This window comes from Leopardus geoffroyi, chromosome X (genome assembly GCF_018350155.1).
Source record: "Leopardus geoffroyi isolate Oge1 chromosome X, O.geoffroyi_Oge1_pat1.0, whole genome shotgun sequence".
Taxonomy (NCBI): domain Eukaryota; kingdom Metazoa; phylum Chordata; class Mammalia; order Carnivora; family Felidae; genus Leopardus; species Leopardus geoffroyi.
In genome coordinates, this window is record NC_059343.1 from 108469917 (window position 1) to 108614095 (window position 144179).

Genomic DNA, 144179 nt, shown 5'->3' on the forward strand with positions numbered 1-144179 from the left:
AAATAAAGTGAAGAATTCAGTTGTTCAATAATACTAGTGACTAAATAGCTTTGTGGAGCTAGTGGCTACTGTACTGGAATGAAAAAAAAAAATATATATATATAATTGGACAGCACTGAATTAGATCATTCAGACATGGTGGCATTGTATGTAGCTCTGTGACCAGAGATGAAAGCCTTCCTGGTACTTTCCAGGCCTACCTGGTCCTACCTGTCCTTTGAGGATTGCCTCAATTCCAGTTCCTCCAGGAAACTTATCCTGACCACTGCAGCTCACAACCATGACTCCCTTCTTTGAACTCCTGGAGCACACAAAATACATGATGACTGACTCTTGTTGGTGTCACACTTTCACTTTTAAGTTAGTCTTATTTTGCCAGCAAAGGCTTCAGGGCCCTCAAGAGCAGAGATTGAATCCCACGCTGCCTGGCAGATACATCCCTATGGGAGGGACAGTCCCTCTTTTCATGCCCAAATCAGAAGCATTTGTTAACCCCTTCTTTTTTCCAGCTGCCTTTTTGTACATTCTTTGCTTTTATTTGTTTATAAGAATTTAAAAGTATTTATAAGAATCAGCGTGTGGTACACAATGTCATGTTTCAAAAATCATTTATTTTTTGAGGAAGGCCAGCACCGTTATTGATGTTAGGTGTAGCAGCAGCCTCAGCTTCTGTCCTGGTGAGGGGGTGAGGTTGAGGAAGATCTGGAAACATTGGCCTTGGATCTTGAAGACACTTTGGACAGAACTGATGATGCCTTCTTCAACATTTCAGACCGCTGTTTGGAAGTACTGGGCTTATCAGCATCTGTAAACAAACCAAAAGAGAAATCTGGTCATTTATTGGGCTTTCTAACTGAGCCTGTCAGGCTAGGGGACTGATAATTTAGGATTCAGAAAGAATCATTTATATAACAACTTCTGAGGTTTTTAAAAAATTTTTTTAATGTTTATTTTTTGAGAGAGAGAGAGAGAGTGCGAGTTTGGGAGGGGCAGAGACAGAGGGAGACACAGAATCTGAAGCAGGCTCCAGGCTCCGAGCTGTCAGCACAGAGCCCAACTGGGGACTTGTACTCACAAATCGCAAGATCATGACCTGAGCTGAAGTCGGACGCTTAACTGACTGAGCCACCCAGGGCGCCTCAAACTTTTGAGTTTTAAAGTGCTTTCACAAAGAGTCTTATTTTAAAGTTTAAAATTTTCATTCCAGTATGGGTAACAGACAGTGGTATATTAGTTTAGGTGTACAATATAGTGATTCAAAAATTCTATACATTTCTCAGTGGTCATTATGATAACACAAGGAATCTTTAGTTGCTCCTTCTGACACTCTTGGGAAGGAAACCAGAGACATTCAGTAAGGTCGGATGCCTCATCTGAGATGACCTTAATGACCTTGGGTGAGGTAGGAAGGTGGCCAAGTTGGCATTAGAGCCCAGGCTTTGACATGCAGGTCAGCTCTGTACTGCCTGCACCCTGATGCTTCTTGAGCCAGCTCAGCAGTACGTGTCTCCCTCATGCCATCAGGTAACTATCCAAAACAGCCTGAGGAGCTAATTCCACATGAAAATGTTACTTCCGTCCATTTCAGAATGTCCAGGTAAAAGCAGCAGTGCATTAAAAAAGGTTATCGTTTCTCACTCGCTTTGGGTAAATTTTCAGTTGACTGACCCCAAGTGATCTGTTTGTTGTGTGAGCTATAAAGGACTTGTGTGGCCAATAAGTCTCCATTTGGACCCGTTTTTTCTGCACCAGTTGTTTTGTGTAAAGGGCTCTTAAAGTCTATCATAATTTATGTTAACAGAATGATTATTGTATCTGTAAGGACAGAAATGAGCATTTATCTGTGCTGCTGATGCATCATGACAGGATGTCATGAAAAGACAACAGGACAATAAACCACATACTTTCTTGTTTCCAGTAAACGACGATGTTCTTCTATAACTTTTGCAGTTACCTAGCTTTTGATCTTCGCCAGCAATATAACCTTGGGAATCTCAAGAATCTATGCTTAAAAGTAAAGTAGCAGATAGAAAATTTACTCCCAAATAAGGGGGAGAAGTTTAGCTTTTCCAATTAATAATGCAGTCTTGGAATGTGCTAGTAGTTGATAAAATAAGAACAACCTAGAAATAAGGAAAAAGTCAAAATTTGCAGAGGCAAAGACAAAGGCTTGAATGGAGAGACCTACAGTCTGAAAAAGCAAGACAAAAGACTTTCAGTTACGGAATGGAGGCATATGCTGCAAGGCCATATTCTGAAAATCTCACTGGAGGGGAAAAATGAAACTTTATTTTTGCAATTTGAGGATCTTGTTAAGAAAGCAGATGCCTGGACCCCATTTCCCAGAGACACTAACTGGGCCGCTCTGGGGAGCGGCCAGGATTCTGAATTGTTAATAAGCATCCTGGGTGATCCTGATGCAAGCTGTCACTGGACAACACTTTGGGCCACTGCTCTAGTGGATGCTGCATATTATTTAAAGACTGGCACTGGCTAGAATAAGAGCATACACAAAGCTCATCCCTAGGGGCACAGTGAAACCTCTGGCTAACAATTCCTACTCCTCTCAAAGCAAAACTTCTGGAAAGAGAAATCAATCACTGGGTGTGACATTCACAGCATGCTGGAAGTAGGAGTTAGGTATTATGTCAAAATGAAGCCAGCATGGTGAGACCAACTCTCTTTCAAGACACCCTGATGCTGCTTTGATCAGCTTGTGAGCAGTGTAGTGGGGTTCACTTGGTTGACACTGGTCGCTATGAGAAAAGAGATGTGTTTATGGCCAAATTGAATTTGCCACAATGCACGCCAAGTACTATAGTATGTCACTTCACACTATGAACTGATTTAGACTCCCGATAAAACCATATTTTGTAAAAAAAACAAAAACAAAAACAAAAAAAAATTATAAGCCATAATGGGCATGTGTTCGCCCAGAGAAGTCCCCTTTTTCTTATGGGTTTTCATAAACAGACATCACTGTAATTTCTAATAAATTCTCCTTGGTGGGCCTTTTTACGATTTTGAGCACAACATTGGCCATTTATGCATTTCTCCCTTCAAAGGAGAGAAAAAATGTGTTATTTGAATTCAGAGGTGCTGCCAGTGAGTTCCTCTAATGTGCAGAATGCAGGGATTGGGGGGAGGTGTCCTGGTCAAACTAAAGGTCCAAAAGAACACGATTTTCCTATTTGATTGGACATGCAGTCAAAAACCTAGGTGGGATCTTTCCTTTCCTACTTGCCACTCAGTGCTGCAGGCTTTCCTTGGTCACTACCCATTCTGAGATGCAGTGGCAACTGGATGTAGCCCCTGGCTGGTAGGAAGAAAGAATGTGGGATAAAAGTCACAGGAACTGTGAGGTTAGAGCCCTGGCTCTACCACTTTCTGGCTTTGCAACGTCAGGCAGGTCATTTGCTTCCATTTTCTCTTCTGTATAACAGGACTTTAAGACTTGCAGAGGCAACATGGCATGGTAAGTTATTTCACTTCAGTGACTGTGTTTCCACATCAATACAATGGATATGATGCTTCCCAGGGTGGATGTGAGAAAAACACTTAGCAGAATGCCTGGTGCATAGCCGATACCTAATAAATGTTACTTCCAGTAAATGTCACCCCTTTGCTGTGAGGTTCAACTCAGAGAACTGCATTATAACTTGCAAATAACAATCTAGATACACTGTTAGTAATATTATTTCAGCCCCATATTGGTGGTGGGTAAGGCTGCTGCAAGACAGGAGCCACTCACTGCAAGGGGGGAATGAATAATCAAAACTTCTATATTTAGAATGACATAATTGAGAGCTTCATTATAAAATGATAAATATGTTGTACCTGAAATGCCATCATTTGAAGAATAAAGGCTTCCCAGACCACTTTCACGTTGATAGAGGGTGATAAACTGCCAAGACATAGGTGAAATACTAGCTTAAGCCCCCTGTCCTTTGTTGGACAGTGAATGCCAGAAGTATGTAGAAACCCTCAAGGGACAAAGCACAACTGTGTGGCATTATACACTGTAATCTTGGTGCTCTGCAGTCTCAATTATTCTCCAGGATTTGGGCCATTCCTAGGCATGACTTCTCGTAATTCTTGCCCATTGTGACACCCAGGATTGGCCTCAGGCTTGGACATGGGCTGCCCCTATAGGATAATTTCAAGGGCTCAAGTGTTGCAAAAAAATGTCAGCCATGCATGCCCCTCCCTCCTGGAGCTTGGAATAAATAACATTTTTAGATCCTTCTCTGAGAGAAGATAATCATGGGGGGGGGGTCTCAAGGGGAAATGGGGGAAAAGGGATGTCCATTTTACTACTCCAATCTCCCTTTAAATAATTCGTAACAGTTGTGAGGTCTGGAGCGAGTAAGTGGCAGTGTGGGGTTGCGGGAGCATGGAGGTGGTAGGGCAGGGATAGTGGCTCAGATGCTGGCTTTGTTCTGTGGACTTTTATCCCCTCCTGGAATGCAGAAGCAGCATGATCCTATAAGGGCACAAAATAGGCTGGGGGAGATGGCCAGGCTGCAGGGTAGCCATTCTGTGATGGTGGCAGTTAAAAAGGAAGTGGCAAATCAATAAACTAAGGCATAAACACATGCAAGATGAGAGAAGTGTGTTTGGTGTTGACGGTGAGGAGGGCAGAGTATTATCATAGAAGCTTGATTCTAATTCTTCTAAGAGGATTTGAGGCAGCTTATGGACATAAGACATTGCAAAAGAGGATATTTAAAGGGATAATCTGGGACAGGGACAATCTAAAGAAATGGTTCTCAGCAGTAGCAGCACAGTAGAACCATCTGGAGAAATATTAAAAATAGGCACGCTTGAGCCCCACCCCAAATTGAACAGGAACCCCTTAGGGTGGGGCAAGCATTTCTTTGTTTTCTAAGTTGCCCAGTTGACTCTACGTGCAGCCAGGCTGAGCACTTCTGATCTAAAGGAAGGTGGGGTCGGGTGGGGCAGATGCCCCCAAATGGCCTGACGTGAGTAGGTGAAGTCAATGGTTTGTAGTGCTGGCTACACATTAAAGTAGCCAGCCTTTAGAACTCACAAGGCCCCAGCTGCAACCCAGACTAATCAGAATCTCTGGAGGTGAGGCCTGGGAATCAGTTTTTAAAGTTTGGCAGATGATTCCAGGTGTAGCCACGGTTGAGAACTTCTGCTCTGTGTAGTAGTTTCCAATTATGGCTTTACATCAGACTAACGGGGAGAAAGCTGGGGAACTCCTAACACAGAGATTAAATTTGGCTCTGATGGCTGAGGCTGTTCTTTCAACAAATGTTAATTGGGCATCTACTATATTCCAGCCCTGTGTTAGGTGCTGGGCATACAGTTATGAACAAAACAAAGCCCTTGCCATCATGAAGCTTATATTCAAGTGAATAGAGAGTCTACCTGAGGATTAAGGCGGGAATGTTTGTCTGCTTTGTTTATTGTTGAATCTCCAGTGCGTGGCACAGAGTAGGCGCTTGATAAAAAATTGTTAAATAAATGAATGATTGAATAATGACTTAAGTGTTATGACAAAACATAAAGCAGAATAGGGGAGGATACTGTGTGTGTGTGTTTCCACTTTACATGGTGGTAGTCAGGGAAGGCCTCACAGAGAAGGTGACTTTTGAGCAAAGACTGAAAGGAGATGGGGGAGCAAGACACAGCTATCTGGGGATATAGTGTTCCTGGCAAAGAAAGAGCAAGTGCAAAGGCCCTGAGGTAAGAGCATGCTTGGCATTTTAGGGGAGCAGTAAGGAGGCCAGTGTATCCAGAGGAGTGACAATGAGTGGACAGAAGGGTAACAGAGTGTCACACAGAGGTAATGGGGGTTGGGCAGAGAGATGGTGGGCAGCTCATACAGGGCTGTTTATAGTAAGGACTTTGGCATTAAGGGAAATATAATGGCTTCTTTTTTGTGTCTGACACTGGAGAGTGTATGCATTCATGTATATAGTGACTGGTGTTTTTCTGGAGCTGAATGCAAGCAGGAATTTCTTTGCTACTCAATAAAGAATGCTGAATATCTTAATGGATCATGTCTTTAATTTCACAATGGCAAAAAACTCAGCAAGTGAGATGGACAGTCAGCAAAAAGAGTCAGGATGAGTCAGGGAATCAGCTTGGCAATGGAAAAGTCTATCAGTAGGCCTCCACACTGGAGATTCTACCTCTCCTCTTAATGTTTTCTTGGAAACCATGGCTTCTAAGTGATGCTTGATGTTGTCAAATAGATGTTAGTATTGCTAAATGAGAAGTGCCTGGAAAACTGATGTGGGTTGTGTGTGTGTGTGTGTGTGTGTGTGCATGCACACTCATGCGTGTGCATGTGTGTACATGCTGGGGAGAGGTTAAAGCAATCATGGAGAGAAGCAAAAGTGATACAAAACAGAGAAGAGGGTCCAGGAGGATCTGTGGCATCAGCCATTATTGGAAACTTCCCAAGAGGGCCTTAGGAAGGGAAATTTCTTGGGATCACACTGAGGAGTTGCTCAGACATTTGGAAAGCTGTCTATGAAGGGTCAGTGCTCAGGGATAATGGGAAGTAGCTGGAATGAGCACTCATTTCCCTCAAGCAGTGCCCCTTCCTCTTTGAAGCACCCGTTCCCTCTCTGCCCCCACCAGGTCCCTTGTCTTGTCTACCTGGGAATGCACTGGGACTCACTCCTGTTCAGCTTTTCTCTAGAGGCTACAGGAACCAAACTGTGCAGGATGATTTTAAGGCACTATGGGGGGTGTGGACAAGGGAGTGCTTCCTGATGGACCTCAGAACACACAATACAGTCCCTCCCTTGAAGGCAGTCCCTTATTTCTATCAGGGCTTCACTAGCTCACAATGAGGGGCCAGTGAAAAATATTTACCTTAATTGTGCTTGCCCTTTCCAGATCTGGACGTTCAAGACTTTCTGCGATCAAAATACAATATTGGAAAAACAATTATTTCAGAGACATGTACAAATTTTGGCACAAAAATAATCTCAATAATTTAACAAAGGATCACAGAAATTAGGCAAACAGAAAAAGCTGAAAAGAGGTAAGACCCCTAGAATTATGGGCACAAGTCTTGGTCCTTCACTCCCCAACTGGGGAAGACAGTGGGTAATGTGGTAGGAGCACCAGGCAGCACATCAGGAAAGGCAGGCTTTGCAACTAGCTGTGCATCTTACACAGCCACTCAAACTCTGTGGGCTTCTTCGTTCATCTGTAAAATGGGAAATTAGGCTGTGGATGATTTCTAAGGACCCCTGTAGCTCTGGTTGCAGGGAGTTGAAAAGAACTGGATGGGGCTGCCAGCTAGAGGAAGGCTGGAAAGGACGGTGCTGCTCTTAGGAAATGGTTGCTTCCCATGAAGATCAGGGGAGCACTGGGGCATTATCTTGAATTACAGGAGACATCAGTGATTGACAGACACCACTGACATTTGGCCTTAGGAGGTAGAGATGATACCAAGAGGGAAGTTTCAAAAGGACCCACAGCCAGGGAGGGAGAGAACAGTAGAACAATGGACGTGTTTGGAGTCAGAAAAACTGTGTTTGAATCTTAGCTTCACTATGGAGCTCAGTGAACAGTGGTGAGTTCTGTAACTTCTCTGACTCTGTTTCCTCATATGTACAATGGGGATGTGACTACTTTCTCACAAGAGGACCAGATGAAATAATGTGTATGTATTTGAATATATATTTTATACACGTGTAATCATAAAGGACCAAGATGAAAAGATTCTCTCTAGATTACCCTTTGGTCCAAGGGCTCTAGAAAAAATATACTAAAACTTCACATACTTTGAATATGAGGAGATCCCATAGTTGAATTATCTAATGAAACTGGTTAACCAGAATATCCAATAAATTTTATTATCAATTGCTAGTTATTCTAAGGTATCTGAATGTACTTTCCTGCCTTAGGAAGTCTTGTGTACTATACATATTTGAACTGATTTTTTTTTTTTTTTTAATGATTGGGGCCATTTGGGTTTGTCCGGGCCATCATTCCAATATAATTTTTTAAACGTCTAGTCTAAGTGCATAGCAACTCTTCTGGATATATCTAAGAAGTTGTTTTGATAAAAAGGGGATGGAAAAATTCCAGGTACTTGAGAGTGCCAGGTAGGGTCAAGTTTAGATTTTATTGTCTGTGAAACTAAGAATCTGTATTGCAGCCCTCACCTCTGCACTGAATTCTAAACTATCCAACTGCTCATGTGATCTCTCCACTTGAGTATCTAATGGTCCCATTCTCACACACTTCAAACAGAATTCTTGTTCCCTCTCCCCTCTCCACTCTTGCTACCCACTGCCCAACCATCTCACTATCTGGTACCACAAGGCACTTAGTTGTTCAAGCCAAAATTGTAGGACCCATCCTTGATTTTTTCTATTTTCCTCACTTCCAACATCCACTCCATTAGCAGGTCCTGCTGATTCTACTTTCAAAATACACTCTGAATCTGTTCACTTTTTACCATCTCCACTGCTATACCCCTAGTCCCAAGTCACCGTCATTTCTTGGCTGGATTATTGTTAAAGCTGCCTAACCAGTCTTCCTGCTTTAACCCTATCCTTACTCAGCTCACTCTCCAAATAGTAGCCATAGGGATTTTTTTAATTCATAAATTAGATTATATCACTTCCCTGCAACCAAAAAGTAATCTGCAGGATTCCTGCTGCAACCCAAAAAGTAATCCACACTCCTTTCCATTGTCTATAACAAGTCCTAATGTGATCTGACCCCTGGCTATCTCTTTAACCCCATCTCATACCACTTTTCTTCTCATTGGGCTCCTGTTACTGGCCTTTATTCTTTTCCTCTAACATGCCAAGCTCATACCATCCTAAGGTCTTTGCACTTACTGTACCCTGTACCTGGGATCCTCTGCTTCCAGATCTTCCTGTAGCTGCTTCCTTTTGTCATTGAGGTCTGATGTTTCTGGACTTCTTGGACCAAACTAATCTAGCCAGCCACTCTCTATCATGTTGGCTCTTCTTTCTTTTTGTCATATTCATTCATGAATTCCACAAATATTTACTTAGTGCCTGCTATGTGCCTTCTTTCTAGGCATGTGGGGATATAGCAAAGAGACAAAAATCCCTGTCCTCATGGAGCTAAATTCTAGGGGAGGGAGATAGCCAACAAACAAGTAAAAACATACAATCTATCAGGTGGTATAAATGCTAGGAAAAAAGTTAAAGCAGGGAAGGAGGATAGCGAGTGTGGGATGGTAGTGAGTGCTGGGGTTGCAATTTAAAAATCTTTTTTAATGTTTATTTATTTTGACAGAGAGAGAGACAGAGCATGAGTGGGGGAGGGGCAGAGAGAGGGAGACACAGAATCTGAAGCAGGCTCCAGACTCCAAGCTGTCAGCACAGAGCCCGATGCGGGGCTCGAACCCATGGACCGCCAAGATCATGACCTGAGCCAAAGTCAGACGCTCAAGCTCAACCGACTGAGCTACCCAGGCACCCCTGGGGTTGCAATTTCAAAGAAGGTGCTCAGAGGAGGCTTTACTTAGAAGATGATATCTAAGCAAAGATCTAAAGAAAGTGAGGCGTGAGTTACGCAGATCTCTGAGAGAAGAATGTTTCAGGCAGCTCAGCAAGTGCAAAGGTTCTGAGAAAGGAGAATGCCTGGCATGTATAAGGGCGTGTGTGGCTGGAGTAGAGTGCTTAAGAGGGATCCTAAGAAGAGGTGGTCAGACAGGTCATGGGGAGCAGGGAGAGCTATCCAGACCATGTGGGGCCTTGTAAGCCGCTGTAAAGACTCTGGCTTTTACCCTACGTGAGATGGGGGGTACTTATTCTTATCTAGATTGATTGTGTTTATGTTGCCCCCTGAATCCCAAGTTAGAATGAGGGTAAGGACTTTGTTTCTCTTACTCAGGGCTTTATCTCTAGAACTTAGAACAGTGTCTAGCACAGAGAAAGTGCTCAGAGAATCTCTGTTGAATGTGATTGAATGAATAAACTCGAGAGGTGCAGTATTACCGAAGGATGTAGGAACTAAGCATAATGCAGTGCAATGAAATTGAGGAAAACAATACAATGGGATTCAGGTTTAGGAGACTTGGGATCTATACTCTGACTCAGTGTATGACTTTGGACAAGTCACTTCCCCACCATGAACCTCAGGCTCTTCATCTTTATTTTTTTTAATAATTTTTTAAAGTTTATTTATTTATTTATTTTGAGAGAGACAGAGAATGAGTAGGGGAGGTGCAGAGAGGGAGGGAGAGAGAGAATCCCAAGCAGGCTCCATGCTCAGTGCAGAGCCCAACACGGAGCTCGAACTCACGAGTGTGAAATCATGACCTAAGCTGAAATCAAGTCAGTCACTTGACCAACTGAACCACCTGGGTGCCCCAGATTCTTCATCTTTAAAGTAAAGTTACATTAGATGGCTTATTTCTGGCTCTAATATCCTATGATGATTCCATACTGCAGGGTACACACCAGTGGTACATTACATCATCTTCTGACTATGACCTGCTCATGGAATTCTGGTGAACTTAACAATACTCTATGGTTCATCATTTAATAAGTTTTATTTCCACTTAAAAGTGGAGAGGATAGCTTTCTTGAGTAACTTTTTGAGTGGGCTGCAGGCTTGAAATAATTAAAGTCAACTCCAGCCCTGTAGTTTAACTTTCAAGGCCACCTTTATAGTAAACATTACACTCCCCCCTCTAGGCCAGTGCTGTCACTGTGAGAACCACATTGATCCTTTACAGTTTGAAAGAACAGGGGACCAGGGATGCCTGGTCATTTGGTTAAGCATCCAACTCTTGATTTCCGCTCATATCATGATCTCATGGTTTGTGGGATCGAAACCCACAGAGCGCATGCTCGGGATTCTCTCTCTCCCTTTCTCTCTGCCCCTCCCTGACTCCCACACATGCTGTCTCTCTCAAAATAAATGTTGAAAAAAAAAAGAATAGGTGACCAAAAACTCGAATTGTAAATATTTTAGTGAGTCAGTTCTAACAGAGAAAAGATAAAATGGAATCTACTCTAGCAAGATTTTAACATGAACAAATAAATTTAGGTTTAATTTGTAGCTTTAAAAGCTTTTTTATATATTTTACTGGGGCTAAGCTAGTTATGCAATGCAAGCATACATTCTTAAAGAGATGATTAAATCCTAGTAGCATGAGCTCTAGTCCATGTACAGATGTGATAAACTCATATTTCCTACAGGAGCATGGCAATTTTAAACTCTTAATATCACACCATGTACTTTATACCAGAATTATTAACGAAATCATAATGATTCAGTAAAAGCAAACTAGGGGTGCCTGGGTGGCTAAGTGGGTTGAGCGTGTGACTCTTGGTTTTGGCTCAGGTCATGATTCCAGGGTCGTGGGATCGAGCCCTGCATTAGGCTCTGTGCTGAGTGTGGAGCCTACTTAAGATTCTGTCTCTCCCTCTGTCCCTCTCCCCTGCTCTTACTCTCTAAAGAGAAGAGAAGAGAAGAGAAGAGAAGAGAAGAGAAGAGAAGAAAAGAAAAGCAAACTAGTCAGCTTATGTTAACTACACCCCCAAAGTAGGTCAACCTACTAGAAATTCCAGCATTAACTTCATGTTTCACAATAGGAAATTTATCAATGCTGAACAAAGTCTTTTTAAGTAGTATCTAAATTGAGAAAAAAAATCAATCCAACCTTCTGATACTATGGCACTTGGATCTGAGGGACGATCACCACCACTAAAAAAAAAGATAAAGAAATTTCATTTTCTATGTATTTGATATATGAAGGAATACTGGCTAAATTAAAGAAAAATCTGTCAAAATCATTATTCATATAGCAGTAAATCTGGAATGGTATGTCTCTGAGTTTTCAAATCAAGTGAAAATGATTGCTACATTGACTTTTGTTTGGTTTTGTATGTGCCCTCTTTTCTTCTTCAGTGACACAAATAATTGAGAGTTGCTGGCAATACTGCATGTAACATACTGTATTACCTGTATGTTACAACCATCATAAAGGGAGAGAGGATCAATGGTGGGCCAGGGGTAGTTGTCCTAAAATGGCATCAGGTCAAAAAGAAACTTAATTTCATAGTGCGAGGTGGAAAAGAATATAGTTGCCATCAGGTAGATTTTTCTCCTTATACCCTATTTCTCCCATGATGAAAAGTGCTCCTCTTCCCAGCTTGTGAATATTTTTATAAACATAAAAACAATTTTAGGCATGTTTGGACTACTCTAGAAAAAGTGTTAACCAGACTTCAAGTCTACAGTGTCTCCTATAAATATTGCATAGTCCAGCCTTTCTCTCACAGTCTCCCCCAACTTGGATGGACTTATCTAAATCTCATCCATCCTTTAAGGCCTGACTCAAACTCTACTGGTTTTGAGAATTCTTCCCTGAATACTCCAACCTACATAACCCCTCCATTTTGGGGATCCCTGTGATAGTGCCTCACTGTTGAGTGTTTAGGTACATAAGGAAACTAAGTAGGAAGCCCTTTCAGTGGGCCATTAGTGCAGGAACTATTGTTGATCCAGGGCCTGTCTCTTAGGTTCCAGTCTGACACATTTAAGACTTAATCTAACTATACTAAGTAGACCACTGTAATAGAAAGAAGCAAGTAGAGACCAGATAAATAGGAATGAGAGAGAAGATGGAAAGGGGAGGCCTAGGAAGTAACCACAGAGGGGAACGAGGGGAAGGAGTTGAGGGGAGTTTGAGGGGCAAGACACTGGCTTCCTCACAGGTTTACTTGAGGGGCCCATGCTACCCACCAACATAATTTCATTTCATTTCTATTTTCTTAGCCAACTCGTATTGCTTTAATTAACTGTACCTAGAAAATGAAGGCAGATCCTCTTCATTGTACGAGGATGAACTCATAATTCTATGTAAGAAGTAATGTACCGGTTCAGTACTAGATTTCATTTCTTCTCTCTGGAAAAGTACAAGTCAGGTAATTACAAAAAGGAGATTTTGTAATAAATCAAGTAAAATATACTATAATGTTTCCTTAGTTATCTATGTAGCCAGCATTTCTAACCAGGCACACTATGTTTGCTCCTGAAATCTCACATGGCTTCCATTTAATAAATAGATCCTAATAAATAGATCTGAGTTTATGTTGAGGCTATTGTCATGGTGCGCTCTCTGAATTGGCCAGAGTTGTACTTCTGTGTTTTCTTTTCTCTGGTTCACTGCAGTTTTTGGGTTAATCTGGAAATTATTACAAATGGATAATCCAGGATATTGTCTCACCAGGAAATCCTAAATCATGTGTATTCTCCAAACACATTTATGGTACAATTTTTTGGTACAGCTAACCCAAGAGGACAATGAGGCCCAGACCATCACTAGGATACAGAACCAGGGACAGGAGATGTGCATCAAAGTGATAGTGGGACTTGTGGGCTGAGGAATATTCAACATACTTTGACTAACTTGCTATGTTGCAACAAGTTGGATAAGTAATTTTTGAGAAAAAAAATTAAGTAACTTGCCCCAAGGCCACATGGCTACTAAGTGGCATAGCCAGAATTCAAACCCAGATAGGCTGAATTTGCATGAATCTCTTTACTCCCCTCCAGCCCATCTTCTGGTCTTGCCCATTGGCATGGAGTTTCTGCAAACAGAACTTCCAGCGAGTATTTATAGGTTTGAGTACAAAAAAGAATTAAATCAATGATTTTAAATAGTTAGAATGCATTTCTCCTAACTGGTTTCCATTTTCTTTTTTTCTTGTCCTTCTAACTAACTTAGGACTCTTTCTATGATCTATTTTTCTTCAATTGACGCTTCTGGCTTCATCTGTTAATCACTTCCCTTTCGTTGTAAATATCATCAAAGTTGGATCCTGGATCCAGTTTATGACCTTTTCTTCCTATCCAATGTAAATTACTTGGACTAAGTTTGTGAAACTCTGTGCCTTTTCTATAGAAACCTGGTCATTGATAGTCACATTTGTCACTTACACTTAGTTGTGTCTTTCTTTCCGAAAAGGAAGAATCTGTGCCAGTTGAGGATTTGGACTTGGTCACATCAGGCTTAGAAACAGTTCCTTGTTGTGTCTCCTCAGATTCTGTCCGTTGAGTTGGTGATGCTTCAGTATTTGTTGTAGTTGCAGTGGATTTGGGATGACAATATTTTCCTAGTGACAAAAATTTTTTCAGATTTCTCTTGCTCATCAGTGGCTTGGCAAAAGCCACTGTGCTTGTAATGGGCTTCATGTCTTCTTTTACTTGATCTTCAAATGGGACTTCTGGAAGTTCTTTCATAACCTCTTGTAAAACAACTTCATCTTCATCAGAAGTTAAGCTCTCTTCTATTTTATTTTCTGAAACTCTTGGATGAGTATCATGAGTTACCAAATGAATGATAAGATCTTTTTTGCTGTGGACATCTTTTAAAAGCTCCACTTTGGTGATGTCAGGCTTTATTAAATTTTGAAATGAATTCCTACTCACAGTCTGGAATTGAAGAGACAATTAATATTAAAAACAACAGCCTCATTTTTTCTTGTGGTTATATAGTAATAAAGCAATTTTAATATGGTCGTCAGTTTCAATTTAGTAAAATTATCCTCAAATGCCATTTACTGGTATAGTAGTGGCATATTTAAAGAAGAAATAAATAAAAAATCATAAGCAATATTTGTTCATTCAACAATCTTTTTGTTTTGCATTCAAGAATAGTGCCATTTGGTCCAAAGAAGGGAACCTACATAAGTTTTTTCTTTTGATTCACATTTTACTTTTTTCTTGCCAAGAAATGCAAAATGCACAAATACTTTAATTACATTCTGTTTTCATTATTTACCTGGAAAGTTCTGTTAACAGATTTAGACATGACAACATGTTTTTCTAAACTTAGTGAGGGAACTAATCATAGAGCAATCTAAATATAGACATTTTCATGAAAAAAAAAAGAGGCAAGATATTGGCTAACCTGGATTCTAAAAAATGATTGTGAAGGGCTTTGAATGTTCACTTGTCACCCCTCTACATTCTAATCCTTGAAGATGTTTTCCTAAAGGAGCTTCAAAGAGTAAATCTTCATCTCTCCTCACCTCCCTAGTCAATTGTCATTTTCCATTGTGCAGTGGTAAAGACAGATCAAGGAAAAGACAGTTATAATTAAATAAATGACTTTTCCTATTTCTGTAGCCTTTGATGATGCCACAGAACATTTAAATCAATTTGAATTATCAATCTCAGATCTCTATAACACTGCAAACCAGATTTCCAGAGAAATGGTCCCTTACAGTAATACCTTTTGTGCAAAACAAAATGAAAGAAGAACTCCTGTTAAGAAACCGAAACACCATCAATTTTGATGATCTGTGCTGGTGGAAGGAAATAATGGTTCAAAAACTCAAGTCATCTACATGGCTCTGGAATATATCACTGTGTGAGTCTTTGATAGACATGTGGCTGGTGTGTTGGAAAGTTTTGGTACCTCAAAATAGCACATGAAGCACACTGCTTGAGGATTCCTGACTGAAGACTAGCCTGGGAGTTGTCTGGGTTCCTCAAACTGATGTACTGTTCTTTCTGAAACCTCCATCTCCACGTTGGGGATGGACAGCACTGCTATCCAGATAGCTGCAAAGTATCTGTCTTAACTGAGCTATCTATATCTGTTTGCTTTTCTTGAGACAGCTTTTGCTTCCCTTAAGAGTAGCAGCAGTAGTTGAGGGCCGCCTGGCTGGCTTAGTCAGTTAAGCGTCTGACTTCGGCTCAGGTCATGATCTCGCGGTTCGTGAATTCGAGCCCCCATCAGGCTCTGTGCTGACAGCTCAGAGCCTGGAGCCTACTTCAGATTCTGTGTCTCCCTCTCTCTGCCCCTCCCCTGCTCATGCTCTGTCTCTCTCTGTCTCAAAAAGAAATAAACATTAAAAATTAAAAAAAAAAAAAGAGTAGCAGCAGTAGTTGATTTGATTAGCTAATCTCTTCCAACTTTCTGTGGGATTAAAGAGACAGTTAAAGTACTGATAAAAGATGTAAAAGAAGAAAGCAGGTAACCAAGACTGACAGATATTTCTGCAGATGATTAAGAGGTAATGACCTGGGAGTAATGTTCTTTGTTTAGACACATAGATCTTGTACCCAAGGAATTATATATAAAGGCTACTAAGTAAATGCTAATGTAATTTTGAGAACCCAGAGAGAAAAGGACATTTTAGAACTGGAAAGGACCTTCATCTGGTCCAAGAAACTAAGGACCAAGGAGACTCCATCGGTGTCTATGACAATCTGAGTACTTGAAACAAACAAAAAAAACGTACCCATAATGTATTCACCAGCTCTGAGACTTAGTTCAGTGGGTTGTAAAATAATGCTAAGGAAAATCTGTTCCTAGGCTTATGCTCCAGGCAGGCTGGTTCTATAGAACTTTGCGCAGTTTGTAAATCACAGGCCACATCCTGAGTGTGAGTGCACACCATCATCCTTGCAAGAGGCTCATTTATACAGAGGGGCTTTGGTATTCATTACATGGGAACATGGGAGCTGGATCAGTGTAACTCCATCTGGAAAGACTCCTATGCCCTAGTGCCCTAAGATCAGTAAACAGAACTACTTTTTCAATAGTTATATTGTTTTTTTAAATATAATTTATTGTCAGATTGGCTTCCATACAACACCCAGTGCTCATCCCAACGAGTGCCCTCCTCAATGCCCATCACCCACTTTCCCCTCTCCCCCACTCCCGTAAACCCTCAGTTTGTTCTCTGTATTTAAGAGTCTCTTATGGTTTGCCTCCCTCCCTCTCTGTTTTTCAATAGTCATATTGTACCAAGGACAGTGTTTTTGCATTTCAAGCCCTTTTAAGTATATTCAGAGCCCAAATATAAGACTTCAGAAAAACTAGTTCATAAAACCAGAAGCATGAAGACAACTGTGTCTAGAACAAGGGTACAATAGGAAAGAAACTGGGCACCTCCTAAGTGTGTATGAATATAGGAAACTGGGAAAATGTTATGTAATGAACACAAAATGAGAAGAAACAAATAAAGTTTAAAGAGCTTACAGCCTGATGTTTGTTGATGAAAGTTTCTAAGTAAAATCAATACTACTGTGAAGCCTTAAGTTTGAAGATTTCAATCTTTAACAGGTTTACCTGTTATTCTAACTGGCCCTTTTGGACCCATACAGTACTATGATAATGCACATCCATAAAAAAAGAATTGTGGGGATTATAAAAATCACGTTTCTTCCGAGTTGCCAAATGAGGACTACAATTCCAGTCAGTCCTGTTTACTGTTAAGGGTATTTCCCTGTATTCCCATCATTCAAGAAATGGCAGTTTAGTCTGACTGGCTAATGGAAAATAGCCTGCCACCTTTACACTGAGCCACACTGCTGATGGGGTGAGTCCCAGGAAAGCAGGGAATTGGATGAATCAATGTCCAATTCTAGTAGGCTGGACAAGAGAAAATTGACCGTATTTTACAAATGCATTCCCATTGACCTACCCGAGGAAGGAAATCACAAGACAACCATGTCTCAGTAACTACTCATTTCTTTTCACCATTGTGTTTAGCACTTACCTCTAATGGCTTTAATCTGACACTTTTTTTTTAATGTTTATTTATTTTTGAGACAGAGAGAGACAGAGCATGAATGGGGGAGGGTCAGAGAGAGAGGGAGACACAGAATCTGAAACAGGCTCCAGGCTCTGAGCCATCAGCACAGAGCCTGACGTGGGGCTTGAACTCGTGAACCGTGAGATCATGACCTGGGCCGAAGTCGGACACTTAACCGACTGAGCCACCCAGGTGCCCCCCTCTAATGGCTTTATATTCAGTCGTCCCCCCTCATCCAATGAGACGCGTCTTTCTTTCTTTCCCTTTCCTGCATCAGGTGTGTCCACTGAGTGACTCCTCCCACTTATTGCCATTCTTCTCAGTGCTTCAATGCTATGTCCAGTTCTAGTTAAACACTCCATCTGCAGTCTCTCAAGAGGTTATGTTTTTAAGTGGATTTTTTTTATTATATGAAATTTATTGTCAAATTGGTTTCCATACAACACCCAGTGCTCATCCCAAAAGGTGCCCTCCTCAATACCCATCACCCACCCTCTCCTCCCTCCCACCCCCCATCAACCCTCAGTTTGTTCTCAGTTTTTAACAGTCTCTTATGCTTTGGCTCTCTCCCACTCTAACCTCTTTTTTTTTTTTTTTCTTTTTTCCTCCCCCTCCCCCATGGGTTCCTGTTAAGTTTCTCAAAAATATGGAACGCTTCACGAATTTGCGTGTCATCCTTGCGCAGGGGCCATGCTAATCTTCTCTGTATCGTTCCAATTTTAGTATATGTGCTGCCGAAGCGAGCACGAGGTTGTGTTTTTATAGAAATGACTCCTAAGTGTTCTGCAACAATGTCTGGATCAATATTGATTGGTTGTTTCCCATGGTGAGGAATTATTTTAATTGGAAGTTCCTCTTTGCTTAAATCTTGACCTAATTCTTTTTGCTCTAGCTCAGGCCCTCTTTTAACACCATGGTCATGCACCTTTTCAACAATTCGACCAACATCCAAATCGCCAAGGAGATCAGCCTGTGAATCTTGTGGGCTAATTGTTTCTAATGGACAACTGGAAACTTTACTGATGATTAAAGAAGCTACCTGTTTAGAGAAGACATTGTTTGTACCTTTCATGTCATAATAAAGTTCTTCATGTGTTCCAGATTGTTGTAGTACATGATTATAAATAGAATCGACCATCTGAGAAATAATTTCTATACTTTCTGGATTTAAAAAGTTTTCTTCAGGATTAGTAGCTACAACACTAATATTATTTCTGGAAATTTCAGCTGTCACAGATTTTGTCAATTGAGATGCAATTTTATTTACCTCAGACTTTGATAATTCTTTGGCATTTTTGCTTGAGGCACTTGGCAACTTTATTAGTTTAGCCAAGAACAAGGCCAGGGTTTCCTCTAAAAACCTGGCATCTGACACAGTCTCTTTTTTGATTGAAGGCTTTTTCCTTGACTTGAGGCCATCAATAATCTTAACCACTTTTTCCATAATTTTGACAGCTTCCAGAACCGACTCTGAACTTGATGTTTCTCCTTCTACTTGAGGATGAAATTCTGAATTGGAAATTTCCTTCACCATTAAAAATCCTATTATATCAGAGAGAACATTGCTCTTACCTATTAAATCTTTATACACTGAAATATGAGAGCCAGAGCGCCTTAAAACACTGTTATAGACAGAAGTAACCACTTTTTCAATAGTTGTACTATCTGCTAAAGATACAGTGGGTGATTCTTTGGCCTGTGGCACTATAATAATTTGACTTTTAGAGAGATATTCTTGGAATGAGCTTAAGATTTTTGAGATTATTGTTTGCATTTCAGCATTTAGAGAATTGTTTTGTTTTTTATCCACTTTTGGAAACATAGATAAAAGCTTTGACAAAAAAATTACAGCAACCTCTTCTATTATGTTAAAAGGCAGTTTGTAAGCCCATGATGGCTGAGGCTGGGGAACTTCAGTGGTTTGGATAACATCTTTAAGGATATTTTCAACAACATTGTCAACTTCTATACATTGATGTGGTGTTAGCTCTCCAGAAAAATAGTTCTGCAACTGGTTGCCAGCCACTTCCTGTATAACTAAATTAACTATGGTTTCTGAAAGGATTTTGCAACCACTGCTGACACAATTTTGTATGCTCTCTTGAGATCCAAACTGTGGCAATAGATTATTATAAATCGTCTGAACAACCAATTGAATAATTTCATCATCATTAGGATGTAAGGATTCTACATACTGTACAATCATATCTTCATCTTTGGAGATCTCTGCCATAATTGTACCTACTAACTTCATTTGAAGGAAATCCAGTTCTGCGTACAAATTATCTTCAGATATTCCTGTTTTAGCATTGGATACTGTTGAGAAAATTTTTGATAGGAGAGAAGAAATTATACTTTCTAAAAATTCGCAAGGTAGCATTATGGTATATGGTGAAGATGTTTGACATTCTTTGCAGGCTGTTTGGACTACGTTATGGACCTTTATCATAACCTGCTTAGATTCTAGAGGCAAACATGCTGCAGCTAGAACCTCATCATAAAGTAGCAAGTTGAGCTGATGCTGCAAAATTTCTTCTATTACTGCATTAGCTAGCTTTCTTACTAAATTTTCACCATTACTATTTATGTCCTTATAAATGGAGTCTTGAGATCTATATTCCTGCAAAATATTGCATATAGAGGAGTGAACAATCTTATTGACCAACATTTTATCACTTGATGGTATGTTAGCCATTGAAGGTGCCTCATCAGAAAAAGGTGTTTTAGTTGCAGGTGCCATTTTTTTCTGGGGAGGTGCTTTATCCACAGATGGCTCTTTTTGCCTGAGAGGTACATTGTGAACGGATGAAACTTTATCTGCAGATGGGAGGAACTGACCAACCTGACCTGGGCTTAATACTTTAATTTGAGCATCTGAAAACTCTTTTAACAGAGAATCAATGAGTTTCATAGCTGTGTCATAGACCTCAGCTTGATTTACATTATTGGTTACGTTTTGACATGCAGCATCTGTACCCAGTGAGGAATTAAAAATCAATCTGTTAACTATTTCAGAGATAACATTTTCTAAAAAGTTATCAGGAAAAAACCTGGGGTTATTTTCTGATGGACTGTCTGGTTTACTTTTAATCTCTTTATCTTTAGTTTTCTCATTCTCTTCCTCTTTTGCAGGAACATTCTCTTTAGCTGAATTTGTTAAGGCAGGCTGGGCAAAATTTTTGCCATCCTCTTGAGTTACATATGCTGCTTTATCATGTAGGGGGTTTGGGGATTTTCTTAGAACCCCTTTCTTTTTATTTGCCACACCTCCAACTAACCCTGATGCTAGGGTAGTAATTCACCCTTCATAATGCTAGGTATAGTGGTACAGGTCAGCTCATGGATGCTGCCTATTTTCATAGATGTGTCCTCCTTTTTGAAATTTCCCTTTCCATGAAGTGCTCCTCTACCTATTTCCAAAGTGTCCATTACACCTTTCAGGCCTGAAGTCAGAGAAGTAAGTGTAGATAACTGTTCTAGTGAAGAAACTGGGTGGTTCTTCAAGCTTCTGTTTATTTTTTTAAAGTTATCATATGGTAGGTGTTGAACTCTTTGGATGATGTTATCCACATTTAGAAATGAAAAGAAGGTGGAAGACCAGTCTCCTGAAAAAAGGGGTTGAATCTTGAAAGCAGAGATTGCCTTTTTGGCTAAAGCAGCTATCATCTCTATAACAATGTTACTTCCATCATCTTTCTGAACATTGTTAGATCCATACATTTCCATGACCTCATCGTATACAGAATCAGATACTTTATTGACTGTCTCTTTATCTATTGGTGGAAAAGAAAACATTTCCCCAGCATTTGCTAGGACTTTAATCTTACTTTTCCGAAATTCCCCAATCAGGGCATTTGCAAATTTTATAGCCATGCCCATGAGGTCTTCTTCTGATATCTCTTTGTCCTTAGGGTTTTCAGCAATACTTGGGAGAGTATAAAATTTGTGAACAAGGTCAATTATGACATCTTCCAAAAATGTAGCAGAATACACAGAAGCCTGTGGGAAGGACTGTTTGTTTTCTTTATCAAGTTCTAAGAGTTCAATGATGTGGTCATTTTTGGGTAAGTCATAGGGAGGTGATTCTTCATCATGTAAAAATGGCTGCAGATGGTGGTCCACAATTTCTTTCATAATAAAACCAGCTATTCTCTTGAGGAATGAGTCTCCCTTTTTGCATGTATCGCTCTGTGTTTCATCTTCTAATTTAATTTTTTTCATAATATTATTACATATGGAGTCAATAAAGTTCTCAGTTGCCCCTAACTGCATACTTTCCACATGCTCCTCTGCTGTGGCAAGTCTAATTTCATGTTCAGAAATTTCTGTTATAATTTCATCAGTCAGTTTTGAAGCTGTATTCACAAACTCATAATCTGGTGGCACCTCTTTCTCATTTAGTTCAGTTTCAGTCTCAAATGAAGGGAATATATGTGCTAGAAGCTTGTAAATAATACTTTCTAAAAAGGAACATGGAAATACAGTCATACATGATGGCACAACATGGCTATCATTGTTGATGGTGTCAAGCACATTTCTGATGATGTTCTCATCTTGGAGGGAGGAACAGGAATAAGCTGCTAATTCTCCCAAAACTAATGACTCCACTTGATAATCATAAATTTCTTCTAATAGCAAATAACATATTTTTCCCCAAAACTAACAGCATCACTTTGTATAGCTCTATAAATATGAATCAGAGATTTATAATCATCCAATATTTTTTTTGTAAATTAGGCTGACAGTTTTTTTAACCATTTATTTATATCCTTCTGAAAAATACAGTTTTTCATCCAAGTGATCTGCAACTAAAATTTCTGACATGGTGAATTCCAGCACAATTGATTTTACTAATGTTGTAACAATGTTAGTTATGTTGGCTTTTGCTTTACATGGGTTCTCAGCAGCCAAGACATTATGTGAGAATACATAGAGGATTCTGCATAAAAGCTCAGAAATTACATCCTCTAAAAAGACAGCTGAATTCACAATAAACAATAATTCTCTTTGTTCAGGATCTGTTGCTCTCTGTTGATAAGTTTGACCCACTGTACCTGAAGGAAAAGTTTTATCTCCAGATAAAAATGACTCAAAATGATGGTTAAATATTTCTTTTATTATATAACTTGCTATTTTTGTAATAGGTATATTATTCATGCCTTTTTTATCTTTTGTAAGAGATTGGTATAGACTTGAATGAGAAATATCAGTGTAAATGGCCTCAACCATAGCCTGGATGTCTTTCTTTGAAGTCACATTTTGTTTTTCATTTCCATGTTTAATAATGCATATTGCATGTTTAGAAATTATTGACATAGTTTCACCAATCAGCCTCACAAATGCATTGCTGAAGTCTGACTGCAAAAAATCCGGGTCTTCTGCACTGCAGTTCAATGGACTTATCTGAGATAAAACCTGAGTGACTATTTTTTCCAAATGTGTATGTGATAATACAGTGGTATATGTTGTATAGGTCTGTCTTCGGGGTCTTGATTTACTAATAGCATAATGAACTCTCTTTATCAACACATCAGCATTGAGTCTTGAATATGATTTAAAAGGCAGCTTTGCTATAAAATCTGGATGAATTTGGAAATCAAAAACTTCAGCCAGTATAATTTTAGTTACCCTTTCAGCCAATGTTTTTGTATCCTCAAGAAAGCCTTTATCAGGTCCCAGTTCATATTCTTGTAAAACTTTGCTATACGCTGTGTCAATAACTTTGATCAGTATGTCTCTGTGTACTGGTGGCAAACACAATTGTTCCTTTGCATTTTCTAGGATGCTAACTTGAGCTTTTGAGAATTCTTCCGTTATCAAATATATGAGTTTTTCAGCTGTTGCCAACAGTTAGTTCTTTTCCTGAATCTCTTATTGAGTTTGTTTGCACAATACCTAACACCCTGTGGAATATTTTGCTTAAAACCCCAGTGATTACATCTTCCAAAAAGGCTGAGGAGTAAACACCAACAAAAACATGCTGCTTTCTCATATCATCAAAATGTGTATATGATGGAGGAAGTAATGACTTTTCATACACAAATGGGTGGAGATGCTGCTGACATATTTTTAATGATAAAACCTGCTAATCTGTCAATAAGAACATTGTTACTGTTTGTGATATCATGCTCAACTGCTTCTTTAGACCCATAATTTTGCAAGATATTTCTTAATACAGAATCAGCAAGATGCTGAGCATCATCCTCTGAATAAGTAGATTCGGTTTCTTCATCTTTTGAAAATCGAATTTCATGTTGGGAAATTTTCATCCTAATATCACTGATTAGCTTTGAAGAGATTGCACTGCAATTAATTCCTAATCTACCTTTTGGAGTTTCACTGCATGGAACCATGTTAGATGTAGAAGGAAAGATTATAGATAAGAGTACTCTAATTATGGCTTCTAAAAATGTGTATGGCAGCAAGGTGTTAGATGGAGATAGATGCTGGCTTGACTTGGTAGTTTCACTGCTGTCACTAAAGATGTTCTGAATAATGTTCTCTGCTGTTAAAGTAGCATAGGAGGAAGCTGACAAATCCCCAGAAAACAGTGGGTGAAAAAGATAATCAGAAATAGCATCCACAATTATATTGGTAACATTTTCTGCAAAAATATCACTGCTTTTGAGTTCTTCATTGTCAACCTCAGGGGCTAGCCCATGCTGTTTCAGAACATCCTCATAAACTGAATTGATGAGTTTATCTGCAGTGTCTATATCTACAGTGGGGAAAGACTGTTTTTGGTCATCACGAAGAATGCAGATTTTAGCTTGGTTAAAATGGTTATTTATTGAGTTTACTACTTTTTGGGTCATTTTATCCAGTTCATATTCAGTGTTATATTTTGGATTAAAGACCTTTGATAATAGTCCGGCAACAATATCTTCTACAAATGCATTAGGATAAAAGTCCATACCTAGTGATGATGGTTTCAGAGGTCTATGTGACTCTGTGACCTCACTGAGAATCCCTTTAACCATATTTGATATTTCATCCAATGGAGTCATTGAACAAGGTAAGCTCTCTCCACACAAAAATGGTTGAAAATGATTGTCAATAATCTCTTGAATAATGAGACTGGCCATTCGGTCAAGCATAACTGGGCTTTGGCTTACTATACTTTTCTGTATTGACACAAGAGAGTCAGATATTTGTAAAACATTATTATAGAAACAAGGCAGGGAAGATGGCAGCGTAGGAGGACACTGGGCTCACTGCGCGTCCTGCTGATCACTTAGATTCCACCTACACCTGCCTTACTAACCCAGAAAACCGCCAGAGGATTAGCAGAACGGAGTCTCCGGAGCCAAGCGCAGACGAGAGGCCCACGGAAGAGGGTAGGAAGGGCTGCGAGGCGGTGCGCGCTCCACGGACTGGCGGGAGGGAGCCGGGGCGGAGGGGCGGCTAGCTGGCCAAGCAGAGCCCCCCAGTCTGGCTGGCAAAAGCGGAGGGGCCTGACGGACTGTGTTCCGACAGCAAGCGCGACTTAGCGTCTGGGAGGTCATAAGTTAATAGCTCTGCTCGGAAAGCGGGAAGGCTGGAGGACAAAGGGAGGGAGAGCTGCTGAGCCCCCAGACGGCAGAGCTCAGTTTGGTGGGGAACAAAGGCGCTCACCAGCGCCATCTCCCCCGCCCATCCCCCAGCCAAAATCCCAAAGGGAACCAGTTCCTGCCAGGGAACTTGCTCGCTCTGGGCAAACACCCAACTCTGCTTCTGTGGAGCCAAACCTCCGGCAGCGGATCTGACTCCCTCCCACTGCCACAGGGCCCCTGCTGAAGTGGATCACTGAAGGAGAAGCGAGCCAAGCCTGCCCCTCCTGCCCCCGTGCACCTTGCCTACCCACCCCAGCTAATACGCCAGATCCCCAGCACCACAAGCCTAGCAGTGTGCAAGTACCCAGATGGCCACGCCACCCCACAGTGAATCCCGCCCCTAGGAGAGGGGAAGAGAAGGCACACACCAGTCTGACTGTGGCCCCAGCGGTGGGCTGGGGGCAGACATCAGGACTGACTGCGGCCCCGCCCACCAACTCCAGTTATACACCACAGCACAGGGGAAGTGCCCTGCAGGTCCTCACCACGCCAGGGACTATCCAAAATGACCAAACGGAAGAATTCCCCTCAGAAGAATCTCCAGGAAATAACAACAGCTAATGAACTGATCAAAAAGGTTTTAAATAATATAACAGAAAGTGAATTTAGAATAATAGTCATAAAATTAATCGCTGGGCTTGAAAACAGTATACAGGACAGCAGAGAATCCCTTGCTACAGAGATCAAGGGACTAAGGAACAGTCACGAGGAGCTGAAAAGCGCTTTAAAACGAAATGCAAAACAAAATGGAAACCACGATGGCTTGGATTGAAGAGGCAGAGGAGAGAATAGGTGAACTAGAAGATAAAGTTATGGAAAAACAAGAAGCTGAGAGAAAGAGAGATAAAAAAATCCAGGAGTATGAGGGGAAAGTTAGAGAACTAAGTGATACACTAAAAAGAAATAATATATGCATAATTGGTATTCCAGAGGAGGAAGAGAGAGGGAAAGGTGCTGAAGGGGTACTTGAAGAAATAACAGCTGAGAACTTCCCTGAACTGGGGAAGGAAAAAGGCATTGAAATCCAAGAGGCACAGAGAACTCCCTTCAGACGTAACTTGAATCAATGTTCTGCACGACATATCATAGTGAAACTGGCAAAATACAAGGATAAAGAGAAAATTCTGAAAGCAGCAAGGGATAAACGTGCCCTCACATATAAAGGGAGACCTATAAGACTTATGACTGATCTCTCTTTTGAAACTTGGCAGGCCAGAAAGAATTGACATGATATCTTCAGTGTGCTAAACAGAAAAAATATGCAGCCGAGAATCCTTTATCCAGCAAGTCTGTCATTTAGAATAGAAGGAGAGATAAAGGTCTTCCCAAACAAACAAAAACTGAAGGAATTTGTCACCACTAAACCAGCCCTACAAGAGATCCTAAGGGGGATCCTGTGAGACAAAGTACCAGAGACATCCAGACATCACAATGACTTTAAACCCGTATCTTTCTATAATAACACTGGATGTAAATGGATTAAATGCGCCAACCAAAAGACATAGGGTATCAGAATGGATAAAAAAACAAGACCCATCTATTTGCTGTCTACAAGAGACTCATTTTAGACCTGAGGACACCTTTAGATTGAGAGTGAGGGGATGGAGAACTATTTATCATGCTACTGGAAGCCAAAAGAAAGCTGGAGTAGCCATACTTAGACAAACTAGACTTTAAATTAAAGGCTGGAACAAGAGATGAAGAAGGGCATTACATAATAATTACAGGGTCTATCCATCAGGAAGAGCTAACAATTTTAAATGTCTATGCGCCGAATACCGGAGCCCCCAAATATATAAAACAGTTACTCATAAACATAAGCAACCTTATTGATAAGAATGTGGTAATTGCAGGGGACTTTAACACTCCACTAACAGAAATGGATAGATCATCTAGACACACGGTCAATAAAGAAACAAGGGCCCTGAATGATACATTGGATCAGATGGACTTGACAGATATATTTAGAACTCTGCATCCCAAAGCAACAGAATATACTTTCTTCTCGAGTGCACATGGAACATTCTCCAAGATAGATATACTGGTTCACAAAACAGCCCTTCATAAGTTCACAAGAATTGAAATTATACCATGCATACTTTCAGACCACCATGCTATGAAGCTTGAAATCAACCACAGGAAAAAGTCTGGAAAACCTCCAAAAGCATGGAGGTTAAAGAACACCTTACTAAAGAATAAGTGGGTCAACCAGGCAATTAGAGAAGAAATTAAAAAATATATGGAAACAAACGAAAATGAAAATACAACAATCCAAACACTTTGGGACGCAGCGAAGGCAGTCCTGAGAGGAAAATACATTGCAACCCAGGCCTATCTCAAGAAACAAGAAAAATCCCAAATACAAAATCTAACAGCACACCTAAAGGAAATAGAAGCAGAACAGCAAAGGCAGCCTAAACCCAGCAGAAGAAGAGAAATAATAAAGATCAGAGCAGAAATAAACAATATAGAGTCTAAAAAAACTGTAGAGCAGATCAACGAAACCAAGAGTTGGTTTTTTGAAAAAATAAACAAAATTGACAAACCTCTAGCCAGGCTTCTCAAAAAGAAAAGGGAGATGACCCAAACAGATAAAATCATGAATGAAAATGGGATTATTACCACCAATTCCTCAGAGATACAAACAATTATCAGGGAATACTATGAAAAATTATATGCCAACAAATTGGACAACCTGGAAGAAATGGACAAATTCCTAAACACCCACACTCTTCCAAAACTCAATCAGGAGGAAATAGAAAGCTTGAACAGATCCATAACCAGCGAAGAAATTGAATCGGTTATCAAAAATCTCCCAACAAATAAGAGTCCAGGACCAGATGGCTTCCCAGGGGAGTTCTACCAGACGTTTAAAGCAGAGATAATACCTATCCTTCTCAAGCTATTCCAAGAAATAGAAAGGGAAGGAAAACTTCCAGACTCATTCTATGAAGCCAGTATTACTTTGATTCCTAAACCAGACAGAGACCCAGTAAAAAAAGAGAACTACAGGCCAATATCCCTGATGAATATGGATGCAAAAATTCTCAATAAGATACTAGCAAATCGAATTCAACGGCATATAAAAAGAATTATTCACCATGATCAAGTGGGATTCATTCCTGGGATGCAGGGCTGCTTCAACATTTGCAAATCAATCAACGTGATACATCACATTAATAAAAAAAAAAGAGAAGAACCATATGATCCTGTCAATCGACGCAGAAAAGGCCTTTGACAAAATCCAGCACCCTTTCTTAATAAAAACCCTTGAGAAAGTCGGGATAGAAGGAACATACTTAAAGATCATAAAAGCCATTTATGAAAAGCCCACAGCCAACATCATCCTCAATGGGGAAAAACTGAGAGCTTTTTCCCTGAGATCAGGAACACAACAGGGATGCCCACTCTCACCGCTGTTGTTTAATATAGTGTTGGAAGTTCTACCATCAACAATCAGACAAGAAAAGGAAATCAAAGTCATCAAAATTGGCGAAGATGAAGTCAAGCTTTCGCTTTTTGCAGATGACATGATATTATACATGGAAAATCCGATAGACTCCACCAAAAGTCTGCTAGAACTGATACATGAATTCAGCAAAGTTGCAGGATACAAAATCAATGTACAGAAATCAGTTGCATTTTTATACACTAACAATGAAGCAACAGAAAGACAAATAAAGAAACTGATCCCATTCACAATTGCACCCAGAAGCATAAAATACCTAGGAATAAATCTAACCAAAGATGTAAAAGATCTGTATGCTGAAAACTATAGAAAGCTTATGCAGGTAATTGAAGAAGATATAAAGAAATGGAAAGACATTCCCTGCTCATGGATTGGAAGAATAAATATTGTCAAAATGTCAATACTACCCAAAGCTATCTACACATTCAATGCAATCCCAATCAAAATTGCACCAGCATTCTTCTCGAAACTAGGACAAGCCATCCTAAAATTCATATGGAACCACAAAAGGCCCCGAATAGCCAAAGTAATTCTGAAGAAGACCAAAGCAGGAGGCATCACAATCCCAGACTTTAGCCTCTACTACAAAGCTGTAATCATCAAGACAGCATGGTATTGGCACAAAAACAGACACATAGACCAATGGAATAGAATAGAAACCCCAGAACTAGACCCACAAACGTATGGCGAACTCATCTTTGACAAAGCAGGAAAGAACATCCAATGGAAAAAAGACAGTCTCTTTAACAAATGGTGCTGGGAGAACTGGACAGCAACATGCAGAAGGTTGAAACTAGACCACTTTCTCACACCATTCACAAAAATAAACTCAAAATGGATAAAGGACCTGAATGTGAGACAGGAAACCATCAAAACCCTAGAGGAGAAAGCAGGAAAAGACCTCTCTGACCTCAGCCGTAGCAATCTCTTACTCGACACATCTCCAAAGGCAAGGGAATTAAAAGCAAAAATGAACTACTGGGACCTCATGAAGATAAAAAGCTTCTGCACAGCAAAGGAAACAACCAACAAAACTAAAAGGCAACCAACGGAATGGGAAAAGATATTTGCAAATGACATATCAGACAAAGGGCTAATATCCAAAATCTATAAAGAGCTCACCAAACTCCACACCCGAAAAACAAATAACCCAGTGAAGAAATGGGCAGAAAACATGAATAGACACTTCTCTAAAGAAGACATCCGGATGGCCAACAGGCACATGAAAAGATGTTCAACGTCGCTCCTTATCAGGGAAATACAAATCAAAACCACACTCAGATATCACCTCACGCCAGTCAGAGTGGCCAAAATGAACAAATCAGGAGACTATAGATGCTGGAGAGGATGTGGAGAAACAGGAACCCTCTTGCACTGTTGGTGGGAATGCAAATTGGTGCAGCCGCTCTGGAAAGCAGTGTGGAGGTTCCTCAGAAAATTAAAAATAGACCTACCCTATGACCCAGCAATAGCACTGCTAGGAATTTACCCAAGGGATACAGGAGGGCTGATGCATAGGGGCACTTGTACCCCAATGTTTATAGCAGCACTCTCAACAATAGCCAAATTATGGAAAGAGCCTAAATGTCCATCAACTGATGAATGGATAAAGAAATTGTGGTTTATATACACAATGGAATACTACGTGGCAATGAGAAAGAATGAAATATTACCTTTTGTAGCAACGTGGATGGAACTGGAGAGTGTGATGCTAAGTGAAATAAGCCATATAGAGAAAGACAGATACCATATGGTTTCACTCTTATGTGGATCCTGAGAAACTTAACAGAAACCCATGGGGTAGGGGAAGGGAAAAAAAAAAAGAGGTTAGAGTGGGAGAGAGCCAAAGCATAGGAGACTGTTAAAAACTGAGAACAAACTGAGGGTTGATGGGGGGTGGGAGGGAGGGGAGGGTGCGTGATGGGTATTGAGGAGGGCACCTTTTGGGATGAGCACTGGGTGTTGTATGGAAACCAATTTGACAATAAATTTCATATATTGAAAAAAACATTATTATAAACAGATTCCACCATATTTTGAAGATTTTTTTCTGTATAGATGTTGACAGTCATATTTACTGAGCCAAATCTTGTGCTTTGAAATGGCTAACAAAACCTTATTTATTATACAGGTGGGCATCTCATTAAAATCTGAAGTCATTAAATACTTCTTTCCAAAGCAAGAAGCCTTGCAGGGTGGAGAAATGAGCTGAAATAATAGCTTTCTGATGACATCTTCTAAAAATGAGTGTGATAATATGGTAGTATAGCCCGCTGAATGTTGACCTTGGTAATTAAGTTCTCTCAGGTTGTTTTGAAGTTTCTGCAATATATTTTCAGCTTTAAGAGGGTAACATGAATTAAGCATGATCTTTCCTACAAAGCACAATGGGAGCTGGTAGTCTACACTTTTTTTCAATATGCCATTAGTTATCTGTTCTGCTATTGAGGTGGTAGCATGTGTCAGATGATGGCCACTGGTAACTTGTAATGCATATTCCCATGAAACATCATTATTAAACTGAGTCAACAATCTTTCTAACAGTTTCTTTATTGATTGATGGAAAACACATCCTTTCTTCAACATCCCGTAAAACAGTGATTTGAGCATTGTTAAATTCATTCACTACAGAATTGACATCTAATATATTTATCTCATTGAGCTGAGCTTCAGTGATGTTTACATTTTTGCCCTGCAATGAGGTAGAGAGATTAAGGAAAATGTCTGCAATTATTTCCTCCAGAAATGTGGCAGAGTAAACTCCTGTGTACATGCATTCTGGATGTGTCATGTTAAGAATGGCTGTTGCATTCAATTCTTTTTTACCTGGTCTTTGAAGAGGAGGCAGAGGAGGGAATTTTCCTGAAAATTGCTTACAAAATTGGACTTGTGTTTTGGAATGTATCACTCTGGGATTATTCAGTGGTTCTGTCAAAGGCTTGCTGTCATAACTCATGAATCTTACAGAGTGTTTACCCAGTCTTGATTCTTTTAATTCTGGCCTTTTTCCTTTGGGGAAGCTAGGGAGTCTTTCTCTAGTACTATACGTTAAATTCTTGCTTGTAAAAAGTGGAGTTCTGGGAGGTTGATGTATACCACATGACAGTTTTTCTATTAAGGATTTTACCAAGGTATGGGAAGTAATACTAAGCATAGATTCTTGATTTATTTCTGCCAGATCTTCCAAAAGGTCTGACATGTCATATTCTTCAAATGGTGAACCAGAGTCCATAGTTTCCCTGCAATAATCCTCTACATTTTGTAGCATGTTGAACAGTTGACCTTCTACTGAAATTTCATCAGAAGGAGGGCTATCTGTAAGGAAGTTGTTGGCTGTACATTCTTCCAAAAGTATTCTATTAAGTTTCTCACATACAACATTCAGAAGAAAAGCTGATTTGGGGGAGAGTCCTGGGTTATTTCTAGGTATTCTAAGGCTTTGCTGGTTATTTGAAGATAGGAACATTTTTCTTGGTATTTTATTGGAATTCATGTCCCAATTTGGGCATTCATCTGGCAAAAACAAATTGAAAACAATATTGAAAATTTTATTGACTACTTCCTTGGATTCATGAGTTTTTAGGCTACCAGCCAGAGTGCCTAACTTACATGCCAGCGAGTTTAGTTTATTTTTCTGTACTAGCTGATTAATTTGTTGGGTAGGAGCTGACTCCCAACCTCTGGGGCGTGTCTGTCTTTTCATAGTTTTGGTTTTGTTGCAAATGGGCAAACTATGGCTTTTAAGCATGGAGAGTGGCTTGTTTCTTCCTCTGCTGCCATGCTGATGCTTTATTCCTGTTTCTTTGGACAGAACATGGATCACTCCTATTAAGAGATCCTGAAAGAGATCACCAAAGTCAGCCGCAGCTACTCTTGGGCAGTAAATATATTTTGTTTTCACAGAAATCACTTGTTGTGTAATGTCTTCCTTGAAAATGTCACTATTAATAAGGATTTGAATAATGATTTCAGAAATGTTTAAAGCAAGTCCTCTGACAGAAATTGACCAACTTGCAAATACTTGTGAATGAACTAGAATAACCTTGCTAAATGCTGCATCTTAGTTTTCCAGTGATTTCTGCTTTGTTTCACCATCTTCAGTACAGTCATAAATGCTTGAAATTATATAGGAAATAACCAGTTCAGTGAGATGTTCACAAAATTGATAAAGTGAAGAATCATAGTTAATGTCTTTTAGAGGCTGCTTTGATTCATATTTTTTCCTTAACGGTGTGGAAACAATAGATACTTTTTCATCAAGAGGACCTTAAAATAGAAAACATTACTATTTTTAACATGCATTAAGGGAAAATGTTGAGCATTCAAAATACTAACAATATTTTATACACGAATTTTACCTTGGGGGTACCTCACTCAAGAAATAGAAAAACCTAGTCAAGGAAGGAACTGAGTTTTATTCAAATCTCTATTTCCCACATGTGGGACTTACTTCCACCAGGAAGTTAAGAAAATGGCCAAACAGAATTCAGATCTGTAAGTGTTTGTTTCTTTCTTGTATAAACATATTTGTAGCTTTTGGAAATCTTGGGGCAGAGAAATGATTTTCAACTTTAGGTGCAATGCCCTAGAGTGATTCCAGTGATAACTAGAGACCTCATATTATTCTTGAAAACATTTTCAGCTGTTTAGCTAATTATCCAGTTTGGGACTCTATAGTATACAGTAAATTGAACTGAATGAAACTGCTGATATTTGACAGTTTTTGACACACAAAAATGGCTATTTTATACGGTTCAACCCAAAAATATGCATGTAAGCATTCATAAAAAGGGAGTGCATATATCCTATTTGTAAGCATGGGTTTAGAGTATTGTACTTAAAAAAGAGCTTAAGTCAAAACAGTGGCACATGAACAGAACAAGTTTGATGCCACTGTTCTTGTAAACTCTATCATCAATAATTGCAAAGACTAACTGTATATATCAAAAATAAGTTGGATCATTACAGTCTATGTATGGAAAGTCTGACTATAATTTAAGAAATCATTCTTAAAAAAAAACACATAAAAAGAAAAACCCTCTTTGAACTTATGTTTGGGAATTTGCCTTTAGAGCAACTGTATATCCTAAGAAAGACAACTGGTTTCATCGTGTCTTAGTGATACCTCATGCCCAACAAAATATATCACTTTAAATTATGCCCATTTAGTTTCATCTGTTGATAGTGAAAACTGCACAACACTCCTCCAAATAAAAATTATGTAAATGTATCAACATTTTTTTTCCTTTTAGCATACTGACCAGTTGAAAAACACACAATCAGCCACCCCAAATCCAAGATTACTTTCAGAGAAGCAATGGATGCAGCTTCTTAGATGTGAGAAGTGAAACAAAACTCATGGATTTTTTTTTTTCTAAAATGATGCCAATTCTTTATAAGTCATTCCTCACTCACCTCTGGCTTCAAAGTTCTTGAAATGTGTGACCACAGCTGTAGTAACATATCTTGCTACTAAATGCATTTCCTGTGGTCCCAGTTCTTGATCTGCAAAAGCAATGACTTCAGCCTCTTCAAGAGGTGCTATTTTTTCTAATATTTGGTACTTATCTTTCCATTTTTCCAGTAAAGTGAAATTGTCTACACTTGCTATAAGGCTTGTTTTCTTCTTTGGTTTTAGAGCTGATTCTTTTTTCCCATATTTTAAGCAAGCTTTTATTATCCTTTTGTTCTTCAGACATTAGAGACAAAGGCTTTTCCTTTGATACAAAAAATGGTTTCATTGTTTCTATACTTTCATTAGTTTGTGGGGTTTGACTTGTGAGGCCATAACTCAACAGCATCGTATTGACAATATTTTCTTCAGCTACACATATTTTGGGTGGAGAAGTGGTTGTCTGTTTTTGGTTTAGCTTAACAACTGGTTTTGGGAACTCACAGTGATTAACTCTTTGATTTTCACCTTCTTCCATTTCTATGAAGGATGTGGAGTGCTCTGGTGCTGCTTGCACAGAGTCACCAGATTTCTGAGATGGTTTTTGTAAGATGCTGCCTTCTGGGAGAGAGCTGTTTCCTTTCGTGGCTTGATCAAAATGGCTGAGGCCTTGGCCTTCACTTCTAGAATATAATGGTTTAAGTTCTGATTCAAGCCCTTCCAATGGCTTCCTGGATTTAGGCGTATCACCTGCAGAGTATCTGACATATGAAGATAGATTTGAGGAAATCTTATCCTTTACTTTTCTATCTTCCTCTGAATAAAAATACAAGCCAGGGATTTGTGGAAGATCATCCCCACAGCTAACTCCCTTTGACTTTGAAGTGAACATTCCCATCCCAGTTACAAACCTGTGCCAATTGGCAGTGTTGGCATTTTCAGCTAATTGGAGCAGATTTTCCTTTGGATGGCTTTTTATCATAGATTCATAGAAATGAGTACACTGGTCCATCAGTGTGCTGATGATCTGACTTGAAGATGGTTCCATTTGGCATTTTTCTTTGTCTAGCTTGTTCTTAATTATACCAAGCATGTTATTGACAGTATTAGCAGTATAAGTAAGCAGTTCTGAATGGAATGAGTGAAGCTGTCGAAGGGTCGTCTTCATGTTCTCCTGGGAGATCATACTACTTGATTTAGATTCATCAGGAAACATATTCAGTTGTTGTAACTTGGGCAATATCGTTTTCATTAATGGCTTCTGTTGGACAGCAAAAAAGTTTTCAATAGGTATTTTCACAATTTCAGAAAAAGCATATGTAGGGATATGTTTAAACTGTAGGTCTGCAAATGATTCTAAGGTGTTCAGAACCCCTTCCATGATCTCTTGAGCAATTTGGTGGCTAGAACCCCCAAATATTTTGTCTTTCAACTTTGTTTTATATGTTGGTACACTGTTGAGGATGTTTGTTGTTAAGGAGCCACCTTGATTTCTAGTAGTAGTTTCTTTCTTGCTTTCTAGCATTTCTTCACCATCTGTTATGAACATCTGAGTCATGAAGTACACCTCTAATTTTTCAAATAGCTTTTTAACAATTTCCTGACCAAATATGTTAATTTGTACTTGGGAACCCACAGTTCTAAAGGCAGCTCTTTTAAAGTTGTACCTGCTTTCACAAGCATCAAGAAGTGACAAATTTATTTTATTTTATTTTTTCAACGTTTATTTATTTTTGGGACAGAGAGAGACAGAGCATGAACGGGGGAGGGGCAGAGAGAGAGGGAGACACAGAATCGGAAACAGGCTCCAGGCTCTGAGCCATCAGCCCAGAGCCTGATGCGGGGCTCGAACTCACGGACCGCGAGATCGTGACCTGGCTGAAGTCGGACGCTTAACCGACTGCGCCACCCAGGCGCCCCAAGAAGTGACAAATTTAAAAGTGAAACAGATTGTTCTAATTCTTTTGTTTTCATTGAAATTTCATTCAAAAACAGTCTCAGCTATCATCAATAGCTTATATTTTTCATTTTCTATGTCATTTGATTCTGTTTGCCATTTATCAAGCATTTGTTTAAAAATATCTTCTTTAGGAAAGACTTTCTCTAGCTGTGAAGAAACATTCTCCAAAGACAAATGGGCTTCTGGACTTGCAAGAGAGATTGCCCTAAAATTCGTCTGTGAAAGTTTGAGATCATGCGAGTATGAGCCTTTTGTTTGGTTGGACAAATTGGTGTTCTTTGTAGCATATAATCCTTGCAAAACTGCATTAACTATTTTGCTTGCTGTCAAGATTTGATCAGAAGTTAAAGTGTTTATATTTACCATTAGCCTATTTTGCCTCATCTTTTGAAATTCACTTACAATTGTTTCCAGAATATTGCTTACTATATCCTTGGCATACATTTTTAGTTCTGCAGTGGGGAGTTTTTTTCTCACTAAAGAGTTTTTAGCATCCCCTGTTGATAGCAGGTATGGCAGACCAATGCCAGTATTGGACTGACTGCCTCTTAAAGTCTTCTCTCTAGGACTTAACTTCGTCTTGTTTTTGGCTTTAGCACCACTAGGTTCTAGGTGTGGTTTTGTTCCAAATTTAGGCAAAGAGAGAACTTTTGATTTTGCTTTAAAGTGTGTTTTAAAACTCGCATTAGGCTGCCTTTGGAACTAGCTTTAGAACTGCATGGCCTCAGAGATTGCATTTCATCAGATTGATCTTTAGGGGACAAATTCTCTTCTAGGTTTTGTAAAACAAAATTTGTGATCTTTCTGAGAACCTTTTGGGCCAATTCTTCACCCACTTGCAATGGAGAAGTTTGCAGTAAGGTGTTTTCCAAAGAAGTCATGCTTCTAATGCCTGTAGAAGGGCAAACTTGCAGTATCACATGTTCGGGGGGAACACTTCTTTCTGCTTGTTTCAAGTCTTGAAAGTATGATGGATTCACCAGTAATTCATCACTGCCAGATGCTTCCAGTTCTCCTCTGACCTTATTGTTTTCATATAAGGATGTCATAACTATTGAGAACATTTTTCCAAAAACACTTTCTACTATGTCATTTGCAACACTGCTTATATATGACTGCATGGGTTTTTTGTGTGCTGCTATTGATGTTTTAATTTTAGAATCAGATGTAAAGTGGGGGAGTTCATTACATGGAGGGCAATGGCTTATGTCTTCCATTACCCTCTGATATACCTTCTTTAAAATTTCATTAATTGCATTTAACAAAGCAGTTTTTTCCTGTCTAGATTCTCCATTTTTAAATATCTCTTCCAAAACCCTTCTCAGGTTTCCTGCTTCTGATTAGAGTTTGGTTCTGATGTGGGTATTTTGAAAAAAGAGATAGTTCAGTGTTGTCTTCCATCTTTCTTTGACCAGGCAATATTTCATTTTGTACAGCTAGTTGTGTAAATAGATTAGAGTTCTGCTGTGAGTAAAGCCTATTTGCCTTTAAAGATATTTTATCATGTAAACTATTGAAGATGTTGTTGACAGCTTCACTCACAATTATGTTTTCTTGGAATGAGGTATTGTTTGGATATGAATACATCTTTTGGATTTCTAAATCTATGTCATTTTTTATAAGCATCAAAATGGTACTTGCAATTATGTCAGCATATTCCCTAAGACTACCTTGTGATATATGAATTGAAGGCCTATGTTTTTCCCTATATTTAGCAAATGTGTAATCTGTGACATCTTGACCAAGAATGGTTCTGGCTGTTGAGATTTTTGGGATACTCACATCTGATGGCATTTGGTTTGCTTCAAGAAATAGACTGTCGTTTTGTTTATAATTTGTAAGTTCTGGGAAAACATATGGTTTTTCTCTAGTCTGACTATCAAGAGTAAGTAGAAAATCTATTCTTTCTGTGGCAAAAGATTTTAATCTATTCAAAATGGTTTTAGTAATGAAGTGAGCATTTTCTTCACATGTGTCAGAAGCATATTTCTTGGCATCTTGTTTTTTAAGTACAGTTCTCTGATTGTCATCAGAGTAGACTTATTTCAGCTGTACATCTCTTCCCTTTCTTGCAAATGGATGTATCTCCCTTTTCCCTTCATTCACTGGGTCCATAACAGGAGATTGTTGATGCTCTGATTTGGGACATACACCAGAAAACATCAGGGGCAATTTTGGAGAAATAGAATCCTTTGCATTTACACCAAGCATGATAGCAGAACTGAGACTTTGAAGAACAATATTCACCATATCCCTGGAAATCATAACGACACAAGACTTAGGAACTAAAACCATTGGAACAGCCTTATTTGCACACTTGGCGTTTGTTTCAGAGTTTGCTTCTAAATGTTTCCCACTTGTATTACATTTATTAAGAGTGGATTCAGCAAGTAGGACATTATTCTCATCTAGTGTTTTCTCGCAAATGTCACTTAAGATACCCTCAATGGTATCTAGTATTTGAAGTTGAAATTTTTTTCGATAATCGCTTTTATTGAACAGCCTTTCAACAATATCTTCTGGCCAACTTAGATCAATCGCTCTGTCAAATGTGTTTTCTTCATATTTACCTTTAGTAGACATAATACTTAATACTGTGTTGACAGTCTGACTTGGGTTCCTGTCAGAAACCACAATATTATGAGCTAAGAATGGATTTTCCATTTCTTTATCTAACTTCTGTTTGATTCCTTGTAAAATTAGTCTAGCCACTTCTGTTGCATATCTATTTAATTTACAGGCAGTCGGGTGACATATTGAGGTGGTCTCTCCAGACTTGTTATGATCCACTGAGCAACAGGAACATTGATCATCAGAATATGAATCTCTGGTTGATAGCCATGGTTGGCTTAAAGCAGTCTCATTGTGCTGTAGAGGCAAAGCTATTGGAACTGTGAGATTGATATGAGGACAAAAGAGAGCTTTTACTTTGGAAGTAGCAAACATTTCTAGATTTGTTAATACTGACTGTATAATATCTTCAACTACATTCATTTTGGTTATTTTACCACTACTGAGTGTGGACTGAAATGTACCTGGATTTCTGTCCAGTGTGGTAGAATGAACAGAGGCCTTTTCCCCACTGTAATGTTCAGGAAAAGAGATATTTGCCAAGCAGGTGATAGTGTTATATCTATTTTCATTTGCATTTCTATCTGTCATGGCTGCAGAATAAAGTTTTTTAAGTATGGTTCTAACAATATTACCTACAACAACAGTTACATCTGCTTCAGACACTAAAAGATCCATTCTTTTATCCACAGACTGAATTGATTTTTGAGCAAATGGCTTACTGCCAGCAGGAGGAATGTCCCATAAATGAGACTGGGAGAGAGTAAGCACATTTAATTGATCAATTAAGTGGTTCTGAAAAATTTCATTCAAAATATTTCTTATAATGGGCACAACTGGGGACTTTCCTGGCTCTTTGAGTTCTACTTCAATTTTTTTAAATGTTCTTTCTAGGTACCATTGCTTAAGAGATTCTGATTTAGTTTCTTCTGATGGTCTTTCCTCTCCAGCACTTTCTTTCTCTATATCTGGAAGATCTTCTAGATAAGATTCTGGGTCAGCTCCTCCAGGAAGAAAATTTCCATACGTTGGCCTGTATCTGTAATTTTCAATGTCTTGCTCTTCTGGTTCAGTTTCATTAAACTTATGTGGATGCCCTACATCTAAAATTAAATTGACTAGATTCTTAAGCATTTCTTTCTCCTGTAGTGGCTTGGTCATACCTGTTTCAAAATTTGGCAAGCTCACATTTAATTCTGTTTGCATAGCCTTCAAAATAGTACTTGATACTTTCTTTGCATGCACATATAAAGCAGACTGCAATTGTCTTTCATGTGTGTTTGTACAAATGTTGATACTTTCACTTTCCCAGTACCTCTTGTTGCTCTTTTTATTTCCACTGATTGTAGTGCCCAGAATTTCTAAATTTCTATTGGCAAACCCTTTCAATTTAGCAAAAACCATTTCAAAGATCTCTGAAGCCATGACTTCCAGTTTATCTTGATGCTTTACTTTTGTGGTCTGTGTTTTGTGGGCAGTTGTATTTTCCTTGTTGTTAGTCACCTCTTTGCTACCTGGCTGGATCATACTGGACACCATGCTGGAGATTATGTCAGAGCATCTGCTCATTTCCTCAATAAGCAAAGAAAATGATAGGCTGTCAGTATCAATATACTCTGTGATAGCTTTAAATTCTGAATTTGTGAAACTGTGATCCATTTCAACACTACATAATTTTCTAATGATATCTTCTAGAATTGTATGAGAAATGAGCTGAATATTAGACTGCAGTGCAGTGGTTGTCCTCAAATTCTCATTGATCCACTCTCTATTTTGTTCATCAGATGGGGGAGAACATGGATGGTCTCCTATGAGCTCATGTAACATGTCATATAAGGTATCCCCGATTCTATCTAACACTTGCAATCTGGTACATTTGTCAACTTCCTCTTGCATACAAGGACAATGACATTGTTGATCAATGTCAGCAGTTTCATGTGAGATTTTAGACCTTAGCTTATCTGAAGGAAGCATAATATTGCTTTTACCTGTATTTCCACTTAACAACTCACAAATACAAGTTGCTAATGAATTTATCATAATGTCAGTATTTAGCCTTGTGACAACAGAGTCTAATTTCTTTTCATAGTCAGCAAAAACTCCTGTATCTATAAAGTCCTTGGGAGAGCCACTCTTCCCAAGATTTAGATTTTTCTTATTATATTTCAGTTCTTTCTGTATTACATCCAAAACAATTTTTACCACTTTAGTTGTGTAAGTACCAAGGTGAGATTGAAATGGTTTCCTGTCAGGTGCAGGCTTTGAATGATCAGCATGGCTTTCTAGTTTAAAGCAGTTTTGCAATTTTGGACACATAAATGATTTTAGCTTCTTAAAAATTGTATAGATGATCTTATCACTAATGTGAACTATAGGTTCAGGTGTTGATTCACTTTCTTCAGGTTCTAACCAGGGATCTCTTGTAGGGTCTATGCCAAGTAAAGATAAAAGTTTCATCTTCCTTTTACTCTCAAACCATATTTCTAATGGCTCTTTATTTGGTATGTCAGCATTATCTAGAGAATTTTCATGCACTGATGAGTAATGACTGATAATGTGACTACAAGCTATGTAAAGTATTTTTAATACAGCATCTACAATTTCTTGAGATACTCTTTGGATTTCTGACACAGAGAACATCTGGTTCATCCAGTCTTGAAAGGACTGATCTTGTGGGCTTCCTGAGGTAAGAAGTGAAGCTTCCTTATCATTTTTATAATCTAGGTGACCAGAGGGCCCAGAAGATATGTCTTTGAGCACCTCTGCTAAAATACTTGTAATTATATTTTCTGAGGCTTTTTGTGTTTGATGCTTTACATGTTGGCCGAGAAGCAAAAGGTCATTATTCAAACATGGATTATCATTAAAAATGTCCCTATTATCAAAAACTGGAAGGTCAGTCTTTAATCCCCAGTCGGGAAATGCTACTTTGCCTTGAGAAGCAGACTTTGTAGGTAAGTTCATATTTCTTTTGTACTTTAAATCAGGATTTTCACTTGTTAACCAGTGATCAGGAAGCTGTTCTTGTAATTTTGCTTTTTCACCTTTGATAGATGAAATCAGCACATTTTCCACAATCTTATCTATTTCTTTATCTTCATCTTCAGAATAAAGAACCATGCCAAGAACATTAATAGGTGGAAACAGGCATCCATATCTAGGATCATTAGTTACTCTAGTGCTGGTGAGTCTGTGCTTTTCTTCAGTACCAGAAGGACTACTTAGGTTGGGGTGTCTTCTCTTTTGGAAAACTGTTTTTGGTGGTTTCTGATGTAGCTGAGCCAAGATATCATCAAGTAGCTGAAGGATGATCATTGTTTCTTTAGTTGCAATGAGCCTTTCATTATTAAGTCCAATTCGTATATAATTTAATATAGTACTGATTGCTTGCTGTATATAACCAACCAGAGAGGAGTGGGAAAAAATATTTGACACTATATTTTGTATTTCTTCTTGGCCAATCAAATTGGCTGCATCAGGTTCAGCACTGGATTTCCTTTTACTGGCTCTTTGAAGGGACACATATATTGGATCTTCCCTGTGTTGTTGATAAGCCAATTCAGTTGTGATTTCAAGATGAGCAAGTTCATTTTGCTTAGAAGATGCAAGAGCCCTCAGCTTTTCTAAAATCACATGAATCATATCCTCTGCAATATCACTCATGTTCTCCACAGTATAAGGCAGTGAAGCTTTTGAAGTTTTTTCTTCTGGAGAAATGAAATGTTCTCCACTGGTTGGTAAGTCTGATTTAAAGTGAACTGACAAATTTTCTTGTGCAAATACTTCAATACATTTTTTCTCAACTGCAGACTGTAACTTCTCAAGCACGCTTTCCATAATTTCAGCAGCTGCTGAGGAGATATTGGCATTGGAGAGTAAGTCTCCTTTGTCAGTGTCAGTTTGGTCAACCAGAGCTTTGGCTGTAACAGAAGAAAGAATGGGGATGGTTTGGGTTAATTCAGACACCATTTCATGAAATTTATTTTCTAAAATCAGCTCAGTTTCCTCTTTTAGGTGATATTTAAAGTTATCAAAAACATTCTTGGGGCGCCTGGTTGGCGCAGTCGGTTAAGCGTCCGACTTCAGCCAGGTCACGATCTCGCGGTCCTTGAGTTCGAGCCCCGCGTCGGGCTCTGGGCTGATGGCTCAGAGCCTGGAGCCTGTTTCCGATTCTGTGTCTCCCTCTCTCTCTGCCCCTCCCCCGTTCATGCTCTGTCTCTCTCTGTCCCAAAAATAAATAAACGTTGAAAAAAAAATTAAGAAAAAAAACATTCTTTAACTCCTGCATCTCCTTTACAACTTTTGCTTTTTCATCAGTAGACAGTGGGTGTTCTGAGCCATCTTTAGATTCCTTTGTGCCTGTTTCAATCAGTGCAGAAAGGTGACTATCATATTTGCAGGTCTTAATCTTGGGGGATTCAGTGGTCTCATTATTTTTAGGTCCAGAGGTTTTACGTTGTCTTCTCCTGTGATGAGTTTTTCCCATAACTGTTCTTTCTTTGTGGGCAGAAGATGGTCTTACAGGTGCTGCTGGTTGCTGTAGTGACCTGTCAGCTGTGTCTGTACAGACCTCTGCCTGAAATTCCTTACTTAGTTCATATAGAAGCATTTCACTGCATGTGCTACAGCAACTCGCACTATTTGAAGAGAAGGTAGAGTCATCAGACGATGGGTATGTAGTATTTTGCAACCTTTCTTCATATTTTGTGATGGCTGGGTATAATATACTGGTCACTGCAGCCACAACCCAGGTCATTATATTATGAATTATATTGTTCAGTTCTTCTGAAGTTACCTGGAAAGGAGGTAAGCAGGACACAAGGGAAATCATATATGAATTTCTTTTAGGGACAGGTGCTACCTTTAATTCCTTATATCAAAGAATGCATAGCTAGAATCCAGCAATGGTGTATAGGATGAACACAGCAAAACATCTATTTAGAATATCTAATTTCAAGTTGGTTTATTCTCTGTGGCTGCGATCTATTCTTTGAATAAGATTCCCTTTGATTCAAATCACTTGGAACTTTGATTTTCAGCATTTATTGCTGAGCATAAATGGCTTCCTGGCTAAAAAAATAGCCAAGTGGCTGGGACAGATGGCCTTAACAGATATATTCAGAACATTTCATCCTAAAGCAACAGAATACACATTCTTCTCAAGTGCACATGGGACATTCTCCAGAATAGATCACATACTGGGTCACAAATCAGCCCTCAACAGATACAAAAAGAGGAAGTTCATACCATGCATATTTTGAGATCATAATGCTATGAAACTTCAAATCAACCACAAGAAAAAAATTGGAAAGCCCTCAAAATACATAGAGGCTAAAAAACATCCTACTAAAGAATGAATGGGTGGGGCATCTGGGTGGCTCAGTCAGGTGGGCGTCTGACTTCAGCTCAGGTTATAATCTTGCAGTTTGTGAGTTCTAGCCCTGCATTGGGCTCTGTGCTGACAGTCAGAACCTGAATCCTGCTTCAGATTCTGTGTCCCCCTCTCTCTGCACCTAACCCACTCACACTCTGTTTTTATCTCTCTCAAAAATAAATAAACATAAAAAAAATTAAGAATGAATGGGTTAACCAGGAAATTAAAGAAGAAATAAAAAATACATGTAATGAAATGAAAATGAAAACACAACAGTCTGAACCCTTTGGGATAGAGCAAAGGCAGTCATCCTAAGAGGAAAGTACATTGCAATTCAGGCCTATCTCAAGAAGCAAAAAAGGTCCCAAATACACAACCTAACCTTATATCTAAAGGAGCTACACATGGAGCAGAAAATAAAGCCTAAAGCCAGCAGAAGAAGGGAGATAATAAAGATTAGAGTTGAAATAAATGACATAGGCGGGGTGCATGCATGGCTCAGTCAGTTGAGTGTCTGACTTTGGCTCAGGTCATGATCTTGGTTCATGAGCCCAAGCCCTGCATTGGGCTTTGTGCTGACAGCTCAGAGCCTGGAGCCTACTTTATATTCTGTGTCTCCCTCTCTCTCTGCCCCTCCCCGACTCATGCTCTGTCTCTCACTCTCTCTCTCAAAAATAAAAAAAACATTGAAAAAATTTTTGAAAAAAAAATGACATAGGAAAAAACCCCCAGTAGAAAAGATCAATGAAACTAAAAGCTGGTTTTTTGAAAGAATAAACAAAATTGATAAACCCCTAGCCAGACTTATCAAAAAGGAAAGAGAGAGAACCCAAATAGATAAATCATGAATTAAAGAGGAGAGATCACAAGCAAATACACGGAAATAAAAACAGTAATAAGAGAATACTATGACAAATTATATGCCAACATATTGGGCTATCTTGAAGAAATGGACAAATTCCTAGAAACTCACACACTACCAAAACTGAAACAGGAAGAAATAGAAAATTTGAACAGGCCCATAACTGGCATAGAAATCGAATCAGTTATCAAAAATCTCCCAACAAATAAGAGGCCTTGTATTTCCTCCCAACAAACAAGGGGAATTCTACCAGACAATTAAAGAAGAGTTAATACCTATTCTTCTCAAAACTGTTCCAAAAAACAGAAATGTAAGGAAAGCTTCCAAACTCATCTTATGAGGCCACATTACCTCGATTCTAAAACCAGACAAAGACCCCACCTAAAAGGAGAATTACAGGCCAATATCCCTAATGAACCTGGATGCAAAAATTCTTAACAAGATACTAGCAAATTCAATAGTACATTAAAAGGATTATTCACCATGATCAAGTGGGATTTATTCCTGGGCTGAAGGGCTGGTCCAATATTTGCAAATCAATCAATGTGATAAACCACATTAATAGAAGAAAGGATAAGAACCATATGATCCTTTTCATAAATGCAGAAAAAGCATTTGAAAAAAATACAGCATCCTTTCTTGATAAATACCCTCAAGAAAGTAGGGATAGAAGTAACATACCTTAACATTATAAAAGCCATATATGAAAGACCCATAGCTAATATCATCCTCAATGGGGAAAAACTGAGAGCTTTTCCCCTAAGGTCAGGAACACGACATGAATGTTCACTATCACCACTGTTGTTCCACATAGTACTGGACGTCCTAGCCTCAGCAATCAGACAATAAAAAGAAATAAACGGCATACAAATTGGCAAAGAAGTCAAACTTTCAAACTTTCAAACTTTCACTTTTCACAGATGACATGATGCTCTACATGGAAAACCTGAAAGACTCCACCAAAATACTTCTAGAAGTGATATGTGAATTCACTCGCAGGATATAAAATCAATGTACAGAAATTGGTTGCATTTCTATACACCAATAATGAAGCAGCTGAAAGAGAAATCAAGGAATCTATTCCATTTACAATTGCATGAAAACCCATAAGATACCTAGGAATAAACCTAAGCAAAGATGTAAAAGATTTGTATGTTGAAAACTACAGAAAGCTTATGAAAGAAATTGAAGAAGACACAAAGAAATGGAAAAATATTCCATGCTCATGGATTAGAACAAATATTGTTAAAATGTCTATACTACCCAAAGCAATCTACACATTTAATGCAATCCCTATCAAAATAACACCAGCATTCTTCACAAAGCTAGAACAAACAATCCTAAAATTTGTATGGAACCAGAAAAGACCCAGAATAGCCAAAGTAATGTTGACAAAGAAAACCAAAGCTAGAGGCATCACAATTCCAGACTTCAAGCTGTATTATAAAGCTGTAGTCATCAAGACAGTATGGTACTAGCACAAAAACAGACACACAGATCAATGGAACAGAATAAAGAACCCAGAAATAGACCCACAATTGTATGGCCAACTAATCTTCAACAAAACAGAAAAGAGTATCCAATGGAAAAAAGTTCTTCAGAAAATGGTGCTGGGAAAGCTGGACAGCGACACACAGAAAAATGAACCTGGACCACTTTCTTACACCATACACAAAAATAAACTCAAAATGGATAAAAGGCCTAAATGTAAGACAGGAAGCCATCAAAATCCTAGAGGAGAAAACAGACAGCAACCTCTTTGATCTTGGCCACAGCAACATCTTACTAGACATGTCTCTGGAGGCAAGGGAAATAAAAGAAAAAATGAACTATTGGAACCTCATCAAGATTACAAGCTTCTGCACAGTGAAGGAAACAATCAACAAAACTAAAAGGCAACTTATAGAATGGGAAAATACATTTGCAAATGACATATCAGAGAAAGGGTTAGTATCCAAAATCTATAAAGAACTTATCAAACTCAACACCCAAAAACACAAATAATCCAGTGAAGAAATGGGCAGAAGCTATGAATAGACACTCTTCCAAAGAAGACATCCAGATGGCTAACAGATACATGAAAATATGCTCAACATAACTCATCATCAGAGAAATACAAATCAAAATGACAATGAGATACCACCTCACACCTGTCAGAATGGCTAACATTAACAACTCAGGCAACAACAGCTGTTGGCAAGGATGTGGAGAAAGGGGAACCCTTTTGCACTGCTGGTGGGAATGCAAACTGGTGCAGCCACTCTGGAAAACAGTAGGGATATTCCTCAAAGAATTAAAAATACAGGTCCAACACAGCAGCTGCACTACTAGGTATTTATCTAAAGTATACAAAAATGCTGATTTGAAGGGGCACACGCACCCCAATGTTTATAGCAGTGCTATTAACAATAACCAAATTATGGAAAGAACCCAAATGTCTATCAACTGATGAATGGATAAAGGAGATGTGGTATATATATACAATGGAATTCTACTTGGTGATCAAAAAGAATGAAATCTTGCGATTTGCAACAACATGGATGGAACTAGAGTGTATTATCATTTTATTTTATTTTTACTACTATTTTTTTAATTTTATTTTTTATTTTTAAAAATTTACATCCAAATTAGTTAGCATATAGTGCAACAATGATTTCAGGAGTAGATTCCTTAGTGCCCCTTACCCATTTAGCCCAACCCCCCTCCCACAATCCCTCCCGTAACCCTCAGTTTTTTCTCCATATTTATGAGTTGGAACTAGAGTGTATTATGCTAAGTGAAATAAGTCAGTCAGAAAAAGACAAATATCATATGATTTCACTCATGTGGAATTTAAGAATCAAAACAGCTAAACATAAGGGAAGGGAAGGAAAAATAAAATAGAGAGGGAGGCAAACCATAAGAGAGTCTTAAATTCAGAGAAAAAAAAGGGTGGCTAGAGGGGAGGCGGGTGGGGGCATGGGCTAAGTGGGTGATGGGCATTAAGGAGGGCACTTGCTGGTATGAGCACTGGGTGTTATAAGGAAGTGATGAGTCACTGGTTCCTACTTCTGAAAATAGTACAACACTGTATGTTAAGTAACTTGAACTTAAATACATAAATTTAAAAATAGCCAGGTGGGTGTCTAAGCTCATAGAAAACCAATGCTCTGGCAAAAAGACAGACTGTGTTTATGATCCATGAAATAATTCTTAAAAATACAAACCAGATTACCTCTAACAAACTATTTCAGAAAACAAATTTGCCTCCAAAACATTTATATGCCTTTGCAGAGGTAGCCTCTTTTTATGTAGGCATCTATTCAGCTATGAGGCAATAGTGAAAAAGTGCCACAGTGGAGTGGTCAGCCTGTGGGCTCTGTGGCCTGCCTGTTGTTGCCTTCCTCTGAAAGTTCACTGTGCTTTTATATATGCTGATGACTACAGCTACTTGTTAAGGCTTAATTAATGGTTGACTATTAGTACTGATGATTTAGGGGAAGTGAACAGGGTTTGGGTTCAACAAAAGAATTCTCAGTGCAAACTGTCTTGGATAGGGAGACAGAGGATGGCTCAGAAGTAAAGAAACACATTCATTTAGGTCCAAAAGGCTGAGATACACCTGAGACTCAAAGGGCCAGAAGGCTGAGCAGTAGGAGGAAGTTGGGGGTCCTTCACTATGAGCTGAAGTAGAACCCAAGGACCAGAACTGAATGACATTTTCCTCAATGGTTAATTGTACTCACTGTCACACCTAAGACTGGACTGGGGCCAGATGCAAATTGCACCTGGAAAACTCTATTTGTTTAGGTACTTCTACTTATTGAAGATATATTTTGGGAACATAAAAATCCTCCTGCCTATAATAAAATAGTATTTGTTTTGAAGTTATTGTTACCCTCAAGACATCTAGACCAAGAATGCATACCTTCCACAGAAACTCTTATTTTTCAAAGCTGTGCATAAAAGTCAGCGGCAGCAAAGGCTGGATGCCTGGCATTCTGGCTATGCATTGTTTGATATCCTGGCATTTGGGCACCAGATTCCCTATAATGTGGTTGTTGCCTCCCAATTACCTCCAAAGTTACCTTCCAGGTTGTTCGGGTTTAGGCCAACATTCAATGAAAAGTTAGCACCTTGTTGTAGGTAGCATATCTCTCATGATCCATTAGAGGTTTGAGAGCCACTACAGGGAAAAGCCAGTTTTTCCACCCCAATTCCCAAATATTTTAATGCTTTTTTATTGTGATAAAGTACACATAACATAAAATGTACCATTTTACCATTTTAAAGTGTAAAGTTCAGTGGCATTAAGCACACTCATAATGCCGTGCAAACATCACCACTATCTAGTTCTCTTAATGCGTTCTTTGTCACCTACTGCTTGCACTAGAAAATGGCTATTGAGTTTGAAAAACATAGTCTGGGATGATAACATATGGTTGAAAAACACTTGTTTTACATAAACATGGCTGAAATCAAACACTTCTAACATCTAACCATTAACAGGTAAGTTACTTACCTTCTTGATCTAAATTGGTCCAAATCTGTTCCAATACATATGAGCCAAGAATTTCAATATATATTATTTTCTTAATACCAGAGAAAATGTACAGACGTCCTACATTATTACTCATAAGGTAGCAGAGAAGAGGCATTTCCAATCTTGGTATATAAAATAGGGGCATTCTTATAATGAAGTGAACTGTGATAAATAGAATCTGATTTTCACCTTATTCTCACTATACTATTAAACCAAGAAATATCCTTTTGGTGCCAGTATGTCTATGTCTTTGTGTTTGTTGCTTGTTTTCTGAATTGAGCAGGTGTATGTGTGAAAAGTGTGTGTGTGCTACTCCCCTGAACCTCTCTCATGTTCACGATTCCTCTGTCTAGCCCTAGAGTTGGGGCTCATCAAATTCACCCTCTGATCTTGGCCTGGTCCAAGTTGCAGTTCTCAAGTGACCAGGTATTTCTTGTGATGGAGTATGACCCTAAGATTTTCCTTACTCCTAGGAAAATTAAGAGACAGATCTAGGCATCCTGGTTCACATGCCCAAGGGACAGGATGCTCAGCCCTAAGCCAGATCTTAATAGTATGCAAAGGCATTTCCCTTAATGGCTTCCCATTATGGAGTGGGTTTGTGGTATTTGATGCTTTTCACCTAGTGACTAAAGCTCCTAATGCTCCATCAATATATCCTCCTGAGCCCCCCTGCCCAAAGGGCCAATAACAGTAACTTTGGACCCCTGCAAAACTCGAGATTAACTGAGAGTGAAAGTCAAGGAAGAGAAGAAGACAAAGACGGAAACTGACTAACGTCAACAGATGATTTTGCTCATTGTCTGATTCACAGATTTTTCTCTAATCTCATATTACAAAATATCCTTAACATGTTGCTTTATCAGTGAATTTCATTGTACATACTTTTACTTGACAGCAGTTATGATAGTTTTGTTGTCTGAAAAGTAAAGAGAGATTGATTTTATTACTTCTGATTTATAATTTATGTAACTTTCCCCCCAATTCCTAATCAGTGAATCAGATTGTCTCCTTTGTACTTGGAGATTTTTTTTTCTCCATAGCAACTCACAAAAAAGAGTAAGTTTTATTTTTTGTCTAATCCCCCTATTTAGCCTCCTACTTAGATACTGGCCTGTGGGTATAGGACATGCTCCATTACTCTGGAGCAGAATAATTGCTGCATAAACAGTAGAATAATAAACAGCTGCTGCATAAACTAACATCTGTCTGAAGTTACTACTCATGAACCACCTTAGCCAAGTTTGTTTTGTAGTGAGTTGGGAAGAGTATGGGGTTGGAGAGAGAGGGGGTGGGCTAGTCCTTTCTGCCTGCTCTGCTTGATCAGAGCTTCCAGATAATTCACTTTCTGCCCACCTCCTCAAAACTCCTAGTCTCCTCCCTTTCACACTACAGTAGAAAAAGACCCATGGATGATTATTGATAATGGTGGATTAAAATAATGGGTTTCTGATCACATGCAATACCAAATTAGATGTAGCCCTTTTCTAAGTATCATAATATTCTATCCTGTGCTTTTTTCTCTTTTTTAAAAGTTTTCATTTTAATCACCCTGTGCTCACCACAACAAGCACACTCCTTAATCCCCATCACCTATTTCATCTCTCTTCTGGTAACATCAGTTTCTTCTCTCTAGTTAAGAGTCTGTTTCTTGGTTTGCCTTTTTTCCCTTTGCTCATTTGTTTTGATTCTTAAATTCTACATGAGTGAAATCATATGGTTTTTATCTATCTCTTACTGCCTTCTTTCACTTGGAATTATACTCTCTAGGTCCATCCATGTTGTTGCAATCTATTCTATGTTTTCAGCAGAATTCGTTATTATCACCTACTACATGGAACCAAAAATATATTTTACTAAATTGTAGCAAGAGAACCACACAATCATATAAATTATAGAATACTAAAAAAGTTTAAAAAAACAAGGCCTAAGACTGTAATTTTGATTTATATTATATTTTCCTGCCTACATAGATCATTTGCCTCTCTTCTTCCTGACCTCCTTAAAGGAAAAATGGCACTCTACATTTTTACTTGGCCTGCCCTTATGTTATCAAAATTACTTTTTTCTCCAAGGCCTACAATTCAATTTTGAGAAATACAGCCAGTCTCTGAAATTACAACCTGACTCCTAGTGGGAAAAGAAAAACTTATAGGTCTCAGCTAGGGTTAGGTAGCAATAGCCCATCCTCAGACTTGGAGCGTTTTGCAATATGGAACTAGAACATGAATGTGGATGTCAGTGACACAGTTCCTATCCTTTGGCTTCATTTATTTTTCCGACACTCAGTTTCTTAGGCCAACTTCAGCACAATTTCCTTCTTGTAGGTCCTCTGCAACCTAATACATCCAGACTCTTTTCTGCTTTCTCTGCCTCACACCATACACAGCAAGTGGAACCCAGTGAGTTCTGTGTATTTGTTGCTCTCTGTCCCCACAGGCTTTCTGTCCCAAAGGCATGCATTTAGATAAGAGGAAATGGCAAATATCTGAGAACAAAACTAACAAGATAAATGAGGAAGCCTCGTAGAAGGCCACTAAAAAATAGTTGTAATATCAGATGCAATCTACAATCTGCAATGAATTATCAGATTCTCACTGGTGTCAAATGAACAGAAGCATGCAAATGAACCTGCTGTCATATTGGAAAGTTCCATCACAATTTCAGGAGTGACATGATATTTCATCTACTTTTCCCTAGTCTTCGGTGGTTTTCCCCGATAGATTGATGCCATTAAAGTGTCTAAAGGTTAGGTCATTTGTACTGCTCACTTTCTACTTCTTAAATAAAGAGGGCAGCGATATTAATGACCATTATTTCAGAAGCCCCAAAGAGAAGGCACACTTTTTCACAGTTTAACTTGCCATTTCACAAAGCTATAAATATACCTCTCTGCTTCTGATCTTCTCCTCTGTACAACCTCGCTTTAGTCCAGAAGATAACTTAAAGATATCTTCACATGGTTGGCCAGCCATCCCTTGAGGATTAATGTGACAAACATAAAATTTAGTCTGCCTAGTCCTCTGAATACCTAATTTTTAATCTAATTGGTGGTGTTCTGTTTGTATCTCAGACCCATAGCTTTGAGGTGATGGCTTACACCTCTTGATCATCCACATGCACAGTCCATTCTATTGCCAAATCCATTTACTCATTCCAGTGGCTAAGTGGGAATTAAAAGCATCACTTCTGTATCCTAACATCAGTGGTTTAATCTGAAAGCCAAAACTGGGTGGTTCCATGGGTGGCCTTCCCTTTTCCTGACTTTTCCCTTTTCCTGGCATTTTATCCACTGCCCTTCCCTCAGTTCACTCTCTGGCATTCCTCAAGTCTCCCTGTCTTTTGTCCTGATGTTTTGTAAAGAACAACTGAGGTCAGAGGTAGTGCTTTATTTATCGTTGTATTCCAATACCCAGAACTATACTCTGAACATAGTAGGCTCCCAAGAAAGTTTGGCACATAAATTCCCATTTAACATGTTTTGGATGCATACTTGTCTCTACTCCAAAAGGAAGGCCATTGTGCAGGCCACAAATCATTAATGGACTTCTGTAATGGGCACCGATTTAAGTATCTTCCATTTGTCCTACATGCTGCTGTCACAGTTGTTCAGCAGAGTTACTGACTTGATAATATCACAGTCCTCCTGAAAGCCATTAGACTGTCATTCAGTGAATGAAATACAGACTTCTGAGCATAATCTTCAGGGTAAAAGACTCACTGCCTTCTTTACTGTGTTTCTCCTGTCATCTTCCATCCCAATCATAAGAACATGCTCAATATCTAAATGCAAAGCTTAATTATTACAACTGTCTACCCCACCACGATCTTATCACATTTCCCTCCTCTTGTCCTGATTTCTTTGGTTTCTAATTCTATTTTAAGGCTCCTGTGTATGGTCCTTGGTTAAGCATTAGGAAAAACAGAGAAATGAGGATTTGAGAGGAAGAGAAGGGAGAGAGGTAAGTGGTGGAACAGATGTGATGCATCTGTTGATGCATTGAGCTTTGTGAAGCAATGAGATGCATCAAAGAGGACTAAGCTCAAGCCCCTGAACCTGTGTTCCTCTCTGTAAGGTAAGGGAATGTGACATGGGTGCAATGGGCAGAGCCAGACCAGATGGTGTCGTTAGCTATGTTTTGGTGTGCTCTGGCCTGGAATTGTCCTAGGGATAGCTGAAAGTATTTTAACACCGTCTATTTGAGAAGAATGGGGAAGAAGCTCCAGGTCATGAGCAAAGTTCTTCCTTTTAGCCGAGCTAAGATTTTTAGCAAAAGGGTACCCAGAGCATTTGCTTTTGAAAAGACTCACGTGATTCTGTAGTTCTGTAGTCTAGTATAGTGGATGGCAGGAGGAAGATGAGAACAGGGATGAATACTTTCTAAAACTACATAATCACTATTCCTCACCTTTATTTCTTTAAACTGTCCTAATAGTGGGCTAGTCAGTTTCCTTCCTTCAGCATCTTTACATCTTATGAGTACTCAGTAAGTCAGACAAACTGACTTCATCACTCTGAAGCTCAAAATCCTTTTTCTAGGAAGCTTACTCTGAATGTCAACACCATTTACCACCACACGCTGCTTCACCTTACCCAACCATTTTCATCAGAATTTGGAATTTATAAAACCTATCCTGGACCTCATTTGGTTTGAGTGTTTAAAACATGATGGTGTTGGATATTTGTGTTCCATCAGGAGTTATTTTTTTTTTAATTTTTTAACATTTATTTATTTTTGAGACAGAGAGAGACAGAGCATGAACGGGGGAGGGGCAGAGAGAGAGAGGGAGACACAGAATTGGAAGCAGGCTCCAGGCTCTGAGCCATCAGCCCAGAGTCCCACACGGGGCTCGAACTCATGGACCTTGAGATCGTGACCTGAGCTGAAGTCGGACGCTTAACCGACTGAGCCACCCAGGCGCCCCAGGAGTTATTTTATATGCACAAAATATTCAAGTTTGAGGGGAACAGCACTTTAGCAGAATAGGTGGCCACAAGATTGGAGGGCTGAAAGGCACCTAGGCCCCCAAATAAACACCTTTCTCCACTGTCCTTGATTTTGCCTCATTAGAGATTCATTACTTTAGGTTACAGTACAAATATCCTAAAGATGGGGTGACAGATTAAGTCATTAATACTATATGACAAACTAATTCATCATCATTAGAAAACCAATAACCTCAAAAGGCACGAGTAATGTATGTTTGAATGTGCAGAGGGGAAAAGAATAGATCTAGATCCTGGAAAGCTACCTGGAAAGAAGAGGTAGTATTACCTGAAAGGGGAATGAAGACCCTGCGTGTTAGGGGAACACAGAACAAAAGTGGTGACTAGAGAGAAGGTAAAAGAACATACACAACTTTGCCAACTTTACAATTTTAGCTTAGTCCCAAGAGGTCGCAAAAAATGAATGCAGGCAGAACTGCAATAACTGAGGTGTCCATGGGAGCATCCGCCCTCAAGCAGCACTCCTGTGTAATTATTAAAGTGTTAATTTAAAATAACACATTACATTATTAAGTTTTACTAGATACTTACTTAATTGGTGAATCATGAGAAGCAAAGACTCCTTGAGCTACAGGTGAATTTTCAGAGAGAGAAAGAAAATTATTACTTGTTGGTATCTTTCACAAGTAATGGTGTAGATTGTAAAATGGTAATAAACATGTACTAATATGTCTTTATTCCCTGCTGTCACTGCTGTGTTTAAACCCTCCATCGACTCCCAGGGAGGCATAAAATATACTTTAAGATCTGGGGTGATTGCCTACCTCACCAGCCTCATCTCTGGTCACCATTGTACATGTATTCTATGCTCCAGAGACACTGAACAACATGCAATTCCCTTTGCCTGTGCCCTTACTATTTCCTTTATAACTCTAGTATCCCTCTCTTAAATTCTTCATCTTTTAGGATTCACTCAGCTTGTGTCACCTCTTTCAGAGAGCCTTCCTTGAAATCTGCCTAGATAGACAGGCATCCTCTTTCAATGCTCCTGAAGCACCCTATACTTCCTTCTCTTATAGGACTTACTATGCTATGGTTTACAGTGCCTGGCATATAGTAAACACTCAATAATACTTATTTATTGAATCAATTCTTTAACATAGATGTTGGATCAATGTTTGTTTATTAGTCTAACAGTCATAATCTCTTTCCACTCAAATACTGTCTTTGCATGACATCTAGCAAAATTGCATAAGTGGAATTTAGAAAATATTTCTGAATAATTATACCTAAAGCAAGTCTTCATGTAGAATATCTTCATAGGAATACTGGAATGGTGTATGTCACTTATATGCATACATGACTAAATAGTCTTAGACAAGCAAGGCTCTGATTAATAGAAAGTAGTATTACCAATTAGAGCCAGTTCAAAGTCAAGGTGAATTACTATTTACCTTTCTCCTAATAAATATAAAGTGTATTGTGAATAACCAGTAAATTCCAATGATCTGTTTTAAAAGGTTTACTTAAAATTCTATGTGCCTTCTTGAGTTTCTTTGTATATGGGTATGTTTTTGCATGTGTACAGTTTTGGAAAGGAAGGAGCTAGAATTAATAGTGCATAAACCTGAAAAATTAAGTGTGAAGATAATACTGTTGTAGTCCTTTTATTTATTTTTTAAAATATGTATGTATGTATGTATGTATGTATGTATGTATTTATTTATTTAGAGAGTAAGAGAGTGTGAGCGGGGGAGCAGCAGAGAGAGAGAGAGGGAGAGAGAGAAAGAATCCCAAGAAGGTTCCATGCTGTTAGTGCAGAGCCCAATATGGGGCTCCATCTCACTGTGAGATCATGACCTGAGCCAAAACCAAGAGTCAGATGCTTAACCAAATAAGCTACCCAGACGCCCCTGTTGTGGTAGTTTTAAAGTATGTCTATAAGTTCCTTGTTAATACTCCCTTCAAAAAGTGGAGGTTAACTCTCTTCCCCTTGAGTGTACATTGGACTTAGTGACTTGGTTCTAATGAACACTACAGGGTAGAAATGATGGTGTATAACTTACTGAAACTAGGTTATAAAATATACTGTGGTTTCAGCCCCTCTATCTTGGATCACCCACTCTGGGGGAAGCCAGATGCCATATCATGATATTCTAGAAGCCCTATGGAGAGGCCCACAAGGTGAGGCACTGAGACCTCCTGACAACAGCTATGTGAGTGAGCCATCTTGGAAGTGAATCCTCCAGTTCCAGTCAAGCCTTTAAATGACTGCAACAGCCCTGGATGACATCTTGATCATAACCTTATGTGAGACCCTGAGTCAGAACCACGCAGCTAAGTTGTTCCTGTATTCTTAACCACAGAAACTGTAGGATAATATTGATTGTTTTTTTAAGCCACTGAGCTTTGGGGTGATTTTTAAACTTAGCAATAGATAACGAATGTGACTGTTACAAAAAATAAGCAAGTCTTCTATGGTTTCTATGAATATGGTGGATTAAATGTCCTGAAGAGCCTATGTGAAACATATTAGAAATGCAACGGGAATTTGATAAAAATACAATTATAGTGTAGAGCTTCAAAATACCTCTTTAATGGCTGGACACATCTAATAGACAATAAGAAAAAAAGTCTAGTAGACAAAAAAATTAGTAAAGACATACAATCAATAAATGTAATTTAATATTCATTTAGAGCCTTACATCCTGCAAATACAGAATATACATTTTTTGGTATGTCCATGGAGCACTTTCAAATAGCAATCACATATTTGGCCACAAAGAAAACCTTAACAACTTCAACCTGTTACAAGATTTACAGGCTATATTCTCTGAATTTAATTAAAAGAACTGTGACCCAAGATATTAATTTCTTGATAATTAAGAAATATGGATAACTCTCAAATCAAAGAGGGAATTAAAAGGAGAAAGTATAATCTACCTAAAAAAGTTGAACTAATTTTTTTCTCTTCCAAACTTGTTCATCCTTCTGTACTGCCTGTCTACTGAATGGCACCACTATTCACTACTCATTTAGTTGCCCAGTCTAGAAATCTGGGAGTTGTCTTCAACTCCTTCATCTCCTGTATTCAATCAGTAACCAAATCTCATCCATTCAGCCTCCTTAGTTTGAGTCAAATATGTACCCAGCTCTTCATCCTCACTGCCACTGACCTTGTTCAGGACTCATTTCTAGCCTGGACTATTGTAATAGTCTCTTGAATTGTAGTAAGAGACAGTATGGCATTGTGGCTAGAATTGGTTGAGTAAGACAGACCTTTCACATACACTGTGAAACCTTGGGCAATATAGTTTACCACTCTGAGACTTAGTTTACTTATATGTAAAATGGTAGATAAAAATGTTTCTGTCCTCATTAAATTGGTGGGAGGACTAAATGAGAGGATATAACAAATTTAGCATAGTAACTGGCATATAGTAAATGCTATTATTTTTATTGTCTCATTTCCTCTAGTCTCTTCACCTCTAATTCTTTTATCCCTTTATCTATCTATCTATCTATCTATCTATCTATCTATCTATCTAAGAGAGTATGTGAGTGGAGGAGAGGGTCAGAAAGAGGGAGGGAAAGGGAGAGAGAGAGAATCTTGAGCAGGCTCCACATGCAGGGCTCAATCCCACAACTCTGGGATCATGACCTGAGCTGAAATCAAGAGTCGGACGCTCAACCAAATGAGCCACCACCCAGGCGCCCCTCTTTTTCCCCTTTTTAGAAAAGGCAAATTCTGATTATATTATGACCCTGCCAATATTCTTCAATAGTTGCACTTGAATAACAGGATAAAAGGTAGATTTCTTTGCCTGGCCTACCAGAGACAATGATCTAACCCTTATCTACCAGTCAAACTTCATTTCCTGAAATTCTCTAACTTGAACTTTTAGATAAAGCAATTCTGAGAAAATTTCTATTTCCAAAAATGTACTATGCTCTAATGTCTATATGTTAGTAAATGTATTCCCTTCTCCTGGAAGGTTCTCCTTCTATTTGTCTGCTTAGAAAATTTTTCTTATCCTTCATGTCTCAGCCCAACTGTGGCTTCTATAAAAGTTTCCCTGGCTTCCCTATGCTTCCACTGAACTATGTACATACCTGCATTATTACACTTATCGTAATGGGTTGTGATTATTGGCATAAGTGTTCCCCACTAAACTGTAAAATCCAGGAGAGGGACCATGGCTTTTCTACTTTGTATAGTTTCTACTTTGTATGTATGTAATAATTAGCACAATGCTTATCATATAGCAGAAGCTCAATAAATGTTAGTTGAATGAATAGGTTAATAGATTTTAGGACTTACTTAATAACTGTTGCTAATGTTTACCTGACTTAGAGCTAATGCTTGATTTCTTGGCCCTTTCTTCATTAAAATCAGCATATTTCACCTATATATGCCACAAGAAAAAAAAACAATGAAATTCATCAAGGGGGTTTTAAAAGAATTTGAACGTCAGCTATTTCTCACATTTAAAATACAGAAATTTAGGGGCGCCTGGGTGGCGCAGTCGGTTAAGCGTCCGACTTCAGCCAGGTCACGATCTCGCGGTCCGTGAGTTCGAGCCCCACGTCGGGCTCTGGGCTGATGGCTCAGAGCCTGGAGCCTGTTTCCGATTCTGTGTCTCCCTCTCTCTCTGACCCTCCCCCATTCATGCTCTGTCTCTCTCTGTCCCAAAAATAAATAAACGTTGAAAAAAAAAAAAGAATTTAAAATACAGAAATTTAGGAAAACAATGTTAAAAGTCCATTTATAATAAAAATGCAAGTTTTATTTGGTTTATATATTACAGAATTTACAGGTTTGTAGAATTCATTGGTATTCTGAAATTAACTGAGGAGTGCACTGATCAGCATGGAAGGTAATCAATTGAACAGATAAAAAGATTATGTGTGGTTTTTAAACAAACTATAGGGGACATGATTTTAGAAAGCTGGGAGGCAGAAAGCAGGTTTTCTGCATGTATAGGATATGACTCTTTAATTTGGCCAAGAGCTCTACCTGTTTAGATAATTATACAGAAAGATAAATCCAACCGAGTAGACTTTATTTTTTCCCAGGTCTGAGAGCTAAACACAAGCCACCAGAAGTATATTTCCTGACACTGATGGAATGGGCAAAAAAGTTGGAAAATAGTATCATATTCTATTGTAATAAAAGTGGTCATGCTAGGGGCGCCTGGGTGGCGCAGTCGGTTGGGCGTCCGACTTCAGCCAGGTCACGATCTCGCGGTCCGTGGGTTCGAGCCCCGCGTCAGGCTCTGGGCTGATGGCTCGGAGTCTGGAGCCTGTTTCCGATTCTGTGTCTCCCTCTCTCTCTCTGCCCCTCCCCTGTTCATGCTCTGTCTCTCTCTGTCCCAAAAATAAATAAACGTTGGAAAAAAAAAATTAAAAAAAAAAAAGTGGTCATGCTATTTCTCAAAGTAAATTAGGTTTTTGTGATCATTTGATGTATTCATAATGTTCATATATATATATATATATATATATATATTTAAAGCCTACTTTAAAAACCGACAGTCTAAATGTGTTTATCGACTGTTTTTTTGGCAAAGTATGCAGTATTAAGTTTACTGTCCATGTTACACTCAGGGGATACTTTTTTTTATGGCTCCATAGTGAGACTAATGAAAAGTAATTCCTAATGTACAACTACTAAACTATCTTAGAGTAGTTAAGTTTCTTTTTTTCAGAAAGTAAGCATACTAATTATGGATGTTGATACAGTGATACAGTGCCCTGTACACAGCAGGTGTTTAATAAATATTTGTTTATAGAGAGAAGCATGTTGTGGCTAACATGCTACATTTGAGCAGCTATATATTTGAGTCTGTTGCTTACTATGCATTTAACATAGGACACTGCAAATGATGGCACTTGCTATTTTAGTTGTGAAGGCAGACTTTTGGGAAGACTTTAGTGAATTTCCTGCTTGATGACATCTCTTTTAAACCATGTTAACTGTTTAGAACAGCTGAGCCAGTTAATACAGGGCTAACAGAGCCAATGCGGATTTGATTTTTAAAATGACAATATGGAAGTCTGCAAAGGCAATCTATGCTGTGACCAGAGGCTGCACCCTGAATGTCTGCCGCCAACTTCCCACCATCAGATACGTGACCCCTGGTCACAAAGGGGACAGGGTGAGGCAGCATGGCTCTCTCTGCACAATCCATCAGCACTGGGAGAAAATGACTCTCAAAGCCCAATTTGTTGCTTTCTCTGTAGGGCACAGGTATGTACTTTGAAGTTCTTGAAGCTCATCATTTAGGAAGCCTATAACCTAAGGGCTAAGTGGGAACATTCAACTTGCTCCTGGTAAATCTCTATTAAAATTGAGGTAAATATAACATTCAAATTTTGGATCTTTTTAACATATTTAAAGTCTTGGTCTTATCACTTTTGGTAGCTTACAACTTGTTACTGATATTCCCTATACTTACAGTATGACAACACTAGTGTAATTGACAGCTATGAGCTTTGGAAGTCTGAAGTAGCAGAGCATTATTACTGTGGGTTTGCATTTCAATTTTTATAAAATCTTACTATAGGGTGGTTAATTGTCTTTTAATGAATGAAATTGTATTACACCAATCTTGATAATAATTCCATACTTCATTTTTTCTGTCTGTATCTGGGACAAATGGAATGTTACTTGCCTCTTGTTTCAAAATAGCCTGCACAGAATGTCTGGGGCCATTTGTTTTAGCAGAAACACCTGGAGCTTGAAGTGAGCTACTTTTGATTCCTGGGGGAAAGAAAAGGTACCTTTAAATATGAAAAAAAAAATGATACAGTTCTTGCTGAACTGCCATAATGTCTAGAATTACCACAGTCAGGGATGTATTTATTTATGCAAATAAAGACAGTATCTCCACATACAAGATGCCTTCCAGTGTCTTCACCACCATCAGGGACAAGCCTGAATTCCCTAACTTCTGTTCCTAAATAACTTTGCCAAGCTTAATCTCCCATCACTCCCCCTGCCTCAGAATGAACTGCTTTGCACTTTATTCAGTAGGCAAGGGGGAACCACTGAGGACTTTTGAGTAATTATATGTTCAAAGCTGTATTTTGAGAATATTACACTCACAACAAACTGTAGGAGAGATTAACAAGAGGAAAAAGAGACTGAGGCAAATTATTACAGTTGTTAAGGGCAGGGGTGTTGTGAATGGAAAGGAGGGAAAGATTATGAGATAGTTAAAGGCTGTAAATTGGACAAAATGACAACTTTTGGATGTAGACTATGAGCAATAGGAAAGCGTCAAAGGTGACTCCAGCTTTGTGTCTGAAAAAAAGGAGGAACAGAAACAGGTTTGGGGGTGACTAGAAGATCATGAATTTGGTTTTGTGCATGCTGGATTCAAGGTGCTAATTGGCCACCCAGATGGAGATGTTGTAGTGTTCTTGGTGTGTGTGTGTGTGTGTGTGTGTGTGTGTGTGTGTGTGTAGAATATTCATGGGAATCTTTTGCCGAGACTATCAGAGACTTAGTGAACCTCTAGTTCAGCCAGAAGATGGGAAATTAGATGTATTTTTATGTCTGGGGAGAAAGGATGGCATTAGAGGTTAGAGACCTTCTCCTAGGGAGAATTATCTGCACAAATCACAGTACTTCAGAAACTTACTCTAGAGAACGGAGTCGCCGGAGCCAAGCGCAGACGAGAGGCCCACGGAAGAGGGTAGGAAGGGCGGCGAGGCGGTGCGCGCTCCACGGACTGGCGGGAGGGAGCCGGGGCGGAGGGGCGGCTCGCCGGCCGAGCAGAGCCCCGGAGTCTGGCCTGCAAAAGCGGAGGGGCCTGACGGACTGTGTTCCGACAGCAAGCGCGACTTAGCGTCTGGGAGGTCATAAGTTAACAGCTCTGCTCAGAAAGCGGGAAGGCTGGAGGACAAAGGGAGGGAGAGCTGCTGAGCCCCCGGACGACAGAGCTCAGTTTGGTGGGGAACAAAGGCGCTCGCCAGCGCCATCTTCCCCGCCCATCCCCCAGCCAAAATCCCAAAGAGAACCAGTTCCTGCCAGGGAACTTCCTCGCTCCGCGCAAAAACCCAACTCTGTGCTTCTGCGGAGCCAAACCTCCGGCAGCGGATCTGACTCCCTCCCGCTGCCACAGGGCCCCTCCTGAAGTGGATCACCTAAGGAGAAGCGACCTAAGCCTGCCCCTCCTGCCCCTGTGCACCTTGCCTACCCACCCCAGCTAATACGCCAGATCCCCAGCATCACAAGCCTGGCAGTGTGCAAGTAGCCCAAACGGGCCACGCCACCCCACAGTGAATCCCGCCCCTAGGAGAGGGGAAGAGAAGGCACACACCAGTCTGACTGTGGCCCCAGCGGTGGGCCGGGGGCAGACATCAGGTCGGAGTGCGGCCCCGCCCACCAACTCCAGTTATACACCACAGCACAGGGGAAGTGCCCTGCAGGTCCTCACCACGCCAGGGACTATCCAAAATGACCAAGCGGAAGAATTCCCCTCAGAAGAATCTCCAGGAAATAACAACAGCTAATGAGCTGATCAAAAAGGATTTAAATAATATAACAGAAAGTGAATTTAGAATAATAGTCATAAAATTAATCGCCGGGCTTGAAAACAGTATACAGGACAGCAGAGAATCCCTTGCTACAGAGATCAAGGGACTAAGGAACAGTCACGAGGAGCTGAAAAACGCTTTAAATGAAATGCAAAACAAAATGGAGACCACCACAGCTCGGATTGAAGAGGCAGAGGAGAGAATAGGTGAACTAGAAGATAAAGTTATGGAAAAAGAGGAAGCTGAGAGAAAGAGAGATAAAAAAATCCAGGAGTATGAGGGGAAAATTAGAGAACTAAGTGATACACTAAAAAGAAATAATATACGCATAATTGGTATCCCAGAGGAGGAAGAGAGAGGGAAAGGTGCTGAAGGGGTACTTGAAGAAATAATAGCTGAGAACTTCCCTGAACTGGGGAAGGAAAAAGCCATTGAAATCCAAGAGGCACAGAGAACTCCCTTCAGACGGAACCTGAATCGATCTTCTGCACGACATATCATAGTGAAACTGGCAAAATACAAGGATAAAGAGAAAATTCTGAAAGCAGCAAGGGGTAAACGTGCCCTCACATATAAAGGGAGACCTATAAGACTCGTGACTGATCTCTCTTTTGAAACTTGGCAGGCCAGAAAGAATTGGCACGAGATTTTCAGTGTGCTAGACAGAAAAAATATGCAGCCGAGAATCCTTTATCCAGCAAGTCTGTCATTTAGAATAGAAGGAGAGATAAAGGTCTTCCCAAACAAACAAAAACTGAAGGAATTTGTCACCACTAAAAAAGCCCTACAAGAGATCCTAAGGGGGACCCTGTGAGACAAAATACCAGAGACATCACTACAAGCATAAAACATACAGACATCACAATGACTCTAAACCCATATCTTTCTATAATAACACTGAATGTAAATGGATTAAATGCGCCAACCAAAAGACATAGGGTATCAGAATGGATAAAAAAACAAGACCCATCTATTTGCTGTCTACAAGAGACTCATTTTAGACCTGAGGACACCTTTAGATTGAGAGTGAGGGGATGGAGAACTATTTATCATGCTACTGGAAGCCAAAAGAAAGCTGGAGTAGCCATACTTATATCAGACAAACTAGACTTTAAATTAAAGACTGTAACAAGAGATGAAGAAGGACATTATATAATAGTTACAGGGTCTATCCATCAGGAAGAGCTAACAATTATAAATGTCTATGCGCCGAATACCGGAGCCCCCAAATATATAAAACAACTACTCATAAACGTAAGCAACCTTATTGATAAGAATGTGGTAATTGCAGGGGACTTTAACACCCCACTTACAGAAATGGATAGATCATCTAGACACACGGTCAATAAAGAAACAAGGGCCCTGAATGAGACATTGGATCAGATGGACTTGACAGATATATTTAGAACTCTGCATCCCAAAGCAACAGAATATACTTTCTTCTCGAGTGCACATGGAACATTCTCCAAGATAGATCATATACTGGGTCACAAAACAGCCCTCCATAAGTTTACCAGAATTGAAATTATACCATGCATACTTTCAGACCACAATGCTATGAAGCTTGAAATCAACCACAGAAAAAAGTCTGGAAAACCTCCAAAAGCATGGAGGTTAAAGAGCACCCTACTAACGAATGAGTGGGTCAACCAGGCAATTAGAGAAGAAATAAAAAAATATATGGAAACAAACGAAAATGAAAATACAACAATCCAAACGCTTTGGGACGCAGCGAAGGCAGTCCTGAGAGGAAAATACATTGCAATCCAGGCCTATCTCAAGAAACAAGAAAAATCCCAAATACAAAATCTAACAGCACACCTAAAGGAAATGGAAGCAGAACAGCAAAGGCAGCCTAAACCCAGCAGAAGAAGAGAAATAATAAAGATCAGAGCAGAAATAAACAATATAGAGTCTAAAAAAACTGTAGAGCAGATCAACGAAACCAAGAGTTGGTTTTTTGAAAAAATAAACAAAATTGACAAACCTCTAGCCAGGCTTCTCAAAAAGAAAAGGGAGATGACCCAAATAGATAAAATCATGAATGAAAATGGAATGATTACAACCAATCCCTCAGAGATACAAACAATTATCAGGGAATACTATGAAAAATTATATGCCAACAAATTGGACAACCTGGAAGAAATGGACAAATTCCTGAACACCCACACTCTTCCAAAACTCAACCAGGAGGAAATAGAAAGCTTGAACAGACCCATAACCAGCGAAGAAATTGAATCGGTTATTAAAAATCTCCCAACAAATAAGAGTCCAGGACCAGATGGCTTCCCAGGGGAGTTCTACCAGACGTTTAAAGCAGAGATAATACCTATCCTTCTCAAGCTATTCCAAGAAATAGAAAGGGAAGGAAAACTTCCAGACTCATTCTATGAAGCCAGTATTACTTTGATTCCTAAACCAGATAGAGACCCAGTAAAAAAAGAGAACTACCGGCCAATATCCCTGATGAATACGGATGCAAAAATTCTCAATAAGATACTAGCAAATCGAATTCAACGGCATATAAAAAGAATTATTCACCATGATCAAGTGGGATTCATTCCTGGGATGCAGGGCTGGTTCAACATTCGCAAATCAATCAACGTGATACATCACATTAACAAAAAAAAAGAGAAGAACCATATGATCCTGTCAATCGATGCAGAAAAGGCCTTTGACAAAATCCAGCACCCTTTCTTAATAAAAACCCTTGAGAAAGTCGGGATAGAAGGAACATACTTAAAGATCATAAAAGCCATTTATGAAAAGCCCACAGCTAACATCATCCTCAACGGGGAAAAACTGAGAGCTTTTTCCCTGAGATCAGGAACACGACAGGGATGCCCACTCTCACCGCTGTTGTTTAACATAGTGCTGGAAGTTCTAGCATCAGCAATCAGACAACAAAAGGAAATCAAAGGCATCAAAATTGGCAAAGATGAAGTCAAGCTTTCGCTCTTTGCAGATGACATGATATTATACATGGAAAATCCGATAGACTCCACCAAAAGTCTTCTAGAATTGATACATGAATTCAGCAAAGTTGCAGGATACAAAATCAATGTACAGAAATCAGTTGCATTCTTATACACTAACAATGAAGCAACAGAAAGACAAATAAAGAAACTGATCCCATTCACAATTGCACCAAGAAGCATAAAATACCTAGGAATAAATCTAACCAAAGATGTAAAGGATCTGTATGCTGAAAACTATAGAAAGCTTACGAAGGAAATTGAAGAAGATTTAAAGAAATGGAAAGACATTCCCTGCTCATGGATTGGAAAAATAAATATTGTCAAAATGTCAATACTACCCAAAGCTATCTACACATTCAATGCAATCCCAATCAAAATTGCACCAGCATTCTTCTCGAAACTAGAACAAGCAATCCTAAAATTCATATGGAACCACAAAAGGCCCCGAATAGCCAAAGGAATTTTGAAGAAGAAGACCAAAGCAGGAGGCATCACAATCCCAGACTTTAGCCTCTACTACAAAGCTGTCATCATCAAGACAGCATGGTATTGGCACAAAAACAGACACATAGACCAATGGAATAGAATAGAAACCCCAGAACTAGACCCACAAACGTATGGTCAACTCATCTTTGACAAAGCAGGAAAGAACATCCAATGGAAAAAAGACAGCCTCTTTAACAAATGGTGCTGGGAGAACTGGACAGCAACATGCAGAAGGTTGAAACTAGACCACTTTCTCACACCATTCACAAAAATAAACTCAAAATGGATAAAGGACCTGAATGTGAGACAGGAAACCATCAAAACCTTAGAGGAGAAAGCAGGAAAAGACCTCTCTGACCTCAGCCGTAGCAATCTCTTACTCGACACATCCCCAAAGGCAAGGGAATTAAAAGCAAAAGTGAATTACTGGGACCTTATGAAGATAAAAAGCTTCTGCACAGCAAAGGAAACAACCAACAAAACTAAAAGGCAACCAACGGAATGGGAAAAGATATTTGCAAATGACATATCGGACAAAGGGCTAGTATCCAGAATCTATAAAGAGCTCACCAAACTCCACACCCGAAAAACAAATAACCCAGTGAAGAAATGGGCAGAAAACATGAATAGACACTTCTCTAAAGAAGACATCCGGATGGCCAACAGGCACATGAAAAGATGTTCAGCGTCGCTCCTTATCAGGGAAATACAAATCAAAACCACACTCAGGTATCACCTCACGCCAGTCAGAGTGGCCAAAATGAACAAATCAGGAGACTCTAGATGCTGGAGAGGATGTGGAGAAACGGGAACCCTCTTGCACTGTTGGTGGGAATGCAAATTGGTGCAGCCGCTCTGGAAAACAGTGTGGAGGTTCCTCAGAAAATTAAAAATAGACCTACCCAATGACCCAGCAATAGCACTGCTGGGAATTTATCCAAGGGATACAGGAGTACTGATGCATAGGGGCACTTGTACCCCAATGTTCATAGCAGCACTCTCAACAATAGCCAAATTATGGAAAGAGCCTAAATGTCCATCAACTGATGAATGGATAAAGAAATTGTGGTTTATATACACAATGGAATACTACGTGGCAATGAGAAAAAATGAAATATGGCCTTTTGTAGCAACGTGGATGGAACTGGAGAGTGTGATGCTAAGTGAAATAAGCCATACAGAGAAAGACAGATACCATATGGTTTCACTCTTATGTGGACCCTGAGAAACGTAACAGGAACCCGTGGGGGGGGGGGAGGAAAAAAAGGAAAAAAAAAAAAAAAAAAAAAAAGAGGTTAGAGTGGGAGAGAGCCAAAGCATAAGAGACTGTTAAAAACTGAGAACAAACTGAGGGTTGATGGGGGGTGGGAGGGAGGAGAGGGGGGGTGATGGGTATTGAGGAGGGCACCTTTTGGGATGAGCACTGGGTGTTTTATGGAAACCAATTTGGACAATAAATTTCATATATTATAAAAAATAAAAAAAAAAAAATAAAATGTGGTATATATATAAAAAAAAAAAAAAAAAAAAAAGAAACTTACTCTACCTATCAGTATAGGCAGCCACAGCAGAGATTCTAACTTCCCCATGGTTTGCAGATTCCAAAGTGCCTATTCACCCAGCAATCACTCAAAAATGTTCGATAGTAACATTTACAACCATGAATAATTTTTATATCTTCCTTAATCAAAATAATCACAGATTTTATAATAAGGGGTAAAAAGGCATAATTTAGAAAACTACACAACAAAACTATTTAACTGAAAGACAACAGAGCAATTATAGATATTGTTAATTTTCTTACCTTCATTTAAAATATGTGATGTTTTAGTCATTTCTTTATGTTTCTGTATGGGTTAATATTCAAGAAAAAAGCATTCATTAGTAATTAAGCTTCTAAAAGAGACTTGCTTGCTCTAGAGCAATCACATTAATATAGTATGTCCCCTTTTTTTCCCATCCCCTACCTCTCTCCTAAGCTCTGGTCTCAATGCTAATACACAGTATCAACCTCTTTGATGAATATCTCTCATAGGTACCCAAACTAACTACTTCAAATGAACCTTATCATGTGCCCATGTACTCCCATCTTTCCAAACTTTTTCCTCCTTTGTCTTCCATATTTTGGTTAAACATGTAACAACCCAGGGGCACATGGTTGGCTCAGTTGGTTAAGCATCCAACTCTTGATTTGGGCTCAGGTCATGATCTCATGGTTTGTGAGTTTGAGCACCACGTCAGGATCTACACTGACAGTGCGGGGCCTGCTTGGGATTTTCTCTCTCTCCCTGTCTCTCTGCCCCACCCATGTGCTCTCTCTCTCAAAATAAATAAATAAATAAACTTTTTAAAAAAGGTATAACTATCCATCCAGTGACCCATACTAGAAAGCTTAGAGTTACTCCATTTATTTCAGATAGGACCAATCCAATGGATTGAACACATTGTTTGGAATTAACATAAGGTATGCAATTCCTAACCTTAAGTTTGTCATCTTACAGTCGAACAGACAGAAAAAGATGACACAGTATAGTGATTTCTGACATAGAGGTAAGCCTGAGCACTATGGGAGCACAGAGAAAAGACATCCTACTTCAAGAGAACCTATATACAAAAATTAAATCCTCATTATCATCATCATCATCATCATCACCATCATCATCATCCTCTCCCTCTCTCTGGATCTACACATCTATTGAGTCACCAAATCCTGACACAGTCTGACTCTGAAATGTGTTAAATCTGTAGCCTATGGTTTACCCTCACTGCCACTGCCTTAGTTTGGGCCTTATCATTTTTATCTGGACCATCACAGTAGACTCAAAATGATATTCCCTCTAATCTCCTCTCTCTCAAACACTGCATCTATCTCACACACTTCAACTAGATTATATTTTTGTTTTTTAGTTTTTTTTTTTAATTTTTTTTCAACGTTTATTTATTTTTGGGACAGAGAGAGACAGAGCATGAACGGGGGAGGGGCAGAGAGAGAGGGAGACACAGAATCGGAAACAGGCTCCAGGCTCTGAGCCATCAGCCCAGAGCCTGACACGGGGCTTGAACTCCCGGACCGCGAGATCGTGACCTGGCTGAAGTCGGATGCTTAACCAACTGCGCCACCCAGGCGCCCCTGTTTTTTAGTTTTAAAAAAGACTTCTCTCTCTCTTTTTAAATGTATGTACTTAAGTAATCTCTACACTCAATGTGGGGCTTGAACTCATGACCTGGGAGATCAAGAGTTGCATGCCTTTCCAACTGAGCCGGCCAGGTGCCCCCAGAATATCTTTTTAAACCCCATCTCATTCTTATTTCACATCTCTTCTCAAAAACCTGCAACGGTTCTCTACTACTGAGACAATAAATCCATTCTCCATGAGGTGTACAAAACAATGGCTGCAACCTACCTTTCAGTCTCCTCTCTGGCGCTGCCCCGGCTTTGCAGGCTTGCACTATCATGCTCTCACTTAACACTTTAACATCAGTGCGTAATACTGCCTCACTATATCCTCATTCATCTGGAAGCATCCCACTCATATCGCAAGACCTAATACAATGAAGCCCTCCTTTAATAAAGCCTTTTAAGACTTCTCTAGGCAGGACCAGTCTCTAAATCTTCTGTGCTCCCACTACATTTTGTACAAATCAAAACATTTTGTACAAATCAAAACTGTCGTCTTATTTTATGGTAAGGACTTTTGTTTATATGTGTCTAATCCTTGGATAGTGAGTCCTCATGAGTAGTGATGATGTCTTTTCCATATCTGTGTATCATGTCAATTGTTTTCCCCCTTTTCCCCTCCTTCTAGTTTAACACAGGCCCAGGCCCACAGCAAATTCTCAGTAAACATTATCTATTATCAGTATCAGCAAGTTTTTAAGTCAGTTTCTGCAAAACCATATGGTACATTTAACATGATGCTGACTCAGAACCTTCTGTTCTGTGTAGGACTCCATTATCTCTGACCAGTCAGTACCATGGCAGTGAAGACAATATCCCATAGAAATAATAGTTAACAGGATAAATTAATGATCAATACAAAGCGTCGGAGACATACAACTTTCTACCTTTTGTTCTGCTTTGTTTCTCTGTACATCATGCTGAGAAGATATGAAGACTGATGAGTTTTTGGCAGGAACCTTTACAAAACTCAGAGAACGGTGACCTGGTCCTAAAAGTAAATGAAAGAGAAATCATATAATTTTAAATAATTTTATCCAAATACAATTGAAGTACAATAAACCACATATATTTAAAACACACCATTTGTCCAGTTTTGACACATATACAAGCTATTGAAACCATCACCACAAACATTTCCACCACCCCCAAAAGTTTCCTTGTTTCCCCATATAGTTCATCCCTCTTTCTACCTGTCTTCCAGACAACCTACTGATCTGCTGACACTATAATTGTTTGCATTTTCTAGAGTTTGCTACAAATGGAATCATATAGGATGTATTCTCTCCTTTTTTTTTTCTCGGACTGGCTTCCTTCATTTATCATATTTATTTTGAGATTCATCAATATTGTTGCCTGTAACAATGGTTTATTCCTTTTTATTACTACATAGTATTCCATACTACACTTCATCCATTTGCCCACTGATGGGCATTTAGGTTGTTTCCAGTTTTTTTGGCTATTATGAATAATGCTGCTATGAGTCTCTATGTGGACATATATTTTCACTTCTTTTGGGCACATATCTAAGACAGGGATGGCTGGGATCATATGGTAGTTTAACTTACATTAGCTACCATTTTCCATTCCAACCTGTAGTGTCAGAGTTCTGGCTGATTCAAGTCCTTGCAAACACTTATGTAAATTCAATTATTTAAATTCTAACTATTTTACTGGGTATATAGTGGTATCTCATTGTGCTTTACTTTGTATTTCCCTAATGACTAATAATATTAAGCAACTCTTTCATATGCTTATTCGCCATCTGTATGTCTTCAGTAAAATGTTTGTGCCTTTTTCCCATATTTATTATGGTGTTACACTCTATATATTACATATTTTTCTATATTTTACTTTTTTTTTTACAGTAAGCATACTTTCCAGATGTAGGTCTGAAGACCCATCTCTTGTTGTGTTTCCTTTTGGGGCTTGACAGGCATGAAACAGCCATTATACAACAGGGCTACTGTTTTAAAATTTTTTTATTATTTTCTCATTTTTGACTCCCTAAGTACAAGACCTCTGCCCTAGTTTTGTACTCCACCTGCTTGGGGGTGGAACTAGGGGAGAGGAGGTTAGAATTTTTAACAGGAGGAATGCCACAATATAGACCCAAGTAATATTCAGCACCTGTCATTCAAAAATAGGATGACATAGCCAAGACAGTATGCTTTGCAAGCCATGCAACTGTCTCGAGAATTTCCCTAAATTTAACCTTCATTTTTGTATAGCAACAGACTGGAATACTTAGCTCAGATAACTCTCCTTTAGTGTACTGGAGGGAGATACCCTAGCCCTCCAGGAAGAGCTATCTGGGCTCAGAAAGAAGGAAGATATGACTTGAGGAAAGTTGCGTGGGGGAAGTCTATTCCTTTAGCAGCTTAGAGATGGTGGGAAAGTGAAAGGGTGGTGGGAGAAGCTGGAGAGCAAAGAAATCAGAAGAGGCTCTTACGTTTTTCTTACTTTGGGTCTTGGTTGCTTCAGACAAGTGAAGTTAGCATAGAGAGAAAAGAACTATTGCTCTGCTCCCCACTTACGGTTCTAGGAAGGAATCTCTTAGACTATCCCCCACTGCTGCCGCCTTCTCCTCACCTGGGACATGGGCCACAAACTATAATATAGTATGGTCAAGCAGAGCAAGCCTTTCTCTGAAGTTGGTATCCTTTCCCTTCCCTTCCTTCTTTCCCTCTCTTTCTTTGTTTTTAATTTCAGCTTTGGTGACATATATAATTGGCATACAAAATTGTAAGATAGCTAAAGTACACATCATGGTGATGTGATATATGTATATATTGTGAAAGGATCCCCCATTTAATTAACACATCCATCACCTCACATATTTACATTTTGTTGTTGTTGAAAACATTTTAAGTTCTGCTCTCTTAGCAAATTTCAATTATATACAGTGCAATCAACTATAGTCATCATATTTTCCATTAGACCTTTAGACTTTATTCATCTTATAGCTAAAAGTTTGTACCTGTTTACCAATCTCTTCCTATTTCCCCTTGAGATTTTGCTTTCTTAAGCCACTCTTGGCTGGGAAGCTTTCCAAGGGCAGTCACTGTGGTGGAGGTGAGAGGGCCCCACCCTGAGTGTTATGGATCAGCCAGCCAGAATTGAGGTGGAATGGGAAAGCCAGAGGGCTCTGTGTTCAGTGAGACCGAACCATGAGTCACTGCCCTGGTGGCTGACTTCCACTGTGAATGTCAATAGGTCAAGCACTATGTCAGAAGAGATAAGAACATCTCTCTCTCTGGAGACCAGAGGCAGAAGACATTTCGTCTAAGCACCATGGCTTTATTTCACCTCCATGAGGTCACAGATGCCACTGTTCCCCAAGCTTCAATGTGCATATAAAGCACGGGGATCTTGTGAAAATGTAGATTCCAATTCGGTAGGTCCAGGGTAAAGCCTGAGAATCTGCATTTCTAATAAGTTGTTTAGGTGATGCCCATATTGCTGCCACATAGAGAAATAAGAACATTAGCCACACCTCTTACCCCAGACATTTGGACATCATCTTTTGGAAAGAAGCAGAAAGATGGGGGAGGCTACATGAAATTCAGGGCCATTATGGGGGCCCCACAAAGGCAGTATGTTAGAAAAATCAATGACTGAGCCCAAAAGCAAAAAGAAGGAAGGCACTGGCAAAATGTGCTAGCCATATATGTATTAGAGAAGCCTATTCAAGAAATAGGTTGAAATTTGAGAATGACAACAACTGCTACTCCGTCAGGCTGTTCTAAAAGGAACAGGGGAATAAGAGTGGGCAACACTGAGGGCATGCTCCACTGCTGAGGAAAAATAAGTGGCAGAATAAAATATTTCTACTGCCAGTGAAGTGACAGAAGTTACTTCAGGCCTGAAAATTCCAAAGTCTAAGGAAGGGCAGGGTTTTGAGAAAGAGTGTTGGTTGGAGTCTCGGTCCTCACTAGGTCCCTAGGGTTGCTGGCTTCAGAAACATCAGTAGCACCTCCAGTCAGCAATCTGCAAGGATGACTCTCCAGGTGAATGAAACAAATGAGATGCAGGGAAAAGCTTCCCTAGGAGGCAGAAGTGCTTGCTGAGTGAAGACTGGCAGTAGTAGCGGTAGGAGCCAGTGAGGAACAGGTTAAAAAACAATGCCTTGGGATCTTGTTGGTAATGGAAAAATACAGAAATGAGATCAGGAGCAGGGGCCATGGAGAAGCAGGGCTCTGAACTGGGCTTGCAGACTTGTCAGCTGCAAAATATGCGCGGTCCTGCTCACGGGCATGTGGTGGCAGTGACATGAACTGAGCGAGTAATTAGGAAGTCTAATCCAGAAAGCAAGAGAGTCTGTAGCACTGTTGGCAAATATTACTCAAAATCCATCATTTATAACATAGGATAGAGGATTTATCTGCATTGTAAGCAGATGCGGTCAGTACCAAATCCTGTCTTTCTACAAATTACTAGTTTAGTACTTCTAATCAAATAATTTCAATTATGTTTTTGTCCTTGGTGTAATTTCTGGCCACTGGTACTATCACTTGTTTTCTTTATCTCTGGGGAAGGAGCTTAAAGAAACACAAGAAAATATTTGTTTTTAATAGTGCACATGACAGTTATCCAAGATAGATTCTATTTATTCTTTCATGCCCAATAAAAGGAGAGCTATATGCTAATATACATATGGGGCTGTAAGGAGGAACTGCAGAGGATAAGTAGTGGTTCTCAATGGGAGGCAATTTTTTCCCTTAGTGGACATTTGGAAATGTCTGGAGACATTGTGATTGTTACAAATGTGGCAGAGGAGGGTCACACCTGGCATCTAGGGGGTGGAGGCCTGGGATGCTGCTAAACATTCTACAATGCAAAGGACAGCCCCCACAACAAAGAATTATCCAGCCCAAAATGTCAATAGTGGCAAGGTTGAGAAACCAGAAGACAGATGTGATGGGGAGGCAAGGCAATCCCTTTTACAGTATTATCTTGTGTAGTTAAAGCTATACTTGAGCAGAGTTGTCTTCTGGGAGAAGGGAAAAAACTCCATCCCTCCATCCTGCCCAGTGAGAACATGGCCTTTTCTCTGTGTGGGGATGCACGACAGCACAAACAACTATGCTGGAGATGCTGTGAGAGTGCTCATGATCTTCCTTGGCTGTGCCTCAGAGCTTGGCAGGGGCAAGCGACAGTACACATATATCTCAGCTGTGAAAGAGATGACTACAGTTACTGTTTCTAATCATTCAGATAGACAAAAGGATTCCAAACTATGTGTGCTGATTGCATTTTCACTAGAGCTTTAAGATATGCATCCCTTTGTGTCTATGTGATAGAAGATGATGGCCTTATTATAGTGGTATAAGTCTATTTCATATGTGAAATAGATCTCTTCATTCTCCTATGTGATATTGTGAACATATTTTTAAAAATATTTTCCTTTTTAAAAACCATTTGAGGTGGCCACTGTTTAAGATGCCTACCTTAGGGGTACCTCAGTGGCTCAGTTGGTTAAGCATTAGACTCGTTCTTTATGAGATTTTTTTAAAGTTTATTTTTTAATTTTTTATTTTTTTTTAATTTTTTTTTCAACGTTTATTTATTTTTTTTTGGGACAGAGAGAGACAGAGCATGAACGGGGGAGGGGTAGAGAGAGAGGGAGACACAGAATCGGAAACAGGCTCCAGACTCTGAGCCATCAGCCCAGAGCCTGACGCGGGGCTCGAACTCACGGACCGCGAGATCGTGACCTGGCTGAAGTCGGACGCTTAACCGACTGCGCCACCCAGGCACCCCTTAAAGTTTATTTTTGAGAGAGTGAGCAAGCAGGGGAGGAACAGAGAGGGAGACAGAATCCCAAGCAGGCTCTGCCCTGTCAGCACAGAGCCTGATGTGGGGCTCGAATTCACGGAACTGGAAGATCATGACCTGAGCTGAAATTAAGAGTTGGATGCCCAACTGACTGAGCCACCCAAGCATCCCTAGCATTCGACTCTTGATTCCGCCTCAAGTCATGATCAAAAGGTTCATGAGTTCGAGCCCTACGTCAGGCTCCATGCTGAGAGTACACCACCTATTCCGGATTCTCTCACTCTCTCTCTCTCTCTTAGACCCTCCCCTGCTTGGTCTCTGTCTCAAAAATAAATAAACATTTAAAAAAGATGCCTACTTGAAACTTCCTACTGTAATTAGAAGCTAACCGTTAAAGATGGAGGAAGCAATATAGCTGCTGAAGTGATTTTTTTTTTTTTTTTTTTTTTTTTTTTTAATCCCAGAGGCAGGTGTTACCACCTCATTGCTTCACTGGACTAAATTATGAGCTTTTCTTACTGACTCTTTCATAAACTTTCATTCTTTCTTTCCTCTCACATTGTCTATTCTTATTGGCTCATCCTTTAAAAACTTTCTCTTGCACATATTTCCTCTATCATTTTTTTTAAAAAAGCCCTTTATTTTGTTCTCCTTTTAAAACTTCTTTTCTCTCTATTCCTTTTCCTTCTCCCTTCTGCTTCCTTTCCCTCCTCTTCCCTGCCCTATCCTATCCTGCCCATCCTCCTATCCTGCTCTACTATCCTCTCTTGCCCTATCTTATCCTGCCCTGTCCTATCCTGTCCTGCCCTACCCTACCCTACCCTATCCTATCCTATCCTATCCTATCCTATCCTATCCTACCCTACTCTACCCTACCCTATCTTATCCTGCCCTATCCTATCCTATCCTATCCTATCCTGCCCTATCCTATCCTGCCCTATCTTATCCTGCCCTATCCTATCCTATCCTATCCTATCCTATCCTATCCTATCCTATCCTATCCTATCCTATCCTGCCCTAACTTATCCTATATCCTATTTTGCCTCATCCTATTCTATCCTGCTCTATCCTATCTTCCCCTGCCCTATTCTATCTTATCCTGTCCATCCATCTTCTTTTACTCTCTATTTACTGGCCCATGTCCAAAAAGTTTTCCATTTCTTTTCTTTCCCTTTCTAACTCTTTTATGTACTCTTTTTATTGGTTTCTCCTTTTTCTAATCAGTTTTATCTATCTAGTTATCTATCTTTCTATCAATGTATATCCCATCTATCCATCCACCCACCTACCCACCCATCCATTTACCTAGATATCTATCCATATTTATTACATTGTATTTTATTGACTTTTATGTGTTTTATTGAAGTATAGTTGACATACACTTGACTACTACTTTGTAAATCCCCCATCATTCACAATGCACTTGCTTTACTTATTGGCTCCTCCCCCTCCCATTGTCTCCCTCTCTCCTTTAACACTTCCCCCTACTGACTCATTGCTCATAAACTTAGTCTTTTTTCCCTTATTTCCTACTTCTGCTCTGTCTTCCTTCCTTTCACCCTCCCTCCCTTCTCTTTGCTACATTCCTTTTGTATCTCTATCCTCATCCCCACCCTCTGTCCTTCATTTCTCCCTCCCTCCTTCCCACTGCCCCCATTTTCCCTGCACTACCTCCCTCTTACCTTTTTACCCCTTCCTTCATTCCTTCCTTCTTCCCATTCTTCCTTTATTCACTTTGCACTGGTTCCACTTCCAGACCATTTTCCTTTTCTTCTCTCCTCTCTTTCTCTCTCATTCTACCTTTTTCACATATTCTCCTCTGGTGTCTTCTACCTTTTATTATCTATCTACCATTTACCTACCTATCATCTAGCTGTCTTCCTTCCATCTTTATTTTTATTTTTATCTGACTTTTGTTAGATCTCTTTCTCTCTGTCCTCTACTCTGTACATCATGTTTTACTAGCTCCTCCTTTTCAACTTCTCTGTGTCTCTCTAATATTCTTTCTTCTTTTTACTATTTTCCTAGTCTCACCCCATTTTAGAATATTCCTCTCTTTCTTGCCTTCCTTCTCTCCCTCTCCACACCCCCTCCCTCCCTTCTACCTTTAGATCTTCATCAACTGTCTCTAGGTCTCTTTCTTACTCCTTTTGCTGTCCTCCTCTGGATTGCTTTGCCTTCTTTTGGTGAACCTGCACCCCTGCCTTGTCTCCTCCTTCCCTCCCTCCGTCCCCACCCCTACTTCCCTGCCTTCCCTCTCTCCTCATGTCCCCACCTCACTTCCTTTCTTCTCTTTTTTCCTGCTCCTTTACTCCCTCCTTCCCTCCATTCTTCATATACTCCTTTTTTACTGGTTCTCCTTGTAAACTTTTTTTTTTCCCTTCAGGGCGCCTAGGTAGCTCAGTTGGTTGACCGTCTGACTTTGGCTCAGGTCATGATCTCATGGTTTATGGGTTCCGGGCTTGTGCTGACAGCTCAGAGCCTGGAGCCTGCTTCAGATTCTGTGTGTCTCTCTCTCTATCTGCCCCTCCCCCACTCATGCTCTGTGTCTCTCTCCTTCAAAAATAAATAAAAACATTAAAAAATGAATAAACTTTGTTTCCCTTCATACTCTCTCCTGTTATCTTAAAATTTTTTTTAATATTTATTTATTTTTTAAATACAGAGAGACAGAGCACAAGTGGGGGAGGGGCAGAGAGAGAGGGAGACACAAAATCCAAAGCAGGCTCCAGGCTCTGAGCTGTCAGCACAGGGCCTGGCATGGGGCTTGAACTCAAGAACTATGAGATCATGACCTGAGTTGAAGTCGGACGCTTAACTGACTGAGCCACCCAGGTGCCCGCTCTCCTGTTATCTTTTAATTTTTTTTTTCAACGTTTATTTATTTTTGGGACAGAGAGAGACAGAGCATGAACGGGGGAGGGGCAGAGAGAGAGGGAGACACAGAATCGGAAACAGGCTCCAGGCTCTGAGGCATCAGCCCAGAGCCCGACGCGGGGCTCGAACTCACGGACCGCGAGATCGTGACCTGGCTGAAGTCGGACGCTTAACCGACTGCGCCACCCAGGCGCCCCTCTCCTGTTATCTTTTAATATTGTCTTTTGTATGAGGTCCTCCTCATAAAATCCTGTCTGCCTATATACCTGGTTTCCATCTATCTAACCACGTTTATTTTTACCTGACTTCTCTTTAGATCTACCCTCCATTCTTCACTTCCTCCGCCTTCCGTCCCTTTCTTCAGATCTTTACTCACTCCATTTCTTTCAGTGCCTCTTTTTCTTTCCTTTCCTTCCTTTCCCCTCCTGCTTTTTCATCCTTCCTTTCCTCATTTCTTTCTTCCTTCCTCTTATTTCCTTCTTTGTTATCTCCACCCAACCACTCACGCACTCACTCTCTATTTCCCGTCTGTGTTCCTTCATTTGGTTTTCTCACCTTCCTGTGTTCGTTCCTCTTTTCTTTCTCCTTCCCCCTCTTTCCTCTTTTTCTTTTCTTCCTGCCATTCTTCTACTCTCTTTTTACTACTCCTCTTTTTAAACTTTTTTCCCCTTTCCCCTATTTCTTTATACATCTTTGTCCTGTCTTCACTGCTGCTTCCTCCTATTTAAAATCAGGTCTTTCTACCTATACACCTGCCTACCTGGCAGGCCATCTATCTGGCTATCAATCCCCTGTATCTTTATTTTACATTCTTTCTTTTACTGTCTTCTACTTTTTAAATCTCTTGCACACTACACAATTGTACTTAATTTTTTTTAAATTAATTAATTTAATAATCAATTAATTAATTAATCTCTGAGAGACAGAGACAGTGCAAATGGGGGAAGGGCAGAGACAGAGAGAGAAAATCCCAAGCATGCTCTACACTGTCAGTGCAGAGCCCAATGCAGGGCTCGAACTCACAAACCTCAAGATAATGACCTTAGCCAAAATCAAGAGTCAGATGCTTAACCCACTGAGCCACCCAGGCACCTCTGTACTTGATTATTTTACTGGTCTTCCTTGATACTCTCACATCTGTCTCTTGCAAATAACTTTTCCCTACTGACTCATCCTATACAAACTTTACTTCCTTCTTTCCTTTTTCTTGCTCCCTCCCTTCCTTTCTCTTTTTAGTGGCTCCTTATAACAACTTCTTTCCTTCTCTCTCCTTTTGTTTTCTTTTTGTCCAGTCTTACTACTGGTTTTTTCTATTTGAAATCCTGTCGGTCTGTCCATCCATCCATCCCCCCCCCCCACTACTGCTGAACTGTCTCATCAGTTTACCTATCTTTATTTTACTCTATTTTAAGTGACATCTTTTTACATTTTTCCCTCTCCCTGCCTTCCTCAATTGTACTTATTTTCACTGTAGCTTCTGCTTTTAAACTCCTGTGTCTCTTACTCTTATACCTTGTTATTTTTTTTTACCAAGTTTCCACCCTCATCCCTTTCAAAATTCTTTGCTTTCCTTTTCCTTCCCTCCCTTCCATCTTTTCCTCCCATCTTAAGCTGTCATAACTGCTTCCTATCATGTCTTCCTATTTATCTTTTCTTACACTCCTTTTTTTAGTGGACTGTACTTTTAAAGTCCAGTCTTTTGTATATCTATGTATCTCTGTATCTATTTTATTTTACTGTATTTGTTAACTAATTTCTTCTTTCTAGACCTTGATTTCCTCCTCCTGTCCATGATTGTACTTAATTTTCTCACTAGCTTCTCCTTTTCAGCATCCTCATGCTGTCTTTCATGTTCACACTCTTTGTTACTCCTTTCCCCAGACTCTTCCCTTTTAATAGATATATTTACTTCCTGTCCCTTCCTTCCCTTAATCCCACCCCGCCTCAGTCCCCTATTTGTTTTACTCTCATTATATTCACTACTTTAAATTATTCTTCCCTTTTCCCTCTATTTTGTGTCCTGTCTTTATTACTGGCTTCTCTTTTTAAAAATCAGTTCTATTGAGAAACCTGGGTGGCTCAGTCAGTTAAGTGTCTGACTTCGGCTCAGGTCATGATCTCAAGGTTTGTGAGTTTGAGCCCCACATCAGGCCCTATGCTGACAGCTCAGAGCCTGGAGCCTGCTTCATATTCTGTGTCTCCTTCTCTCTCTTGCCCCTTCTCCATCTGTTCTCTCTCTCTCAAAAATAAGCATTAAAAATATTTTAAAAAATCAGTTCTATGTATCTGTATATGAATTTATGTAAGGATATATTAATTAATTGTATATGAATGTATGTATTTAAGTATATATGAATTGATTGATCCATCCATCTAATTTTAAAGTATTTAAAAAATTTTTTTTAAAGTTTATTTTATCTCACGAACCGTGAGATCATCACCTGAGCTGTGATCAAGAGTCAGACGCTAAACCGACTGAGCCACCCAGGTGTCCCTAATTTTAATGTATTTTTAAATTGACTTATTATTTATTTTAAAATATTTAAATGGTGGTTCCACACCACCAGCACAAAGCCTGACGTGGGGCTCGAACTCATGAAACCATGAGATCATGACCTGACCTGAAATCAAGAGTTGGAGGCTTAACCAATTGAGCCAATCAGGCACCCCAACTTCTTTAAAAAAAAATTTTTAAGTAAGCTCTATGCCCAACGTGGGGCTTGAACTTATGACCCCAAGATCAAATCATGTGCTCTACCGACTGAGCCAGGCAGGCGCCTCTGAACTGACTTTTTTAGATGACTCAAACTCCTTTGTCTCTCACTAGACTCTCTGTGTCAAACTCCTTTGTCTCTGTGAGACTCTGTGTCTCTCACTCTATTTTTATTCTGCTTTGTCCCACTGAATTATCCTTTTTAAACTTCTTTCCTCTCCATCTTCCTTTCTTTCTCCCTCTTTGTTCCTGTATTTCCCCCCTGTATATCTGTTTCTTCTTTCTTTCACTTTTTTCTTTGCCTGTTTGTCTTTCTCCTTCTAGTCTTTTTGTTTTGTTTCTTTGCTTTTGTTTTCCTCCCACCCACCTCATCTAGTGTGTGTGTGTGTGTGTGTGTTTTCTTACTGGTTTATTTTGTTCAGTTTTTTTTCTTTTTCTCTCCTATTCATTCTTTTCTTCTCTTCTTCATTTCATTTTTTTCTTTTTGTACCATTTTTTCTTACTGCCTCTTCCTTTTTAACCTTTGGTTCTTACTTTTTATCTATTTCTGTTTTGTGCTTGGTATATTTTAAATGTCTCTTCTTTTGTCTCCTTTAAAAAAACCTAAAAAAATAAAAATTGGAAATGAAAAATCCTTTTTCCCTCTCTCTTTCTCTTACTAGTTTGCTCTCTTACTGTTTTGTATAATCTTACTGGTCCTGAGTTGAAATGTTTTCTTCCATTTTTATAAATATTTTTCTTGGGGCGCCGGGATGGCTAGTCAGTTAAATGTTTGACTTTGGCTCAGGTCATGATCTCGCAATTCGCAGGTTTGAGCCCCACGTCAGGCTCTGTGCTGACGGCTCAGAGTCTGGAGCCTGCTTGAGATTCTGGGTCTCCCCCTCTCTCTGCCCCTCCCCCCGCTCATGTTCTGCATCTCTCTCTAAAAAATAATAAACATTTAAAAAATAAATAAAAATATTTTTGTCTCCCTCTTTGTTTCTTTTTTTTGGTAATGTTTTCGTTTACTGCTCCTTTTCTCTGTCTCTCTCTCTCTGTCTATATATATATATATATATATATATATATATGTATCTTTCTCCTTCTTTGTTGTATTTTTTTATACTGTCTCCTTTTACTGGCTCCTTTTTAAACCTGTAGTGCAGGCAGTGTTGTCTACTGAATCACTTTATAGAAGCGTTGAATTTTTTATATATATAATAATATTGTGTGTGTATGTAGATTCTTTACAACTTGAGCTGTAACTAGGAGGTGCCTTGCATAGTGCTTGGCACGGGTAATGTGGGCTTCTAGGATTTCCCTTTGCAAGGGGCCTGTGACCTCTCTGTATAAGCACATAGAGATTTATTTTATAAAGCCACCATATTTATATATAGATATGCATCTTCTACTTAGCGACTTTATCATTTATTGTCTCTCTCTCACCTTCTCTTTTGTCTTGTCCTTTGTTTTCATTTATACTTCCCCCTGGTCCTTCTCTCTTAAGGTCATCCTTTTGCATTTTTTGTAAATGATAAGCGATTTTTTTCTCTAGAAGTGCTTGTTTCTAAATATTAAAAAATACATTTAACATTTAAAAATTGAACAGCAACTTGCCACTGGAAATGCAAAACAGATATTTCAAATATGATGGTCTACTTGAAGGGTGCCCTCATTCCTATTTTGAGATTTCTGAAGTCACAATGAGTACAAAGCTAGGAAGGCAGTAAGGGTGAGTTTCCTTTTGTTGTCCAACAAGAATATATTGTAACAACTAGATCCAATTTAACTCATTGCCCACTTTCTGGACACTGGTCCCATTTCAGACCAACCCTTGAAGTCCAGGTTCAGACCAGACTGGGTCTCTCCATCAATAGCTATCCTCATGAGTTTAGGCCACTTTTGATAATTCACACTTTAATTATCAAAATTGGCAAAAGCTTTTTCTCAAATAGCCCAAGTTACTGGTAAAAGCTCACTCTACCTTCCGGTGGGCTTCCTCCCAGAGTTTATGACGTTGTTCCTCAATTCGGGCTTCTCTTTTTACTTCTTCTCCAATCTTGGTTAGAAGAAGCATTTCTTTTGTCTTCCATCCCTAAGGAGCACAATATTATGGTAGTTAGCAGAGGGTTTTCTTTCATTGTCTTTTTTTTTTTGTATTTTGTCAATAAGCAAATTAGATCAAGTCAAGGGCCTTACAGAAATCGAGTCAACCATAATAAAAATCTTACATTGGCTTTAGAATGGGCTTCTTTTACTACTTTTCATTGGGAATATGTTGGCGAATGCAATTGAATGGCAAAAGGAAGATAATTATTTTACTATTGGAAACTTAATTCAAGCATAAGCCTGGCTCCAAAGATGGGTCTAAAAAGATGTTGACAAGAGGGTTTTCTCTTATTGACTAAGGGGTATATCATATGTAATCAGTTGCTCTTAAATATATTTTGACAGAGAAATAAATAGGCTTGTCTGAACTTTGAGAGAATACAGGCATGATAATTTTTCACTAGAGTTAATATCTAGAACTTTCAGAGCAGAAAATGACTAGAAATGCAATGGATATATAATTTGTGGTGTCAATCTCACTATGTTAAGTGAAAGCTTGTCCATTATAACTGATAAAAAACAGTGGCTTATTCCTTAAATTATTGTTATTTTTAATAGTGGTTTATTTTTTAGACCTGAAATAGCTTCAGGTGGGATTGCTAAAAAATGTTTACCAATGAAACAAACATATGAAATTTCCCCTTCAATGTTTAAAATTTGGTTTTCCTCACCTCTTCAATTTGTCTACGGAGACTAAGTTTTCTTGTAATGTGGTCCTGATGTTGTAGTTCTTCTTCCTTCATCCGGAATGTGCTCTGCTTTTCTGCCGTGTGCTCAACCTTGTCTAATTCCTTACTAATCATATCTAAATATCTAAGTAAAAGTGCAAATATAAGTTAAAGTAAATTGGGTGTTTCCCTTATGATGATATTATCTATTTTGATATTCCCAAACCACCTTCTGGGTTGTTTTTGTTTCTTAAATACAGGAAATGTAGAGTTTTTCAGGGACCTTTAAGCTCACCTGATCCACTAACTCACCATGCTATACTAATTTTACCAAACTCTGTTATACAAGTCTCTTATTGTGGCTGGGACAATGGCAAAATATGGAGCAGAGTGATTAAAAACATTTTACACAGAGATTATTTATAGCTCAGCAGTTTGAGGAACATGAATTTCCAAAGGCAGCTGAAATCAGCTTAAAGACTAACTTCAAAACATAAGTCAATTTGAATTTCCTTTAAAAATAAGTGGGTAAAGGGTGTCTGGGTGGCTCAGTTGGTTAAGTGTCCAAATCTTGATTTCGGCTCAGGTCATGATCTCGAGGTTGTGAGATCGAGCCCTGTGTTGGGCTCCGTGCTGAGCATGGAGCCTGCTTGGGATTCTCTCTCCCTCTCTCTCTCTCTCTCTCTGCCCCTCCACTTGTATGCTCTAAACAAACAAACAAACAAACAAACAAACAAACAAACTTTAAAAAATTACCAAAAAAATAAGTGGTTACTGGTCTCTCTGTAATTTCCAAGTCCTTGAATGACCTTCCATGTATAGACAGATCTGCACATTACCAGTCTGGGACTTTGGTAGATCAGCACGTATTCTAGCATATCATGACATGAATCCATGGAATTTAAGAGGCAGGGGAAGGGTGACTGGCCCTCACCCCTGGTAAAGGACAAAGAGAAAGAACTAGAACTCATCTCTGCCTCCTAGGGCATGGGTTTGGCCGCTGAATGGTAATAGTGCACATGTGTGGGTAATAGCTGAATGAACACACACAGTTGGTGGGGGAACAACACCTGTTTGCATCAGCTGAAGTTATAGGAACTTTCCCTTTTTGCCCCTGCAGTACTTTCCTTAAATGTAATTTAGAAACATGCTGAACACATCTCTCTCTCTGCTACTATGGATGTGGGTTTCCCAGGCTTAGGGATTTGTACTTTAGATTTCTTCAAATATCAGTTTTGCCCACCTCTTGGGCTTCTGGTGGCTCCAGTTTCTCAGGAAGAAACTCTCCTCCCAAGCCTTGGCACCAGGGTTCCCAAAACCTGTTACCTCTTAATCTCCTTTTCCTTTCTCTCCATGTTGAAAACTATAGGGGGTTAAATAGTGTCTAATACTTTTTTTTTTCATCCTGCTTTCAATGATTTCTAGTAGTTTTACAACTTCCTGGGGTCTATAGTATGTCCACGAAATATGCATTAACTTCAGTCGTACCTGTGTTTTATTACCAGCTCTTGGTCTGGAGTTGCGTGTGTACCTTCCTGTAACAGCCATTCTTGGAATTGTGTGTTTCCATAACTGTCATAGGCTCTCTTGGTTTCATTCAATTTATTTACTTGTTTTTCAATGATTTTCTGAGAGAGAAAAAAATTAAGGTCTTTATACTGGCTGGAAATAAACCTGTCCTTTGGTATGCCTTCTTGAGTTTAGGGCTTAGTAAACCTCTTGTACTTTACAAATGGTTAATTCTGTTAACCTGCATTTCAGTCTAATGTGGCTCCATTCAAGATAAGTGAAAATTTCTCTCTGTAAATTAAAGGCAAAAGTCTCATCTTTATTTCTTATAGATCTCTAGAGATCTTATTTGATTTGTTACCTTAATAATTTTAGGTCAGGCTATTATAAGTGGATATTCTGCAGAGGACCAAACCTTTCTCCTAAATCCTACATAAAAACTGTCTTTACAGGCCCCAAATAAAACAAATTTAAGTATTAACTTACTTGTTCTTTTATATAGTTTCTTTCAAAGTCTAATTTTAAAGTAGTCAGATACTGCCTGTACTTATTCAATTCCTTCAAAGTACATATGACCTATAAAAACAAAACTGAAAACCAAATGTATAAACAGAAAATTGTGACAGTCATAAAGCTTTACAGAGAAAAGTGTCATAAGAACATTCATTTTAGTAACAATTTTGGGATCAAGGGTAATAACAACACATTTTGGTAGCAAATTGGAAAGTGGTGTCTAAAATTGCTGTATCACCAGGAAATATCTATCTAAATAATATTATTTCAATAATATGGTTCACATCATAATCAGAAATTTATTATTCCCAATGAATTTGTTATTAAAACACCAGTATAATAATGACATTTAATAGCCTCCCCCAATTTATTTCATTATGCTGTTTTCTGCTAGGTTTTTGTCTCTAGTCTTCTCAAAAGGTATATGAAATATTCCTTGATAGGTATACTGTGCCATTATTACTTTTAGAACAAGAGGAAAGGCACTACAATACAGCTGGGAGAAAATACACAAATAAATATGTGTGTATGGATGTCTTTACATATTTGAATCATTTGGTGCTTGTCTTTTGCTGTTATCAAAGAAAAAAGGTCAAGTAGCAACAAGTAGTCTTATTTGGAAATCCAAATACTGAGTAATTGAGTTCTCTAATAAATATTCTTTACTGTCTATCCAAAGTTGATACAAGCTCCTAGTGAAGAACAGAACCAAGTGTCTATCAAGTCCCTAGACTTCTGCTAGTTAAAAGGAAGTAGGCTTCAACCTACTTTATTATCGTTGGTGATGTAGCCGCCCTTCTTTAATCTCTTTAGGATATCTTTTCGCTTATAGTATGCTTTTAAATGTGGATCATGCAGACTTTTATAGCTGGTTTCCAAAAGTTGGCAATAAGGATCAGTCAGGTTAAAGTCGTAAGAAGGCTGGTAAAGCTGCAAACACACAGATTCAAAAGTATTACATACGTAAAATGGATGAAATTGCACTTTTAAACCTCAATTTGTTGAATTGACTAGGTTGTTCAGTGAAAATAAAGCATGCAAGCAGAACCTGAAGTGAGGGAATGTGGACAGTGGGTTGATTTAGGTTAATCTCACTGCCTTTCTCTTTCTCTCTTCTCTACCAAAGCTGTCTTTAGGCTGGAGGTAGGTGATAGCCTCAACCTCCGTCCAATTAATGAACAGTGATGTGTCGCCCTAAGAGTTCCTGCAAGGCAGGTAGGATGCTTCATATGTGGGCAGGGGTAAGACAAGAGGGGAATGATAGAGTTCTAGCTTTCTTTTTAGATTTAAAAGCTTCCTTTGTAAGTTTCTGACTGCTTGATTGTGCTAGCCTCTTGTCTTTCTTAAGGGACCTATATCAGGAAACTGGATTCACTGACTACCAATGTTTCCTTAAAAAGGCAAAGAAAGACATCGTTCTGGGCAATGATTTAATTTACAGTGGGACTAGATAAGAAGCCCACATCTTTCCTAGAAAAGAAATGATCAGCAGTTGATGGCAGTTGAAACAATGCTGCAATTAGCAGATTGGTTATAGCTTCTTCTTTTAGATGTTGACTTTTGTTGGTAACAGACATATGTTGACCAACCCTGGGCTACTGACCTATCAAGAAAGAAACAAATCCATTTGTTGAAGCCAGGGTTAAGTTTTCTATTGTCAATTAAAATGATTGGTTTCCCTGAACTGAAGAATCTATTATAACATCACTACCTGCCAGTGGGAGGTCACAGGGAAAAATTTTTAAAGTATGGAAATTGTTCTTTTAACAGGTTATCTTTTCTTGAAAGCAGAATGTCTAAGTTAATTGGCAAATTTTTTACTATTAACTTTACAACAAAGGCAACTTAAGGAGTTTGTGAACAGTTGCTATCTTAGTATACTAATAAGCAAATTAATTTATAAACAAATTACTTGAGAATAAGTTTGGTATCAAAATGTTGAAGTATAGGATCACTTGTCAGGTTTGGATTAGTGCATAGCCAAAGATATGTAGGTTACATTGTTACATTTTAATCTGATTGAAAACAAGACAGTTGGATACTATAATTTTGCCTTCCATTTGCTTTCAAAAAAACATGAAAGGCCTTTAAATTCCCTGTTTCTGTAGTGATGTGCTTAAGTGGTCTGCAGTTGAGGAAGCTGAAAGATCAGGTGAAGAACTGTGCCCTGAGTCAGGAGATGGTGGTTCTGGTCTGAACTCTGCTACTATCTACCTGTGACCTTAGATAAATCATAGCTTCACCTTATAAGGTGGTGATGAGGGTAAAATGAGTTAAAAAAAAAACACCTAATGGTGTAAATATAAAGTCTTACTTTCTTGAGGAGATCCTGTTAAAAGACAAAGATCCCACAAAGTTAGTCTTCGGGGGAGTTGAATGCAGTGCTTGATCATGATTAAATGCATATATTTTGGAGGTAATCAATATAATACAGAGATAATCAGTATAATTGAGTATAGGAAAAAACCCTGGAAATAAGAAGTAGCTAACAAGTGAACAGCAGGAACAGTATAGAAATATAGCAAATAGAAGATAACTGAAGAAAAAAACCAACAGATAGGGCTACAGTTATAAACTAAAATGGAATGTTACTACTAGTAGTGAAATAGGGTTTGAGTATGTTTTAGGAAAGCTAATTTGTGGGAGTGTGACTCAGTCAATTTCTGTGAGATTGACATATATTTAGTAGAACATTATGCGTTTTCAAAAGAGAAACTCTGTTGTTTTCTACCAGTAAAACCTAAAAAAATCCTATATGTTAGAAAAGTATCCGAAATACCAAGAAGCCCCTACTCATCCTTGATGACATACTAGACAGTGCAAGAATAAGGATGTCAGAATTATTCCTGTAAAACCTTTTGCTATTGTGATCAACGCACACCCTCAGCCAAAAAGTTCTGAACTTCCTTCAGGCTTGGCCTAAATTAAGGACAGAGGCAGAGGACTTAAAATGTGTAACAATGTGAGTGCAGCACACTGAATCACTAAAAGTGCTGATTCAGTGATAACTAAGTGCAGACCAAAGGTATGTAAATTCTAAGGAAAGCTTAGTTCTGTGTTGTGACACTTGTGAAAAGGCTTCTTCCGGTAGCTCTTAAAAGACGGCTCAAATTGAAGGTCAGGAAGGAGGGGAGAAAAGTGCATGCCAGGTTGCAGGAGCCAGATGGACAAAGGCACAGAATTAAGAATTAGCATGATATGTTTAGGTAGGCAGAAAAGACCCCGACCTTTGGGAGCGCAGGCTTTGGTTTGGAACTAAGGATGAACTGGTGGCTGAGGCATATCATGGGTCCTTCCATCATTAAAGTGAAGTTCAGACACTACACATTTAAACTCTTTTACCTTCACTTTGTGTGTGAAATTGAAGTTGACTCAAAGCAAAATCATAGCAAGTATTTCAAGTTTAATAGCAAGTTAAAAAGAGTAAAGAAAATCACTTAAGCACTATTAAAACTCAGTTTACCTTTTCACTTATATTTGTAGTGTAGAATACATTGTTGCTTCCTGGGATAACAGGCAGCTTGACCCCAAGAGGAAGATCCAATAGATTAGCTGCTCCGACCTCTGGAATGGGTTTTTTTTGTGAGCCCTGTCAGATACAATGAGAAAGTCTTTTTTTTTTTTTTTTTTAAGACCTATTCTTTTAGTTTAGATCAATCTACTCACACACATTTCAATGGGCTAATACTTCCACATAAACCAAAGAACCATCCACTCAGGGTTGAAAGAGCCCGCTCTGCTGACGCCTCGGAAAGCCTCCCATCTTCCAGGAGTTGCCAGCCATCTCTCTGGACCCCACCCAACGCTGGTCGCGGCCACAGGCAGCACTCCCCACTAAGGGCTGCCCCGCCTGGGAGCCTGAAGCTGAGTCTTCAGGCACCCGCCCCTTTCCCCCGCTCGCTCCGCTGAGGTCTCCGCCCCTTCCGTCCGCCCGCCGACCCAAGACTCCGCCCAGGAGCTAGGAGGACGACTACTACGCCGCACTAGCAGCCACTCACGGTGCCGCACTGCTCTCTGGCGGCAGCTAGGCTGCTGGCGGCAGCCTTAGTGGTGGAGGCTTCGGCAGCCTTATAGCAGTTGCTGAGGTACAGATCCATGGCCGCCCGTCAGCCCCCAGGGTGCCGGGGGGCTGGGGCAGCAAGCCCTCTTCGTTTCACCTCTTCACTCACACCTTTTCCGCTCTACTATTAGGTCAAGTCTGCGCCGCCACCGTGGTGGTCGCTAGGGTAATGCGTCCTCCAGGCCACGCCCCTCACTGTGTTACGTCCCACGCTGGAGCATTGTCGTCCCCAACTGGCATAGCCCTCGGCGGGGGGTGGAGTGGGACCACTCACCACTCGCTCTGCCGCCCGAACTTTTGGCGCATGCGCAGGTTTAAGAGCCTCAACTTTTGGGAGTGGATCAGAAGTCTGTTGTAACAGGGCGTGGTGGAGATTACGTTTCTCTCCGAAAGCAACACCCCTGATTTAAACTAAATCAGAATGTATCAAGCTTTGTCAGTGGGTAGCTGGCTGTAATTTTTACAGTTCTTCCTGGCCCTCCAACAAGCTATGATTCTGTTCAACACATGCCCACGAGTAATTGTGTAGCATGCACTAGGGCCAGAGGTTTGGCTTTCCACATTTGCCACCTTTATATGACACCATGACCACGCCACCCCCCTTGCCCTAGGCACACCACCGCTCCAGGTCCCACATAGAGCACAATAATTTTTTTTTTGCCTTAGGGCTCTTCATTCTCTGGCCTCCTCTCTCTCTTTCTCTCCCTTTTTCCTATTTCTTTCTACCTTCTCATTCGTTTAGCCAACATTTCTTTATATATAGTTATTTTATTTACTTATTTTTGAGAGAGAGGGCATGAATGAGCAAAGGGCAGAGAGTCAGGGAGAGAGAGAGAATCCCACGCAGGGTCCCAACTGTCAGCGTGGAGCCCGAAGTGGGGCTCGACCTCACCCAAAGCAGGGCTTGACTCACGAACCGTGAGATCATGACCTGAGCCTAAGTTAGTTGTTTAACCGACTCAGTCACACAGGCGCCCCATCCTAGCCGACAATTCTTGAGTGCCTGCTCTATGCCAGACATTACAGGGTCCTGAGGACACACAAGTAAGTAAAACATAGTCCATGCTGCCAAGGAGCTCACTAGATGGTAAATACATTAAGGGCTGAGACTGCTCCTGATGTGTCAGTTTGTACTTTGTGTCCATGGTTTTTATGCATCTTTTTACTGTGATAAAAAAACTGGCATAACATAACATTTACGATCTTAATCATTTTGAAATGTACAGTTCAGTACTGCTAAGTACATTCACATTGTTGTATGACAGATCTCCAGAAGTTTTTCATTTTCCAAAATTGAAACTCTATACCCATTAAAGAAGTCCCCTTTCTTCCCTTCACCTCAGCTGCTGGTAACCACCATTTTACTTTCTGTTTCTATAAATTTAACTACTTTAGATACTTTATATAAGTGGTATAAGTGGAATTACATGTCTTTTTTGTGATTGGCTTATTTCACCTAGCATAATGTCCTCAAGGTTTATTCATGTCGTCGTAGCATGTAGTAGGATTTTTTTTTTCCTTTTTAAGGCTGAATAATATCACATTGTATATGTACACCACATTTTCTCTATCTGTGCAACCATCAATGAACATTTAGGTTGCTTCCACCTGTTGGTTATTGTGAATAGTGCTACTATGAACATGGGTGTGAAAATGTGTCTTTGAAACCCTACTTCAAAATTATTTGGCTATCTACCCAGAAGTGGAATTACTGGGTTGTATGATAATTCTATTTTTAATTTTTTGAGGAACCTCCACACTGTTTTCCAGAGTGGCTGTACCAGTTTGCATTCCTACCAACAGTGCAAGAGGTTTCCCGTTTCTCCACACCCTCGCCAGCATCTATAGTCTCCTGATTTGTTCATTTTAGCCACTCTGACTGGCGTGAGGTGATATCTCAGTGTGGTTTTGATTTGTACTTCCCTGATGAAGAGCGACATTGAGCATCTTTTCATGTGCCTGTTGGCCATCTGGATGTCTTCTTTGGAGAAGTGTCTATTCATGCTTTCTGCCCATTTCTTCACTGGATTATTTGTTTTTCAGGTGTGGAGTTTGGTGAGCTCTTTATAGATTTTGGATACTAGCCCTTTGTCCTATATGTCATTTGCAAATATCTTTTCCCATTCCGTTGGTTGCCTTTTAGTTTTGTTGATTGTTTCCTTTGCTGTGCAGAAGCTTTTTATCTTCATGAGGTCCCAGTAGTTCATTTTTGCTTTTAATTCCCTTGCCTTTGGGGATGTGTCAAGTAAGAAATTGCTGCGGCTGAGGTCAGAGAGGTTTTTTTCCCTGCTTTCTCCTCTAGTGTTTTGATGGTTTCCTGTCTCACATTCAGGTCCTTTATCCATTTTGAGTTTGTTTTTGTGAATGGTGTAAGAAAGTGGTCTAGTTTCATCCTTCTGCATGTTGCTGTCCAGTTCTCCCAAACCATTTGTTAAAGAGACTGTCTTTTTTCCGTTGGATATTCTTTCCTGGTTTGTCAAAGATTAGTTGGCCATACTTTTGTAGGTCTAGTTCTGGGGTTTCATTTCTATTCCATTGGTCTATGTGTCTGTTTTTGTGCCAATACCATGCTGTCTTGATGATTACAGCTTTGTGGTAGAGGCTAAAGTCTGGGATTGGGATGCCTCCTGCTTTGGTCTTCTTCTTCAAAATTACTTTGGCTATTCGGGGCCTTTTGTGGTTCCATATGAATTTTAGGATTGCTTGTTCTAGCTTCGAGAAGAATGCTGGTGCAATTTTGATTGGGATTGCATTGAATGTGTAGATGGCTTTGCGTCGTATTGATATTTTAACGATATTTATTCTTCCAATCCATGAGCACGGAATGTTTTTCCATTTCTTTATATCTTCTTCAATTTCCTTCATAAGCTTTCTATAGTTTTCAGCATACAGATCTTTTACATCTTTGGTTAGATTTATTCCTAGGTATTTTATGCTTCTTGGTGCAATTGTGAATGGGATCAGTTTCTTTATTTGTCTTTCTGTTGCTTCATTATTAGTGTATAAGAATGCTACTGATTTCTGTACATTGATTTTGTATCCTGCAACTTTGCTGAATTCATGTATCAGTTCTAGCAGACTTTTGGTGGAGTCTATCGGATTTTCCATATATAATATCATGTCATCTGCAAAAAGTGAAAGCTTAACTTCATCTTTGCCAATTTTGATGCCTTTGATTTCCTTTTGTTGTCTGATTGCTGATGCTAGAACTTCCAACACTATGTTAAACAACAGCGGTGAGAGTGGGCATCCCTGTCGTGTTCCTGATCTCAGGGAGAAAGCTCTCAGTTTTTCCCCGTTGAGGATGATATTAGCTGTGGACTTTTCATAAATGGCTTTTATGATCTTTAAGTATGTTCCTTCTATCCTGACTTTCTCGAGGGTTTCTATTAAGAAAGGATGCTGAATTTTGTCAAAGGCGTTTTCTGCATCGATTGACAGGATCATATGGTTCTTATCTTTTCTTTTATTAATGTGATGTATCACATTGATTGATTTGTGAATGTTGAACCAGCCCTGCATCCCAGGAATGAATCCCACTTGGTCATGGTGAATAATTCTTTTTATGTGCTGTTGAATTCGATTTGCTAGTATCTTATTGAGAATTTTTGCATCTATATTCATCGGGGATATTGGCCTGTAGTTCTCTTTTTTTACTGAGTCTCTGTCTGGTTTAGGAATCAAAGTAATGCTGGCCTCATAGAATGAGTCTGGAAGTTTTCCTTCCCTTTGTACTTTTTGGAATAGTTTGAAAGGATAGGTATTATCTCTGCTTTAAATGTCTGGTAGAATTCCCCTGGGAAGCCATCTGGTCCTGGACTCTTATTTGTTGGGAGATTTTTGATAATTGATTCAATTTCTTCACTGGTTATGAGCCTGTTCAAGCTTTCTATTTCTTCCTGTTTGAGTTTTGGAAGTGTGTGGGTGCTTAGGAATTTGTCCATTTCTTCCAGGTTGTCTAGTTTGTTGGCATATAATTTTTCATAGTATTCCCTGATAATTGCTTGTATTCTTGAGGGATTGGTTGTAATCGTTACATTTTCATTCATGATTTTATCTATTTGGGTCCTCTCTCTTTTCTTTTTGAGAAGCCTGGCTAGAGGTTTGTCAATTTTGTTTATTTTTTCAAAAAACCAACTCTTGGTTTTGTTGATCTGCTCTACAGTTTTTTTTTAGATTCTATATTGTTTATTTCTGCTCTGATCTTTATTCTTTCTCTTCTTCTGCTGGGTTTGGGGTGTCTTTGCTGTTCTGCTTCTATTTCCTTTAGGTGTGCTGTTAGATTTTGTATTTGGGATTTTTCTTGTTTCTTGAGATAGGCCTGGATTGCAATGTATTTTCCTCTCAGGACTGCCTTCACTGCATCCCAAAGCATTTGGATTGTTGTCTTTTAATTTTCATTTGTTTGCATATATTTTTTAATTTCTTCTCTAATTGTCTGGTTGACCCATTCATTCTTTAGTAGGGTGTTCCTTAACCTCCATGCTTTTGGATGTTTTCCAGACTTTTTCCTGTGGTTGATTTCAAGCTTCATAGCATTGTGGTCTGAAAGTGTGCATGGTATGATCTCAATTCTTGTATACTTATGAAGGGCTGTTTTGTGACCCATTATGTGATCTATCTTGGAGAATGTTCCATGTGCACTCAAGAAGAAAGTATATTCTGTTGCTTTGGGATGCAGAGTTCTAAATGTATCTGTCAAGTCCATCTGATCCAATGTATCATCCAGGGCCCCTGTTTCTTTATTGATCCTGTGTCTAGATGATCTATCCATTGTTGTAAGTGGAGTATTAAAGTCCCCTGCAATTACCACATTCTTATCAATAAGGTTGCTTATGTTTGTGAGTAATTTTTTATATATTTGGGGTCTCCCGTATTCGGCGCATAGACATTTATAATTGTTAGCTCTTCCTGATGGATAGACCCTGTAATTATTATATATGCCCTTGTTCATCTCTTGTTACAGCCTATAATTTAAAGTCTAGTTTTTCTGATATAAGTATGGCTACTCCAGTTTTCTTTTGGCTTCCAGTAGCATGATAGATAGTTCTCCATCCTCTCACTTTCAATCTGAAGGTGTCCTCAGGTCTACAATGAGTCTCTTGTAGACAGCAAATAGATGGGTCTTGTTTTTTTATTCATTCTGATACCCTATGTCTTTTGGTTGGAGCATTTAGCCATTTACATTCATTGTTATTATAGAAAGATACAGGTTTAGAGTCATTGTGATGTTTGTAGGTTTCATGCTTGTAGTGATGTCTCTGGTACTTTGTCTCCCAGGATCCCCCTTAGGATCTCTTGTAGGGCTGCTTTAGTGGTGATGAATTCCTTCAGTTTTTGTTTGGGAAGACCTTTATCTCTCCTTCTATTCTAAATGACAGATTTGCTGGATAAAGGATTCTGGGCTGCGTATTTTTTCTGTTCATCACATTGAAGATTTCCTGCCATTCCTTTCTGGCCTGCCAAGTTTCAGTAGATAGATCCGTAACTAGTCTTATCGATCTCCCTTTATATGTTAGAGCATGTTTATCCCTAGCTGCTTTCAGAATTTTCTCTTTATCCTTGTATTTTGCCAGTTTGACTATGCTATGTCATGCAGAAGATCGATTCAGGTTACGTCTGAAGGGAGTTCTCTGTGTCTCTTGGATTTCAATGCCTTTTTCCTTCCCCAGTTCAGGGAAGTTCTCAGCTATGATTTCTTCAAGTACACCTTCAGCACCTTTCCCTCTCTCTTCCTCCTCTGGAATGCCAATTATGCGTATGTTATTACGTTTAATTGTGTCACTTAGTTCTCTAATTCTCCCCTCATACTCCTGGATTTTTTTTAATCTCTCTTTTTCTCAGCTTCCTCTTTTTCCATAATTTTATCTTCTAATTCACCTATTCTCTCCTCTGCCTCTTCAGTCCAAGCTGTGGTTGCCTCCATTTTATTTTGTAGCTCATTTATAGCATTTTTAGCTCCTCCTGACTGTTTCTTAGTCCCTTGATCTCTGTAGTAATAGATTCTCTGCTGTCCTCTATACTTTTTTCAAGCCCAGCGATTAATTTTATTACTATTATTTTAAATTCATTTTCTGTTACATTGCTTAAATCGTTTTTGATCAGTTTGTTAGCTGTTGCTACTTCCTGGAGTTTCTTTTGAGGAGAATTCTTCTGTTTCGTCATTTTGGATAGTCCCTGGAGTGGTGCGGAGTTGCAGGGCTCTTCCCCTGTGCTGTCTGGAGTAACTTGTGTTGGTGGGCGGGGCCGCAGTCACACCTGATGTCTGCCCCCAGCCCACCGTTGGGGCCACAGTCAGACTGGTGTGTACCTTATCTTCCCCTCTCCCAGAGGCAGGACTCACTGTGGAGTGGTGTGGCCTCTGTCTGGGTTACTTGCACACTGCCAGGCTTGTCATGCTGCTTGGATGGGATCTGGCGTATTAGCCAGGGTGGATCCGAAAGGTGCACAGGGGCAGGAGGGGTAGGCTCAGCTCGCTTTGCCTTCGGTGGTACACTTCGGGAGGGACCCTGCGGCACCAGGAGGGAGGCAGACCCGTCGGAAGGATGGATCCACAGAAGCACAGCATTGGGTGTTTGTGGGGTGCAAGCAAGTTCCCTGACGGGAACTGGTTCCCTTTGGGATTTTGGCTGGGGGATGGGCGAGGGAGATGGCGCTTTCCAGTGCCTTTGTTCCCCACCAAGCTGAGCTCTGTCTTCTGGGGCTCAACATCTCTCCCTCCCGGTGTCCTCGCGCCCTCCTGCTCTCTGAGCAGAGCTGTTGACTTTTGCCATTCCAGATGTTAAGTCCCGCTGGCTGTCAGAACACACTCCATCTGGCCCCTCTGCTTTTGCAAGGCAGACTCGGTGATTCCACCTTGCCGGGTGGGCTGCCCCTATACCACCGCAGCTCCCTGCCACCAGTCCATGTAGCACGCATCACCTCTCTGCCCTTCCTACCCTCTTCTGTGGGCCTCTTGTCTACGTTGGCTCCGGAGAGTCCATTTTGCTAGTCTTCTGGCAGTTTTCTGGGTTATTTAGGCCAATATGAGTGGAATCTAAGTGATCAGCAGGACGCGGTGAGCCCAATGTCCTCCTATGCCTCCATCTTCCCTAAATATCCAGTGTGATCTCATTTTAACTTAGCTAATTGTATCTACAATGACCCTATTACCAAATAACGTCACATTCTGAGACACTGGGGGTGAGTACTTCAGTGTGTCCTTTTCTGGAGATACCATTCATCCAGTAATAGTCTGCCCTTTGCCCCCTCTCCCCAAATTCATGGCCTTCCCACATATAATTTTCCCCATTCCTCCAGCCTCAAAAGACTTCACCTATTTCAGCATCAGGTCTAAGTGCAAAAGCTTATCTAAATATCATTTAAATTAGGTAAGACTCAGGGTACCGTTCATCCTGGGGCAAAATTCCTCTCTAGCTGTGGATCTGTGAACTGTAGAAACAAGTTATCTGCTTCCAAGATACACTGGTAGGACAGGCATAGGACAAACATTTCCATCCAAAAGGGAGAAATTGGAAGAAAAAAAGGTATCACTGGTTTAAAGCAGTTTGCAACACAACAGGGCATTTCCATTAGGATTTATAGCTTTAAAATAATTCTCTGTGGCTCTGTTCACTGAGTCCACCTCCTCAGCTCTGGGTGGTAACCCACCATCTGGAAAGAAGAGATTACTTGGATGCTGGCTCTAGGTGGCCTCCCTGACCCTCAGCCCTGGACAATAACACTGCCCCTGGGCCCTGGGTGGAGGTCCCACCCCCTTAGTCCTGGGCAGCTACCCTGCCCTCTACAGCTGAGGAGGTGGCTCCTCCCTGTGGAAACAAGGAGGTTACCTGAACTTCTTCGCCCTGGGCAGAGGCCCCAGTCCCTGAACCCAGAAGGGAGTCCAGATCTCTTGAATCCAGGACATGACCAGTCCCATTATTGTGCCCTCCCCCCTGCTGAACCCACCTCCTTACCCTTGTCCTAAGTAGTAGTTCCACCCATTCATCCTAGATGGTGGCCCCACCATCTCATTCCTAGGCGTGGCTCTGTCCTCTAGAAGGAAGTGGTGGCTCTGCCCTCTGGAACCCAGGAATCCTAGTTTACCCAGGTGCCTGCAACGATGACTCTTCCAGTAATTCGTTCTTCATTTTGTTCCTCTCTGTTCCTTCTAGTCCATACTGGTAGTGTTTCTGAGGAATAAAACTCTCAAAAACTTTGCCAGCCTCCCAAACAATTCACAGGAATCCAAGACAAGCCATCAGAAAAGAGAGTTGTCCACAGATCTTTACTGGATAACTGCATTTCTATTCCTAGCTTCTGCTGAGATGGTTGATTGGATCCTTGAGTCACCCTCATAATCTCTTTATCAAAGATTGTTCAGCCACACCTTTTTGTTCTCTCCAGAGTATGCTTTCCCATTTTTTCGTAATGTGGCTAGACCAAGACTATTCCAAATATTTAAATTCTGGTTCCTTTTTGCTTAACAATTTGTTCTCTATCTCTTTTCTCTATCACCTTACTATAAGCAGTAAGGAGGAACCAGACCATGCTTTCCATACTTTGCTTGGAAATTTCCTTAGCCCACTATGTAAGTTCATCACTTACAAGTTTCACTTTCCTCCCAATAGTAGAAAATAATTTGACCAAATTTTCTGCCACTTTATAATGAGGATTAGTTTTTTTCCAGTGTCCAACAACTTGTTTGCTATTTCTGTCTGGGACCTCACCAAAAACACCTTTAACGTTCATATTTCAAGCAATATTCTCTTCAAGGCAATCTAGGTTTCTTCTATCATGAACCTTAAAATTCTTCCATCCCCTACCTCTTACTAATTCCAAAACCATATTGTTAGGTTTGTTATAGCCTTATAGCACCCCACTTCTCAATACCAAAACCTATATTCATTTTCTAGAGCAAGAAAGTACCACAAACTGGATGGCTTAAAACTATAGAAATTTATTTTCAGTTCTGGAGGCTGGAAGTATGAAATCATGGTGTCAGCAAGGCCAGGCTCTGAAACCTGTTTCAGGTTTGCCTCTTCCTAACATCTAGTGATTTGCCATCAATTTTTAGTATTCCTTGGCTTTCAACTGCATAATTCCAATCTTTGCTTTCATTGTCATGTGACATTCTCTCTGTATGTCTCTGTCTTCAGATGGGACATCTTCTTATAAAGACACCAGTTATATTGCATTAGAGGCCCATCCTACTTAAGTATGACTTCATCTTCACTAATGGCATCTGCAGCATACTGAGGTACATGGGTTAGGACTTCAATATATCTTTTTAGGGGGTACACAACTCAACCCGTAACAGAGCTTAAAGAAGGTTGAGATTCTTTTTTTGTGTGGGCTGTCTGGCATGGGGAATCAGAGCTGGGGCAAAGTAAGGAGGGCATCCACACATGTGAGTGGCGTGGTGTGGGGTGTCAGACCCTGAACAGTGTGAGCAGGGCATATATGAGGGAAAAAAGCCTGGTGAGAGGGTATGAGCTGAAGCTGGATGAGGATAGCATCTATGAGAGGTGTGTCAGGTTTCTGAACCTGAACAGGGTGAGCAAGGCTGTGCTTTATATGCGGGCAGAAGGGGATGAGTCTGGATTCTGGTAGAGGTTGCCAGAGCCTGAAAAAGGCATCCATGTAGGAGGGGCAACCTAGCTTGGAGTGTTGGAGTTCCAGCAAGGTGAGGAGGGTGACTGATTCTGTGTGGACAGCCTGGTATGGGTTATCAGAGCCACAATGGGACATAATTGAGATAATTGGCAGCACTTGAGGTCTGAAAATTTTCATGGTTCATTGTGGTTATGTAGGAAAATGTCTTTGCTGGTATTAAATACTAAAGTATTTGGGCATCAAATCAGCACCTGGAAAAAAGCTCTGAATTGTACTTGTAACTTTTCTATTGGTTTCAAAATAGAAAACGATTGGAAACTCTGAAACAAATCTGGAAAAATATTATAATTCTAGAGACATGGGTGGTATATTCACAGATGCTCACAGTTTTCTATCTGATTTTAACATTTCAAAATAAAAATATTTGAAAATGAAAGGTAAGGCATGCTTATTATAGAAAAAAAGAAAGCAAACATTGGGTGATGAGTTCATGTTTGCTTTCTTTTTTTCTATAATAAGACAAAGTGAACACTGGGTACCTTTCCTTTATGTTGAAAAAAGATTATTAAGTAAATTGAACTCAATGGTATAAGCTTTTGAAGGGCAGGTGATTTTTTTTAAGTTAAAATTAGAGAGGTCATTTTCCTTTTTCCACCTTTAGAGAAGTTGAAGTTGCTCAAGGTAGAGTGTATTAGAGTTAAGGTGCCCGTTCACTTGCAAGTCATTGATGGAGCCACCAGAGGGCGCACTCTCATCAAAGACCATGCAAAGTTCCGAAAATAAAATACCGTCTCATTTTTTGAAATCTAACAAAACATTCAAATTAACCTTCATCCATATTTTGCAACACCAGCATGGTATCCTGGTATCCTTTCCATTTATCTTACGTCCACTTACTTTACTTTTAGAATGAGTAGATGTAGTCTGTCGTCATCGTGGTTGTCCAAATACTGGGTTTTCTATTTAAGTCTAATTCTACCTCTCTGCCCAAGGTAGTAGCAGGAGCCCTCTTGAGGTTCTGTAGATTCTCCCTAAAATTTTCTCACATTTCCACAAGGGTGGAATTGTCACGTCTATCCTGTCAGTGGTCCTGTCCTAATAGGTCACTCTCCCTTTGGAGCTATGAGACTGATTTTTATAGATTAAAAGTTTTCTTTTGTGAGTTTGATAGTTTTTGAGAAAAAGGTAAAGGATATTTTCTTCCTTCAAAAGACAAGGGGTGGGGGTGGAAGCTGGGTTTAACCGAGGAGGTGTTTAGGGGTGGCAATATTGTCTGGGGGAACTATGACCATGAAGCAAGCCCATTGCAAGACCCAGGGTTGTGCCTGTTCACAGGTGCTGTGATGAATACATCATTTGGACACAGAAGGTGTCAATGCTGAGAGAGATCTAAACAAACAGCATCATTTTCTGTCTATACTTGGTGAAATCCTAGGGTTCCACAAATGTCTGATATGAATTTTGTTAGGAAGTTTTTAAGCCCAAACTTGTCCTAAAGGAAAATGTGTCCACTCAAATGCTTACCTAGCTTATTTTTTGGTAGACCTCAAAATAATTATCCTTGGTATCTCAGTACTCATATTTAAACTCCTTCTGAATTTCATTGATTAGTAATAAGAATAGCTGATAGTTACTGAATGCTTGCCATGTGGCAAGCACCTTGCATGCATCATCTGATTTAATAGTGCATTAACTTTCATTTTCTAATTTTACAGATGAGGGAACAGAGGCCCCGGGGTGATTTTTTAGAGTAAAAATTGGATAGGTCATTTTCCTTTTTTCACTATTAAGTAATTTGATCACTTAAGTCTTTCAGACGCCCTAAGTCTTATTTACTTAGCCATTAAACTATATGGCCTTTCCCAATAGGTAGTTTGTAACACTATTCTTCCCTCCACCCCAATTACAGCCTATATGCATTTGTTTATATGTAAAGTATAAGCCACAAGGCACATATAGGCCACACTCAGGTTAAAGCTAAGCAAGTGTGGTCAAATTCTCTGTTATTGTCGTGACAGAGAACATCAAGTGAGAAGACTTGACGGAAGTCTGTGTGGAAGTTTGAGGGACAGCAAAGTAGGTCAGTGTGACTAGAATAGAGTGAATGAGGCAGAGAGTAATAGAAGTGACCAGATTCATAAAAGGGGAAGAGATTTTATGGGAATTTAGAGACCTTTGTAAGGCTTGTATTCAGAATGAAAAGTGGAGCCATTGCAGGGTTTGAACAGAAGCAAGAGATGATCTCGCTCAGAGGTTTAGCAGGATCATTCTGGCTGCTGTGTTAAAACTAGACAGTAGTCAAGGGTAGAAACCAGGAAACCAGTAAGGTGGTATATCAGTGTTTTAGGACCATAACAAAGTACCACAAACTGGGTGGCTTTAAAACAATAGAAATTTATTTTCTCATAGATCTGGAAGCTAGAAGTCTGAAATCAAGGTATCATCAGAGGGGCCATCCTCCCTCTGATAATCAGGGTAGAACCCATCTATGCCTCTTCCCGTTGGTTGTTGATCCTTAGAATTCCCTGACTTGCATCTGCAGTGCTTCAATCTGTGCCTGTGTTGTCATGTAGCTTTCTCCCTATGCATCTATCTTCACATGGGCATCTCCTCTCTGTGTTCCTCTCCTCTTCTTATAAGGACAGCAGTCATATTGGATTAAGGGCCCATACTACTCTGGTATGACTTTAACTTATCTAATTACATCTGCAATGACTCTTTCCAACTAAGGTAGCATTCTGAGATATTGGGGGTTAGAACTTCAACATACCTTTTTGGGGAACACATTTAACCCCAAACAAGAGGATGTTGCAGTAATCCTGGCAAGAGATAAGGTGAGCTTAGGCCACAGTGGCAGCAATAGAGAGAGGCGATATGTTTATGAATATATGATGAAGGTAGAGAGAAAAAGCTTTGCTGATAGAGAGTGAGGCCTAAGATAAAGGGATGAATGCAAGATGACTCCAAGGCATCTGGGTTGAGGAACTGGAAGGATGAAGTCAGCAAGAACTGAGATAGTAAATGTAGAAAGAAGAAGAGTTGATTTAGGGGGAAAATTACAGTTTGATTTTGGACAAATTAAATTTGAGATGCCAAGTAGACATTCAAGTGCAGATGTCCAGTACTGCAAGCAGTTAGTTATATGAGCCTGGAGTTCAGGAAAGGATTCAGAGCTAGAGACAAAAATTTGGGAGTGATTTCTCAGGGGCATGAGCGCTCACTTATGATCTGAGGTCATGAAGCTTACATTGAAAGTTACTCCATATAGGATCAGTTGCTGGAATGCAGATGTAAAGAAGATGGAGAGCCCAATTAAACCTTGGTTCAGGTTTTTCCAGGTAAGTGTGATGGTGGGAAAGGGAGTTGGAGAGTTTTGAATGGATGCCACAGAGTGATTATAATAATAGACCATAGGATCTAAGTTGGATAAACATGGAAATGATGATATGAGGGAGGTAATGGAGAGAAAAAATAAGAGTTTAGGAGTAGGAGGATTGGTGGAGTGGATGTATTGGAAGAAATTAGAAAGAGATGAGAGTGATGACTAAAACTGAGATTTTTGAGGTGTTGTGGTAATTTGCAAATTCCAAGGTCTAAGAAATGAGTGTGAGAATGGGTGGCTGAGGTTGGTAAGAGGACAAGATCTTTGGATTGGAAGTCAAGCAACTGAGAGGACAGTGTATTGCATGGATTATTTACAATGTAGACAATGTATGTATGTATGTATGTAGACTCCACATGGATATTAAAATCTCCAAGAATGATGACATGAGCAATTGTGAGAAACAGTGAACCATGAGCTAAAATCATCATTGAATAAGGGAGATTGAACAGGAGAATAGATGACCGCAGTAAGGAAGTATACTAGGTGATATAGTCTGATAGAAAAGTGATTAAAAGGAGTTGGGCCAGAGGGTTTAGGGAGGACCCATGAACAGAAAGTATCAAGGAAGAGTATACCCTGCTTCTTGCCCACTGGTACATTGGGTATGAGAAAAAATAGCCATCATTTGAGAAGGCTGTATAGGAAGCAGTGTCTTCGGAAGGGAGCCACTTTTTCATAAAGCATGAAGTTCAAGGGAAATTTTAGAGAAATTGAGGATGTCAGGGATTCTGCAGAGAACTGCACAGAAGGGTTGAGGAGGTTTGGGGAGGGGTGGTAGACTGAGTCTGATTAGTGGGTGTAGGAATTCATTTTCATGTGGAAAAGAAGGTGAGTGATAATGGATGATCTAGGTGGTTTGAACTTTTTGTAATAACTGAGGTAAATAGGCATTTAAAGCATGAAGAGTCCCAATGATCTCTTGGCTGGGGAGCAGATCATCAGTTTTAAATGTAGCCTCTTCTTGGGACTGATGCCTTATTTAGTGCATAGCAATTGATAATGGAGATTATAGGGGGAGGTGGAGCGGTGGTCTCAACAGGAGCATGCAGAACATTGGGGACCCCCTTGACCTTCTCCAGAGAGGTGTCAAGTCTGAAAGAGTCTTGATCTTACCCATAGGGATTGTAGCCCTCAGTCCTTCCTTTTAATTGTGTTGGGTAATTGCAATAGTTTTTTGTTTGTTTCTTTGTTTATTTTCATAGGCTGACCATCACTTTAAAATATGCAATGATGTTTGTTTTGGTAAAAATGACACATGATCATTCTAAAATATTGAAGTAATTGAGTAAACCAAAATGAAAATAAACTTCTACAAATAACAGTCATTAACACTAGGTGAACGTTATCTCAGACAACTGTATGAATTTTTACTTTTGTAACTATTTTACATGCTATTGGGTTTCTTTTAAATAATATAGGCCCATTGTTATAAACAATTTGAATACTATAAATTTATTTTAATTCTCTAAGTTAACAAATGAAGACATTGAGTTCCAGAGGCAGGAAAAGACCTGTCCAAGGTCACTCATCCAGCAGTTAGATCCAGATCTCTTGACTCCCCATTTCAGTGTTTTTTTTTTTTTTTTCATTAAACAATGCTCCTCTCTTCTCTTACCATCTACATGGCATATTCCCTGCTCTTTCACCATAAAGACATCTGACTGGCTCACTTTGTTGTTTGATTTGAACATTTATTCATCTAGTCATTCAACAAATATTTATTGAATATGTGCTATATGTCAGGCAAAAATGCTAGCCATTGGGGATGTAGTTGTGAACAAAGCAGGCAATATTCCTGAATTTATGAAACTTACATTCTACAGAATGCACAGAAAGTTTATGCTTCACTCCTCAACTTTATCCAGTCAGGCCAAGACTCCTATAACTATGATTGTTTATAGTTCCAAATCCTTCTATGATGATAGGAAAACAAAATGGAAATTGTTAGACTTAAAATCATACCACTAGCACATGGAAATGCCAAATGAGTAATTGCAAGTAATAGATATTAACAATTCATGGGGTCTAGAACACTTTTCTGTAACCATGATTCTTTTTAATGTAATTTAAAACTTTAATTTAAAAATACCATAGTGTTACATATAAAAAAGAAAACATGCCCATAATTCAACCATTTACAATTTATAAGTATATACAATCTATAAAGAGGTAAAAGTCCTACTCTCTAATCCTACCCTCCAGAGGTAACAATTCTAAGCACTTTGATGTGGGCTCTAAGCAACTTTTTTTCTATGCTTACATGTATTTTAGTTTTTGTTTTTAATAAAAGGATTGTGTAACTGTTATACAAAAATTCAAATAACACAGAAACATCTATGTATTATAAAGAGATAAAGTTCCTTACAGCCTCACCCCCAATCCCAGTCCTTGTGGGAAACCATTAACATATTGATGTATATTTGTTGTGAATACATTTTAGATGCTTTTCTACAAATGTGTGCACACATGTGCATGTACGCACATGCACAAATACATACATACATACACAAAAGGGGCTCTTTAAGTTGTTTGTTTTAAGCTAGCAGTGGTTGGGAGTTTAAAGTTTGGTAGTTGAGGGTACATTTCTATGTTTTTCATTTTCTACAAGTAGAACAATGCAGCCATATGCCAGTCTCTCTCTGGATTTAGTACTTGATGCTTGGAATGTAAGCAGATGCTGAAAGCTATTAACAAAGCCCTTGAAGGGAGGCCCATTCATGTACGTTGTAGACACAAGGCCAAAGTTGAATGTAGTGGCCAACTGAGCAGCTGGCAAGGGGGCAGGAAAATGAAGAACATGCCAACATTGATGGGCAATGGGAACCATATCATCTGCAACAGTGTACCAAAATTCATATAATTTTGGAAACTGAAGCAATACTTAGAGCCTTATATCCTTTTAACTTCGAATGTTAAATTACTGTGTTGCAAAACAAAGAAAAAGTCCTGATATGGTCAAAATAAGATTGATTTATATCATGCATAAGATTGGAAAATGCCAAGCTTTTCACTTTGTAAATTCCTTAGACTCAAAGAATAGGCCACAGTAATGTATGTCTGATTAATGCCAAGTCTCTAAACTCTATAATGTTAACTCCTACTCTTCATTACCAAACACCACATGTGCTCTTTCAGCGTAGGCATACTGACCATCTGCAGAAGACATAGTGGTGATCTCTATCAGGCCAACAATCAGATATTCGCCTTCTAATCAGATTTCACAAGAAACCTTGATGAAGTTGTTATAACCAGACCTGAAATAATTAACCTTTTCTAATTTAAAAGGCCTAATAGGGAATGGTCTCTGTGACAGGTGTAAAATTCCATTCCTTCCAGAAAATTACTCACCCAGCAGATGCTCCTTCTGACTGAAATAGAAATTTTATTTTAAAAAAAGTTTCACCTTTTATCATGAATACTGCACTGGCACAACATTTTGAAGTAATGGCTTTCCTTGAGGCACCTGGCTGGCTCAGTCTGTGGCACGTGCAATGCTTGATCTAGGAGTCATGATTTCAAACCCCAGGTTGGATGTAGAGGTTACTTAAAAAAATAAAATCTTAAAAAAAAATAAATTAATGGCTTTCCATACAGTAGTTTATTACCTCTATCCTCTGATCACTAATATTCATTGTTCACATACATATGATAAATATCCACCTGTTTCCATTCTCCAACAGTGAATTATAAGAACACTTGAGTTCTAGTGCTTAGGGTCCCTGGAAGTCTTTTTTAAAAATGTTTACTTATTTTTGAGAGAGACAGAGCATCAGCAGGGGAGGGGCAGAGAGAAAAGGATACATAGAATCTGAAGCAGGCTCCAGGCTCCGAGCTGTCAGCACAGAGCCCAGTGTGGGGCTGGAACCCACGAACTGTTAGATCATGACCTGAGCTGAAGTCAGATGCTCAACCGACTGAGACACCCAGGCACCCCTAGAGTCCCTGGCAGTCTTATAATGCATCATAATATCAGGCTTTCTCAGAGAAGTATAGTAAGTTAGTGCAAAAAAGGCTTAGACTAAAAATAGAAATTGTCTGGGGAAAATAATTCTACTTACACTGCCATAGGGAAGAGTCAAGATCAAGGAGAAACTATTTGTATGCCATAGTGTAAAGATATACAAACCTTTGACCTATCATTTGGGTGTGACCTTGGGCTTGACTTAGAACAACTTGAAGCAGTTTTCTGAGTTCTTAACACATGAACCCACACACATATACAGACAATTTCTTCAAGTCAAGTCCAACGTGAATGTTGCAAGAATTCAAAAGAGGCCTCTGAGTGTTAAAATGCAGTCCCCAATACCCTGAGATGGCCTTTGAGAAGGAGAGGTGCTAGTTTTCCAGGGGAAGAGTTGGGTGGATGATAGCAACAGAAGTGATGGAGTCTGCACCACCTTTGAGCTGAGCATGATTAAGTTTGAGAGAAAGTGAAGGTGAGGGGTTGATGATCTTGGGTATGTCAAGTTTGCTGAGTGATAACCAGAGGTGACATTAAGGTGGCAAAGCTGGAAGGATTATAGGGGTAAAGGCTTATGAAACAGCAAGTAGAGCATGCTGGCTGTTTAAAAGAAATTTGTTTCTCTTCTCCTGTTCTTGCTGACTTGATTTCGTTCTCTCTCCCTGTTCCTCCTGGTACAGAGAGTGTGAAGGATGGGCTTCAGAGAGGCTATGAGCTCCTTGAAATTTCAGTGAAGGGAAGTGTTTGTAGTTTGTGTAAGCTTCTCTGAGTTGCCCAGATCCAGAACCCCCAAAAGACCAAGAGGGACTTCTCTCTGTTCTGCCTCCCATGTAATACAAGATCTCTTGATATGCACCTTTAGACCCCTTTTCTTTGAAATCTCCCCTTTGAGTCTTTTCTTTTCCTTAGTTCCTCTCTCCCTTATTTACACATAAAATGGAGGCAAAATTTTCTTTATTCACTTTTATTTATTGAACAGAGTTTTACCTTTTATTGTAAAAATAAGTGAATGGGATTTCTTCTATTTCTTGCCCATAAAACCTAACCTAGTTGGGGCACTTGGGTGGCTCAGTCCATTAAGCATCTGACATCGGCTCAGGTCATGATCTCACAGCTCGTGAGCCCCACGTTGTCTGAGCCCCACATTGGGCTCTCCGCTCTCAGCATAGAGCCCACTTCAGATCCTCTGTCTCCCTCTCTTTCTGCCTCTCTCTCTCAAAAAAAAAAACATTTTTATAGAAACCTAACATAGTTAATTTCTTTCAAGTTGTTTTCTGCCTCCTTTGGGACAGTTGCTCTTAATAGAAAAATGATGGTCCATCCCTTCTGTGGGTGCTTTGTATTTTGCAGACCTATTGAATAATAAGAATGAGAAATCATTGACTTTACTCTGTTCCAGGGATTTAACATACATTATGTTACTTAAATAGTGCCCACCCCCACAGGACTGTTGTGAAGGTTGAACAAGCTCATGTATATGAAGTGTTTGGTGCAGTGCCTGATATATAGCAAGCTGTCAGTAACAGTAGGCTATTATTCCTGTTATTGTTACTACTACTGTCACTACCACTATCTCTGCCACTACTACTATGAGTTACTAGAATAAGACACATCCAATATCCCTGAAAAAGTAAAGTTCAGCATCCAATAACCAAAATTCTTGCTAGATATAGCAAGATGGCTGGGTATAGGATAGTACAAGGTTCTTGGGATATGGCAGAGGAACAATGTCTGGAAGCAACAGAAGGAGTAAGGAATAGGTTAACAACTGTCCCCAGTCTTAGCCCTTGGGAGAAAGTGTGACTACTTTTGAAGGTGGTCTTTAGCAAGGCTGACTACAGTAGTGAATAAGAGCACATCCAGATTTAGGTTTTAGTCCTGGCTGTGTCGTTCCCTAGCTCTATGACCTGGAATAAATCACCTAACTCTTCCGAGTCTCAGTTTCCTCATAGATAAGATCAGGGAGCTAAAAGAACTTAGCTTAGATGCTCATGTGATAACACATGTGGGATAATAATATGCATGAAGTAACCTTGGAGTGCCTGCTACCTGGTGAATGTTGTTGCTATTATCATTAGCTTTTCTGTCACCTGCAAAATAGGTAGAATTACTTCCATTTTATAGTCAAGAGAGTTGAGACTTAGAGGGCTTAAATAGCTTGCCCAAGGTACAATTAATAAGCACAAGGCTAGAATTTGAACTAAGATTGATCTGCCCCAAAGCCTGTGATCTTTCTGCCACTTCACGATGTTTCCCAGAAATGAGAAGCACACCTCAAAATAATAGCAATAACAAGCCCCATACATGTTACTTAGCCCTTGAGCTACCCTGGCTGCTCATTTCACTCGCTTTCAACGCATGAGAAAAGGAGCTATTTGTTACCTACAGTTTGGTGGAACTATATTTTTTCTTCTCCAAAGCCCGCTTCCCCTTTTCACTAAATTAGTGTTATTTCCATGAAACAAAGGTGTTGCTGATGTTTCAGCCTTTCCATCTCCTGCTAAGCATCCACTTTCTGGCAGCTTTTTATTTTCAGGTAGATTACTGCCACCCCATACACAATGGCCTCAGGTCTAAGGATTTTCTGGAGTCTCAATATCTTTGTGACAATGATGCTAGTGCTGGGCTTGGTGTGTATAGGAAATTCAAAACATTACATTTTCAGAAGACCTATATGCTTTCCTCATCTCCTATGTGATGCTGCACTCACACCTTTAGCTTCAGTTTTTTGGCATATGGCATTGCTGGTTCTGGCATCTGATAATCTCCGCAGCTTTGGTGTTGCTTTTTTTTTTTTTTTTTTTCTGAAATAGCATGCCCTTTTAGGTATTGTTCACATATGCCCTGTTTAGTACTGCTGGCATATGGTGTTCCTAGAGCCTCACTATTCTTGCCCAGCAGAGGGGTGGGAAGGGGGCATATTTGTCTTGCTGAACTTGGGGACAGTGAGGACTTAGTTAGATAAATGTCTCAGAATTTATTGGAATTGTGAGTGGGAATTATTAACTGCACAGTCTGAATTTATTTGACAGAAAATTGTTGAATGTGTGTTATGAAGAAAGCGTTGTGCTGAATACAGCAGAAACACAAAGACATGATCTCTGTTTGTATGAGTTAATAGAGGGATAAAACAACCCTTAAAGTCTTTGTAGAGTTTGAATTTCCACAAGGAAAATTAAAAAAAAAATCTGTGGGGATCCAGTGCTTCACAAAGGAAGTGATATTTGATCTGGCCCTGGCACAGAATAGGTGCTCAGGAAATATTTATTAAAGTCGAGTTAGATAAAATATGACAAGGGAATTGTAAATGGAAGGAATTGTGTGAGCAATATTGTGGAGGTAAGAATAGTCACAATGTCAGGGTGGATATTATCAAAAAAGCAAAAACAAAAACAAAAACAAAAGGCAACCAGTGTTGGCGACGATGTGGAGAAATTGGAAGATTTGCTCACTGTTGATGGGAATGCAAAATGGTATAGTCACTATGGAGACAGTATGGAAGGTGCTCAAGAAATAAATAATAGAACTATTATATGGCCCAGCAATCCCACTTCTGTGTATTTATCTAAAATAATTGAAGTCAGGATCTCGAAGAGGTATCTGCACCATGTTCATTGCAGCACCATTCACAATACCCAAGAAGTGGAAACAACCTAAATGTCCATTGATGGATAAATGGATAAGGAAAATATGGTTGATACATAAATGGAATACTGTTCAGCGTTTTAAAAGAAAGGAATTCTGCAATATGTGATAACATGGGTGAACCTTGAGAACATGATGCTAACCAAAATAAGCCAGTCACAGAAAGACAAATACTGCATGATTCCATTTATACGAGGTAGCCTAATAATCAAATTCATAGGACCAAAGAGTGGAATGGTGGTGGCAGGGCCTGGGAAGTGGCCAGGGAGAGGGAAATGGAGAGTCACTAATCAATCAACATCAAGTCTTAGTGAAGCAAGAAGAATAAGTTCTGGAGATCTGCTGTATAATGCCATGCCTATAGTTAACACTGTATTGTGCACTTAAAAAATTTTAAGAGGGTAGATATCACATCAAGTGTTCTTACCACAATAAGTTAAAATAGTCACAATGTATACTGGAAACAGGAAGTGGTTTAGGCCACAATAAAAGGAGTATGTCAGGGAGGAGTTGGGAGTGAGGCTGGGAGGGAGGATTATGGCCTGGAATGCCAGGGTACAGAGTTTGCCCTTTCTTTAACAGGAATTAGGGGCCCATTGAAGATTTTTGAGCACCAGAATAATGACATAGATTTCTTTCCTGTGACAGCTCTGATGACATAATTCGTGGCCAGTGCTTTTTCACAAAACAACAGTTTGAGAGAGGTCAAGAGAATGAGCATGAAGCAAAGGCCACTATATTTGGTTATCACGATGCATTCAAGATCTCCCTAAAGAATACTTGCGGTAGAATGGTGGGAGTAGAAGCCAGATTTCAAAGGCATAAAGGGATGAGTGTGGTAGTGGAAGAAAGCTGAGTGAGCCTTAGAAAATGAGGGATCACCTGCCTGAATAGAAGGCTTATGGAGTTGAGCATCTTTGTAGGCAGAGAGGAAGGGGGCCTATGGAGAGCAACAGACTGGTTAATTTGTACAAGGAGATCATGAAGTGGGAGGGCTGAGATAGGAATTAGTGGAAGGATTTTCCTCGGAAAGGAGCAATGTATTCTTTTTCAAACATGGGACTAAAGAGAAATGAGAGGAAATATTTTCAAGGAAGAAAATGAGTCACAAGGAAAGAGCAACAAAAAATTTGTTCAGGCCTACATATAGAGCCTTGCTCTCTTGGCAGAATGCTAAGAACACACCTCTCAATGCCTGCCCATCACCCAGGCTTCTTTCAAAAGATTTATGGCCTGATTGATTCTCTTCAGCTTTAGTCAGAGACAACCTGACAGCTGCAGTTGGCTCAGCCTTTCTTGTAGTGAGTTGACACAATTTCTGGTGGGCTTCAAAGACAGTATAAATGGCTCTCCCCTGAGCGCAGGCTGTTCTTAGCACCTAAGCAGCCTCATTACACAACCAATTAAATCTCTATCAGTTGAAAGGAATCGATGGCAGTTCAAGTTCTGCTTGGGTAGACTTTGCATTTCCACGTTCACACATATTACAGTCTTACTGTCAAGGAGTTCCCAACCACTGCCAGGGGAAGATATAAACATGACCTCAGAAACAGTAGGTGTTTTCACCTTTTCTAAGGGGGGAGTCCCAGAAGTTCTTACTCATGAGATAGTAGGCAAGATCCCTTGAATCTTTCTGAATAGGAAGGAGTCCAGGCAACTCTTTAAACAGTGGGAAGCTCAAGTTTTTTGCTCTGTTGCAGTCATCTGGATAAGACATGTCAGTTTCTCAGTATCTGTCCTTCCTGGGGGTTGCTAAAGTCCCTGGGTATTGAGCACAGTAAGCCAAAGTCTGGGTTTTCCCCATAGAAAGCTTACAACCCTCTTGCAAATACATCTTTCAGAAAGTAATTTAGCTGGTTTGACTGAAATGAACTGGGAAATGACCCAACAGAAGGACTGAAGTGGGGGGCAGAGGAACGTCTGCCAGTTATACCACTACATCAGGAGTGGCCACACTGGGCTTTTTGCTTTCTGCAGGAGAATGTTGGCTTTCTGAATGCAACACATTTTCCCATCTACTTAACTGTGTTATTTAAATAAATTGCTTTGCTCTTGAGGGACCTTGTACACTTTGGCTCAGTGAGAAGCTCATAGATTGGAGTCACAAGGAGCTGTCAATGTGGAATCTAATAGAGTTTCAGTGTGGGAATATTAGGGGTCAGGCACAACCTCACATTAGTTATCGCATCTTGTCATTAGATGACATGGATATTACTATAAAGAGTAAATCTGTGGGGAGCACAAAGATGAAAGCTATAAATTGGCTAGAAGAAGTAGGAGATTTCAATGTGAAAGCAAGTGCTTCTATTTAAGATATGAACACCAAGCACACTGCTCAGACTCCTTGCTTTTGTCTTAATCTATCACTTTTTACTCTTTTAAATACTGTTAACTTTGAAGTATTCATTTGTTCTTTTAAAATGAGGTCACACCTTTTGCCTTAGTGGCCTCAGCTGACAAGAGTTCACCATCAGCAGACTCAGACTAATTTTAATAGTGGCCTAAACAAACTTAATTAGGGACACTGTTCTGCCAAAGATCACCTACTGCATTCCAAAGCCAAATCTGAAGGGCTTGCGAATTTTCTATTGTTTCATATCATCTGTTTTGCTGCTTGCCTTCTTTCCTGCAGGGCAAAGCACTCAAGAGTTTATTACTATCCTGGCTTCCCCAGTGACCAGCTGTGTGACCTTGGCTAAATTACTTAACTCCTCTGAACTTCAGTTCCTCATATGTAAGATGGAGATAATAATGGGACTTACCTACGAGGACTGTTGAGTGTGTTCAGTGAAGTAATGCATTTGGAGTGGTTAGCCCAGTGCCTAATACACAGTAGGTGCCCATTAAATTATAGTTGTTTAATGTTGACAATAATACCCATTTAAAGCAAATATGTAATGAACTGGATGTGTGTGTACTTTGAGGGTTGATTCGTTTTATTTGACCTGATTAAAGGCGTTTTGAAAAGGAAAGCATAAATGTGAGGGTAGAGGGGTAAGAAATATATACCCACATGTCAATTTTCTTTACACCCAAGGGTTTCAAAGTTAAGATTTTAAACTAAGTTACAAGAAGGGTGCAATAATCTGCCCTTCCTAAAATCCTCAAAACTCAAGACTACAATGAACTTCTGTGTTTGTCACCCATAATTTATAACATCACTATTACTATTGGTAACGATACATTTTTTAATGTATCAAGTGATGAGACCCATGGGGCCTATATTTGGTATTAGCTGAGGCATGCAGTGTTTTATTTCTCTTTGCTCCATCAGTTTTTAAATGAATCACAAGAATTGGCACCTGGATATTCTGTAAACTTTAGTCTCTTGGACCTCTATTCTCAGAGGTTCCAGTTCAGGAGGGTTGGAATGGGGCCCAGGAATCAGAAGCACCACAAGTGATTGAGATGCAAGGACCCAAAAGCCAGACTTTGAAAACCATGGGTCAGTGACATCCATCCTGTCCCTACCCCAGTGGTAGTCCTGAGCATTCCACAGTGCAAATCCTTGCATAGTCTGAGACTCCCTAGTATCCTTTAGCTGTCATGGCTATAGATCCCTAGTTCACCTCTAATCTTCTCTTGCAGAGAAGAGGTGAGTCTGTAAGCCAGGTATATCTCCTCCTGATATAGGCTCACGCCTAGCTTATTACCATAATTGTCTCCCAACTTCTGATTAGATGACACCAGCAATCATGCCTCATCTTCAACTTGTAATTGGATGCAATACGGTGATTATGCATCCTGATCGAAGGTCATTTCCATGGGATAATAAGTATCAACAATAACAGTCTCCTTGGGATGTTTTTGCTTTTGTCTTATACCTGCATGTCCTATCTCAACTTCCCTTCCTCCGAAGGGAGAGTATCACTTCAGCATCTGCTGCTGATTTTGCCTTGATTTTCTCATCAAACACACACACACACACACACACACACACACACACACACACACACACATCACACAATCTCATTTGCTGCATCTGTTGTTAATTAGCTGTCTCTCATGGCTAGTCTTCCTTCTTCAGCTCTTCTCATTCTCCAACGATCCCTCTAATCCTCATGGTCACTTAGAATGGAATTGATAAGAATGATCTGTGAATCACTTCTGTAGAAGGCTGTTTTATTTTCCTCCATCAGTGTGTAGCATCACTTTTCCTTCTTTTTGTCCTTCTCATTGTCTCTTCTATTAACAGAAGACTAATTTTAATGGTCTATGGATCATGTTCTCTCTCCCTCCCTCCCTGCCTTCCTCATCCTTCTCCCTCAGTATCTCCTCATCTGTAAATGGGGAATTAGAATGGTAAAATATAAGGAGCCTAGGCTTGAAAATCAGATAGTCCAGTTCTGCCATTTACTAGCTGTGTGAACTTGGGCAAATTATCTCACTTCTCTGAGCCAAAGATTCCTTGTTTATATGATGGGAAACATTGTGCTTCACAGTATTTTTTACTTTGCAGTATTGTTTGAAGGAATAAATTATATATATAAAGTGCCAAGCTCAATATCAAGTGAGCAGTCAATAAATACTGATCATTATTTTAATACCTATTACATAGGGTTTTAAAAAATGAGATAATGTGTGTAAATAGCTTAGAACAGAGCCTGAATTTTGCTCAACAATTAACTGCTCCCTTTCCAGTTGCTTAGAAAATAGAATACAGAATGGGAAAGAAGGAGAAATAGCATTGGATCCCAAAGGGTTTAAGGATTCCTCATAATTAAGCCATTTTGCATCAATGTGGCCAAATAGTCAAATGTTTCCAGTGTACCTGACCTAATTAATGCAACAAGACCACATTTCCCATTACTCCTTAGAAGGCTCTGTGTCTTCCTCACTGTGTGGCACAAGTCTCCTTCCAGCAACCCTTACATTATGTTGTGTATGGCTCTTTGTGTGGGCTGCTCCAGGGCTTTGTGATGGTTGATATAAAGGTTACCTTTGAAAAAATCACTGTCCATCTTCCACCTCTTTCTTTTCCCCTTTCCTTTCCCTTCCTTTTGTTTTCCTTACTTTCCTTTACTTTGCCTTCCTTCCCTTCCCTTTCCTTTTTTCCTTTCCTTTCCTTTTATTTCCTTTCCTTTCCTTTCCTTTTCTACTTTCATTTTCATTCCTTTCTTTTCATTTCCTCTCTTTACCCAGCATAACCCTGATGGTGGCATTCAAGACTGGAGAGTATGCTAAATCAAGTGCTATATTCCAACAACCAAGAATTGGATTGAATTTGATTTTTTAGTTTGCTTTTCTCGAACAAAATCATGGCATATCAGAGTTCAGAGAATGTTTTAGAGACTATAACTCCAAACCACTTATCTTAAAGGGAATCAACACTCAGGGATGTCAACTTATTTGTTCAAGACTAGGCAGGGGATTCATGACATATCTGAGGCTAGAGGTCAAGTCCCCGATATTAGTCAAGTGCCTATTCTACATCACACTGTTTTTTTAAATTTTATTTATTAAGCTGTAAGTTACAGACAATTCTTCTCTTTCTATTTATCCCAATGTGCTCCATTTTTTAAATTGTTTCTGGCTCCCCCACTGTTATGGGTTGAATCATGTCCCTCAAAAATGATTTGTTGAAATCCTAACCCTCAATACTTCAGAATGCAACCTTATTTGGAAATAAGGTCTTTGCAGAAGTAATCACGTTAAAATAAGGTCTTTAGAGTGCACCTTCATCCATTCTGATGGTGTCTGTATAAGAAGGGGAAATTAGGCATGGAAACAGGCACACACAGGAAAGATGGTGCAAAAATACACGAAGAGAAGACATCCATGTGACTGGAATGATATGTCTACAAGCCAAGGAATGCTAAGAATTGTCAGCAAATGCCAGAAACAGAAAAGGCAAGGAAGGATTCTTTTCAAGGGCCATCAGAGGAAGCCTGGCCTGCTGACACATTAATTTTGAACTTTTGGCCCCCAGAATTGTAAAAAAAGTAACTTTCTGTTCTTCTAAGCCACCCAATTTGTGGTATTAGTTATGGCAGCCCAAGGAAACTAACACATCCAATTTGGATACTTTTGTAATCCCCAAAGGGTAAATATTAAACCAGAGACAGAAATTTGTCAAAACACTGGGTATCCAGCACATAGGACTTGTCTGCTTTAAATTACATTGTATTTGTACTTGGGAGCTAAACAAATGTTCATGGTGCCAGTGTTATGACTGTTTGCCCAAGCCTTACATTGAATCTGTAAAATCATTTTATTGTTATTTTGTTGTTTGTGCTTATTCTGAGATTTGGAGGATTTGTGAGGAATATGTTTTGGTTGGTGATTGCATAGGGTAGATGTGATGGCCAACACCATTTTTCTAGGCATAGTTCTAGTTTTGAGGATTGTTGTAGGTCCCCTGCTTGTATGGCATTCTCCGGATAGACCTTTGTTTTCTCATGTTTCTTTCAAGCCAATACATCTGGGCCTTGCTAACATAAGGCCTTTTATATTATTGCCTTGGTAATACAGCTGCCACTGCAATCTCATAGGATGGTGACAGGATCCAAGGATAATGTTTTATTGCCAAGTGTTAAAGCCAACTAATTCATACCAATAACTACCTTCTTCCACATCTTGGCACCAGTACAGTTACTAAGAATTGTCAGTACAAATGTAGTACTAATTTATGCTGGGAAATACCTAAACTAGACATCATGACAGATGCTTGGGAATTTTCAGAAACAGGGATCTTTGCTTTTAATCCTCTTGATGGTGTTTTCCCAGTGCTGTGTTTGTAGTGCTGCTGAAACTTAGCTGGCTAACAGTGGGCTGTGAAGATTGTATTGAAGTCAAGGAGAAGAAACAGGGGTTATGTAGCCATGATTAAAACAATTGATGATAAAAATTGGACAGCTTTACAGAGGGCATTATTAATGGGTACTGTGAGGCAGAATGAAACAGTAAGGGCTTTGTCATCACCCAAAATCTTGGATTTGAACTCTGTATGATTTTAGAAATATGACCTGAATATACTGAGCCATATATATTAATATTAGCAAATATTAAGATAAATATATTAAAATATAATTATATAGATCATATATGATATAGATATGAAAAATTCTAAACACTTCAAAGGTAAAAAAAAAGAATAATATAGTTGGGGCACCTGGGTGGGTAAGTTGGTTAAGTGTCCGACTCTTGATTTCGGCTTGGGTAATGATTTCACAGTTCATGAGTTCGAGCCCCACATCGGGCTCTGTGCTGACAGTGTGGAGCCTGCTTGGGATTCTCTCTCTCTCCCTTTCTGTCTGCCCCTATCCTGCTCATGCTTTCTCTCTCTCAAAATAAAACAAATAAACATTAAGAAAGAATAATATGGCAAACATAAATACACTCACCACCAAGTTTTAAAATAATTATATATTGCAAATACAGTTGTAGCCTCATATATGTTCTTCCCCAAGCATATATGCCTCCCTATTCCCTGACCCTGACCCTGCCACTTTCCCTAGTCCCACCACACACACTGAAAGCAATTCATACTGAAAACTCAAAAAGACTCTGGCATATAGAAAGTAAAATTGCTTCTGAAATGGCAAGGGTCGGTAGAGATTCTCTTAGTTCAGGGTTAATTAATATATCTAGGAAAAGATTAGCAAAAGGGCTTGTTTAGGGAAGTAACATATGGCATTTCTACTTTTTAAATATAAATTAGACTATGCCAGGAAGATATTAGATTTCTAGTAGGCTGCGTGGTTTTCTGAACAAGACTAGATTAGTTAGTCCCTGTAATGAGTTCTCAGTACACATTAACCCTGTGTAGGTATGATGGTTAAGTTTCTGTGTCCACTTGGCTGTGCCACAGTGCCCAGATATTTTGTCAAACATTATTCTGGATGCCTCTATGAACGTGTTTTTCTTGGATGAGACTAACATTTAAATTGGTGGTGGACTTTGAATAAAGCTGATGACCCTCCATAATGTTGGTGGGCTTCATACAGTTAGTTGAAGGCCTTAAGAGAACAAAGATTAATCTCTCTGAGCAAGAAGAAATGATGCCTCCAGACTGCCTTTGGGCTAGAGGTGCAACATCCACTGTTCCCTGGATCTCCAGCCTGCCAACTTGCCTTGCAGATTCTGCACTTATCAAGCCTCCGTCATCAACAGAAGCCAATTCCTTATAATCTCTCTCTCTCTCTCTCTCTCTCTCTCTCTCTCTGTACAAACACACACATACATTTTTGGTTCTGTTTCTCTTGAGAATCCTGACTAGTGCAGTAGGTTTGGCAGCCCTTCTTTCACTTTCCAAAGGGTAAAATGGTGGGTGCTTTCTAATCATCCTGTTGGTTCTTGTGTTTTCAATATATATGCACAGCTGTACATACCTTACACCTTAGGTCATTCCTCAGTGAAAAAATTCTCCATGGGGAGCGCCTGGGTGACTCAGTCAGTTAAACATTCAACTCCTGATATCGGATCAAGTCATGATCTCACAGTTCATGATCTCACAGTTCTCAAGATCCAGCCCTGTGTTGGTCTCTGTGCTGAAAGCACAGAGCCTGCTTGGGATTCATTCTCTCTCCCTCTCTCTTTGCTCCTCCCCTGCTTGTGCATATGTATAATCGTTCTCTCTCAAAATAAATAAATTAACTTTTAAAAATTCTCCATGGCTTCTTCTGTTTACCAGGTTAAGTAAAAAATGCATTGGTCCAGCGTTCCAAGCTGTCCACAGTTTTCCTGGTCACTATGTCCTTATACTCCTATATCTAATTTGTATCAAACACCTCTGCATGTAATTTTTCTTAAATTTGGATGATATTCTCTCTACTCCCTGCAGACAAATCCTACCATGTCTCACATTTCTTGTAAATGTTAAAAATTTGTGGGAATAAGACAAATATGGTCCTTTTCTCATGGAGCTTATACTCTGGGAAGAAAGAAAAAGAATAAATAAATAAATAAATAAATAAATAAATAAATAAGCAAATATGATAATTTCAGATAATTAAGACTCTGAAGAAACTGAAATAGGGTAATATGTACATAGTGGTTTCAGACTGGTAGCCAGAGAGGTCCTCACTGTGGGGGTGACATTGGGGCAGCTAGGGCTCTTGCCTTCATAGATCTTATAACTAATTGGGGACACAGGGAACTAAACAGAAGATATAATTTGGGGCATGAACGTTATGTGGGAGTACAAAGAAGCAGTACCTATCATGGGCTGAGGTGGGCAGAGAAGGTGTTCTGGAAAAAATCACATTCAGGTTGAGATCTATAATGTGAGTCAGAGTTAGGCAAAGAAAAAAAAGGCAGGGAGGAAGAGATGGGAACATTCCAGGTACAAGCAGTAGTTTGTATGAATATCTAGAGGCAAGGAAATGCATGACTTTTGGGGAGACAAAACCAGTTCAGTTGTTTGAAACTTAGATGTGAACATGGAACAGTGAATGATAAAGTTGGAGAATTAAACTGGGCCAGATCATAAAGGGCTTTGTGGATTCTGCTACTAATGTTGAGGTATCAGATGAATTTTATTATCATTATTATCTTCTTTCTACACATAAGGAAACTGAGTCTCAGAGTAAATAATTTGCTCTTGGTTTCAGAGCTGCTAAGTAGCAGAGCTGGGACTGAAATATAGGTCTTTTTGACTCTACTACACCAAGATAGCTTATAAGAATTCAATTTAATGATCAAATTCTTCATAGGGAACACTGAGTAATGTGGTTTGGCTACAGAATATGGTATATATAGGAAAATAGTGGGTAAAAAAAACTAGGTAAGTACACTGAGGTCAGATTATAAGGAGAGGTACTTAAATGCCTGGCTGATGAATGTATGCTTAATTATTTTGACTTTATAGGTGAGGAAACTGAGGCTCAAAAAACTAAGAAATTTGTCCATGGTTTCAAGGTTAGTAAGTGGTGGAACTGGAATTTTACTGAGGTTTAACTGGTGCCAGAGTCTGGGGTTTGTACCATTTCTTCAAAACTGCTTCCCTACTGTACCTTCAATTGGCTCCTCTACATTGGCTGTATCTACTCAGCCATCCCCCCAAAAAACCCAAAAAACAGGACTCCATATATTTTGAGCACTTATTACGTGCTACAAACTGTATAAACTGTTCCTCATTCAGCAGATTATACTGCTGAACTTCCAACAGTGTTGCAAAGGACAGCATCATATTTACTTTCATTTTATAAATGAAGAAACAGTCTCAGAGAGGCAGAGTAACTTGCCTGACATTGTAGTGTGATTATATCACATAGCTGTGTATGTAATGGTGATAGTTGAAGCCCTAGGAGTAGATATGTTTACTAAGGAGGATAGTGGGAGGGAGAGAGAGAGGAAGAGAAGAAGGAGGAGGAGGAGGAGGGGGAAGAGGAGGAGGGAAGAGGGGGGGAGGAGGAAGAGAAGGAGAAGGAGAAGAGAGGAGAGAAGAGAGGAGAGGCAAGCAAAAGCGAAGTGAAGGTCTCTTCGTCATTTTGGGCTGCCATAACAAAATACCATAGACTGGGGAGCTTAAACAAGAATTTATTTCTTAAAGTTCTGGAGGGTAGAAGTCCAAGATCAAGGTGCTGGAAGATTTGATTCTCTGGTGAAGGCTCTCTTCCTAGCTTGGAGAAGGCTGCCTCAATGTGTCCTTGTGTGTGTATGTGTGTGTGTGTGTGTGTGTGTGTGTGTGTGAGAGAGAGAGAGAGAGAGAGAGAGAGACAGAGACAGAGACAGAGAACGCAAGCGACCTTATAAGGGCATTAATCCCATCATGAGGGCTTTACCCTCATAACTTTATCTAACTTTTATTACCTCCCAAAGGCCCCATCTCCAAATACCATCACACTGGGGGTTGGGCTTCAACATATCAGTTTTCAGGGAACACACCTCAGTCCATAGCAGGAAGGAAGAGAAGAGAAAGAGAGAATGAAAGTGTGAACAGAACATGAGAGAATTAACACATGAAGAGAGAGAAGGAGGCAAAGGAGCCAGTGGAAACAGAGATAATGGTCAGAGGAGTGCTGTGTTCTGGAGGTTGAGGCAGGGAAGGGGTTTCTAAGAGGGCAGGGCCAAGAATTTTGAATGCTTCTGCGTCACTGTGGTGGACAAAGCCACATGGAAGTGCCTAACTGTTGGATTTGGTCACTAGGGATGCTTCAGAGAAGTTGCAGCTGGCAGGCTGATAGGGGTGGAGGTCAGACTGCAGCGAATGAAAGAAGAAGAGAATAGGGCACAGGTGGATGCAGAGGTTGGGTAGAAACAGGGCAGAGAGAAGAAAGGGATATATCTAGTTGAAGTAAACCAATTTCAGTGGGGGATACTAAATGATTTTGAACTGTCAGGAAGGGGACAGAAGAGGAGAGGCTGAGGTTCATGTAAATCAGTGAGGGTGGTAAATCACTAATGGAGGGAGTTCCTGGAGTTGCTGGAAGGGGAAAAGGGGAGAGTAGAGTTGGAGAGCTCAGCTTTGGACAGGAACGTATGTGTGGTGCAATGGACATAAAATGCAAGTTTTACAGTATTGCAGACTTGGTTCTTGCTTCTTGGTTTGACTACTTCATAACTTATGACCTTGTTGAATTCATTTAGTCTCTCCTGGCCTCAATTTCCATAACTGTCAAATGGAGGCAATGATAGGACCTATTTCTTGGGGTGGTTGTCAGAATCCAATAAGATAATAGCTGGGAAAGCATGTATCATAAAGTCTGGCACCTAGTAGTGCTCAATAAAGGGATGCTGAAGGAAACAGCAGGGATATTGGGAGAAGCGAAATTGAGTTAGCACATATGAACTGGGCTCATATTCAAATGATAGCCTGAGGAACATTGTTCCTTGCCTAGATGGAGTCCACCAGTGCCCCACTGTGGTAAATGTTAGTGCTGCTCACTTATATTGCTGTTGCTTCTTTCTTCTGGGCATAAAGTAGGACTATACTTTTCTCCTGTTCTGAAGTTAGATGTGATCATATGACCTACTTTGGTCAATGGAATATGAGTGGAAGTGACAGCATCACTTCTATGTGGATCACTTAATTGTTGGTTCTCAATCCTCTGGTACTCTCTTCCTCTGCCTTGTCAAATGGGGAAGCACTCTGATAATGGAAATGCAACGCTGAGCCAGCTAATAGAGGACAGCTGCTTGAGACAGCCACCCAGACCTGCAGTGGGAAAGAAAAAAGACTCATACACTTTTAACCCACAGAGATTTTGAAATTGTCTACTATTGCAATATAACGTGGCCTATCTTGATTTATATGACACGAAAAGCAAAAGCAAAGCATCCCTTAATTTAATACCTTGTAGTGTCTTTGAAGACACTGTATGAAAAGTGAGGATAAAGTTAATGTGACTGATTTTTAACAACTTGCCAGAATTTATAAACCCCCAAATTAATGTTCTTGCCTTCAAAGTAGTCACTATGGGATTATATAATGATTTAAATGACGTTAAAAACAGTTATGAAATTACTTTTACAACCCAGACTCAAAATTGATTAATTTGGTCATTTACTATGTGCCAGGCACTGGGAATACAGAGATGAAAAGACATGTTCTTTCCCCTTCAGGAGTTCATAGTGTTGTAGCAGGAAATATATAAAAAGTGTTCTAAAATATGTAAATGTTGTGACGCATAGCAGAGTCATAGATAAGGAAATGGTCAGTTCTACCAGAGAGATTCATAGAGGGTTTCATAGATGAGAGATGATCAGGTTTTCACTAGACAGATAGATTGGGGGTGCAAGTGATGGCTATTCCAGTCAGAGGAATAACAGGAGCAAAGTCATGGAAGTTTGAAGTATCATGGCACACTTGTGTAAGTGCAGGTGTTTCTGTATGTCCAGAGCCTAATGTGAGAAGGGGATGTTAGAAGACATGAGGCTTGCAAAAAGGTATGGGCAGATCATGGAGGGCCATCCATTGTGCTAACAAGGATTGTATCATAGGAAGGGTGGTTCTGGGGCTACTGGTTCAAAATCCTTTTATGCAAAAGAAAAAAAGATAGTGCCACTACTACTTGTCTAGCAGAATATTAATGGTGGCTTCCAAATACCTCAAGGTATGTCACTATTCTGAAAAACATTACCTTGCTATTTGTCTCTTGGGTTTCTGATTAAGTACAAGTCTCTCTACTTCCTTAATGGGCTCTGCTTTCACGTTTTTGTCCTATTTTTGAATTATGTTTAATCTCTTTTTAAGTTTATTTACTTATTTTGAGAGAGAAAGAGAGAGCATGAGTTGAGGAGGGGCAGAGAGAGAGAAAGAGAGAGAGAGGGAGGGAGAGAGAATCTCAAGCAGGCTCCATGTTGTCAGCACGGAACCCCACCTGAGGCTTGATCCCATGAACTGTGAGGTCATGACCTGGACTAAAATCAAGAGTTGGACGCTTAACTGACTCAACTACCTAGGTGCCCCATGTTTAATCTTAAAACTCATTTCAGGGGCGCCTGGATGGCGCAGTCGGTTAGGCGTCCGACTTCAGCCAGGTCATGATCTCGCGGTCCGTGAGTTCGAGCCCCGCGTCAGGCTCTGGGCTGATGGCTCAGAGCCTGGAGCCTGTTTCCGATTCTGTGTCTCCCTCTCTCTCTGCCCCTCCCCCGTTCATACTCTGTCTCTCTCTGTCCCAAAAATAAATAAACGTTGAAAAAAAAAAAACTCATTTCAGGGGTGCCTGGGTGGCTCAGTCGGTTGAACGTCCGACTTAGGCTCAGGTCATGATCTCGCAGTCTGTGAGTTCAAGCCCCGCATCAGGCTCTGGGCGGACAGCTCGGAGCCTGGAGCTTGCTTCAGATTCTGTGTCTCCCTCTCTCTCTGCCCCTCTGTGCTCATGCTCTGTCTCTCTCTGTCTCGAAAATAAATAAAAACATTTAAAAAATTAAAAAACTCATTTCAAATTATTTGGGAAGTAGATATGAATCCTGAATCAGAGTATCAGAGAAACATTGAACTCTAGAGCTATAAGAGGCTTTTGCATGTGACTCAGGGCAAGGTGTACTGAATATCAGTAGAACCACTCTTATAGGTAGGACTTTGTCCTCAGGTCCTCCCCAAAACTCTTATACTTTACTTAACTTTCTCATGTTTTATGTGTGTGACAGGATGAGGCTTGGAAAGCCACCTCAAATACCATGCTGTCATCTCAGATCTCAGATTCTAGGAAACTAATTCTCAAATAACGCATGTGGGGGGCGCCTGGGTGGCTCAGACAGTTAAGCATCAGACTCTTGATTTTGGCTGAGGGCGTGATCTTGCAGTTTGTGGAATCAGGTCCCACATTGGACTCTGCACTGATGTCATGCAGCTTGCTTGGAATTCTCTCTCTCCCTCTCGCTCTCAAAATAAATAAATAAAAAATAAATAAAAATAAATAAAAATCAAATACCACATGGATGAATGCCGGGAGCAACCATACCCAAATGTCCAAATTAAATTTCAGTTCAGTCCCTCTAGTGTTACTAGTGTTTCTCTTTAAACCTTATACAAGATGTGTGTTTCCCCCTTCTGTATTTTACAGAGTTTATTCAGAGTTCTTTTCTTTTATTATACTTAAGGACGAGAAAAATGTTCTAGATATTTCAGGCAGAATAGTAATTTACAGGAATAAATTTGCATACACATTGGGTCAAGTGTCCAAATCTTAGTGAAAAATGACAAAGGATTTGCCATTTGCTCATATCACAAAAGCATTGCAGTATTCAGTGGCTGCTTTGGAAACCTAACTGAAGAGTTGAATAAAAATTTTGCAATGCCTGTTCCTGGTACATTCTGTTCATAAATCATTGTCTAAAAACTCAAGGGTCACATGATAGAAAAGGGGGTAACCCCCTATTAAAAGCCTCATTGTGAAGATGAAATGTGAATGTCAATTTTCATCTTCAGAAGATGAACACAGGGGAAGGGGAAAAAAGAGAGGGGGAAAAAAAAACTGTTAGAGACCCTTAACTATAGAGAACAAACTGAGGGTTGATGGAGGGGAGGTGGGCAGGAGAATGGGCTAAATGGGTGATGAGTATTAAGGAAGGCACTTGTCTTGAGCACTGGGTGTTATATATAAATGATGAATCACTAAATTCTACTTCTGAAACCAATATCACACTAGAGAAGTTAAATCAAAATTTGAAAAAAATCTTGTCTTCAGAATTATAATCGGAGATTATATATATATATATAAACTTTTGATAAAAATATGCTGTTTTCAGTGATGGGTCAGTGCAATTTTCTGTATAATTTTGAAAATTTGAAATCAAGCTAATTGGCACACAATAGGAGACTTAAATAACTCATGGTACAAAGATAGGATGAAATATTTTATAGCTGTGGTTGGCAGAATTCTAAGATGGCTTCCAAGTTTCCAGCCCATGGTTTACTCACCTTGCATAACCTCCTTCCTTAATGTGTGGGCAAGACATGGATATGATGGAGTAATCGCTCCCTTGACTAGGTTATGTGTTGAAGGTGACAAGATAGTCACTCTGGTGATTATATTGTAGTAGGCTGGGTAGAGACTCCCTTGTATGTTTTTTTTTTTAAATATAAAATTTACTGTCAAATTGGTTTCCATACAACACCCAGTGCTCCTCCCAACAGGTGCCCTCCTCAATGCCCATCACCCACCCTCCTCTCCCTCCCACTCCCCACCAACCCTCAGTTTATTCCCAGTTTTTAAGAGTCTCTTATGGTTTGGCTTTCTCCCTCTCTAACTTTTTTTTTTCCTTCCCATCCCCCATGGTCTTCTGTTAAGTTTCTCAGGATCCACATAAGAGTGAAAACATATGGTATCTGTCTTTCTCTGTATGACTTATTTCACTTAGCGTAACACTCTCCAGTTCCATCCATGTTGCTACAAAAGGCCATATTTCATTCTTTCTCATTGCCATGTAGTATTCCATTGTGTATATAAACCACAATTTCTTTATCCATTCCTCAGTTGATGGACACTTAGGCTCTTTCCATAATTTGGCTATTGTTGAGAGTGCTGCTATAAACATTGGGGTACAAGTGCCCCTATGCATCAGCCCTCCTGTATCCCTTGGGTAAATTCCTAGCAGTGCTATTGCTGGGTCATAGGGTAGGTCTATTTTTAATTTTTTGAGGACCCTCCACACTGTTTTCCAGAGTGGCTGCACCAGTTTGCATTCCCACCAACAGTGCAGGAGGGTTCCTGTTTCTCCACATCCTCTCCAGCATCTATAGTCTCCTGATTTGTTCATTTTAGCCACTCTGACTGGAGTGAGGTGGTATCTCAGTGTGGTTTTGATTTGTATTTCCCTGATAAGAGTGACATTGAGACTCCAGAATTGGACCCACAAAAGTATGGCCAACTAATCGTTGACAAAGCAGGAAAGAATATCCAATGGAAAAAAGACAGTCTCTTTAACAAATGGTGCTGGGAGAACTGGACAGCAACATGCAGAAAAATGAAACTAGACCACTTTCTTACACCATTAACTCAAAATGGATAAAGGAATTGAATGTGAGACAGGAAACCATCAAAACCCTAGAGGAGAAAGCAGGAAAAAAACCTCTCTGACTTCAGCCGCAGCAATTTCTTACTTGACACATCTCCAAAGGCAAGGGAATTAAAAGCAAAAGTGAACTATTGGGACCTCATGAAGATAAAAATCTTATGCACTGCAAAGGAAACAATCAACAAAACTAAAGGCAACCAACAGAATGGGAAAAGATATTTGCAAATGACATATCAGACAAGGGGCTAGTATCCAAAATCTATAAAGAACTCACCAAACTCCACCCCTGAAAAACAAATAATCCAGTGAAGAAATGGGCAGAAAACGTGAATAGACACTTCTCTAAAGAAGACATCCAGGTGGCCAACAGGCACATGAAAAGATGCTCAACGTCCCTTGTATGTTTTAAAGAAGTAAGCTGGCTTGTGAGAGGGCCATGTGCTAGCACCTGGGTGTGGCCTCTAAGAGCCAAGAGCAACTCTTGACAGACAGCTAACAAGAACAACCACAAGGAACTGAATTTTGCCACAAATCTGAATCAACTGACAAGTGGACCCTGAGCATTAGAAGAGCACAATCCTGGCTGACACCTTGATTTCATCTTGGTGAGACCCTGAGTAGATGACCTAGCTAACTCATGCCTGGAATCCTGGCCCATAGACAGTATAAGAAAATAAATTTGTGTTTTAAACCAATAATTTTGTGGTGATTTGTTATTCAGCAATAGAAAACTAATACAATAGACATTTGAAAAAGTGTTCATGAAAATTTATTCAATGATTATTGAAAAGACAACATTAAAAATAAAGATATAAAATTTTATACACAATGTGCTCTTAGGAGTGCCAAGGAAAATATATAGACAAGAGACAAAAGAAATATTATAGCATATCAGAAATGGTTGCTTCTGAGATTTTGGGTGATTTCTTCTTTTGCTCTTTTTACATGTTTCTATATACATTTAATAGAATGAGAGTATATTTATCTGCTAACCAGAAATAATTAAGTATAACCCTAATAAGAGTAAGAAAAATATAGGTATTAAGAATATAAAAATTATTGAAGAAAAATGTGCTTTTCTTGTTTAAAAAAAGTTTTATTTTTAAGTAATCTCTACAGTCAATGTGGGGCTCGAACTCACAACCCCAAGATGAGGAGTCGCATGCTCTGACTGCACCAGCCATATGCCTCAAAAAATGTGCATTTCTTAAAGATGTTTGTCATAGTAATTTTACTTGTAGATGTTTGTCACAGTAATTTTACTTGTATGAATATAAACTCATGGCTCAAAAACATATTTCCTATATCCATCCACTAAAATGACCTAGAAGTAATGATACTTCAGTATCAACAAGCTTAGCCAGCACTCAGATCTTGGTTTATAAATACTATTCACTACTAAAAGAAAACAAAGGCTCTTTACAGAAATAGCTGATTCCAGGTCTGGGGCAGGGAAACTACAAAGTGAGCTTGGGACATCCTGTTATGCCAGAAAGCAACAAAGTACTCAAAGAGTAAAGGGCTCATATAAAAAGACCATGGGAGACAGCTTGAAGGTGAACCCTCTGGTCAAATTTGGAACAATCTGAGTATCAAAATAAGAATTATTATAATTATTTATAACACATTGATTTTTTTAAAAAAATCCATGAATCCATTGCAATATCTCTATCATCTGTATATCTCTCATCTATCTAGCTACCTATCATCACCTATTAACATCTGTATCTATATAAAAGAATAGCAGAGAAAAGAAAAAGCTCTTCTTCATAGTAGAATGTCAAAGAATGATAGAATTAGAGATACCATTATTTTATAACACTTGATATAATAATTTCTGAATGGGTCAGGCAGCGATCACCAGTGTATTTTAAAATCATCAGATAAAAGGTTGTTAGGAAAAAAGCATATTCGCATAGTGCTGAAGAATCACTCCACAGTTTACTTAGTAATTGCAGAACGAAAACTGTACCTTAGTGATAGATATCTGGAGGTTACCACCTGAACATGGAAGTCAAGTAATTAATCATGGGATGATCTGACATTGTATGCCTCTGTTATGGACTGAATGTTTGTGTCCCCCTCCACTTCCAAATTCATATGTAAAAATCCTGACCTCCAATGTGATGGTATGAGGAAGTGGGGCCTTTTCTATATATCATAGGATAAAACAAATAAGTATGTTAATGTTATTAGGAACTGAGATTTTCACTGTAAAGGAGTCAGAAAGATATGTTGGGAACTCTCCAGGGATTCTTGAGATTCACAGTTTTCAGGTGAGCTCTTAAGAATTGCCTGCTTTGGTGCTGCATTGTGAGAACTCTGGCAGCAGCTTCCCTGAACTTTGTCCCTCTAGCTCTTCTAACAGATGTGTAAATCTCTCTTTCCTTGTGTTAAAACTCTTCATACTTGGTATATATAGAGTTACTTCTGTTTTCTTAACCAAATCCTATTTAATATAGGGGAGCTATTTTAGTTGTGATTCATCCATACCCTAACTTAGGTCCCTCTACAGCTTTTTGTGGGTTAAGTCTCCTTTAAGAGTCCTTAAGTGGACCCTAAGCCTTCATTTCTCTACACTTTGCCTCTTGAGACTGTGGAACTGATGCTCAGAGTGTATAGCACAGTATCAGCAAGTGCTCCTAGGGCTCAAGTGGCTTTGGTGTTCTGATATTCAGCTTACTTCTCTGAGATCAAACTTTCTCCTGAAAATATGACCTTGCATTTCTCACACTATTGTATAGTCATGTAAATATTTTTAAGGGAGTGTTTTTGTATATTATCCAGGATTTTTTCTTGTTTTTGGCAGGATGGCTCTTTTGAATAACCTAGCCTGTAATCAATGGAATGAAAGTTCCCAGAAGATTTTGAGTCTAATCAAAGGAGGCCCCTACAGGGATATGCTAAAGGAAAGAATTTTGGATACTTTGGTAAACCAATGGAGGGGATATATTCAAGGCAAATGGCCTTTTCAGAGTCTCTCTACTTAAACCATTTATGCAGCTCTCTAATCCATGTTGCTTGCCCTCTTTATTAGGGCTTTACAAATAAGGTAAGGTTTCAATTCTTTGCACTTACAAACTATAGCAATACAGATGTAAAGCCACATTTGTTTTTGGAACCGTGTCTGCTTTTGGGTCATAGTGTCCTTTGGAAATCTAATGAAATCACATGCACACAAAACTGAACATACAATTTTAGGGAGTTCATAGAACCCCTGAAGCTCATCAATGGAGCCCAGGTTAAAATGTTGTCATATAGAAAGTAGCTAGGTCACTCAACTCTGGAAACCAGCAATCCTACTGAAAGGGAACGAAAAGAAATCGGTAATGTGTTAGGCCACTTGGGGCATTGTGTAGCTCAGCAATGCTCATGTTTCTGTACTTTTGGATTGAGCAAAGCTGCCTTCTCCCCGCTGCATCAACACTTGAGAAACACTAAGTAAATTGATGTGGCACTGCCTAAAAGAACTGTTTTCTGTTGAATTTACTTTCTTGGATATTGAAGATGAGAAGAACAGAGTGTGAAATTGAGCTTATTCACATGAGCGGTTCCTGAAATTCCAAGGAGGTTGGAAGTTAATTCTTCAGCTGGAGAACTCTCTCTGTGCATCCTTCCTACTCCTTTTAACAATGGAATGAGTTGAAATTCAGAAATTTTATTTCCGAATAAAATGAATAAAGACTCTCCTTTTTCTCTCTTCTGCATCTTGGATTCTTATAAATTATAATCTTTTGAAAGTAGGGCCTCCAAATCCAACCTGGTGTTCCTTCTTCTAATATTGTATCAGAAAGAATTCAGGGAAGACAATGAGATTTATTGCTGAGGATTCACATTAGTCTCTCAAAAGATAATGCAGGTGAGGACTGAAAAAATGGGATGTGATGATCCTTCTGGGCTGAAGGAATACTGTTTTTAAAATCATTTTTTCATCTATTTAAATTTCACCATTTAGCCTTTTCACACAAAATATGCTTATTGTAGAAAAATTAGAAAATAGTGATAAGTATTTCTAATACTTATAAGTAAACAGAAATAGGAGGGTACATGTAGTTAGTAGCAACTACCATGTATTGAGTACTTACTATATCCTTATACAATATCTTTTTTTTTTTTACCGATGCCTCTTTTTTATTTTATTTTTTAATTTTTTATTATATGAAATTTATTGTCAAATTAGTTTCCATACAACACCCAGTGCTCATCCCAAAAGATGCCCTCTTCAATGCCCATCACCTACCCTCCCCTTTCTCCCACCCCCCATCAACCCCCAGTTTGTTCTCAGTTTTTAAGAGTCTCTTATGCTTTGGCTCTCTCTCCCACTCTAACCTCTTTTTTTTCTTTTTTTTCCTTCCCCTCCCCATGGGTTTCTGTTAAGTTTCTCAGGATCCACATAAGAGTGAAAACATATGGTATCTGTCTTCCTCTGTATGGCTTATTTCACTTAGCATAACACTCTCCGTTCCATCCACATTGCTACAAAGAGCCATATTTCATTCTTTCTCATTGCCACCATACAATATCTTATTTAATCCTCAAAACAATCTGATGAATTAAGTACTGTTATTATTCCCATTTTATATTGTAGAACCTAGGGTCCAAAGTCACACAGTTAGAGGTGATGGAGTTGAGATGTGAACACAGTCAGTCTGAGTCTAGAGCCTGATCGCTTAACTACTGCGCTTTTATATTTCTACCCCAAGTGCTGTTCCTTAGAGAAGGAACCCAATACAGAGAAATTGCAGTCAAATACCTTGCTTTTAGCTCTAGCTCAGCCATTAATTATCCATTAGAACTTGGGCACTTTGTTTAATCTCTTCCTGCCACAATTTCAATGGCTCTCATTTGTCTTTAGGATAGAAATAAAATTTCCTTAGTCCTGCGTTCAAGGCCCCTATTCAATTCTGGTTTGTTCACTGTTTTTGAATCAGATTCACTTCAACTTCCTGTCTTTACTAACTCTTTGGAGTGAATTTGCTTATAACCTGATACATCCCTAACTAAGCTATACCCTTTAGCCATATCTGAGCTTTGATTAGGGTCATTAATTATTCACAAAAATTATTAAGTGCCTACTAGTTTCTAGGCACTGGGCTAGGTACTAGGAATATGATGGAAAATAAAGACAACCGATATCCCAGGCCTCCAAGACTTTATAGTCTGGAGCAAGAAATAGATTACTTTGATACATTAAAAAATACATTAAATACATTAAAAAAAAACAATTAGAACTGCAAATTATAATTAAGTACCATGAAAGAAAATGAAAGAAGAACCTATTTAGATGAAGTGGTCAGTAAAGGTCTTTCTGAGGAGATGATATTTAAGCAGAGAAAGATGAAGAATGAGAAGGGCCCAGCATTGTTACACTGAGAGAAAAGAGCATTCTAGACAGAGGATACAGCAAACACAATGCTCTGAGGTAGGAACCAGCTTGTTTCTGTATTATGGAGCAGAGTGAAGTCCAGTGTGGCTAAATCAGAATGATCAAGGGTAAGAGTGGAACAAAATGAGGCTGGAGAGTTAGGCAGGGATGATTTATGCAAGGTATTGTAGGAGAATGCAAGTACTTTTAATTTTTATTAAAGAAACCAAAAACTGTTAAAAAGCTTTTAAATAGAGGAATGATATGATCTCCTTTGCTTTTTGTAATAATTTCATCAGCTGATCATGTAGAAGATGGTTTTAGAAGAGCTAGAGTGGAGGTAAAAAGACATGTTACCAAAACTGACTCGAGAAGGAACAGAAAACCTGAATTTTTTAATAAGCATTAAACACATTGAATCTGTCATTAAAAATCTTCCTGTGAAGAAAAACTCCAAGTACAGATGGCCTTATCGGTGAGTTTTACCAATTGTTCAAAAATGAAATAATACCAAACTTGCACAAACATATCCAGAGAATAGGAAAAGAGGACACTTTCCAATTCATTTTATGAAGCTAGCTTAATCTTGATAACAAAAACCAAGAACTATGAAATAATTACAAATGTTCCATGACTTATGATGGTTTAGCTTATTATTTTTCTACTTTGCAATGGTGTAAAAGTGACACAAATTCAGTAGAAATCATACTTTGAATTTTGAATTATGACTTTTTCCCTGACTAGTGATATGTGGTGTGACACTCTCTTGTAATGCTGGGCAGCAGCACTGAGCTACAGCTGCCAGTCAGCCACAGTGATCACAAGGGTAAATAACTCCTACACTTAACAACCATTCTATACCCACACATACATTCTGTTTGTCACTTCCAGTACAGTATTCAATAAATTACAGGAGGTATTCAACACTTTATTATAAAATAGGCTTTGTGTTGTATGATTTGCCCACTGTAGGTTCATGTAAGTGTTATGAACATATTTAAGGTAAGCTAGGATAAGCTATGATATTCTGTAGATTAGGTGCATTAAATGCATTTTTGACTTACAATATTTTCAACTCACATTGGGTTTATTGGGATATAATCCCACTGTAAGTCAAGGAAGATCTGTACAGGCCAATCTCATTCATGAACATTGGTGCAAAAATCATGAGAAAAATAGTAGAAAATTGAAACCAGCAATGTTTTAAAATATAATGAAATGTAATGAACAAGTTGGGTTCATTTTAGGAATGCAAGTTAGCTTAACACAAGAAAATAAATTGATGTAATTCTGCCACCTTGACAAATCCAAGGAAAAACAATCAGATGTAATTTCAATATATAAAAGATAACAATTCTTCCCCAAGTCAATCTACAGTTTTAGTAAAATTAAAACTTTTTATAAAACTTAGCAACTAAGGTGTTATTTTCATGGGGATAAATAAATAACCCAGAAGGGAGTAGAGTCCAGAGATATACACAGAGACACATACATAAATTGATGCTTCATGTAAAACTGAAATGGCATGACAAGTATGCATTTTTCAATTAATAATGTTAAAAAAGTTGGGAAGAAAACTGATGCCTACAACACACTGTATGTAAAAATCAACTCTGAGAAGAAAAAATACCTAAATGGGAAAGGCAAAATGTTTATAAGTTAACAAAGGAAGATATTTCATAACCTCAGGGTAAAAGAGGTTTAGAAAACAAGAAAAAAAGTAGTAAGCACAAAGGAAAATATTAATAAAAATTGAACTACATTAAAATTAAGAACTTTTAATCAAGAGATAGTGTAAGAGAGTAGTTAAAAGACTGGCTACAAAGGTTAAGAAGATTTTGGTACATTTATAAATCAACTACAGAAACTCATATCCAGAATATATAAAGAACTTTCAAAATTCAGAAATAAAAAGACAGACAACCTAATAGAAAAATAAACAGGAGACTCAAACAGGCAGTTGATAAAAGAAGAAATTCAAATAGCCAATAAACATGAAAAAGTGCTCAACTTGATTAATAATCAGGAGAAGGTAAATTAAAACCATAATGAAAAACTACTAAATACCCATTTGACTGGCAAAAAACTTTAAAGTCTGTCAGGAGCAAGATTTGAGGCTCTGGCTAGGTGAAAAGATAGGCAAATCCATTCCCCAAAAGGCAATTCTAAAGCTGGACAAAATGATAAAAACAATCAGTTTTGCATTCTGGAAATTAAGCAAAGGCATGCAACATTCTGAGAGAGAGGCATTTATACTTGAAAAACTGCTGAGCTTTGGGTAAGAAAAGGGGGTGTCTGTGGCGTTCTGGCCTAGGGACGCACCTATCCCACCTCAGCTCCATCGGTGTGGAGGTTCTTCTCTATCAAGGATGAGGGGCAGGGCTCGCTCTATTTTGAAAAGAGAGCAATGCCCATGCTTAGCATTACTGTCAGTAGAATTGACTTCTAGGAGGTTGGCCAATGGAAGAAGGCCAATAACTTGACTCTACTAGCTTGAGGTTTTGGTTGTAGTTGTAGCTAACAGCCTATTCCTAGCTGAGGCTGCTCACATTTGCAGCAAAGACCTCAACGGACCCCACACTAGTCACACAGTATTAGCCAACTCAGGCTTCACACATGCTTATAGGAGATTCAAAAGGGCCTGGCAGAAAATAAAACTACAGGCAGAGCTGAAAACAGTCTGAACTTTGAGTGAAATCTCCTACCAAGGCACAGATCCACAGATGATACTGGCTTGGGTGTTCGAGTAGTACCTCTGACCACTAAGCTGTACATATAAAGAAGCAACCTCTAGGAAGCAAGGCTTAAAAATAAAAAAAGCAAGAATATTTAAAACAACTGAGCAGAGACATCAGTGACCATACCCTTGCACAATGCAAGGGTGACAGATTTAACAGATTTAGTCCAGGCAAGTTACTAAACAAAGAGAAAAACAAATGAGCAAAACAACAAAAACATTCAGGAGAAAAATATCAGACTATAGAGTGGCTACAAAATTTATCTAAAATATCCAGTTTTCAAGGAAAAAAAAACTATGAAACTTACAAATAAACAAGAAAGTGTGACCCACAACCCTGAAAAATATACATCATTGGAAACTATATCTGAGTGTCTCCAGAGGTTGAAGTTAGCAAAGAATATAAAGCATGTATTATAAATATGTACTGAACTAAAGGAAACCATGTTAAAAGAATTAAATGTGAGTATGACAACAATAAAGCAACAAATAGAGATTCTCAATAAGGAGATAGAAATGAAAGAAACAAATGGTAATTCTGAAGTTGAAATGTATAATAACTAAAATGAAAAATGTATTGTAGGGGCTTAAGAACAGATTTTAGATGACAGAAGAATCAGTGGAGTTGAAGATGTATAAATTATCCAATACAAACAATAGAAGGGAAAGGATTGGAAAAAAAATGAGCAGAGACCTGTGGTACAACATTAAGCCTATGAACACACATGTAATGGGAGTAGAGAGATATAGGAGCAGAAAAAGAGTAGAAAGGGGAAGGGGCAAAAAATATTTGAAGAAATAATGGCCCAAACCTTCCCAGAGTTGAAAAAAAAATATTAACACACATACCCAAGAACCTAAATAAAATCCCAAGTAGGAAAAATACAAAGAGATCCACACCAAGACACATTATAGTCAAATTGTTTTTTCCCCTTTTAAGAAGTGGCAATATACATATGGAAAAGTGCATATCTCCATTATTCACCAGAGAAATGCAAATTAAAAATCACATGCAATAGTTAAGTTGAAAATGGCAGGCAACATGAATTACTAGAGACAACGTGGAGCAACCACAACTCCCAGCTATCTAGTCAAACTGTTAAAAGCTAAGGACAAAGAGAAAACTGTGAAGGCAGCAAGATAATAAAAACTCATTATGTGTAGGGAAGTATCAATACAATTTTTGCCTTTCTCCAAAATACTCAAAGAAAAAGGAAAATCTGTTTAAGTTTATTTATTTCAGAAGAGAGTCAGAGACAGAGACAGAGACAGAGACAGAGGAGAGAGAGCAAGCATGGGTGGGAGAGGGGCAGAGACAGGGAGAGAGAGAATCCAACGCAGGATCTATACTGTCAGCCCAGAGCCTGACATGGGGCTCGATCCCACGAACACTGAGATCATGACTGAGCCAAAACCAAGAGTTGGAAGGTCAACTGACTGAGTGCCCCTAAAAGAAAATCTATTTAATGAGAAGAATTTTATTTATTATAAAAATATCATTCAAAAACAAAGACAAAATGAAGACATTTCCAGATAAACATTAAGATAACTTTTTGTTTTTGTTTTAATTTTTTTTTTTTAATTTTTTTTTTCAACGTTTATTTATTTTTGGGACAGAGAGAGACAGAGCATGAACGGGGGAGGGGCAGAGAGAGAGGGAGACACAGAATCGGAAACAGGCTCCAGGCTCTGAGCCATCAGCCCAGAGCCCGACGCGGGGCTCGAACTCACGGACCGCGAGATCGTGACCTGGCTGAAGTCGGACGCTTAACCGACTGCGCCACCCAGGCGCCCCTGTTTTAATTTTTTAATGTTTATTTATTTTTGAGAGACAGAGAGAGATCTAGCACAAGTGGGGGAGGGGCAGAGAGAGAGGGAGACACAGAATCCAAAGCATGCTCCAGGCTCTGAGCTATCAGCACAGAGCCTGTTGCAGGGCTTGAACCCACAAACTGTGAAATCATGACCTGAGCCAAAGTCGGACACTTAACCACCTGAGCCACCCAGGGTACCTTAACATAAATTTTTGTTAGCACACACCCTTACAAGAAGTTCTAAAAGTAAAAAAAAAGATATCCTTAAAGATTTAAGGGCTTAAGAAGATCCTTCAGGTTGAAAGGAAGTGACAGGTGGTACACTCAAATCCAAATGGAGAAATGACATCTGCCACAAATGGTAAGTATGTGGGGTAATAAAAAACTATATTTTTCTCATTTATTCCCTTATCTAAGACACATAAGATCACATAAAGCAGTAATTATAATATTATATTACTGGACTTAAAATATGCAGAGATGTAATAACATACAGCAATAATAGCACTAAGGTGAAAGGAGTGAACTGATTTATATTGGAGCAAAGTTTCTCTACTTTATCTGAATTTAGTGATTATTTGAAACAGATCATGATAAATTAGTAGATCGTGATAAATATTGTAATCCCTAAAGCACCCACTAACAAAACAACAAAAAATAGAATACAAAATTTGGCAGAGTAATTAAAATGGTACATTAAAAATGCTTATTTGACCCAAAAGAAGCCAGTCAATGAAGAACAGCAAAGACAGGAATCATAAGAAATGGACCCACAAATGTATGGCCAACTAATCTTCAACTAATTGGAAAGCATATCCAATGGAAAAAAGACAGTCTCTTCAGCAAATGGTGCTGGGAAAACTGCACAGCCACATGCAGAAGAACGAACCTGGACCACTTTCTTACACCATACACAAAAATAAATTCAAAATGGATGAGAGACCTAAATGTAAGATAGGAAGCCATCAAAATCCTCGAGGAGAAAGCAGGCAAAAACCTCTTTGACCTTGGCCGCAGCAGCTTTTTACTGAACACGTCTCTGGAGGCAAGGGAAACAAAGGCAAAAATGAACTATTGGGACCTCATCAAGATAAAAAACTTTTGCACAGTGAAGGAAAGAATCAACAAAACTAAAAGGCAACCTTTGGAATAGGAGAGGATATTTGCAAATGACATATCAGGTAAAGGGTTAGTCTCCAAAATCTATAAAGAACACGTCAAACTCAATACCCCCCCCCCAGAAAACCCCACAAATAATCCAGTAAATAAATGGGCAAAAGGCATGAATAGACACTTTTCCAAAGAAGACATCCAGATGGCTAATAGACACATGAAAATATGCTCAACATTACTCATCATCAGAGAAAGACAAATCAAAACTAAAATGAGATACCACCCTACACCTGTCAGAATGGCTAAAATTAACAACTCAGGCAACAATAGATTTTGGCGAGGATGAGGAGAAAGGGGAACCCTTTTGCACTGTTGGTGAGTCTGCAAACTGGTGCAGCTCCTGTGGAAAATAGCATGGAGGTTCCTCAAAAACTTAAAAATAGAACTACCATATCACCCAGCAATTGCACTACTAGGTATTTATCCAAAGTATACAAAAATGCTGATTCTAAGGGGCACATGTACCCCAATGTTTATAGCAGCACTGTCAACCATAGGCAAAGTATGGAAAGAGCACAAATGTCCATTGACTGATGGATGGAGAAAGAACAAGATATATATGTGTATACATACATACCCACACACGCGCGCGCACACACACACAATGGAATATTGCTCAGCAATCAAAAAGAATGAAGTCTTGCCATTTGCAACAACGTGGATGGAAATGGAGTATATTATGCTAAGCAAAATAAGCAGAGAAATGCAAATCTCATATGATACCACTCATGTGTGGAATTTAAGAAACAAAATGGGTGCCTGGGTGGCTCAGTTGGTTGAGCATCCGACTTTGGCTCAGGTCATGATCTCACAGTATGTGGGTTCGAGCCCCATGTCAGGCTTTGTGCTGACAGCTCTGAGCCTGAAGCCTGCTTCAGATTCTGTCTCCCTCTCTTTCTGTCCCTCCCCTGATCATGCTCTGTATCTCAACAATAAATAAATGTTTAAAAAATAAAAAAAGAAACAAAATAGATGAACATAGAGGAAGGGAAGGAAAAATAAGATAAAAAACAGAGAGGGAGGCAAACTATAAGAGACTCTTAAATACAGAGAACAAACTGAGGGTTGCTGGAGGGGAGGTGGATAGGGGTATGGGCTAAATGGATGATGGGTATTAAGGAGGGCACTTGTTTGGATGAGCACTGGGTGTTATATGTAAGTGATGAATCACCAGGTTTTACTCCTGAAACCAATACTACATTGTATGTTAACTAACTTGAATTTAAATAAATAAAAATTTAAAAACAGAAAACAAACTGAGAATGGCAAATGCAATTACACTATAATAAGAAATTAAATGGAAATAGTCTAAATACCCTAAACAAAACATAGAGATAGTCAGACTGGATTTTTAAAAAATATCCAAATATATGCTGTTTACAAGAGGCACAGTTCAGATTCAGACACAAACTGGTTGAAAATGAAAGATTAATATCAAACAAAATAGACTTTAAGAAATGTTAGAGAGCACGGACAAACAGTTCAGAATTATAAGACAGTGAATACGTAAGGAAGGTATAGCAATTATAAATATATATGGACCTAAAAACAGAGACTCAGGAGAAATAGACAGTTTGGCAATTGCAGTTGGAGATTTCAATACGCTCAATAGTTATAGAACATCTAGACAGAAAATTAGTATGATAGAAGACTTGGGCACTATCAACCAACTCCACTCAATAATTCCAGAATATATATTCTTATCAAGCACACATGGAATATTCTTCAAAATAGAATACACAAGCCCATAAAACAAGTCGTAATAAATTGGAAAGGGTTGAAATCATACAAAATGTTACCTGATTACAACACAATTAAATTAGAAATCAACAAAAGAAGGAAATCTTGGAAATCCACAAATATTTGTAAATTAATATCACACTTCCAAATAACTTATGGGCAAAAGAAGAAATCACAAAGAAAAGTGGAATGTATTTTGAATTGAATGGAAAACACAACATACCAAAATTTATGCGAAGTTACTAAAAGCAAGGCTTCATGGGAAAATTATAGCTTTAAAAGCCTATATCAGAAAATATGTCAGAAAAAAAGGAGTCAAATCAACAATCAAAACTTCTACCATAAATATCAAGACAAAACAAAACAAAAATGGATCAAACTAAACTCAAGGTAAGCAGAAGGAAATAACAATGATGTGATGGAAACCAATGAAATAGAAAACAAAAAGAAAAGAAAAAAATTAGTAAAGGCAAAAGTTGATCTTTGAAAAGATCAACAAAATTAACAAATCGTTAGCTACATTGGCTGCCAAAAAAGAAGGAAAGACAAACTACCAAGTCAGGAATGAAAGAAAAAAACCTCTACTGACCCTACAGAAATTAAAAGAACTATAAGGAGATGTATTAGTTTCCTAGTGCTACTGTAACAAATTACCAAAAACTGGGTGGCTTAAAACAACACAAATTTATTGTCTCACAGTTCTGGAGGCCAGAAATCTAACATCAAGGTGTTGGCAGAACCACACTTTGTCTAAAAGCTCTAGGAGAGAATTTTTCATGTCTCTTCCAGCTTCTGGTGGTTGTTAGCAATCATTTTTTTTAATGTTTATTTATTTTGAAAGAGAGAGATAGAGAGAGTGCAAACAGGGGAGGGGCAGAGAGAGAAAGAAAGAGAGAGAGAATACGAAGCAGGGCCCAGTTGCTAGCATGGAGCCTGACACAGAGCTCAATCTCACAAACTGTGAGATCATGACCTGAGCCGAAATCAAGAGCTGGTGCTTAACTAACTGAGCCACCCAGATGCCTCTGGTTGTTGGCAATCTTTGTCATTCCATGGGTGTGGCATAACTACAATCTCTGTCTTCACAAGGCTTTTTCCACTATGTGTGTTTCTACTCTGTCTCTTTACATGGCCTGATAAGGACACTGGTCTTTGTATTTGGGATCCAAATGGTCATAATCTAATATGACCTCATTTTAAACTAATTACATCTGTAAAGATCTTATTTCCCAATCATATTCTGAGGTTCTGGATGGACATGAATTTTGGGAGGACACTATTAAATCCCATACATGTGGTATTATAAACAATTTTGTGTCAACAAATTGGTCAACTTATAGTAAATGGACAGATTTCTAGAAAGACACAAAGTAATGAAGCTGATTCAGGAAGAAATAGAAATTATGAATTGACCAATAACAAAGAAAATGAAATAATATTTAAATTTTTTCAAAGAGGAAAAGTCCATGTCTAGATGGCTTTACTATCAAATATTTAAAGACAAAATAATAACAATAATTGACAAACACTTTCAGAAATAAAGGAAAAATGGTCATTTCCCAACTTCTTCTATGAGGCCAGTATTTTCTGACATCAAAGTCAAAGCTATCCCAGTGAAAGTACAAGCCAATATCATTCATGAACAGAGATGCAAATACACTTAACAAAATATTAGGATGATAGAATTCTAATGTGGTACAAGATTCCTGGCTCTATGTGTCCACACATCTTTTCTCAGGTATTTAATCAAAAACTGATCTAGGTATTGCTGTGAGGGGATTTTGCAGATGTAACTAAGGTCCTAAATCAGTTGACTGATAGGGAAATGATTCACGTGGGTCTGACTTACTAACATATACCCCTTAAAAGTAGTGAGATTTCTCTGGCTGGTCTCAGAAGGGCAAGTCAGAAATTTGAGACATGACAAGGATGTGATATGCTATTGCTACTTGAAAATGGAGAGAGCAAGGATATCAGCAACATCTAGTTGCTCAGAGCAGCCCCCAGATGTTAGTCAAAAAGAAAACAAGTGTCTCCGTCCTACAATGACAAAGAACTCAATTCTACCAACAAGAATGAGTTTGGAAGCATATTTTTACCCAGACCTTCTAGGTGAGACTCCATTTGACTGATACCTTGATTTTAGCCTGTGAGACCCTGAGCAGAGAACCCAGTCATGGCATGCCAGGGTTCTGACTTCAGGATTGTGAGCTAATAAATAAATGGGTGTTGTTTTAAGCTGCTGAGTTTGTGGTAATTTGTTATGCAGCAATAGAAAACTAATATAATTAGCAAACCAAATTCGGTAACATATAAAAAGGATTATACACCATGACACAAATGAGATTTAGTCTAGTAATGCTAGAGTGGTTTAATATCTGAGACTCAATTAATGTAATATACTTTATTAATATAATAAAGAAAAAAGACACATAATCATCTCAAGAGATGCAAACAAACAAACAAAAAAAGAATTTGACAAAAGCTAACATCCATTTATGATGCAACAAACCAGAAATCAAAGAGAACTTCTTCAACCTAAAAAAGAGTATCTACAAAAAAAATCCATCCAGGTAACATCATACTTAACAGTGAAAACTGAATCTTTCCCCATAATTTTGGGAACAAGGCAAAGATGTCTGGTTGCACTACTTCTTTTAGCATTGTACTGGAATATCTAACTAGTGAAATAAGGCAAAAATAAATATAAATAAATAAATGAATGAATAAATAAAATGAATCAAGATTGGAATGGAAGAATTAAAACCACTCTTATTCACAGATTGCATGATGTAGAAAATCCCAAGGAACCCACTAAACATATATTAGAATTAATAAATGAGTTTAGCAAGGTTGTATGATACAAGATCAATGTACAAAAGTCAATTGTATTGCTACATACTAACAATAAACCATAAGATATTGAAATTAAGAAAATAATCCCAGGGGCGCCTGGGTGGCGCAGTCGGTTAGGCGTCCGACTTCAGCCAGGTCACGATCTCGCGGTCCGTGAGTTCGAGCCCCGCGTCAGGCTCTGGGCTGACGGCTCAGAGCCTGGAGCCTGCTTCCGATTCTGTGTCTCCCTCTCTCTCTCTCTCTGACCCTCCCCCGTTCATGCTCGGTCTCTCTCTGTCCCAAAAATAAATAAATGTTGAAAAAAAAAATTAAAAAAAAAAAAAAAAAGAAAATAATCCCATTCACAATAGTATCAAAAAACATTTAGGAATACATTTAGCAAAAGAAGTGAAAGATCTATACAATAATAACTAAAAATATTGTCGGTAGAAATTAAAGAAAACCTAAATACATGGACAGACGGTTCATGTTCATAGATTGGAATATGCAATGTTGTCAAGGCCATTTTCACTAAATTGATCTATAAATCACTGCAATCCCTATCAAAATCTTAGCAGGCCCTTTTTGTAGAAACTGATAAATATATCATAAATTTATTTGGATATGCAAAGACCTAGAAAAGCCAAAAGAATTTTGAAAAAGAAAGACAAAATTTGAGAAATACATTACTAAATTTCAAAGTTTACTATAAAGTTACAGTTAGCAAGACAGTATGGTGATAGCACAATAATAGATTTATAGCTCAAAAGAACAGAATTGAGGGTCCAAAAAGAAACCTTTACACTATGGTCAGCTGATTTTCTACAAAGATGTAGAAGTAAGTGGACAAGTGGAAAAGACAGGTAAGTGGAAAAAATTGTCTTTTTAACAAGTGATGTTGGGATAATTGAATATCCAGTTGCAAAAAGAATGAACTTGGACCCCATCATGGTCCATATGCAAAAACCCACTCAAAATGGATAATCAAACTAAATGTAAGAGCTAAAATTGTAGAAATTTTAGAAAAAAACATAGGAGAAAATATGGTCTTGAGAACTCATGAATTTGATTTCTTAGGTACAATATCAAAAGCAAATGCATAAAAAAGTTGATAAATGGGGGCATCTGGGTGGTTCAGTTGGTTAAATGTCTGACTCTTGATTTTAGTTCAGGTCATGATCTCACAGTTTGTGAGTTTGAGCCCCTCATTGGGCTCTGTGCAGACAGTGCAGAGTCTGCTTGGGATTCTTTCTCTCTGTCTCTGTCTCTCTCTTTCTCTCAAGAATAAATAAATAAATATTCCGTTAAAAAGTTGATAAATGTACTTCAACAAATTAAGAATATTTGTACTTTAAAAAACATCAGTAAGCAATTGTATTTTTGGCCATTTCTTTCAGAGAAATAAAAATTTATGTCACACAAAAACCTATACATAAATGTTAACAACTTTATTTATTTACTTATTTATTTATTTATCGATTTATCAATTTATCTATTAATTTACTTACTTATTGGTGGCCTACATTTTAAAAATGTTTATTTATTTATTTTGACGGGGGGGGGGGTCAGAGAGAGAGGGAGAGAGAGAATCCCATGCAAGCTCCGTGCTGTCAGTGCAGAGTCCGACATGGGGCTCAGTCTCACAAACCATGAGATCATGACCTGAGCCAAAATCAACAGCTGAACACTTAACCGACTGAGTCACCCAGGGTCCTAGGTGGCCTATATTTTCTATTCAAGTATAATTAATGTACAGTGCTATATTAGTTTCACATGTACAATATAATGATTCAACAATTCTATACATTACTCAGTGCTCATCACAATAAAGGTACTCTTAATCCACTTCACCTATTTTACCCATTCCCCCCCGACCTCCTCTCTATCAATCACTAGTTTGTTCTCTA

General features: G+C 39.2%; 1 protein-coding gene and 1 non-coding gene across 2 annotated transcripts; both read right to left on the minus strand.

Moving 5' to 3' along the window:
* Positions 1 to 591: 591 nt before the first annotated feature.
* On the minus strand, positions 592 to 89887 carry LOC123594700 (fibrous sheath-interacting protein 2-like). The gene is given in 37 exon segments (XM_045471604.1): positions 592 to 805; positions 3838 to 3904; positions 6853 to 6896; positions 11645 to 11688; positions 12792 to 12892; positions 13927 to 14421; positions 17738 to 17919; positions 18291 to 20828; positions 20831 to 22189; positions 22192 to 22264; positions 22266 to 23387; positions 23389 to 23605; positions 23607 to 24708; positions 30619 to 30659; positions 30661 to 31115; positions 31117 to 32864; positions 34014 to 34216; positions 34218 to 35691; positions 35928 to 35979; positions 35981 to 36629; positions 36686 to 37272; positions 37274 to 42562; positions 42792 to 43316; positions 50165 to 50198; positions 54819 to 54855; positions 58573 to 58633; positions 60902 to 60990; positions 68040 to 68082; positions 70301 to 70404; positions 82207 to 82327; positions 82745 to 82855; positions 83541 to 83682; positions 85026 to 85165; positions 85533 to 85622; positions 86328 to 86489; positions 89023 to 89148; positions 89558 to 89887. Coding segments are annotated over 37 exon segments (19869 nt in total). The 5' UTR covers positions 89657 to 89887; the 3' UTR covers positions 592 to 662.
* On the minus strand, positions 18178 to 18284 carry LOC123595601. The gene has a single exon (XR_006711269.1). It is a non-coding gene; the product is annotated as a U6 spliceosomal RNA (small nuclear RNA).
* Positions 89888 to 144179: the final 54292 nt, after the last annotated feature.